This window comes from Passer domesticus, chromosome 34 (assembly GCF_036417665.1).
Source record: "Passer domesticus isolate bPasDom1 chromosome 34, bPasDom1.hap1, whole genome shotgun sequence".
Lineage (NCBI taxonomy): Eukaryota > Metazoa > Chordata > Aves > Passeriformes > Passeridae > Passer > Passer domesticus.
The window spans coordinates 1,246,657-1,369,016 of NC_087507.1; the positions used below are offsets into that span (position 1 = coordinate 1,246,657).

Below are 122,360 nucleotides of genomic sequence, written 5' to 3' on the forward strand. Positions count from 1 at the left end.
TTCCCGCCCCCCCTCCCCGCATCCTCCGGTGCCGCCGGAGCCCCGGGAGGGGCGGGACCGGCCCCGGGGGCGGAGCGGGGCTGAGGGCCGGGCCCGGAGCCGCCCCGCCCGCGGCCACAGCCCCGGGGTACCGGGAGGTACCGGGGGGAACCGGGGCAACCGGGAGAGCCGCCCAGAGCCGCCATGGACCGGGCCGCGGGCAGGAGGGACCGGAGCGGCGGTTACGGTACCGAGCATCCCCCGAGCCCCCGGGACCCCCGGGTTTGAGACCCCCGGTTTGGGAACCCGGGTTTGGGAACCGCCGGTTTTGGGAATCCCCGGCTTTGGGACCTCCGGCTTTGGATCCCCGGTTTTGGGAACCCTCGGGTTTGAGACCCCCGGTTTGGGATTCCCGGGTTTGGGACCCCCGAGTTTTAGACTCCCGGGTTTGGGATCCGCGGGTTTGGGAACCCCGGTTTGGGGACCCCCGGTTTGGGGACCCCCCAGACCGCACTCCCCAGCAGCCCCCCGTTTTGGGACCCCCGGTTTTGGGAATCCCCGGTTTGGGGACCCCAGCTTTAGGACCCCCGGTTTGGGAACCCCGGCTTTGGAACCTCCGGTTTTGGATCCCCGGCTTTGGGACCCCGCAGATTTTGGGACCCCCGCAGATTTTGGGACCCCGCAGATTTTGGGCACCCTCAGGGTTTCGGAGCCCCCCGGCTCGGGACCCCTCGGGCCGTGGGAAGCCGCAGCTTTGGGGGACCCGCAGGGGGCTCAGACCCTTCAGCCTCGGGGATCCCCCCCGGTTTTGGGGGCTTGAGACCCCCCCCCCAAATCTGAGGACCCCCTGGGACCCCCCAGGAGGCGGCAGGGGCGGGGGGTCCCGCCCGGTTCGGGGGTCCCGGGGGTGTCGCCGCTGCCCGGGATGGAGGGAGGGACGGGGGAGGCAGCACCGGGACCCCTCCCCGCGGGCTCGGGACCCCCCGGACCCCCCGGTTTTTCCCCGGGCTCGGGTCCCCCGGACCCCCCGGTTTTTCCCCGGGCTCGGGACCCCCGGACCCCCCGGTTTCCCCGGGCGGGGGCTCCCCCCGGGCCGCCCTTTGTTCCCGGAGCGCGGGGGGGCTCCCGCAGCCCTGACATCACCGGCGGCCTATGGGCGCCGGGATCCCGCCGCCGCCGCCGGTGATTTATTTACCCGAACGCAACCGGGGCGGGGATGGACCCGGCGTCACCGGAGCTGGCACCGCCCGCCAGCCCCTTCCCGGCACGGAGCGGGCAATCCCCGCCCGTTCCCGACCTCTGGACCGGGCTCCGGCCGCGCCCGGGGCGTGCCGGTACCGGTACCGGAGATACTCGGTGTTCGCCGGTGCTGGAATTGCCCCGGTGACCGCGGGACCGGAGCTGGCCCGGGTTCCCTGCGGTGTCACGGGAAGGTCCCCCCGGTTCCGGAGTCGGTTCTCCCCGGTGCCGGTGCTGCTTCCCCAGTGTCCCCCCGGTGCCGGTTTCCCCGGTGTCGCTTTCCCCGGTGTCCCCCCGGTTCGGAGTCGGTTCTCCCCGGTTCTCCCCCGGTGCCGGTGCCGCTTCCCCGGTTCTCCCCGGTTCCGGTTCCCCCGGTTCCTCCCCGGTGCCGGAGTCGGTTCTCCCCGGTTCTCCCGGGTGCCGGTTCCCCCGGTTCTCCCCGGTTCCCCCCGGTTCTCCCCGGTTCCCCCCGGTGCCGCTCCCCTGGTTCTCCCCGGTGCCGGTTCCGGTCCCCCCGTTTCTCCCCGGTGTCCCCCCGGTTCTCCCGGTTCCCCCCGGTTCTCCCCGGTGTCCCCCGGTGCCCCGCGCAGCCGGCGCTCCCCGGGGCGGGGTTTGCGCCACGTTCGTGCCCCGGAGGGCGGATTTTGGGGGGGCCGTGACGGAGGCGGGGTCGCCTGAGCCCGGCCCAGCCCAGCCCGGCCCAGCCCGGCCCAGCCCAGCCCGGCACGGCACGGCACGGGAACGGGAACGGGGACGGGAACGGCGGCGGGTCCGGGGGCCTCGCCGGGATGGGGGGACACGGGGACAACTACTACGGCAAACACGGTACCGGGGGGCTCGGGGGGGGTCTTTGGGGGCTCGCCGGGGGGTCGGGGGGCTCCGTTCGGGGGTCCCGGCGGCTCGCGGGCAGCGCTGGCTGCGGGCTGGGGGCGGTTTTGGGGGTCCAGGGCGGTTCGGGGGGCGCCTTTGGGGGGTTTCCTGCGGGTCGGCGCGGAAGGAGTCAAAGGGAAAGGCGGAAAACAAACCCGAAAAGGGCGGAAAACGGGGCAGGAAAAGGCGAGGAAAAGCGAAAGCAAAAGCGGCCGCGCCCCGCACGAGGGGGACCGCGGTTTTTGGGGGGCTGCTGGGTTTTTTGGGGGGGCTGGGGGGGGTCTGCTGGGTTTTTTTGGGTGCTGGGGTTTTTGGGGTGCGGGTTTGGGGCCGCCCTCGCCGGTAGAACCGGCCCGACGGCGGCCGGGACAAACCGGCTCCGGCGGTTCTGGGGCGGCACCGGCGCCGCTGCCGGGCCCGGTTCTGGTTCGGATCCCTCCGGGAGGGGTTTGGAGGGGGGAGATGGCCCCCCCCCCAAAATATCCCAAAGCAAACGCGGCCCCGTGACCCCCACCCCAAAAAAATCCCATACGTTCCTGTGGCGGGGCTGCCGTGACCCCCCAAAAAACCCGACCCCCCCAAAAAAACCCACACATCCCTGTGCCCCCCACCCCAAAAAACCCACACGTCCCTGTGACCCCCCAAAAAACCCGACCCCCCCCCAAAAACCCACACATCCCTGAGGCGGGGCTGCTGTGCCCCCCACCCCAAAAAACCAACACATCCCTGTGCCCTCCACCCCAAAAAACCCACATGTTCCTGTGGCAGGGCTGCTGTGCTCCCCCCCCAAAAAAAAACCCACACGTCCCTGAGGTGGGGCTACCGTGACCCCCACCCCAAAAAAACCCCACACGTCCCTGTGACCCTCCCCCAAAAAACCCACACGTCCCTGTGCCCCCCACCCCAAAAAACCCACATCTTTGTGGTGGGGCTGCCGTGACCCCCCCAAAATCCCCCCCAAAAAACCCACACATCCCTGAGGCGGGGCTGCTGAGACCCCCCCAAAAAAAACCCCCACACTTCCCTGTGACCCCCCACCCCAAAAAACCCACACGTCCCTGTAACCCCCCCAAAAAACCCACAGGTCCCAGAGGCGGGGCTGCTGTGACCCCCCCAAAAACCCGACCCCCCAAAAAAACCCACACGTCCCTGTGCCCCCCACCCCAAAAAACCCACACGTCCCTGAGGTGGGGCTGCCGTGACCCCCCCAAAACCCCCCCAAATCCCGGCCCCCCTGCCCCGGCCGCTCCCACGCTGGCTCCGTTCCCACCCTAAAAATAAATCGGAGCAGCGGCGCCGGGGGGGGCTGCAGGGGGGGCTCGGTGGGACCCCCGGTGACGCCCCCAGCCCCGCCGTGCCCCGAAGGGAATTTTTGGGGTTTTTTGTGGGATTTTGGGTCCCCCTCGCCGCCCCTTGGGCAGAGCCACCTGTGGGAATGGGTTTTCCAAGGGAGCCGTTGTTTCCCGACATCTGGAGATGTTTTTCCTCCTGGTTCTGTTTATCCCGAGGGGTTTTTTGGGTTTTTTTGGGAAGCGTTTGGTGTGCTGGGGGGTGAGGAGGGTGAGGAGGGCCTTCCTCCCGCCCCAGCCTTTCCTCATTGCCCTTCCTCTTCCTCCCCACAGGAACGCCACAGAAGTACGACCCCACTTTTAAAGGTCCCATCTATGACAGGTAAGCAGAGCCCCACAGGGTCCCCAAATCCGGGGTCCCCAAGTCCAGGGTCCCCAAAATCCAGGGTCCCAAAATCCAGGGTCCCCAGACCCAGAGTCCCCAAATCCGGAGTCCCCAAATCCAGGATCCCCAGACCCAGGAGTCCCCAAATCCAGGGTTCCAAACTGAGTGTCCCCAACCTTGCTGTCCCCACTGGCAGGGTCCCCAAGTCCAGGGTCCTCAAATCCAGGGTTCCCAAATCCAGGGTCCCCAAAATCCAGGGTCTCCAAATCTGGGGTTCCCAAAATCCAGGGTCTCCAAATCTGGGGTCCCCAAAATCCAGGGTCCCCAAATCCAGGGTCCCCAAGTCCAGTGTCCCCAAGTCCAGTGTCCCCAAATCCAGGGTCCCCAAATCTGGGGCCCCCATATCCAGGATCCCCAAACTCAGGGTCCCCAAAATCCAGGATCCCCAAACCCAGGGTCCCCAAACTCGGGGTCCCAAACCCAGGGTCCCCAACCTTGCTGTCCTCACTGGCAGGGTCCCCAAGTCCAGTGTCCCCAAATCCAGGATCCCCAAAATCCAGGGTCCCCAACCTTGCTGTCCCCCCCACTGGCGGGGTCCCCAAACCCAGTGTCCCCAGACCCAGTGTCCCAAACCCAGTGTCCCCAGACCCAGTGTCCCAAACCCAGTGTCCCCAGACCCAGTGTCCCCAAACCCAGTGTCCCCAGACCCAGTGTCCCAAACCCAGTGTCCCCAGACCCAGTGTCCCAAACCCAGTGTCCCAAACCCAGTGTCCCCAGACCCAGGGTCCCCAAACCCAGTGTCCCCAACTCCAGGGTCCCCAAACCCAGTGTCCCCAAACCCAGCGTCGCCAAACCCAGCGTCCCCAAACCCAGTGTCCCCAAGTCCAGGGTCCCCAAACCCAGTGTCCCAAACCCAGAGTCCCCAAGTCCAGGATCCCCAAACCCGGTGTCCCAAACCCGGTGTCCCAAACCCAGCGTCCCCAGCCTCGCTGTCCCGCCGCAGGGGCTGCACCGACATCGTCTGCTGCGTGCTGCTGGTGGTGGCCATCCTGGGCTACGTGGTGGTCGGCGTCGTGGGTGCGTCCTGGGGGCTCAGGGCGGGGGGCTGGGGGCTGCAGTGGGGGGTGACCACGGCCTCACCGTCCTGTGCCCCCCAGCCTGGACCCACGGGGACCCCCGGAAGGTGATCCACCCCACGGACAGCCGCGGGCAGTTCTGCGGGCAGCAGGGGACCCCCAACGAGTGAGTGCCGGGCCGGAGAGACCCCAAATTCCTCGCGGGAGCGTGGCGGGGGTTTTCCCCAAACCGGGCGGTTTTTGGTTTGTTTTGCAGGAAAAAACCTTTCCTTTTTTACTTTGACATCGTCAAGTGCGCGAGCCCGCTGGTGCTGCTGGAATTCCAGTGCCCGACCACGCAGGTACGTCCCGGCCCCTCGGCGCTCCCCGAATCCCCCCTGCGGAACCCCGAGCCTGCAGCCCCCTCCCCGTGTCCCGTTCCCGTGCAGATCTGTGTCAGCAAATGTCCTGACCGGTACATGACGTACCTGACGGCCTACGGGAACGCCGCCTCGCTGGAGTATTACCGGAATTTCTGCGCCCCCGAGTTCAGGAGCTCGCAGAAGGTGGGCTGTGGGCTCGGTGTTCCCGCCCCGGGGGGTGACTCCTGCCCCCGGTGCTGATGTCTGGCTCGTTGTCCCCACCCAGGCTCCCCTCGAGGTGCTGAGGGACAAGGAGTGTCCGGCCATGCTCATTCCCAGCACTCCGCGTACGTCTGGAATTAGCGAGGAGCTCGTTAGCGATTCGCTGGCTTCCACTGGGGTTTTTTTTGGGAGGCTGTTTGGGGGTTCTGGGGGTGCGGTGGGGGTTTGGGATTCCTGATTTCCCAGCTGAGCCACCCGCTCTGTCTCACCAGTGGCACGGAGGTGCTTCCCAGCCATCCAGGCCAAGAAGGGCGTCATCATGGTGGGCAACGAGACCACCTACGACGATGGCCACGGGCGCCGCAGGAACGTCACCGAGCTGCTGGAGGGGGCCAAGTGAGTCCCAGGCCAGTGCCCCTCGTTAAGAGCTGCTTCGTTAGCACTGCTCCGCCCATTTCAGGTGTCGGGCGCTTGCCAGGAATCCTGCACCAAAACCCCACCTTGGAAAATGGAGGGCGGCAGAGGAGGCGCGGCGCGGGCAGCTCCGCGGAATCTGCTGTGCAGAATTGTTGAGTTTTCGTGGTTTTGGGGTCCCCCTCGGGCTCCCGCTCCATCGGCGTTCCCCGTTTCCTTGCAGAAAAGCCAACGTGGTGCTGGAGACCCGGCAGCTGGCCATGAAGATCTTCGAGGATTACACGGTGTCCTGGTACTGGATCATCATGTGAGCACGGGGCAAAACTCAGGGATTTTGAGTATTTTACGATTCCCCCAGCTGTCCCACAATTCCCATCAAGCAGTGCCATCCCTCCCGTCCGTCCCCGCCGTGGTTCTCACGTCTGGGGGATGCTGGGGCACGGTGGAAGGGAGGGTGGTGACACGTGGCCTTCCTCCCGCAGAGGCCTCGTCATTGCCATGGTGGCCAGCCTCATCTTCATCGTCCTGCTGCGCTTCCTGGCCGGGATCATGGTGTGGGTGATGATCGTGATGGTGATCCTGGTGCTGGGATACGGTGAGCAGGGGGCTGGGAGCCTCCCGCTGGCTTTTCCCCGTTCTCCTCCCCATATTTCCAGTGGGATTTGTGCCGCAGGAGTTCCCACGCCGCATCCTTCCGTGTGTCTCCTCCCCGGCCTCTGCCGTGCAAAAAGGACAATTTTCCGCTTTTTCCTGCAGGAATCTTCCACTGCTACATGGAATATGCCAAGTTAAAAGGGGAAGCGGGGTCGGATGTGTCCCTGACTGACCTGGGCTTCCAGACCGACCTCCGTGTCTACCTCCACCTGCGGCAGACGTGGCTGGCGTTCAGTAAGCGTCGGGAATTGGGGTGGGACCCAGGGCAGGGCACGGCGACTTTTTGGGCTGTTCCCATGAGAAGGAGGGACTTTCCTGAGTGCCCAGCCGCGGGGCAGTGCCGGATGTTCCTGGGAGGAGATTTTTGTGCCGCGGGGGGAAGGTGAAGGTGGCCCTCACACTCCCGTCCCCTCCCAGTGATCATCCTGTGCGTGCTGGAGCTGGTGATCGTCCTGCTGCTCATCTTCCTGCGCAAGAGGATCCTCATCGCCATCGCGCTCATCAAGGAGGCCAGCAGGTCTGGCTGTCCCCGTCCCCACGGCCACCAGGGTTTAACTGGGGCTTAACCAGGGTTTAACTGGGGCTTAACCAGGGTTTAACCAGGGTTTAACCGGGGTTTAACAATCTTCTCGCAGGGCTGTCGGTCACGTCATGTCGTCGCTGCTGTTCCCCTTGTGCACCTTCTTCTTGCTGTGCCTCTGCATCGCCTACTGGGCCAGCACTGCTGTGTATCCTTTGCTCATCCTCATCCTCTTCCTGTTCCCTGCATCCCTGTTCCCCAGAAGTCCGGTGTTTCCCCAGGCATGGAGCAGGATCTGACGGTGCATCCACCTTAAATCTCTGAGGTTTAACCCAAAACAAACCCTGGGATGGAAGAGCTGCAGTGGGAGCTTGGGGAGAGTCTGATGGTGCATCCACCTTAAATCTCTGAGGTTTAACCCAAAACAAACCCTAGGGTGGAAGAGCTGCAGTGGGAGCTTGGGGAGAGTCTGATGGTGCATCCACCTTAAATCTCTGAGGTTTAACCCAAAACAAACCCTAGGGTGGAAGAGCTGCAGTGGGAACTTGGGGAGAGTGGAGCCTGGTCTGGATTTAGGGTTGGGTTTGGAAAACCCAAGGCCTTTCCTTAACGGTGACCTGCAGCTTCCTGTCCACCTCCAACGAGGCTGTTTACAAGGTGTTCAACGAGTCCGCGTGCCCGTTCTCTGGGCACACCTGCAAGCCCGAGGTGAGGACCTCAGGAACCCCAGAACCTGTCAGAGATGAGACCATGGGGGTCACTCTGGGTTGACCAGCGGTGTCCTGTGTCCTCTCCAGACCTTCAACACCAGCAACGTCACCAAGCTGTGCCCTGATGCCCAGTGCCTCTTCGCGTTCTACGGCGGCGAGACCGCCTATCACAAGTACCTCATCGTGCTCCAGTTCTTCAACGTCTTCATGTTCTTCTGGCTCGCCAACTTCGTCATCGCGCTGGGCCAGGTGACGCTGGCAGGTGCCTTTGCCTCCTACTACTGGGCCTTCAAGAAGCCCGACGACATGCCGGCCTTCCCGCTCTTCTCCGCCTTCGGCCGCGCGCTCCGGTGCGTCTGTCCCCGCGAGGGTGGCCGGGAGCCCTGGGAGGTTGTGCCTTTATAACCGGGGTGGTCCATCCCTAGGTACCACACCGGCTCGCTGGCCTTCGGCTCGCTGGTCCTGGCCATCGTCCAGGTCATCAGGGTCATCCTGGAGTACCTGGACCACCGGCTGAAAGGTTGGGATGGGAATGGGGAGATGAGCGGGGTTGGCCTGTGGTGGGGGGTGGGATGGGATGAGCTGCAAGGCCCCTTTTAACCCAAACCATTCCATGATGCTGTGAAGTGTTTCCCGGGGCAGGAGCCAAGGGGTTCAGCCAGTACGCCCCCATGCCAGGGAATTCTGTGCCATGCAACCATTCATTGGGAAATGTCAACAGCGAGTGGGGGCGTGGCAAGAGCAGTCTGGGCCCCAAGGGGGCTGAGAACACGGCTTGGGCGGGGGAACTGTGGCAACAAGGTCTCACCAGGGACCTTAGAGTGGCTGCTGGAAGATCCAACCCCTCCGGCTTTGGTGCTGACCCCTCTCCCTGCGCCCTCCAGCTGCCGAGAACAAGTTTGCCAAGTTCCTCCTGAGCTGCCTCAAGTGCTGCTTCTGGTGCCTGGAGAAATTCATCAAGTTCCTCAACAGGAACGCCTACATCATGGTGAGGGTCGCCCAAAACAAACGCCCTCCAAGGGCTGGGGCTGCCATGGGGGCAGCTCGGAGATATCCCTGGGAATTGTGTCTCCCGATGCTGTGGGAACACGGAGCTTTGCGGTGTTTTTCGGCTTTTTGGCTGAAAAACCTTGACCTCACCCAAATCCTGTTAGCTTTGAGAAGGACCTTCTGCGGGTGGGGGTGTTCAGCTCCGGGTCTCTGCCATGCCTGACCCGGCAGTGGATAAGAAAGCCCTTCCAGGGTGGGATTTGCACCCTTCCCTGGGTGGTGGACTCAATGCAGCCCCATTTCTCTCCTCTGCACGGTTTTCCCGCCCCAGATCGCCATCTACGGCACCAACTTCTGCACCTCGGCCCGGAACGCTTTCTTCCTGCTGATGAGGAACATCATCAGGTGAGATGTGGGGGAATCACCCCACTCTGTTTGCCAGACGTGCCTCGGTTGCTTCTGTGGGAATTCGGGGCGGGGAGCAGATGCAGAGGCTCATCCCTCTCTTGTCTCCAGGGTGGCTGTGTTAGATAAAGTCACGGATTTCCTCTTCTTCCTCGGGAAGCTCCTCATCGTGGGAAGCGTGGGTAAGTGCTGGGTTCTAAAGTTTCTCCTCAGTGCCTCCAGCTGCTGTCACCAGTTGTGCTGTCCCAAAAGCTCCGCTCAAGTCACCCCTCCCATGAACTTGCTCCTCCATCCCGTTTTCCATCTCGCCCACCCTTGTCCATCCCTTGCTTTCCCAGGAATCCTCGCCTTCTTCTTCTTCACCCAGCGGATAAAGCTGGTCCAGGACACGGCGCCACCGCTGAATTACTACTGGGTCCCGATTCTGGTGAGCTGACCTTTCTCTTTGGGGTGACCTCAGAAAGAGAGGACAGTGATGCCCCACAGCAGCCCCTCCCCACACCCGCTGCCTCAAGGAGTTCCTTTGTTGGAGGTGTTTTCCTGGTCGCTGGTGCAATGAGCCCTTTGTTGGTTGCTGTTGGCGCCGCGCCCGCCTGCGCTGCCCACTTTGGCCTCCATCCAGTGGTGGCTGAGGCCTTTTGTCCCCACTCGGGCCGCTCCAAACAGTCCTGCCCTGTTCACTTCTCCTCCTTCCCCTGGGGAATGTGGGATTCAGCACTTTCCTCCTCCCCCTGCTGCTCCTGGCCGCGGCTCCGGGCTCTCTGCTGGCCGCGGCGTCAGCGTGCGGCGTCTCTTCCAGACGGTGATCGTGGGCTCCTACCTCATTGCCCACGGGTTCTTCAGCGTGTATGGCATGTGCGTGGACACCCTCTTCCTCTGCTTCTGTGAGTATCAGCAAAAACCCCCTCTCCCGTCAGGCTCACCCCCAGAGTGTCCAGTTTGGGGGTTTGCTCCCAATCCCGGGGTCCCTCTGTGTGGTTTTCTCCTGCTTTTTCCTCTCCTGACTTGTCACCTGCATTCTCACCTGCTCTCCCCTGCCTGCTCCAGCAGAGACCCCCAGCCTGTCCGTGGGTTCCTGCATTTCTCCCTCTGTTTTGGTGCTTTGGGCTCGGTGGAATTAACTACAACTAACCTCAATTTCCCTTTTTTTCCTCCCTACTTTCATTATTTTCCACCCCTCCCGCGTCTCTGGTCGCACGTTCTCCATCCTCCACCTCTGCCCTGTCTCTTCCTGGCTCCTCCACTGCTTTTCGCTCTTCCCCTTCATGGCTGCTTCTTCCTGGGGCTGGAAAAGGTGAAGATCTGGAGAGAAACGATGGATCTCCGGAGAGGCCTTACTACATGTCCCCCGAGCTCAGCGAGATCCTGCTGAAGGGGCACCTAGAACCTTCCAAAAGCACCGATAGCCAAGGCTAGGGCCTGGCGCCGGGCGGAGGCCACGGGACCCTCCCGTCCCCCTGACCCCAGCAGCGACTCCCACGGTGTCCCCTGGAAGTCCTTCGAGGGTGGCGGGTGCCGACCCTCAGTGCCCGATGGTGTCCAATCTATCTTCCTGCCCAAAAATTCGTGTTCCTGCGTCGAGAGAGCCCACCCGGAGTCGGCTGGGGGTCCTGGAAGCGCCCAGTGAGGAGCGCGGTGCCTGGAGATCATCGTGGTTTTGGGACAGAGATCTTTGTTCCTGAGGGAGGGCTGGCGTGACTGGCACGAGGGATCCAGCGTGGAGGGACTGGTGGGATGGGCCGAGTGGGTTCCACCACCCCAAACTGGTCTCTGGGCGTTTCTTCTGTGTCTGCTTCAGCCAAGAGCAGTGAAACTTTCTTTTCCCTTTCCTCACCCTTTTCTTTGTGATATTTTCACCCTTTTCCTCCCCTCGTTTCTATGCAAACCACAAAATTTTGAAGGATTTCGGGCGAGGTTGCAGAGCTTTGGCTTCACACCTGCTGCTTTAGCCCAGCTTGTCCCTGTCTCCTGTCCCAGCCATGACCGGAGCTGTCACCGGTGGCCATTGGGACTTGGTGGCCGCTGGGACTTGGAGGGTTTCACTCCAGGCATGGGGGGAGTCAGGATTTCTCCTCCAGAAAGCCCAGAAATGATCAAGATTTAAAAAAACAGCTTTTGTGGCTCAGCCACAGCTCCCAGGACAAAGTCCTGGTGTTGACGCTCCCATTTCCATCCCAGAAGGATCCAAATCCCTCTCAAAACACCCCCTGGGCATTGTGAGCCCGGAGCTTTGTGGCTTTGTTTGGTTTTGGGGTGTTGTTTTTCCACGGCTGGGATTTTCCAACCTCACTGGCGTGTCAGGAACGAGGGGAATGGCTTTGCATTGGCTCCAGAGCTGTTGGGAAGAGCTAAGGGGTCCCTCCTGCCCTTGGCTCTGTTCAACTTTCCTCCCTGAGAAACAAACCACCCAAATTTCCTCTTTCTTCCCAATCCCTGCGGGCCATTCCCAGGTTTGCTGTGTCAGAGAGAGAAAAACCCCGTCCCACGATGAGCCCAGAGACTTTGTTTAACCTGGGCATCGTTGTCAGAGGATCCCAGGAGCCTCCATCACACCAACCCCATACCTGCCCCCGCCGCGGGGCCGGGGATTTCTCTTTGCAGTGGAAGACCTGGAGCGCAACGACGGCTCGGCGGAGAAGCCTTACTTCATGTCCCAGGACCTGAGGAAGCTGCTCAAGAAGACCAACAAAGGCCAGCCCGACGCGTAGCGCCGCGCCGGAGATCGCCCAGCGCCGCCTGTCCCACGTGGAATACGCCTCTATGGACCTTGGACCACCCCTGCCAGTGTGGGTGGGTGGGTAAAATGCAGATTTTTGATGACTCGGCCTTAAATCCTTGCACTGGTAACGACGACGAGCTTGTCACCACTAACGAGACGCGGGGCCCTGTGCCAGTGCCACTCCTGGGCAAAATCCCAATTTCCTGGGGGGTCAGCGACTCCAGAGTGAGGTTAATTGTGTGTTTGATCCCGTTCTGGTCCTGGTGAAACCTTCTGGGGGGATCCACGCGGATCTGGGCGCGGAGGTGACGTGGGAACGAACCGGGAGGTTCAGGCACCCCATCTCACGGGGTGTTTTCGTTGTGGCCCCCTAAATATTGAATTATGGTTGTGCATTCCTGCCCGGAGAGCTGGGACGGGCTGGAATCACTTCCCATCCCTCGCTGCCCTTTGTTGACACCCCAGGGCCCTGTTTTGGGCTCTAATTTATTAATTATCTTAGGAATAAGCTAAGTAGCGCTTTTGTAGCCACTGCAAGGGGTGAAGGTGGAGGGGAACGAGGGGGCCACGAGCAGAATTTGGGGCTTGAGGCTCTGTCCAGCGCTTGCACCTCTTGAGGACCTGCAGCTTCCACAGATTCCTCCCCAAAACTTGCATCTGGTTCCCCAAAATTGTCAGTTTACGTCAAACCCTTCCCCAGCTTCCCAAAGGCTTCACCTGCACGAGGGGTTTTGGGCCACCCCCCCTGGGGCATGGGTAGGGGGCATTGGTGGACCTGGGGGGGATTTTGGTTTCATTCCAGGTGATTTTAGCAAAGCCAGTGGCAGCCAACACCTGCCTCCTGCCAGGAGGGGGAAAAAGGGATTTTTTTTGTGTGTGGAAAGGGTCAATTAACTCTAAAATGTAACAGAATTAACCCTCAGACCCGGTGCAGCCACACAAGCAGAGCCACCACCAGCAATTGGGCTTTTTTTGGGGGCTCATTTGTTAAAAAAAAAACAAATGCTCTGAGGCTTTGGGGGACAATTCCCAGCCCCCAGAGGCTGGGGGGTCCCACTTCCCCCCCTCCAGTGCTCACCTGGCTCCAGGAATTGGTGCTGAGGGATCCCTTTGGCTTCTTTTTATCCCAATTCCCCTGCCACCTTCAGGTTTTGTATTGCCCAGGGGACGTTTCTATGGAATTATCCAATCCTTTCGAGGGCTTTTGTATATTTTGCTTTTCCAGGATGTTTTCAGTTATTTGGAGCTTTTCCAGTGAATTTTTGGGGGCACGTTTTAGTTTCTCTGACGCCGCCGGGCAGAGCTTCCCTAGCTGGAATCAAACACTCTAATTTCTCTAATTTTTCTTTTTAAAATTCCCGAAATTTTCCCTTTTCCCCTCGGTTTTTAGTGCAGCTGATCAGTGGACGGAGGAGTGGAAGGGAAAATTGAAGCCAAAAAAATGAAGGAAAATGTAAAACTAGAAAGGTGAAGGGAAAGACAGAAAAATGAAGGGACAGGTAAAAACAAAGCTAAAAAAGTAACAGTGCAGCTCAATAGAAAAGATCAAATGAAGCTAAAAAGAGGCAAATCCTCCCTGTTTGGGATAAATGAGAATAATTCAGGGAATAATCACCAGACCTTGTTCCACTTCCAGCCATTCCAGCACCTCCAGTACGTGTCCTGCAGCTCCTGATGCTCGTTCTGGATTAATTCAGTTTTTTCCCTCCCTGTGCAGGTTTCAGGGTGGATTTGGTTTTATTTCTGCTCAGAATGTTCGTGTTGGGGGCAAATTCTCTCTCTCACTCCTCGATTTTCAGCAGTTTTCCTCCTAAATCCTGACCTTTTGGGTGTGGGAACCCTGTGGGAAGCGGCTGGGGAGTGGCAGGAACTGGGTTTATTTGCTTAAAAAGGCAGAGACCAGCAGGAATTTGGAAGACTGGAAGGAAAAGTGGTGAAGGAGAGAAGAAATTTGGGAAAACGTGTTCCTGGGGAAGCCGGGCTGGCTCGGCTGCCTCCCAGCTGCACAGAATTTGAGGAGAACTAAGGATTTTTATTCCCAATAAACCCAAGTGGCTTTTTAGGGGTGATGGGGAGTAGTGAGGGAAATATTCCTGTAAATTAGGGGTTTTTTGGAAAGCTCAGAGCGAGGGCAGCTGTCCGGGGGAATTTGGTGTCCGGAAAAGCTTCACTCCAAGACTGGGTTCCTGCTTCCAGGCAAAGCTCCATGTTCAAGGCATTAAATGATGGAATTTAAGAGTAATGGCGCTTTTTTCCCCCATCTAGAAATGTGGCTTCTGTCCCTACAAACCTGATTGTTCTGCGGGCAAAGAAAACCCCAAATCCTAAAAAAATGCTAAACCCGCAGGGGTGACGTTTTACAGGAAAATGCTCGTTTTTCATGTGTTTTTGAGGCATTAAGGGTGCTGTGACACTCCGGAGTCTCTGCGCGGTTCCGTCAGCGTCACGACCGACAATAAAAAAGTGCCTGTTTGGACCTCGTTCTGCTGTGTGACATCTCAGGGTTCCGATGCCACCGATTCTGCCACGTTTCACCCCAAAATGGTCATTTCAGCATTTGTTCAGCTGATTTTAGAGTCGGGGGGTCACTGATTTTGGGAAGTTTTGGCTGAATCTGAGTAATTTTCCAACAATCCCTGAGCTGCAGGGTCTGTGAGAGGGGATTTTAAAGAGCAGAGTGTTCCTTCAGACACCTATTTAATGTTGTTTCCCTGGTCATCAAAAGCAGAAGGAGTTTGTGTGGTCAAATGCCCCCAAAAAGGCATCTTTGAGGTTGTTCCCCTCAAAAATTCAATGGTTTGGAGATCAAGTCACTGAAAAATCTGCATTTTTGAGGTCAAACCCCTTGAGGAAAGGTGGTTTTGAGGCCAAACCCCCTCCAAATAAGGTGGTTTTGAGGTCAGCCCCCTCCAAATAAGGTGATTTTGAGGTTGTTGCCCCCGTAAAAAGGCGATTTTGACATCAAACCCCTCTAAAAAAAGTCACTTTGAGGTCAAACCTTTTCATTCCTTGCCAGAGAAGGATCTTCCCGGTGGAACCCAGGCTGGGCTCGGGTGCTTCGGGGGGTGGCGCGGAAATGTCCCCTCAGGGAGATCCTCTCGGGCCATCGCTCCCCTCACGGCGTCCCCTCAGCCGGCGCCCCCCCGGGCCCGTTCCCGCCACCGCTCTCGGCCCCGCCCCTCCCGCACCACCCTCCCTCCTCCCTCTCCCATTGGTTTTTCCCTTTGTCCATCACCTGGTACCAGGACATCCCATTGGCTCGCGCCCGCCCCCGCGCCGTTTATCCCCGCCCCTCAGTCCCGCCCCTCACTCCTCCCCGCCCCCTGTCCCTCACCCTCCCTCCGCCCTCTCCCATTCGCTCTGCCCCCTGCCCGTCACTCTCCCTCCGCGCCCTCCAATTGGCCCGCGCCGGCCGCGCTCCGCCGCGGCCCCGCCCCGCCGGCGCGCGCGCGCCCCCCGCCGGCGGCGGCCCCGCCCCCGCCGCAGTCCCGGCGCCGCCGCTCCGGCCCCGCTCCGGCCCCGCTCCGGCCCCGCCGCGGCCGCTCCGGCCCCGCTCCGGCCCCTCCCGGGCCCCGCCGGCCGGGCCGGGCCGGGCCGCCCCCGCCAGGCACCGCCGGCAGCGTCCCGGTAGGAGCCGTGCCCACGCCCCGCGGTGGGGGGGGGGGGAACCGCGCCGAGCCGGGCCGAGCCGAGCCGGGCCGGGCCGGGGCGGTGCTGGGGCGGGAGGAGCCCGGTGTGAGGTGTGTGTGGGGGGGGCGGCGGGACGTGGTGACCCGGCCCCCCCCGTGTCCCCTCCCTCCCGCCCTGCCCATTGTGTGCAGACAAAATGGCGGCGGTGAGTGAGGGGAGGGTTGGGGGGGGGCGCGGCCGGGTCCCCTCACGGAGCCCCCTCAGCAGCGCCCCGAGGCACGGGGGGCGATCGAGCTGCCGCCCGGGGACCGCGGGTGTCGCACGGGGCTCCCCGGGACTCGGCTCGTCTCTGGCCGGCGCCGCTTTGTTCGCGCCGCGTTTGCAAATGGCGGCAGCGCCCGGCGGCCCCCGCGCCCCCTCCTCACCCTCCGCGCCCCCTCCTCACCCCCGGGCCCCGCGCCCCCTCCTCGGTTCCGCCCCGCCGCCCTGCGCTGGAGAGCGGACGGGGATGGGGATGAGGGGGTCTGAGGGGGGCCGGTGTTCTCCCGACCCCCTCAGCCGCCCCTGGGTGGGATGTTCGGGGGGGCATCGTGGAGGAGGTGGGATCACCCCCTTGGAGGGGCTTAAAGCCCCTCTTCGCTCCCCATCCTAGCTGGGAATTGCAGTGGGATCATCCCCTTTGGGGGGGATTAAAGCCCCTCTTCGCTCCCCATCCCGCCTCATCGCAGCTGGGAATTGCAGTGGGATCATCCCCTTTGCGGGGGATTTCAGCCCTTCTCCCCGCTCAGAACCGGGATTCTCTTCTCCTCAGTTTTCCCCTGTCCCTGCTCCCTGACGGTTCCCGCTGCTCCAGCCCCGTTATCCGTGGCCGCTCCGTTTCTGGAGGGTTTAGAGGAGCAGAAATCCAGCACCCCCTTCCCAGCTCGGCTGCTCCGCGGGGACCGAGGGCTTTGTGCCCCCCTCGCTCCGGGATTCCCGCTGGGATCCGCGCTCCCGGGGTTCCTGGACTGCTCCCCGTGAGGGCCGTGGTGTTCTGGCTCCTCACCCATCCCGGGCAGATGTCAAAACTCAGATAAAAGCGACCAATTCTTTCTTAAAACGCGGCCTTGAGCCCGAGCGCGGCTTCGCCTGCGACATGCTTTCCCACGTTTAGGGCAGAAATTCCAGCCTTTTATGTCCTTTGGTTGTTTTTCCCTCCGTCCTCCCAAAAACGCCTTCGGGAGAGTCACTCCTTCCCTTGGGAGGCTCGATGGGAGCGCGGGAAGTTTGCTGAATTCCTTCTGGGGGTGGGAGTGGAGGTGGGGACGAGGCCGAAACCAGGTGATATTCCAGGGTTTGTCCCGTTCCCAGGGGCAGGGATTGTTTTTGTCAGGATTGGGCTCCTGGTTTAACTGAATCTGTGGTTCTTCTCCTCGAGAGACACGGCTCCGGTGGTGCTGCAGCATCAGCTCCCAGATTTCTCCCTCCAAAAATCCCAGAAGAGGGATAATGGGGACGAAGCTCTCTGGTTGTTGTCATTTTGACTGTAGGAACAACTGGGTGGGATTTCAACCCTTTCCTTCTCCAGCCTGAAGGAAACTGAGGGAATTTTAAGGGAAATAGCGGGGCCTGCAGAGCCCAGCCCAGAGCAGAAGGCACCAGGAGATGCCATGTGGCTCCTTGGGAATGATTCTCCCTGCTCAGCCGGCGCCGGTCGGGGCTTAATTACAATTAAATCCAGATTTATGGCACTGTTAAGTCATCCTGTGAATGGACTGGCAGGATTGGAATCGGAGGGGTTTCCTTGGATGGAATTGTGTGTCCGTACAGTGGCTCAAGGGAATGAGTTTTCCTGGTTTTTATCCTAAAATTGTGAGCCCCAGCTCTGGGTGAATTTGGAAGAAATTGGAATAAAAAGGAATTGGAACAAAAGGCTCCGCTGCCCCAGCTGGGGCGGTTCCTACAAAAAGGGAGGAATTTGGTGTCACTTGGGCTGAATCTGTTGAATTCCAGGGCTTTTGAGCACTGGGTTCCCACCTGGATTTCCCAGGGAAGCTGCTCCCGTGTGGAGAGGGGAGTTTTGTCAGCTTTGGAGACGGGAGCAGGAGCTTTGGAAAAATCCCATGTCATGGGAAAACCTCTCGGGAATAAACAGGAATAAGGATTAGATGCTCTGTGGTCCCCCGTTGTCAGTCTGCAGGACTTGGGGGTGTAAATCCTCGGCAGCAGAAAGCTGAGCTTTGGCTAACGAGTTGGGATCTGTCTGATTGCTGTTCCTGCTGCTCCAGCGCGTGCCCCAGGCTCCGGCTGCCCCGGCTCACCCGCTCTCTGTCGCTTTCAGATCCCGGAACGCCGCGGTGCTGCGACGCTCTGCTCGCCAGAAAAATCCAAATAAACACCTCTGAAACCTTCCGGCAGGCAGCAGAAAACAAAAATGGTGAGGGACGGGTGGATTGGCGGGCGCGGGGTGAACATCCGTGTCCCGCTGCTCCCTAAATGTTGTTCCCAAACATTCCTGCCCTGGCAGCGCCCGATGCGGATCTTTGTGAACGACGACCGGCACGTGATGGCCAAGCACTCGGCCGTGTACCCCACGCAGGAGGAGCTGGAGGCCGTGCAGAACATGGTGTCCCACACGGAGCGGGCGCTCAAAGCCGTCTCCGACTGGATTGACGAGCAGGAGAAAGTCAGCGGGGAGCAGCCGGAGACGGAGTCCATGGAGACGGCGGCCGAGGAGGAGAGCAAGGAAGGAGGGTGAGCAGGGACTGTCCTGTTTAGATCCCTAAAATTCGCTTAGCTCCCGGAAAACCCGCTCGTGCTGGTGGAAGAGTTGTCTTCCCTGGCTGGGGACTTGAGGGGAGTTAACCAAGGCAGGGTTGAGGTGACTGCTCCGGGTGGATCCTCACGGATCTGGTTGGGTGGGGCGTCACCGGGCGGTGAATTCCACCACCGTGACCCTCTCTGGTGTTTTTCCAGGGATCAGAAAGCCACGGAGCAGCTGACGAGGACCCTGCGGGGCGTGATGCGCGTGGGGCTCGTGGCCAAAGGCCTCCTGCTGAAGGGGGACCTGGACCTGGAGCTGGTCCTGCTGTGCAAAGACAAACCCACGGCCAAGCTCCTGGAGAAGGTCGCCGAGAATCTGGGAGTGCAGCTCGCGGTGAGCTGAGGGAAATTCCCTTTGGGATGGGTCTGCTCCCTGTGTTCTGGGCTTGGAAAAGCCATTTCCAGAGGCGTGTGGTGGCGTTCTTTGGGATTGCTGAACGAACTTGTCCTTGTTAATTGTGGAATGGTTTGGGTTGGTTCTTTGGGATTGCTGAATGAACTTGTCCTTGTTCATTGTGGAATGGTTTGGGTTGGTTCTTTGGGATTGCTGAATGAACTTGGCCTTGTTAATTGTGGAATGGTTTGGGTTGGTTCTTTGGGATTGCTGAATGAACTTGGCCTTGTTAATTGTGGAATGGTTTGGGTTGGTTCTTTGGGATTGCTGAATGAACTTGGCCTTGTTAATTGTGGAATGGTTTGGGTTGGTTCTTTGGGATTGCTGAATGAACTTGGCCTTGTTAATTGTGGAATGGTTTGGGTTGGTTCTTTGGGATTGCTGAATGAACTTGTCCTTGTTCATTGTGGAATGGTTTGGGTTGGTTCTTTGGGATTGCTGAATGAACTTGGCCTTGTTAATTGTGGAATGGTTTGGGTTGGAAGGGATCTTTGAGCTCATCCTCTTCATGGGCAGGGACACCTTCCAAAGGCCCCAAACCCTGTCCAGCCTGGCCTTGGGCACTTCCAGGGATCCAGGGGCGGTCACAACTTCTCTGGGAATTCTATCCCAGCCCCTTCCTGCCCTCACAGGAGGAATTCCTTCCCAAAATCCATCTAAATCCCCCCTTTTCCAGGGTGAAGCCATTCTCTCTTGTCCTGTCCCTCCATCCCTTGTGCCAAATCTCTCCCCAGCTCTCCTGGAGCCCCTTTAGGCACTGGAAGGGGCTCCAAGGTCTCCCCAGAGCCTTCCCTGCTCCAGGAGAACATTCCCAGAGCAGAGGAGCTGTGGGATTCCAGAATATGGAACGGTTTGGGTTGGAAGGGACTTTGGAACCCATCTCACCCCAACCCATCTCCACCCCAACGTTGCAGGCGATCACCGAGGACAAGTACGAGATCATCCAGTCTGTGGGGGACGCCGCCATCATCATCAAGAACACCAAGGAGCCCCCGCTGACCCTGACCATCCACCTGACGTCGCCCGTGGTCAGGGAGGAGCTGGAGAAGCAGCTGGCCGGAGGTACGGCCGGCCGGCGCCCGGCAGCCCGCGGCTAACGACCGGGAAAGTGCTCTTCAGCTTCAGCCGGAGCCGTGGCAGCTCTTCCTGGCCAAATCCTAGCCAAATTCCTTCACTGCCAACCTCGCCGAGATCCCGGTTGTGGTTTACCCGGACCGAGCTTGCGAAGCTGAGGAGCACCTTCCACACGGGATTTTGCTCTATTTTGGTTTTTTTTTGGTTTTGTTTTTTTTTTAAGTATTATTATTTTATCCTTTCTTTTGGTTCCACTTGGGCCTTTAGTTCACTAATTCATCATCTCGTTGTATTACTCGTGGTTTGTCCCCCGGCCATGTCAGTGCAGTGACATGAAAATAGAAACCAGATTTGTTTAAGAAACCCAAAAAAAAAAACCAACAAACCCTCTTGAAGGCTTCTTGTCCGAGGAGTTGCATGTCCATGAACCGGGATGTTCCGGGATGTTCCCCCGGTGTGTGTTGCAGCAGAACACCGGGTGCTCGGGGCTCCTCCCGTGGCCCTTGCAGCACCTCAGGTTCAGAATTCCGGAAAGCGATGCAGAGTTTTGGATAAAGTTAGCTTCTCCAAATTCCCTTTGGAATCAGAATTCCAGCAGCTGCTGGGTGTCCGCTCCAATTCCCATGGGCTCCGTAGGGCCGGCGGTTCCCCCGCTCCGCACTAGCCTTATCTAAAACCCTGATCTCGAGCAATTTTGGGCGACTTCGGGCCCTTCCTCAGTTTTGCTGCAGCACAAACCGGGACCTCTTTGTGCTCTTGATTGTTGATCTCTGGTGTTGATCTCTGACCTCGTCTCCGAGCCTTCTAGTTTGTCGATTTTAGGGACGCTGGACCTTTGACCAACAGGACGTTCTCTGTCGCGGGCCGGGGCCGGGGCAGCCATCCTTCCGGGCGGAGGGTTCCCTGGATCCTCTCCAAGCCTCGCCCTTCCCTCCTCCCCACCCCTGCGCTCCCGCTGCGGAGCCGGGGTTTCACCCCCTCAAATTTCCCCATCGCCGGCCTCGCCGCCGCCTCTCCACCCATCCATCCAGGATTTATTTCCGTGCCCTCTGCCGAGCCTCACGCCCGGTCTCCTCCTCCTCTTCCTCCTCCTCCTTCTCCCAGTGCATATTCCAGTCCATCCCTCCCTGGGAGTCGAGCTTGCCCAGTGTCCAGGCGAGGCCGCGCGGCGGCAGCGCCGCAGCCCCTTCCCTCCCGCTCCCAGCACCCCAGCAGGATTTTTTGGGAGCCTCAGCTGCCCGTTAGGATGCTGCCTCATCCCCCTCGGCCCGACAGAAGCCCCTTGGTCAAACCGTGCCTTGTCTTCTTATTCCATCCACGACTAGAAACGCTCTCAGTCACCGACTCCCCGGACGTTCTGGACAGGCAGAAATGCCTTGCTGCCTTGGCGTCTCTGCGCCACGCCAAGTGGTTCCAGGTTTGCATTTTGTTCTTATATTTATCTTTAAGTAGAAGCGTTGGTAAACTCTTTTAAGGGGCTGAGTGTTTTTTTTGGAGTTGGAGTTTCACGTGGCCGCTGGCCGCTCGGAGGTGCCGGACTGTGGGCGCTGGAGTGACTTAGGAGCCTTTGTACCGAGCAGCCGCGGAGCTGCCGCTTGGTGTGAGGAGTAACGTCCCCTTGGCCAAGACCTTGGTTAAGACCTTGGCCAAGACCTTGGTTAAGACCTTGGCCAACACCTTGGCTAAGACCTTGGCCAACTCCTTGGCTAAGCCCTTAGCTAAGACCTTGGCCAACTCCTTGGCTAAGACCTTGGCCAACCCCTTGGCTAAGACCTTGGCCAACCCCTTGGCTAAGACCTTGGCCAACCCCTTGGCCAACTCCTTGGCTAAGACCTTGGCCAACCCCTTGGCCAACTCCTTGGCTAAGACCTTGGCCAACCCCTTGGCCAACTCCTTGGCTAAGACCTTGGCCAACCCCTTGGCCAACTCCTTGGCTAAGACCTTGGCCAACCCCTTGGCCAACTCCTTGGCTAAGACCTTGGCCAACTCCTTGGCCAACCCGTTGGCTAAGCCCTTAGCTAAGACCTTGGCCAACTCCTTGGCTAAGGCCTTGGCCAACCCCTTGGCTAGGACCTTGGCTAAGACTTTTGGCCAAGCCTCGGCTGGCGCGGCGCGGCTCCGGGCGCGGGCCCAGGCTCCGGCTTTCCCCTCGGCAAAGCAGCACCTGGAGGGAGCGTCGGCGGCGCGGGCGGGCGCTCGGTGAACCCCTGTCTGCTTTGGTTCCGCTTCCAGGCCAGGGCCAACGGGCTGAAGTCGTGCGTCATCGTCATCCGGGTGCTGCGGGACCTGTGCACGCGCGTGCCCACCTGGGCCCCGCTCCGAGGATGGGTAAATTCCCCTTTTCCCTGCCGGGTTTCTCCCAGTGCAGCTCTGCTCTTTCCCAAGGTTCCAGGCACGTCCCCTTTCCCAGGTTGGGGATTTGTGTGGATGAGCGGCTTCTCTGCACTTAGAGACACAAATCAAATGGCTGTGTGCACGTGGGTTTATTAATTGTCAGCTAATTATGGGCTCACGTTGTTATCAGATTGGTAATGAATTATCAGCTCGTCTTGGTACTGAGTTGCTTTATCAATTATCAGCTCAGGTTGTTACTGAGTTGCTTTATCAATTATCAGCTCAGGTTGTTACTGAACTGCTTTGTCAGTTATCAACTCACCTTGCTATCGAGTTGTTTTATCAGTTATTAAATCACATCATTATCAAAACATTTTCTCAGCTACCAAATCACGTTATTGTCAGTGTTATCAGCTGTCAATATCTTGTTACTATCAAGTTGTTTTATCAGTTACCAAACCACGTCATTATCATTACCAAATTGTTTTGTAAATTTATCAAGTCATGTTATCATCAAATATTAAGTACCAAATGTGTTATTTTAAAATATTTTTATTAATTTTCAAGTTTTGTTATCCAATAGTTTTGTCAATCATCAAATCACTTTATCAGTTACCAAACCGTGCTGTCCTCAAATACCATCATCAGTTTCCTTTATCAATTAACAAACGGTTTTATCACTTACCAAACAACTTTATCAAATCACATCATCAGCTTGTTTTATTCGTTACCAGATCACGTTGTTATCAAACTGATTTATCCATTCACCACTTCCACAGCCTGGCTCCTCTGCTCCTTTGGGCACCAGAAGCTGCTCCCAGATGGGTCCCTTCCCTGGAGTCCTCCCTTGGATCCCTGTCCAGGGATCCCATTTCCCAGCGTGTTTCCTGGGGTCCCTCTCCCAGGATCCCTTTTGGAGTCCCGTTCCAGGATCTCTTTTTTGGGGCCCTTCTCCCAGATCCCTTTCCCAGGGTCCCTCTCTGGGATCCCTTTCCCAGAGTTCCTCTCTGGGATCCCTTTTTCAGGTCCCTTTCTGGGATCCCTCTCCCAGAGGTCCATTTCTAGGATCCCTTTTTCAGGTTCCTCTCTGGGATCCCTTTCCCAGGGGTCCATTTCCTGGGATCCCTTTCCCAGGGTTCCTCTCTGGGATCCTTTCCCAGGTCCCTCTCTAGCTAGGATCCCTTTCCCAGGGGTCCATTTCCTGGGATCCCTTTTTCAGGTCCCTCTCTGTGATCCCTTTCCCAGGGGTCCATTTCTAGGATCCCTTTCCCAGGGATCCATTACCTGGGATCCCTTTTCCAGGTGTCCCTCTCTGGGATCACTTTTCCAGTGATCCATTTCCTCAGATCCCTTTTCCAGGTGTCCCTCTGTGATCCCTTTTCCAGGGATCCATTTCCTCAGATCCCTTTTCTAGGTTTCTCTTGGAGATCCCTTTTCCAGGGTTCCTCTCTGGGGTCCCTTTTCCAGGGGTCCCTCTCTGTGGTCCCTTTCCCAGGGGTCCATTACCTGTGATCCCTTTCCCAGGGGTCCCTCTCTGGGATCCCTTTTCCAGGTGTCCCTCTCTGGGATCCCTTTCCCAGGGTCCCTCTCTGTGATCCCTTTTCCAGGGGTCCCTCTCTGTGATCCCTTTCCCAGGGGTCCATTACCTGTGATCCCTTTTCCAGGGTCCCTCTCTGTGATCCCTTTCCCAGGGCTCCCTCTCCCCTCTCCCTGCCCTCACTTCCCTCCTTCCCTTGCAGCCTCTGGAGCTGCTGTGTGAGAAGTCCATCGGCACGGCCAACCGGCCCATGGGCGCGGGCGAGGCGCTGCGCCGGGTGCTGGAGTGCCTGGCCTCGGGCATCGTCATGCCAGGTGAGCTGTGGCCAGGTGAGCTGTGGCCAGGCGAGCTCCGGCCAGGCGAGCTCCGGCCAGGCGAGCTCCGGCCGCGGCAGCGGAGCCGGGAGGAGCGCGGGGGGTGCCGGCGGGCGGGAGCCCCTCCATCCCCACGGGCACGCGGAGATTCCCGGCCCTGCCGTGCTCTGGAGCCACCTCAGCCCCCTAGAGAAGAGTTTGGCTCCCGGGGAGTGCCATTCCCTTGGCCAATCCCACAGAAATCCCGGCGAGCCGCGCCTTCGGAGCTGCCCCAGGGAATTTAGGGTAGAGACCCGGGATAATTCTCTGCATATCTTCCTTGTTTCCTGCCTTCAGATGGTTCTGGTATTTATGACCCTTGTGAAAAAGAAGCCACTGATGCTATTGGGCATCTAGACAGACAACAAAGGGAAGATATCACACAGAGTGCTCAGGTATAGTGTGACCTCCATCCGGCCCTTCCCAATCCCCGGCTCGCTCCGCTCCCAGCTCCCTCGGCCACCATAGCTTAGCCCTGTGGTCACTCAGCACCGTGGTCACTCAGCACCGTGGTCACTCAGCACCATGGCCACACGGTGCTGTGGTCACTCGGTGCCACGGTCACCCCACCAGGCCGCCCACGTGGGCCCCATAGTTTGGCCAGCCATAGCAAAGAATCAGGTGTGTTGGGTAGTGAATTGTCCCGACGTCCCTTTTTGGGTGAAAGTCCCCAAAAGACACAGTGGGAGAGCCCCGCTGAGGATGGATTGGTGCAGGGGGGCTGTGTGGGGCTGCGAGCAGGGGGTCTCCAGCAGCTCCTGGTGACCCCCGGTCCTGTCCCCAGCACGCGCTGCGGCTCGCCGCCTTCGGCCAGCTCCACAAGGTCCTGGGCATGGATCCCCTGCCCTCCAAAATGCCCAAGAAACCAAAGAACGAGAACCCAGTCGATTATACTGGTACGTACTGGGAGGGGACGGCCCCGCATCCCATCCCGAGGATTTGGGTGGAAAACGGGATTTAGGGAGTGCTTGTGCTCCTTGCTGCAGTTCAGATCCCGCCCAGCACCACGTACGCCGTGACCCCCATGAAGCGGCCGATGGAGGAGGATGGGGAGGAGAAATCCCCCAGCAAAAAGAAAAAGAAGATTCAGAAAAAAGGTATTGAGTTAACGAGAGGTAGGTACGGCCTGGGGGGGAAATGGGGTGGGAATTGGGGGTACAGATGGTGCTCAGTGCGGGACTGGGGGCTTGGGGGTCTGCAGATAGGGGGTACAGGGGTGTGGGGATGGATAAAATAACTTAAAAGTGGGAGATTTGTGCTGGGCAGAATTGAAACCAAGAAGGAAAAGGTTAGGACTTGTCTGGGAGGTGGAAAAGACTGATGGGAACTTGTCTGAAATAATAATAAGAACTGGTGTGGAAATGGAAAAGATCAATGGGGACTGGTCTGGAATTGGGAAAGGTCAATGGGAAGTGGTCTGGGATGAGAAAAGACCAGTGGGAGCTGGTCTAAAAAGAGAAAAGACCAGTTGGAACTGGTCTGAGATCAGAAAATGCTGGTCAGAACTGGTGTAAAATGGGAAAAGCCTGGTCAGGACTGGTCTAAAATGGGAAAAGCCTGGTCAGGACTGGTCTAAAATGGGAAAAGACTGGTCAGGACTGATTTGCACTTGGAAAATACTGGTGGGAACTGGTCTGGAATGGAAACAGACCCATGGGAACTGGTCTGGAATTAGCAAACCCCTATCAGGACTGGCCTGAAATTAAAAAACACCAATTTGAACTGGCCCCAAACTGGAAAATACTGGCCTGGAATCAGTTTTGCTTCTTCGAAGGAGCCACCAAACACCCACAAACTCTGGGTGTTGTTTTCCCCCGTGCAGAGGAGAAGCTGGAGCCTCCACAGGCCATGAACGCGCTGATGAAGCTGAACCAGCTCAAACCAGGGCTCCAGTACAAACTGGTGTCCCAGACCGGCCCCGTGCACGCTCCCATCTTCACCATGTCCGTGGAGATCGACGGCAGCACCTTCGAGGCCTCGGGGCCGTCCAAGAAAACGGCGAAGCTGCACGTGGCTGTGAAGGTGGGAGTGGGAATGGGAGTGGGAATGGGAGTGAGAATGAGTGGGAATGGGAGTGGGAATGGGAATGGGAGTGGGAGTGGGAATGGGAGTGGGAATGGGAATGGGAATGGGAGTGAGAATGGGAATGGGAATGAGTGGGAATGGGAGTGAGAATGGGAGTGGGAATGGGAGTGGGAATGAGTGGGAATGGGAGTGGGAATGGGAATGGGAATGGGAGTGGGAGTGGGAATGGGAGTGGGAGTGGGAATGGGAGTGGGAATGGGAATGGGAATGGGAATGGGAATGGGAGTGGGAATGGGAGTGGGAATGGGAGTGGGAATGGGAATGGGAATGAGTGGGAATGGGAGTGGGAATGGGAGTGGGAATGGGAATGGGAATGAGAGTGGGAATGGGAGTGGGAATGGGAGTGGGAATGGGAATGGGAATGGGAATGGGAATGGGAATGGGAATGGGAGTGGGAATGGGAATGGGATTGAGAGTGGGAATGGGATTGAAAGTGGGAATGGGAATGGGAATGGGAATGGGAATGGGAATGGGAGTGGGAATGGGAATGGGATTGAGAGTGGGAATGGGATTGAAAGTGGGAATGGGAATGAGAGTGGGAATGGGAATGAGAGTGAGAATAAGAATGGGAATGGGAATGAGAGTGGGAGCGTGAATGGGAATGAGAGTGGGAATGGGAGTGAGAATGGGAATAGGAATGAGAGTGAGAATGGGAATGAGAGTGAGAGTGGGAATGGAGATGAGAGTGATAATGGGAATGGGAACGGGAAAACTGCCAGAACCTCCAGAATGGGGTGGGAGCAGCACCAGGAGCTCCCAGCCTCAAGTGTCCCCTTGAGCGCCCACAGGATTCGGGAATGCTGAGCACCAGAGCAGTCAATAAAAGGCCTGGAGCAGCTTCCTGGAGTGTTTTCCCAAGTGGGTGGTGCTGGAGCACGGCTCCTGACCTCCCTGCTGCCCCCCAGGTGCTGCAGGACATGGGTTTGCCCACCGGAGTGGAAGGCAAGGACTCCAGCAAGGGCGACGAGTCGGCCGAGGAGACGGAGACGAAGCCGGTGGTTGTGGCTCCTCCGCCCGTGGTGGAAACGGTGTCAACGCCCACAGCAGCCTCACCCCCCTCGGATCAGACCCCTGAGGTGGGTGGGGGGACGTGGCATGGGACACGTGGCACCGTGGCAGCCGTGCCGCTCTTGGTTTTGGGCCACTCGAGGCGGAAGTGGCTCCTTGGGAGTCCTTCCCAAAAAAGTTGGGGATCAGCTCCGTGTGAAGTGGGGACGTTCTGGGGCTCACCCAGCCTTTCTCTGCCTGCAGAACGTGAAGCAGCAGGGACCAATCCTGACAAAGCACGGGAAGAACCCGGTGATGGAGCTGAACGAGAAGCGGCGCGGGCTCAAGTACGAGCTGATCTCGGAGACGGGCGGGAGCCACGACAAGCGCTTTGTCATGGAGGTGAGGGGACACAGCACCTCCTGCCCTTCCCAGCAGCTCCAATCCAGAGCTCCTCGGGTGGGAAAAGAGCCTGGAAAGCCACCTCATCTCCCTCCCAAGAGTTTAAATCATCAAATCCAAGAGGTTTGGCTTGGGAGAAACCTTTTAAAGCTCATTAAACAGGGGCAGGAACAGCCTGTGACACTTCCACCTCTGGGATTCCCTGTAGGTCTCCCATCTTTTCCTGCCCTTTCCCACTAAAATGTGTGGTTCTATCCCTTTCCAAGGTGGAGGTGGACGGGCAGAAGTTCCAAGGTGCTGGCTCAAACAAGAAGGTGGCCAAAGCCTACGCGGCGCTGGCCGCGCTGGAGAAGCTGTTCCCAGATGCTCCCGTTGCCATCGAGCAGAACAAGAAGAAAAGAGCCCCCGTTCCAGCCAGAGGTGGCCCCAAATTCCCAGTCAAAGTGAGTGAAATCCCCAATCCCACAGCTCTGGAATGGGAAAAGAGTGGTGGGAACTGGTGTGGAATGGGAAAAGACCAATGGGAACCAGGCCAAGATCAGAAAATATGGATCAGGACTGGGAGAAGAAAGGAAAAGACCAATGGGAACTGGTCTGGAATGGGAAAAGACTGATGGGAACCAGGCCAAGATGAGAAAATACAGATCAGGACGGGTCCAAAGCAGGAAAAGACTGATGGAAACTGGAGTGGGAAAAGACCTGGGATCTAACTCTGGGGTGTAACTCACCAGCCATTAGCTCTGGGGTTTGATCCTTTCTGGGAGCAGAGCAAACAGCTTGGAAGCACAAAACCCATCAGGTTTTGCAGCAGAAAACCTCTGGGTTTGGAGGTGCCTGAATTTGGGGTCCACCTGAATTTGGGGTCCACATGAATTTGGGGTCCACCTGAATTTAGGGTCCACCTTGGTGGTTCTTGCTCTGGGCTGAATCCTGGCGCTCTGCTTTTGGGAAATCCCTCCCCCCAGCTCCAAGTGACACCCGTGTCCCCTCTCCTTGTCCCCACAGCAGCACAACCCGGGGTTCGGCATGGGGGGGGGCCCCATGCACAACGAGGCCCCCCCGCCCCCCAACATGCGGGGCCGCGGCCGGGGCGGCAACATGCGGGGCCGGGGGAGAGGCCGGGGCGGCTTCGGCGGCAACCACGGCGGCTACATGAACACAGGTGAGGGCCAGCAGCACGCCTGGGGGGCTCAGACCCCCCTAGCACCCCTGGGCATCAACCTGCCCCCCTGGTGTGGCACCTGGAGGTTCCAGAACTCTCCGCAGGGGAATGACCCTTCCTCTTCCTCTGGTGTTGTGGTTGTGGGTCCTGGATGTTCCAGAGCCCCCCAAATCCCTGTGGGGGAACAAATCCCCCTCTGATGTTGTGGTTGTAGATCCTGGATGTTCCAGAGCCCCCCAAATCCCTCTGGGGGAGCAGATCCCCCTCTGGTGTTGTGGTTGTAGGTCCTGGATGTTCCAGAGCCCCCCAAATCCCTGTGAGGGAGCAGATCCCCCACTGGCATCGTGTCCATGTCAGTTGGATTTCCTGGAGCCCTCCATGGGGAAGTGGCCCCCAAATTCAGGATATTTCACCTTTGGAATCTCTGTGTATTCCAACATTTCCTTCCTCTCCAGGGGCTGGGTACGGCAGCTATGGCTACGGAGGGAATTCTGCCACTGCTGGCTACAGTAAGTCCCTTTTTCCAAAATTTCCTTTCCAAAATCCCAACGGGTGTTGTCGTGCCAGGGACTAAAAATTCCCAGGAAAATGGCTTAAAGGGGAAGCTTTTTTTTTTAGAAATCAGTCCTTAGTTTTTAAGGAAACCAAAGCATTTTAATCAATTCCGTCTTAGCTTACAGCAAGGCTTTTTTGTAAAAAAATCCAAACCTTTTAATAAATCCCAGAGATTGGGTCAGACCCCTCTGGGTGTTGGGAAGATTTTTCCACGGGGATCTGATCCAGCCCAGCCTTTTAAAGATGTGAAATTCCCTGATTTGCTGGAATGCTTGGATTTGCCTGTGTGTTCAGGCAAATCCTTTTTGAACCACACTGGGAATTGTTCCTGTGCTCCCCATCCTGATCCAATAAATATCCAGGCATTGGGGAATGTCTTGGATGCTTTGGGAAATCCATGGTTGCCATGGAAATGGGCTCTTGGAGCAAAATGCTTCCTCAGAGTGCTGGAATCACCTGGAGAATGAAATAGCCCCAAAATCAGGAATTGAGGGGAATTTTGGAATTGGTTTGAGTCTCAGAACCCATCAAATTCTGAGTGTTTTGGTCTTTTATTCCTCGTGGTTTGGGTTTGAAAGTTGTCTTTGCTGGATTTGGTGGCATCATGGTTCCCATCTTCGAGGCCCTTGAGTTAATTCCATAATTTAACCAAAAAAAGAAGAAGGAAAAGGAAGCTCCAGGTTTAAACTGAGTGAGTCCAAGGGGTTCAGTGGATCCTTAAAATATTTGTAATAATAATTATCCCCTTTTTTTAAAAAATAACAACCATTGTTGGAGGTCCTGACTCTTTATCCAGGGGACAGATCCCATCCTGGATGATCCAGAAATGATCTTTAGGATCCCTCCCAGGTGGAAAAACTGCCCTTCCCAAGCCACCACGTGGTGCTGGATATTTCTGTCCCTGATTTGGGGGAAATCACAGCTAATTGGAATTACACTCGGAATGTTGGGATAAAGTGGAAAATCTGGGGTGGGAGAGCTCCACTTCCAGCTCTGCAGCCTGAACCCCCACGCTCCTGGATCCAAACCCCAGGATTTTCCCACTGGGATCACCCAAGGGGACTCTGGTCCAGCAGAGACAAGTTTTGCTCCGACCCTGGAGATAAATTTATTCCAGAGCCTCGTTTCTGCCGAGTGAATCCGGGATTTTCCGTGGAAGAGGAAGAAAAACTTCACATGGAAAAGGAAACGTGGAAGAGAATCCGCTAAATGATCCCAGAATTAACGGATCCCAGAATTTAAAGCTTCCAGAAGCTCTTGGGATTTGGGGATGGAGCTGGGATTCACCTGGGATCAGTCTGGGTGTTCCAGATGAAACTGCAGAAGTGAAGCACATGGAATTGCACTCCTTGGATCCTTTTTAACCAAATTCTGCCCCATTTTGCTGCTGGCAGATCCCTCCTGATCCCACAGGGTTTTAGATTCCGGTGGCTTTTTTTTCCTCAAAAATAAGTTTTGTTTTGGATGCTCCCAGTTCTCCATGGAATGGCAGGAATTGGGCAGGAAAAGAAGCACTCAGAGTTTGGCTGTGGGACCCTGAAGAGATGAAATCCAACCCAGATGAAGTCCCAGATGGAATTACCCAAATCCCAGGAAGATACACGGTGCAGTCACGTGGATTCCTCATTCCTGGAGCAGGATTCTCCCTCACTCCAGAGCATCTCTCACTCCGGGATGGTGTTTGGACTTCGTAGGGTTGAAGGGGGCCCAGGATGGATCCAGATGGGAAATCCTGCTGGAATCACAGGATGGATCAGTCCAGATGGGAGAATCCTGCTGGAATCACAGGATGGATCCAGATGAATCCTGCTGGAATCACAGGGATGGATCAATCCGGATAGGAGATCCTGCTGGAATCACAGGGATGGATCCTGCTGGGAGATCTGCTGGAATCACAGGATGGATCCTTCTGGAATCACGGGGATGGATCCAGATGAATCCTGCTGGAATCACAGGATGGATCCTGCTGGAATCACGGGGATGGATCCAGATGAATCCTGCTGGAATCACAGGGGTGGATCCTGCTGGAATCACAGGGATGGATCCTGCTGGAATCACAGGGATGGATCCAGATGAATCCTGCTGGAATCACAGGGGTGGATCCTGCTGGAATCACAGGGGTGGATCCTGCTGGAATCACAGGATGGATCCTGCTGGAATCACAGGGATGGGCCCGGATGGGGGGTCTGGATGGGAATGGAATCACAGGGACAGATCCCCATGGGGGGTTCTGCACTTGTGGGGGGGGTCCCACTGTGTTCCCAGCCAGCTGAGGGGTCTCCATCAGCTCCGGACCACGCTCAGCCTCACAAACCCTCCTCCCCTCCAGAGGAGCTGACCCCCCCGGGATCACTGACCCTCCTCTCTCTGTCCAGGCCAGTTCTACAGCAACGGAGGCCACTCCAACTCGGGGGGCGGCGGCGGCTCCTCGGGCTACGGCTCCTACTACCAGGGCGGCGACGGCTACACGGCCCCCGCGCCGCCCAAGCACGGCGGCAAGAAGCAGCAGCACGGCGGCGGCCAGAAGGCCTCGTACGGCTCCGGCTACGGCACCCACCAGGGCCAGCAGCCCTACGGGCAGGGCCAGTACGGCGGCTACGGCCCCGGGCAGGGCAAGCAGAAAGGCTACGGCCACGGCCAGGGTGGCTACTCCTACTCCAACTCCTACAACTCGCCCGGCGGCGGCTCCGACTACAACTACGAGAGCAAATACAGTGAGTGGAGAGGGGGAGAGGTCTGGAGTTATGGGGTGAGGTTGGGTTTGATCCCAAAGTTGGGTCAAAGCTGTTTCAGGGTTGTCTCTGCAGCAGCTGGAGGGGACCCTGGTGACCCTTCGGGGCTGGGGCAGGCAGGAGGGAGCTCCAGGGGATTCTTCTGGCCCCTGGAGGAGCTGGAGCTGCAAATAAGGGAAGGTTTGGGTTAAAGGGGAGGTTTGGGTTAAATAAGGGGAGGTTTGGGTTGAAAGAGAGATTTGGGGCTGGAGCTGTGAATAAGGGGAGGTTTGGGTTGAAAGAGGGATTTGGGGCTGGAGCTGTGAATAAGGGAAGGTTTGGGTTAAAGGGGAGGTTTGGGTTAAATAAGGGAAGGTTTGGGTTGAAAGAGAGATTTGGGGCTGGAGCTGTGAATAAGGGAAGGTTTGGGTTAAAGGGGAGGTTTGGGTTAAATAAGGGGAGGTTTGGGTTGAAAGAGGGATCTGGGGCTGGAGCTGGGATGAGTCTGACAGGGAGAAGGGACGGAGGGGGTGGGTGCCCAGCCCTGGGCACATTCCTAGGGGATAATCCAAGAATGCCCCTGGCAGGGTTGGATAAGATCCCTTTGCACCCAGATCCTCCTGGAATTCCAGGGTCTTGAGGGGAGCTTGGCTTAGTTGAACTGAGGGTGCTGGGGGTCCCTGCCCACGTCCTCATCCCCACTTTTTCCCCGTTCCCAGGTTACAGCGGCAACAGCGGCCGCGGCGGCGGCGGCAACAACTACTCCGGGGGCGGCTCCTACAACTCGGGCTCCCACGGGGGCTACGGGGGCTCCGGGGGCGGGGGCTCCTCGTACCAAGGTAAGGCAGGTCAGTATTGACACCCCCACGGCGCCGGGTTTGGGGCCCTGCTCCAGCTCCACGGCCACCCTAATTCCTCCTTCTCCTTCCTCCTCCTCCTCCCGGTGCTCTCCGCAGGTGGATACTCCTCCCAGTCCAACTACAACTCCCCGGGTTCCCAGAACTACAGCGGCCCCCCCAGCTCCTACCAGGCGTCCCAGGGTGGATACGGCAGGAACGAGCACAGCATGAGTTACCAGTACAGATAAACGCCCGTGTCCCGCCGCGCTGCCCCCGGGATCCTCCGGGTTTTAGCCCTTTTTCCCCCCACCCCGTTGCTCTGTGTGACCCGTCACTGGCGGCCGCCCCGCGCCCGCCGCCCCTGGGCCTCTATTTAATGGGTCGTAGTTGCCACGACGACTTGGTCTAAATAGGATTATTATTATTATTTTTGGGGGTTTTTGTTGTTATTTTTTTTTTTGTTTCGTTTTTTGGTTGTTTTTTTTTTTTTGGGGAAGTCAATCCAATTCTGGAGCCTTTTCCCAGGCCCCGGCTGGGGGACGGGCCCTCGTTGTTCTGCTTTTGTGAAGTGCGTTAAAAAGGAGCTTTTTTCGGTATTTTCTGGCTTTGGTGGTTTCAGTTTTTTTGGGGAAGGGGTCGGAGGTTGGGAGGGAGGGGGATGGAGGAGGTAAATAAACCCAAAATTTGGGATGGTTCGGGCTCCCAATACGTTGTTCTGCACCTCCAAACCCCAACACTGGGAGGATTCTCATGAAAAAACCAAAACTAAATTCCAAGTATTTGTCCCTTAAACCCCTTAAGTTCAGAGTACTGGGGTTGAACTGGGGCCAAACTGGGGCTGTACTGGGGGCACGCTGGGGTTGAACTGGGGGCATTCTGGGGTTGAACTGGGGCCTTGTGGCTCCTTTGGATGAGTCTTGTGCCGGTGGTTCCGGACCCTGGAAAACGCCGGGAATGATGCCTGGAGTGGGGCACTCAAACACCAGGAACGGCACCTGGAATGTGGCACATCCTGGGAACGGCACCTGGAGTGGGGCACGGCCTCTCAATCACTGGGAACAGCCCCTCAAACACCGGGAACAATGCCTGGAATGTGGCACATCCCGGGAAAACAGCACCTGGAGTGGGGCACAGCCCCGAGAACAGCAGTGGAGCAGGGCACGGCCCCGAGAATGGCACCTGGAGCAGGGCACGGCCCCTCAAATACCCGGAATGGCCCCTCAAACACTGGGAACAATGCCTGGAACGTGGCACATCCTGGGAAGCACCGGGAACGGCACCTGGAGCGGGGCAGGGCCTGGCAAACACTGGGAATGGAACCTGGAGCAGGGCATGGCCCCTCAAATACCCGGAATGGCCCCTCAAACACTGGGAACAATGCCTGGAACGTGGCACATCCTGGGAAGCACCGAAAACGGCACCTGGAGCGGGGCAGGGCCTGGCAAACACGGAATGCTGCCCAGAGCGAGGCACATTCCAGCACCAGGGCCCCTTTCCGACGCGGATCCATCGGGATGGCGGCAGCGGCACAGACGCGGCTCCAGGCCTTTTATTAAAAACTTTGGATATAAGTTAATGCGGCGCGGCGGATCCCAGATCCGGGCGGATCCCGGCCCTGATCGATCCTCGATAACCAAACAGCAGCTTGGGGAAGGGATGGAGCAGCTGCTCCAGGCTCAGGGGACAGGAACGCCCCGGGGGGACCCCGAGGTTCAGTGGATGCTCCGCAGCCAGGATCAGGCACGGGCTGACACCGGGAGATCCCAGTGACACCAGTGGATCCCGGTTACAGGAGAGATCCCAGTAACACCAGTGGGTCCCAGTGGCACTGGGAGATCCCAGTTACAGTCAGTAGATCCCAGTTACAGACAGTGGATCCCAGTGACATCGAGAGATCCTGGTTACAGCCACTTGACCCCAGTGACACTGAGAGATCCTAGTTACAGTCAGTGGATCCCAGTAACACCAGAGATCCCAGTTACAGCCAGCGAATCCCAGTGACACCAGTGGATCCCAGTGACACTGGGAGATCTCAGTTACAGTCAGTGGATCCCAGTAACACCAGGAGATCGCAGTCACAGCCAGCGGCTCCCAGTGACACCAGTGGATCCCAGTGGCACTGGGAGATCTCAGTTACAGTCAGTAGATCCCAGTTACAGACAATGGATCCCAGTAACACCAGTGAATCCCAGTGGCACTGGGAGATCCCAGTCACAGCCAGTGGCTCCCAGTGAAACCAGTGGATCCCAGTGACACTGAGAGATCCCAGTCACAGCCAGCAGCTCCCAGTGGATCCCAGTGACACTGAGAGATCCCAGTTACAGCCAGTTGATCCCAGTTACAGCCAGTCGATCCCAGTAACACCAGTGGATCCCAGTGACACCGAGAGATCCCAGTGACGACCAGCGGACAGCGACACCGTCAGAGCCCAGCGCGTCCCCTCCCTAGGGACACGGGACGGACGCGTTGCGGAAGTGCGGCCACACCCGGAGCAGCTCCTGCGGCCCGTAGTGGTGCACCATGACCAGCCGCGAGAAGCGGCAGCGCTCGTAGTCCAGCCGGTACATGGCGAAGGCGCCGGGCGGCGGGTCGGTGACGCCCACGCCCAGCGCGTGCAGGCAGATGCCCACGAAGGCGTCCTCCATGTTGATGACGGGCAGCGTCTGCGCCACGCTGAAGACGCGCAGCGCCAGGTCCCCCGAGAGCACGTAGCCGGGCCCGCCGCAGTAGGGCGGGTAGGTGTCGTTGGGGTACACCTCCCGCGGCACGAACCACTTGTAGGCGCGGTTCCGCAGCGGCCCGGTCCAGCGGTACACGTAGCCCGTCAGGAAATCCGTCCTGGGCGGCCGCAGCAGCCCCGCCAGGTACTCCAGGTTGAGGAAGACGTCGTGGTCGGCCTTCATCACGTAGCTGGCGTTGGGGCAGAAGCGGCTCACCCACTCCAGCCCCATCAGCGTCTTGAGCGTCAGGTTGTTGTAGGTGTCCAGGAAATCCTGCTGCAGCAGGTCGCCGTGCAGCGCGTCCTCCTCCTCGAGCACGGGGCGCAGCTCGGCGCCGAACACGGGGTGCAGGCCCAGCAGGAAGAGCCGCAGCACCGAGAGCCCCGGCACGGCGCCCTCGTCGCCCCAGGTGCGGCGCACGGCGTCGCGCGCGGCCAGGTCGGCCGGGGACGTCACCACCAGCAGCACCAGGAACGGCGCCCGCTCCCGGCACTTGTCGGGGTGGTTCAGCAGGAAGCGGTAGGGGTAGGGGTACGGCGGCTGCAGCGGGTGCCGCGGCGGCCGCGGGGGCTCCGTGGCGTTGCCGGGGGGGACGGTGGCGCTGGGAGGGGGCGGAGGGCGGCGGGCGTGCAGCGCCAGCAGGGTCAGCGCCGCGGCCGCCGGCAGCAGGAGCAGGCGGCAGCTCGGGGGGAGCTTCATGGTGCACCTGGGGGGTGGCACAGGGCGTTGGGGTGGGCTCGGCACCGGGGTCGGGCTGGCAGCACCGGGATCCTGGTGGGCACAGCAGTGCTGCTGTGGCCAAACGCTGGCACTCGGATCCCACCGGCACCGCGATCCCAGACACATCCTGTTCCCTGAGCATCCCAATCCCAGCCAGATCCCAAATGTTGGTACTCAAATCCCACTGGCACCAGGATCCCACCCAGATCCCGCTGCCTGAACACCCCAATCCCAGCCAGATCCTGTTCCCTGAGCACCCCAATCCCAGCCAGATCCCAATCCCAGCCAGATCCCAAATGCTGGCACTTGAATCCCACTGGCACCAGGATCCCACCCAGATCCCGCTCTCTGAGCATCCCAGTCCCAGCCAGATCCCAATCCCCCCCAGATCCCAATCCCCCCCAGATCCCGTTCCCTAAACACCCCAATCCCCCCCAGATCCCAATCCCCCCCAGATCCCGTTCCCTAAACACCCCAATCCCCCCCAGATCCCAATCCAATCCAGATCCCAATCCCCCCCAGATCCCAATCCTCCCCAGATCCCAATCCCCCCCACATCCCCCCCAGATCCCGTTCCCTAAACACCCCAATCCCCCCCAGATCCCAATCCCCCCCAGATCCCAATCCCCCCCAGATCCCAGTCCCAGCCAGATCCCCCCCAGCCCCCGTTCCCTGAGCACCCCAATCCCCCCCAGAGCCCCTGCCCAGGTGCCCACCTGGGGCTTCCTGGGTGCCCAACCCCCCCTGCAGGGTTCCCCAACCCCCTCGGCCTCCCCCGGGCCCCACCCTGGGCACGCAGACCCCCCCACTCTGTCCCAGCCCCCTCCTCAAAGTCCCTGGGTGCCCCTCCCCATTCCAGGGTCCCCAGTACCTCCCCTTCAGGGGTCCTCCCCCTCCCCATTCCTGGTTTCCCCATTCCCGGTTTCCCCATTCCCAGTTCCCCCATTCCCGGTTTCCCCATTCCCAGTTCCCCCTCCCCATTCCCAGTTCCCCCTCCCCATTCCCGGTTTCCCCATTCCCAGTTCCCCCTCCCCATTCCCAGTTCCCCCTCCCCATTCCCAGTTCCCCCTCCCCATTCCCAGTTTCCCCATTCCCAGTTCCCCTCCCCATTCCCAGTTTCCCCATTCCCAGTTTCCCCCCCCATTCCCAGTTCCCCCATTCCCAGTTCCCCTCCCCATTCCCAGTTTCCCCATTCCCAGTTCCCCTCCCCATTCCCAGTTTCCCCATTCCCAGTTTCCCCCCCCATTCCCAGTTCCCCCATTCCCAGTTCCCCTCCCCATTCCCAGTTTCCCCATTCCCAGTTCCCCCATTCCCAGTTTCCCCATTCCCAGTTCCCCATTCCCAGTTCCCCCATTCCCAGTTCCCCCATTCCCAGTTTCCCCATTCCCAGTTTCCCCATTCCCAGTTTCCCCATTCCCAGTTCCCCCTCCCCATTCCCAGTTTCCCCATTCCCAGTTCCCCCATTCCCAGTTTCTCCATTCCCAGTTCCCCCCCCCATTCCCAGTTTCCCCATTCCCAGTTCCCCCATTCCCAGTTCCCCCCCCCCCCCATTCCAGCTCCTGATAAGGCTCCGGATGTGATAAGGGCGGGAGGCGCCGCCGGGGGCCCTCCAGTTCCACCAGTCAGACCAGTTTGGGGTCTCGGGGGAGCCCTGGGGCAGAGTCCAGCTCTGCCCAGTTCATCCCAGTTCACCCCTGGGCTTTCCCAGTTCCCCCCAGTTTGCCCCGGTGCCACATCCAGCCCTTCCCGGTTCCCTCAGCACTTCCCAGTGCCTCCCAGTGCCTCCCAGTGGCTCCCAGTTAACCCCAGTGCTGCTCCCAGCCCTTCCCAGTCACTCCCAGTGACTCCCAGTTAACCCCAGTGCTGCTCCCAGTTAACCCCAGTGCTGCTCCCAGTTAACCCCAGTGCTGCTCTCAGCCCTTCCCAGTCTGCCCAGTGCCTCCCAGTGGCTCCCAGTTAAGCCCAGTGCTGCTCCCAGTTAACCCCAGTGCTGCTCCCAGTGCCTCCCAGTGTGTCCCAGTGCCTCCCAGTGTGTCCCAGTGCCTCCCAGTTCCCCCAGCACTGGGGTGAGTCCCTCGCTATCAGCTGCACCCCGGGCAGGGTGGGACAGAGGGACAGAGGGACAGAGGGACAAAGGGCAGCCCACGCTGCCGGGAACGGGGAGCAGCAGCGCCGGGAAACCTGCACTGGGCTGCTCCCAGTGCTCCCAGTGCTCCCAGTTAGCCCCAGGGCTGCTCCCAGTGCCGCCCAGTGCTTCCCAGTGCTGCTCCCAGTGCTCCCAGTGCCGCCCAGTTAGCCCTAGGGGTGCTCCCAGTGCTGCCCAGTTAGCCCCAGGGGTGCTCCCAGTGCTCCCAGTGCTGCTCCCAGTGCTCCCAGTGCCGCCCAGTTAGCCCCAGGGCTGCTCCCAGTGCTGCCCAGTTAGCCCCAGGGGTGCTCCCAGTGCTCCCAGTGCTGCTCCCAGTGCTCCCAGTGCCTCCCAGTTAGCCCCAGGGCTGCTCCCAGTGCCTCCCAGTGAACCCCAGGGGTGCTCCCAGTGCTCCCAGTGACTCCCAGTTAGCCCTAGGGGTGCTCCCAGTGCCTCCCAGTGCATCCCAGTTACCCCCAGGGCTGCTCCTAGTGCTCCCAGTGCCTCCCAGTGCTCCCAGTTAGCCCCCGGGCTGCTCCCAGTGCCGCCCAGTGCCTCCCAGTGCTGCCCAGTCAGCCCCAGGGGTGCTTCCAGTGCTCCCAGTTAACCCCAGGGGCTGCTCCCAGCCCTTCCCAGTGTATCCCAGTGACTCCCAGTGACTCCCAGTTAACTCCAAGTGCCAATCCCAGCCCTTCCCAGTGCTCCCAGTGCCTCCCAGTCACTCACAGCGGCTCCCAGTGCTCCCAGTAACCTGCAGTGGCAGCTGCAGCCCGTCCCAGTGCTCCCAGTGTGTCCCAGTGGCTCCCAGTTAACCCCAGGTGCTGCTCCTAGCCCTCCCCAGTGCTCCCAGTGCCTCCCAGTGTGTCCCAGTCACTCACAGTGGCTCCCAGTGCTCCCAGTGCCTCCCAGTTAACTCCAAGTGCCAATTCCAGCCCGTCCCAGTGCTCCCAGTGTGTCCCAGTGGCTCCCAGTTAACCCCAGGTGCTGCTCCTAGCCCTCCCCAGTGCTCCCAGTGCCTCCCAGTGTGTCCCAGTCACTCACAGCGGCTCCCAGTGGCTCCCAGTGCTCCCAGTGCTCCCAGTGTCCCGCCCGCCGCGGCTCTGTGCCCGCGGTGCCCGGCGGCGGCAGAAATGTGCGGGCACGGGTGACGCAGGTGCCACGCCCGGCCCGGGCCACGCCCCCGGGCCACGCCCCCGGGCCACGCCCCCCGGCCACACCCACCCCCTCAAACTTCCTGCTGCGGTCACGCGGGGCCACCGAGGGCATGGCAGTGCCACCACAGAGGTGTCACCAAGGGCATGGCAGTGCCACCACTGAGGGCATGGCAGTGCCACCACAGGGGTGTCACCAGGGGCACGGCAGTGCCACCACAGAGGGCATGGCAGTGCCACCAGGGGTGCCACCGAGGGCATGGCAGTGCCACCACTGAGGGCATGGCAGTGCCACCACAGGGGTGTCACCAGGGGCACGGCAGTGCCACCACAGAGGGCATGGCAGTGCCACCAGGGGTGCCACCGAGGGCATGGCAGTGCCACCACAGAGGGCATGGCAGTGTCACCAGGGGTGCCACCGAGGGCATGGCAGTGCCACCACAGAGGTGTCACCGAGGGCATGGCAGTGCCACCGAGGGCATGGCAGTGCCACCGAGGGCATGGCAGTGCCACCAGGGGCATGGCAGTGTCACCGAGGGCATGGCAGTGCCACCACAGAGGGCATGGCAGTGCCACCAGGGGCATGGCAGTGCCACCGAGGGCATGGCAGTGCCACCAGGGGCATGGCAGTGTCACCGAGGGCATGGCAGTGCCACCACAGAGGGCATGGCAGTGCCACCAGGGGCATGGCAGTGCCACCGAGGGCATGGCAGTGCCACCACACGGGTGTCACCGAGGGCATGGCAGTGCCACCACAGAGGGCATGGCAGTGCCACCACACGGGTGTCACCAGGGGCATGGCAGTGCCACCACAGAGGGCATGGCAGTGCCACCACAGAGGTGCCACCGAGGGCATGGCAGTGCCACCACAGAGGGCATGGCAGTGCCACCACAGAGGTGTCACCGAGGGCATGGCAGTGCCACCACACGGGTGTCACCAGGGGCATGGCAGTGCCACCAGGGGTGTCACCGAGGGCATGGCAGTGCCACCACAGAGGGCATGGCAGTGCCACCACAGAGGTGCCACAGAGGGCATGGCAGTGCCACCACAGAGGTGTCACCAGGGGCATGGCAGTGCCACCGAGGGCATGGCAGTGCCACCACAGAGGTGCCACCGAGGGCATGGCAGTGCCACCACAGAGGTGTCACCAAGGGCACGGCAGTGCCACCACCGAGGGCACGGCAGTGCCACCACAGAGGTGCCACCGAGGGCACGGCAGTGCCACCACAGAGGTGTCACCGAGGGCATGGCAGTGCCACCGAGGGCATGGCAGTGCCACCACAGAGGTGTCACCAGGGGCATGGCAGTGCCACCACAGGGGTGTCACCAGGGGTGTCACCAGGGGCATGGCAGTGCCACCAGGGGCATGGCAGTGCCACCACAGGGGTGTCACCATGGGCATGGCAGTGCCACCACAGAGGGCATGGCAGTGCCACCGAGGGCATGGCAGTGCCACCACAGAGGTGTCACCAGGGGCATGGCAGTGCCACCACACGGGGCCACCGAGGGCATGGCAGTGCCACCACAGAGGTGTCACCAGGGGCAGAGAGGTGTCACTGTCCAGGTGTCACCATGGCTGTCACTGTCCAGGTGTGACCATGGGCACTCAGGTGTCACCACACAGGTGTCACCATGGCCATGCAGGTGTCACCATGGCTGTCACTGTCCAGGTGTGACCAGGGGCACCCAGGTGTCACCACACAGGTGTCACCATGGCCATGCAGGTGTCACCATGGCTGTCACTGTCCATGTGTGACCAGGGGCACTCAGGTGTCACCACACAGGTGTCACCATGGCCATGCAGGTGTCACCATGGCTGTCACTGTCCATGTGTGACCAGGGGCACTCAGGTGTCACAGTCCAGGTGCCACCATGGCCACCAGGACCCCCCCAGCCCCACCTGGAACCACGGGAGCCATTTCCCTTCCAAACTCTTTTATTTCCCACCCCTTAAAAACCCCAAAACCATAAAAAAAACCCCGCCAAAACCGTAAAAAAGAGAAAAAACAAACCGCAAAAAAATGTATAAAAATACACTGGGGTGGGGGGGAAAGGGGGGGCTGGGAATTGAGGGGGCTCCCCAGGGACTGGGGGGTCCCCAGGATCCAGGAGGGGTTCCCCAGGGATCAGGGGGGGTCCCAGGGATTTTTGGGGGGGGTTCCCCCAAGATCCAAGGGGCTTCCCAGGGATTGGGGGGGTCCCCAGAATCAGGGGGGGTCCCCTGAGATCCAGAGGGGTTCCCCCAGGATCCAGGAGGGGGGTCCCAGGGATTTTTGGGGGGGGTTCCCCCAAGATCCAAGGGGCTCCCCAGGGATTGGGGGGTTCCCCAGGATTGGGGGGGTCCCCAGAATCAGGGGGGGTCCCCTGAGATCCAGAGGGGTTCCCCCAGGAATCCAGAGGGGGCTCCCCAGGGATTTTTGGGGGGGCTCCCCGGGATCCAAGGGGCTCCCCAGGGATTTTTGGGGGGGCTCCCCGGGATCCAGGGGGGGGTTCCCCCACATCAGGGGGGGGGTTCCCCCGATCAGGGGGGGTTCTGGGATCCAGGGGGGGGTTCTGGGATCCAGGGGGGGTTCCCCCACATCGGGGGGGTTCCCCAGGGATCAGGGGGGGTTCCCCAGGGATCAGGGGGGGTTCTGGGATCCAGGGGGGGTTCCCCCGGATCAGGGGGGGTTCCCCAGGGATCCAGGGGGGGTTCCCCCGGATCAGGGGGGTCCCCTCAGCGCAGGGAGATCCCCACAGACCCCAGAGCCTCCCGGGCCCAGGCTGGGGGTCCCCCCCCGCCCCCCGTACATGGTGTCCATGAACTCCTGCACGAACTCGGGGAAGCGCTGCTGCACGATGCTCTCCCTGATGGAGCCCATCAGCTTCATCTGGGGAGGGGGCAGGGGGGGTTAGAGGGGTGGGGAGACCCCCGAGACCCCCCCCAGGGCCCCCCAGAGCCCCCTGCCCACCTGGTAGGCGATGTTGTGCAGGGTGAGCAGGTGCAGCGCCGCCGTGTTGGAGCGCAGCAGCGCGTGCAGGTACGCCCGGGAATACCTGGTGAGGGGGGGAAATGGGGGATGTGGGGGGTCAGCCCCACCTCGGGGACCCCCCCAGACCCTCCCCAGAGCCCCCCACCCACCTCTGGCACGCGGGGCAGCCGCAGTCGGCGTCGATGGGCCGGAAATCTTTGGCGAATTTCTGATTTTTCAGCTGCAGGGACCCCCAGGGCACCAGGGCGGAACCGAAACGCTGCGGGGGGACCAGGGCGGGTTATGGGGGTCCCCAAAACAGCGGGGAGGGGTCCCCAAACCCCCCCCCCGAGCCCCCCTTACCGCCGTGCGGGTGGGGAACACGCAGTCGAACATGTCGCAGCCCAGCGCGACGCAGACCACCAGGTCGGTGGCGTAGCTGGGGGCGAATTGGGGGTGACTCCGGGGGTCTCCCCCGGCCCGGCCGGCTCTGGGGGGGCTGCCGAGGGGACCCCCGCACTCACCCCACGCCCATCAGGTAGCGGGGCTTGTCCCGGGGCAGGTGCTCGGTGCTGAGCTTCACCGCGCGCCAGAACTGCGCCTTGGCCTCGCCGCCGCTCAGGCCCCCGATGGCAAAGCCGGGCACGTCCCGCTGCGTCATGGCTGGGAGACCCCCACATCACCCCCAAATTACCCCTGAGCCTGACCCCGGGACCCCCAAATTACCCCTGAGCCTGACCCCGGGACCCCCAAATTACCCCTGAGCCTGCCCCTGGGACCCCCAAATCACCCCGGGACCTCCAGATCACCCCTGAGCCACTCTGAGCCCCTTGGATCTCCTCAGGCCCCCGATGGCAAAGCCGGGCACGTCCCGCTGGGTCATGGCTGGGAGACCCCCAGATCACCCCCCAATCACCCCAAATCACCCCAAATTACCCTCCTGAGCCTGCCCCGGGGACCCCCAAATCACCCCGGGACCCCCAGATCATTCCAAGTCATCCCTGAGCCTCCTGGATCTCCTTGAGTCCCAGTGTGGAACCGGGCACGTCCCGCTGGGTCATGGCTGGGAGACCCCCAGATCACCCCCAAATTACCCCAAATCACCCCAAATTACCCCTGAACTGCCCCCCGGGACCCCCAAATTACTCCTGAGCTTCCCCCTGGGACCCCCAGATCACTCCTGAGCCCCCTGGATCTCCTCGAGCCCCAGTGTGGAACCGGGCACGTCCCGCTGGGTCATGGCTGGGAGACCCCTAAATCACCCCAAATCACCCCAAATCACCCCAAATTACCCTCCTGAGCCTGCCCCCGGGACCCCCAAATTACTCCTGAACCTCCCCCCAGGACCACTGGAGCTGCCCCAGGACCCCCAGAGCCCCTCCCAAGCAGGGATGAGGTGGAGGAGGACGAGGAGGAAGGCCTGGGGACGAGGGTGAGGATGATGAGGAGGGGAGGAAGGCTGGGAGGTGAGGGTGAGGAGGACGAGGAGGGGAGGCAGGCCCGGGGATGAAGGTGAAGATGGTGAGGATGATGAGGATGGTGAGGAGGGGAGGAAGGCCCGCGGGTGAGGGTGAAGATGGTGAGGATGACGAGGAGGGGAGGCAGGCCCGGGGATGAAGGTGAGGATGACAAGGAATGGAGGAAGGCTGGGGATGAAGGTGAGGATGGTGAGGAGGGAGGCAGGCCCGGGGATGAAGACGAGGATGATGAGGATGCTGAGGATGCTGAGAAGGGAGGAAGGCCCAGGAATGAGGATGAGGATGCTAAGGATGACGAGGGTGATGAGGAGGGAGGCAGGCCCGGGGGTGAAGGTGAGGATGCTGAGGATGCTGAGGATGCTGAGCAGGGAGGCAGGCTGGCAGGTGAAGGTGAGGATGATGAGGATGGTGAGGAGGGAGGCAGGCTGGCAGGTGAAGGTGAGGATGATGATGAGGGGAGGCAGGCCCGGGGATGAGGGTGAGGATGCTGAGGGGGGAGGCAGGCTGGCAGGTGAAGATGAGGATGATGAGGAGGGGAGGAAGGCCCAGGCATGCAGGTGAAGATGCTGAGGATGCTGAGGATGCTGAGCAGGGAGGCAGGCTGGCAGGTGAAGGTGAGGAAGGTGAGGATGATGAGGATGATGAGGATGCTGAGCAGGGAGGCAGGCTGGCAGGTGAAGGTGAGGATGATGAGGATGCTGAGCAGGGAGGCAGGCTGGCAGGTGAAGGTGAGGATGGTGAGGATGATGAGGATGATGAGGATGCTGAGCAGGGAGGCAGGCTGGCAGGTGAAGGTGAGGATGATGATGAGGGGAGGCAGGCCCGGGGATGAGGGTGAGGATGACAAAGAACGGAGGAAAGCTGCGGATGAAGGTGAGGATGGTGAGGATGACAAGGAGGGGAGGCAGGCCCGGGGGTGAAGGTGAGGATGGTGAGGAGGGAGGCAGACTGGCAGGTGAAGGTGAGGATGATGAGGATGATGAGGAGGGGAGGCAGGCTGGCAGGTGAAGGTGAGGATGATGATGAGGAGGGGAGGCAGGCCCGGGGGTGAAGGTGAGGATGCTGAGGATGCTGAGCAGGGAGGCAGGCTGGCAGGTGAGGGTGAGGATGATGAGGAGGGGAGGCAGGCCCAGGCATGCAGGTGAAGATGCTGAGGATGCTGAGGATGAGGATGATGAGGAGGGGAGGCAGGCCCACCTCGCAGGCAGCGCAGGCGCAGCTCGGGGTCCAGCCCCCCCTGCACGATGGCGAAGAGCAGCTGCTGCCGGGGGCGGCCGTGGGCGGCCAGGCAGCGATCGAGCCAGCGCACCGACCTGCGGGCAGGGGCACGGGGGTCCGGGGGGGCTGGGGGGTCCCGGGGGGGTCCTGGGAGGGTCTTAGGGGGGTCCCAGGGAGGGCTGGGGGGGTCCTAGGGGTCCTGGGGGGTCCCGGGAGGGTCCTGGGAGGGTCTTAGGGGGGTCCCGGGCTGGGCTGGGGGGTCCCGGGGAGGTCACGGGTGTCTCAGGGGGGTTTCAGGGGGTCTCAGAAGGGTCCCAGGGGGTCCCAGGGGGTCTTAGAAGGGTCCCAGGGGGTCCCAGGAAGGTCAGGGGGATCCCAGGGGGGTCTCAGAGCAGTCATGGGGGTCTCAGGGGGTCCCAGGGGGGTTTCAAGGAGTCTCAGAGGGGTCCCAGGGGGTCTGAGGAAGGTCAAGGGGGGCCCTGGGGGGTTTCAGGGGGGTTCCAGGGGGTCTCAGAGGGGTCCCAGGGGGTCTCAGGGTGTTTCCGAGGGTCCCAGGGTGTTCTGGGGGGCTCTCAGGGTGTTTGGGGGAGTCTCAAGGGAGTCTCAGGGTGTTTCTGGGGGTCCCAGGTGATCCCAGGGTGTTTTGGGGGGGTCCCAGAGGAGTCTCAGAGTGTTTCAGGGGGATCTCACGGGGGTCTCAGGGTGTTTTAGGGGGTCCCAGGGGGGCTCTCAGGGTGTTTTGGGGGGGTCTCAGGGGTCTCAGAGTGTTTTGGGGAGGGTCTCAAGGTGTTTTGGGGGGTCCCAGGGGGTCTCAGGGTGTTTTGGGGGCTCTCAGGGTGTTTTGGGGGGGGTCTCAGGGGTCTCAGAGTGTTTCGGGGGTCTCAGGGTGTTTTAGGGGGTCCCAGGGGGGCTCTCAGGGTGTTTTGGGGGGGTCTCAGAGTGTTTTGGGGAGGGTTTCAAGGTGTTTTGGGGGGTCCTGGGGGTCTCAGGGTGTTTCGGGGGGCTCTCAGGGTGTTTTGAGGGGTCTCAGGGTGTTTTAGGGGGTCCCGGGGGGCTCTCAGGGTGTTTTGGGGGGTCTCAGAGTGTTTTGGGGGGTCTCAGAGTGTTTTGGGGGTGGTCTCAGTGTGTTTTGGGGGGGTCTCGGGGGTCTCAGAGTGTTTTGGGGAGGGTCTCAGAGTGTTTTGGGGGTGGTCTCGGTGTGTTTTGGGGGGTCCCGGGGGTCCCCACCTGAGCATGGCCTCCTCGACGCGCGGCCCCGTCGTGGTGCTGCTCACGACGTCGTCCAGCTGCATCACGATGTCAGCGCCTGCCCGGTACCGGGGATGGGGTCACCCCGGGCTTGGGGGTCCCACCCGGGGTTTGGGGGTCCCACCCGGGGGTTGGGGGTCCCACCAGGGTCCTTCCCACCCCCGGGGTTGGGGGTCTCTTCCCTGGGATTTCAGGCTCTCTCTCCCCGGGATTTGGGGGTCCCATGCCCTGGGATTTGAGGGTCTCTCCCCCTGAGATTTGGGGGTCCCTCCCCCCAGATTTGGGGGTCTCTCCCCCAGGATTTTGGGGTCCCACCCCCCAGATTTGGGGGTCTCTCCCCCCGGGTTTGGGGGGGTCTCTCCCCCATTACTCCCAGCCCTTGGATTTGGGGGTCCCACCCCCCAGATTTGAGGGTCCCATGCCCTGGGATTTGGGGGTCCCATGCCCTGGGATTTGGGGGTCCTTCTTCCCCAGGATTTGGGGGTCTCTCCCTCTGAGATTTCGGGGCTCCACCCCTGGGATTTCGGGGTCCCTCCCCCCAGATTTGGGGGTTCAATTCCCTTGGATTTTGGGGGTCCCATCCCTGGGACTTGGGGGTTCCATTCCCCGAGATTTAGGGTCACATCCCCCAGGATTTGAGGGTCTCTCCCCCTGGGATTTGGGGGCTCCACCCCTGGGATTTTGGGGTCCCTCACCCCAGATTTGGGGGTTCCATCCCCCAGGATTTTGGGGGTCCCACTCCCAGGTTTGGGAGTCCCACCCCCCCGGGATTTGGGGTCCCGGCCCCCCCGGGATTTTGGGGCTCCACCCCTGAGATTTTGGGGGTCCCACCCCTGGGATTCTGGGGTCCCACCCCCCGGGATTTTGGGGTCCCAGCCCCCCGGGATTTGGGGTCCCGGCCCCCCCGGGATTTTGGGGTCCCACCCCCGGGATTTGGGGTCCCATCCCCCAGGATTTTGGGGTCCCATCCCCGGGTTTGGGGTCCCATCCCCCAGGATTTTGGGGTCTCAGCCCCTGAGATTTGGGGTCCCAGCCCCCCAGGATTTTGGGGCTCCACCCCCGGGATTTTGGGGTCCCAGCCCCCAGGATTTTGGGGTCCCATCCCCGGATTTTGGGGTCCCAGCCCCCCGGGATTTGGGGTCCCACCCCCACAGGATTTTGGGGTCCCAGCCCCCCGGATTGGGGTCCCGGCCCACCCAGGGCGTTCTGGATCTCCATGGATCTCTCGGGGCTCAGCAGGATCTCCTCCCCGCCGTGGGGGGGCTGGAACAGAACCCCCTCCTCCGAGACCCGCGCCAGCCGCAGCAGCGACACCATCTGGAACCCCCCGCTGTCCTGGGACCCCAAAAACACTGCTCAGGGGGGTGGGGAACCCCAAAACCCCCCCAGGAACAGCCCAGGGACCCCCCGCTGTCCTGGGACCCCAAAAACACTGCTCAGGGGGGTGGGGAGCCCCAAGAACCCCCCAGGAACCCCCAGGAACCCCCCGCTGTCCTGGGATCCCAAAAACACTGCTCAGGGGGGTGGGGAACCCCAAAACCCCCCCAGGAACCCCCCCAGGAACAACCTGGGACCACCCCAGGACACCCCGAGAACCCTCTGGGAACCCCGGGACCACCCTGGGAACACTCAGGGAACCCCAGAACCCCCCGGGACCACCCAAGACCACCCCAGGAACCCCCCAGGACACCTCGGGACCACCCAGGACCACCCTGGGAACCCCCCAGGACCCCTTGGGACCACCCTGGGAACCCCGAGACCACCCCAGGACACCCAGAACACCCCAAAACGACCCCAAGAACCCCTCAGAACCCCCCCGGGCACACCCCGGGGGTCCCCGTGCCCCCAATTCGGGGGTCCCGGCGGTGCCCCCCCCCCTCACCGTCAGCAGGTTGTGCGGCCAGTCCATGAAGCCGTGCAGGCCCCCGGCGCGCCGGACCAGCTCCGAGCCCTGCGGGGAACCGGGAGCGAGCTGGGACCGGAACCGGGACCGGAACCGGAACCGAACTGGAACCGGGACCGGAACCGGGAACCGAACTGGAACCGAACCGGAACCGGGAACCCGCGGCGGCAGCTCCGACCTCACCCGGAATTCGGGAACCCCCCGAGCCCCCCGAGCCCCCCGGTGCCGCTCACCGGCCGCGTGCCCAGGTGGAAGGTGTTGCCCAGGCAGATGCGGCAGCCCAGCGCCGCCAGCTGCGCGGCCGTCAGGCCCTTGGCGGTGCCGCGGGTGCCCACGGGCATGAACACGGGGCAGGGCACGGCGCCGTGCGGCAGCCGCAGCTCCCCGGCCCGGGCGCGGCTCCGCCCGCACTCGGCCGCGATCCGCAGCACCGGCGGCGGCCCCGCCGTGGGCGCCGCCATCTTGGCCGGAAGAGGAAGCAGAGGCGCCGCCGGAAGTGACCGTTACCGCGGCAACGCGGCGGCCATGTTGGGCCTTGTGGGGATGGGGAGCGGCGGAGAACGGAGGTGCCCAAAGACCCCCGGAGGTCGCCCGAGTTCAGCGGAGACCCCTCCCCAAGCCCGGCGGGGAGGGAGCGGAGCCAGCTCCTGCTGCTCCTGCTTCCTGCGGGGTTCTCGGGGCGTTCCAGCCCCGGGGATTCGCTTCGGGGTTGGCGTTCCCCGTGAGGGAGCACACGGCGCTGCGCGGTCACGGGAGGGCCGCGAGGCACCGGAACGGCAACCGGCGAGGGGGACTCGCTGAACGGCGGCCGGCTGACCCACTGCGGGAGGGATTTCCGTTCCCTAAGATCCCTCTCTCGGTTGAATTGGCCAGCCCGCTCGGAGCGGCGGGCGCGCTGCCGAACGGAAGGGAGGGCGGGGAGGCAGAGCAGGGCGGGCTCCCGGGGCCGCTGCGGGCCGCGCTCCCGGGGGAAGCTCTGTCCGCCAATTCAATGGCGGAACCGGTGAGGGGCGGGACCGCATCCCCGCCGCCTCAGCTGACACAGCAGCGCCGCCTCCCATTGGCTGTCAGCGATGAGTGACGGCCGAGAGACCAATAGAAAGCGGGCTTGTCTTCCCGGTGCCGCCCTTTGGGATGATTGACAGCTCCTTGCTCCTATCCGCTTTGCGCGTTCTGTTGACGGGCAGCCCAGCCGGCCAATGGCGCGGCGCGCCGCGGGAGCGGGGCGGGCGCGGCGGTGCCGGATGAGGAGACTCTGAGGGGAAGTTTGGCCGCCGCCGCGGGCCCCGTGAGGAGGAGCCGCCGCCGGGAGCGCGGGCCCGGCACCGCCGCGCCGCCATGGGCAACCGGGGCATGGAGGAGCTCATCCCGCTGGTCAACAAGCTGCAGGACGCCTTCAGCTCCATCGGCCAGAGCTGCCACCTCGACCTGCCGCAGATCGCCGTGGTGGGCGGGCAGAGCGCCGGCAAGAGCTCGGTGCTCGAGAACTTCGTGGGCCGGTGAGCGGCGGCGGCGGCGGCGGCGGAGGGAGGGCGGGAGGGGGAGCGGCGGCGGCGGGAGCAGCGGGCGGCGCCGCTGGCGTAGGAGCGTTCGGGAATAGCGGCGGCGTAAGGGCGCGGCCGGCGGAGCGCCGCCCGCGCTGCGCAAACGGCGTAGCGGCCGCGCAAACGGCGCAAGGGCCGCGCCGGTACCGGGAGCGGGGCGGGACCGGGAGCGGGAACGGGGCGGGACCGGGAACGGGAGGGGGCGGCACCGAGCGGGGCGGGGCCGGGTCACGGCGGTCAGTCGCGATAGCAGCGGGGGTGAGCGGGTGCGGAACGGATTCGGGGGTTCCGTGGGCGCTGCGGGCTGCCCGGTTCTCGCTCCGGGATCCCACCCGGGATTCCTTGGGAATGCTGAGCTGCGTGCGCCTTCCTCCCCACCACCATCATCATCATCGTCATGATGCTCCGGGCTGCGCCCCGCAGATAGGAGCGGGCTGGGCCGGGCCCGGCAGCCCGGCGTGGCCGCGCCGATAACGGGAGCAGCGCTCGCCGCCCTCCCGGCGAGGCGGAGCGGCCACCGAGGAACGCCCAGAACCCGCGGCGGGCACGGCTCTGCCCGCTTTGTCCGGCTCCCAGCCGGTTCGTGCCGGCTGCTCCGGCCGGGCTGTCACTTCCTGGGGCACTCCCGCCCCGATGTCAGTCTGTCCTGCTGTCCCCTCAACCTCCGCGTCCCCAAAATTCCCAGCCACGTGCTTTTCCCGCTGGTTTGGGCACCTTTTCCCCCGTGGAAATGCCCCGGTGGGAGCTGCGGAGTTTTCCTTTCCCCACTGGATCCCTCCCCTCCTGTGGGGTTTTTCCAGGCTGGGATCCATCACTTTTCCCCTCCAAACTCATTCCCAGCCTGGATTTGGGCTCTCCCAGCACTCAGGGGTGGAACGGTGGAGTTGTTCCCCATCCCAAAATCCCTGGGCATTTTAGCAGCCTTTAATTACAGCCCTGCTGGGAAACCATCCCTGCTAATTAAACCCCTCCATCCGGGGCTCCTTCCCCACCTCATCCTGCAGCTCGTGCTAATTAGGGTTAATTACCCCCCCGGGTGATGGCACACTGAGGAATGCTGGCCTGACCGTGGCCATTCCCAGCTTTTAGGGGCACTTCTGGCTGAGCAGGGGCTGGGCTTTTCTGCCTGGATCACAAATTCCAGCTGGGCTGAGCCAGGGCCTCGGGGCTGTTCCCGCTCTCCCTGCACGGATCCATCCAGCCACGCTCGGAAACTGCCCCTGGGCCGTTGATTTTGTGGGTTTTTGCAGCTTGTTGGAGCTTAATTTTATTTTTTCCGAGCCACCAGGAAGCCCTGGATCCCTGTTGGGAGTCCAGGGTCCCTGTTGGGAAGCCCTGGCGCTGTTTTGTTGGTTTTTTTACACTTAAAATACACGAGAAGATAATCCTGAGGGACCTGGAAGTGGGCTGGGAACCCTCTAAATCCACATTTCAGCCTAACTGAGCTGGAATTTCCCCCTGGGACATCCCTGGGGGGGTTTTGGGGGGCCTGGGGCGCCTCAACCCCTGAATCTCATGGGAGAAGCACCCAGGGGTGGTCACCAGGATTCCTTGTGGCCCCACCATCCCTCTTTGGAGCCAAATCCTGACGTGCCAGCCCTGCCCCGAGCTGTCACTGCCCCGGGGGACAATGGAGCCCTTGTCCCCCCGGGGGTGGGGACAATCCCCGACCTCAATGGGGCTTTATGAGCCCTCGGGCTGGGGATCCTTATCCTGCCCGGGGATCCCGAAACGGGGCTGAGCCCCCGGGATTGGGATCGGGGGGATTTGGGGCCACGGGGAGAGGTGAACCCCACGGGAACGGGATGGGGGCAGCGAGGGATTGGGCCAGGTCAGGGGGGCTGGAGGTGTCCGGGGTGAATCCGTGGGGTTTGCCAGGGTTTGGTGGGAGCCAGATTGAGGGAAATCCAGGGAATTCCATCAGGAATGGGAAGGGAATCGTTTGGAGCGAGTGGAAACGCACTCAGGTGTTTCCCCAGGGATTTTTCTGGCACAGGGAAGTTCCTGCTGTGCTCCTTCACCTTGAGAGTGGAGATGGAGAGGTGAATCTGTGGGGTTTGCCCTGGTTTGGAGGGAAATCCAGGGAATTCCATCAGGAATGGGAAGGGAATCGTTTGGAGCGAGTGGAACCAGCGTTGGGTGTTTTGGAAACAGGGAAACGCGCTCAGGTGTTTCCCCAGGGATTTTTCTGGCACAGGGAAGTTCCCATTGCACTTCTCCACCTTGAGAGTGGGGCTGGAGGTGTCCAGGGGTGAATCCGTGGGGTTTGCCCTGGTTTGGTGGGAGCCACAGCCAGAGGAATCCAGAGAATTCCATCGGGAATGGGAAGGGAATCGTTTGGAGCGAGTGGAACCAGCGTTGGGTGTTTTGGAAACAGGGAAACGCGCTCAGGTGCTTCCCCAGGGATTTTTCTGCACAGGGAAGTTCCTGCTGTGCTCCTCCACCTTGAGAGTGGGGCTGGAGGTGTCCAGGGGTGAATCCGTGGGGTTTGCCTTGGTTTGGTGGGAGCCACGGCCAGAGGAATCCAGGGAATTCCATCAGGAATGGGAAGGGAACCGTTTGGAGCGAGGGGAACCAGCGTTGGGTGTTTTGGAAACAGGGAAACGCGCTCAGGTGCTTCCCCAGGGATTTTTCTGCACAGGGAAGTTCCTGCTGTGCTCCTCCACCTTGAGAGTGGGGCTGGAGGTGTCCAGGGGTGAATCCGTGGGGTTTGCCTTGGTTTGGTGGGAGCCACGTTGATGGAAATCCAGGGAATTCCATCAGGAATGGGAAGGGAATCATTTGGAGCGAGTGGAAACGTGCTCAGGTGTTTCCCCAGGGATTTTCTGGCACGGGGAAGTTCCCACTGCACTTCTCCACCTTGAGAGTGGGGCTGGAGGTGTCCAGGGGTGAATCCGTGGGGTTTGCCGAGGTTTGGTGGGAGCCACGTTGATGGAAATCCAGGGAATTCCATCAGGAATGGGAAGGGAACCGTTTGGAGCGAGTGGAACCAGCGTTGGGTGTTTTGGAAACAGGGAAACGCGCTCAGGTGTTTCCCCAGGGATTTTCTGGCACGGGGAAGTTCCCACACCTTGTCCCTTTGTCCCTTTGTCCCTGTGGTGGCCCGGGGCACGCCCGGCCCAGGTGGGAGGCGGCAGATCCGGGCAGGTGACTCAGGCAGGTGACGTCCCGGGGCTGCCTCGCGCGTCACCGCGCGCCCGGGCCCTGCCCAGGGCACACGGAGCTGGGTGGCACCTGCCAGCCGTCCCCGTCCTCCCCGAGGCCTCGGCCCTGAGCTGTGACCTGCAGCTGGGGGAGACGGGGATTCCGGGGGGGCTGGGGCACGGGGATCACCTCAGGTCCCCCAGGATCGGGGCTGGGGATCACCTGGATTGGCCTGGGATGGGGCACGGGGATCACCTGGATTGTCTTGGGATGGGACACAGGGATCACCTGGATTGTCCTGGGATGGGGCACAGGGATCACCTGGATTGGCCTGGGATGGGACACGGGGATCACCTGGATTGGCCTGGAATGGGGCACAGGGATCACCTGGATTGGCCTGGGATGGGGCACAGGGATCACCTGGATTGTCCTGGGATGGGGCACAGGGATCACCTGGACTGTCCTGGGATGGGACACGGGGATCACCTGGATTGTTCTGGGATGGGGCACGGGGATCACCTGGACTGTCCTGGGATGGGACACGGGGATCACCTGGATTGTTCTGGGATGGGGCACGGGGATCACCTGGATTGTCCTGGGATGGGACACGGGGATCACCTGGATTGTTCTGGGATGGGGCACGGGGATCACCTGGATTGGCCTGGGATGGGGCACAGGGATCACCTGGATTGTCCTGGGATGGGGCACGGGGATCACCTGGATTGTCCTGGGATGGGACACAGGGATCACCTGGATTGTCTTGGGATGGGACACGGGGATCACCTGGATTGTCCTGGGATGGGACACGGGGATCACCTGGATTGTCCTGGGATCAGAGCTGAGGATCACCTGGATTGTCCTGGAATCAGAGTTGGGAGCTGAGGATCACCTGGATTGTCCTGGAATCAGAGTTGGGAGCTGGGGGTCACCTGGATTGTCCTGGGATCAGAGCTGAGGATCACCTGGATTGTCCTGGAATCAGAGTTGGGAGCTGGGGATCACCTGGATTCCCCCGGGATGGGGACTGGGACAAGGAGATCACCTCACTCCCCAGGGATCAGGGCTGGGACAGGAGCGAGCAGCAGAGCCAGAGGTGTTGCCCCCACTTTGAGGGCATCCCCCAGACCCCAACATTCCCTCTGGGATCATCTGGGACCTCCCGGGATCCTTTCCCTCCTTTTCCCACCCGACCCGTCCTCCCGGTTGGGCAGGAAGTGAATTTCCATTTCCGGGCTCCGGGCCCGGGCCGGGGCTGTGCCGGGAAGGCCTGGGGTGGCACCCTGGGGTGGCACCCCGGGGTGGCACCGGCGGGGTGACGCTCTCGGGGCGTTGTTGTGACGTCCAGGCCGGGCAGTTCCCGGCAGAGGTGATCCCAGGTGGTTTTCACTCCCATTCCCAGCAGGCACTTCCCTGTGCCCTGCTCGGGAAAGGGGCGGTGGCAGCCCCAGCCCAGAGCTGCCCTTGCAGCTCCACCTTTTCCAGGCAGGGTTCTCCCAAAAAAAAACATCTCCTGGCGCTGGGGGCTGAAGGAATTCTGTGGGAATTTGCTGCTTTCCCTCCCAGCAGTGCCCTGTTCTCTCCCCCGTGACAGCAGGGATTGATCTGCTGTGTTCCCAGCCCCCTCCCTGAGCTCTCCAGCACTGGAGAAATCAATAGGATTCATTAATTAATTAATTGATCCACCCTTTCATGCCTTGCAGGGATTTCCTCCCCCGTGGCTCCGGGATCGTCACTCGCCGGCCTCTCATCCTGCAGCTCATCTTCTCCAAGACGGGTACGGGGCTGGCAGGAGGGCAGCGAGCTCCCTGGGCTGTGCCCCCAGCTCCCAGCTCCCTGCTGAGCACTGGGGAATGCAGGGGAGAGCCCTGGCCATGCCAGGGAGGCCGCAGCAGTGCCCGGGGAAGGCGAGCCGGGCACGGGGGCGGCTCCTTTGCCCAGCCACATCGCCTTGGTGACCGTCAGCCGTGCTGCTAGGAGGGACAGTTCCTTCCTCCCCTTCACCTTGGGCAGGCAGGCTCTTGTCCTGCCCCAAATCCCTGGGTTTGGGTGAATCCCAGAGCAGCCAGGCTCTTGTCCTGCCCCAAATCCCTGGGTTTGGTGAATCCCAGAGCAGCCAGGCTCTTGTCCTGCCCCAAATCCCTGGGTTTGGTGAATCCCAGAGCAGCCAGGCTCTTGTCCTGCCCCAAAATCCCTGGATTTGGGTGAATCCCTGGATCTGGGTGAATCCCAGAACAGCCAGGCTCTTGTCCTGCCCCAAAATCCCTGGATTTGGGTGAATCCCTGGATTTGGGTGAATCCCAGAGCAGGCAGGCTCTTGTCCTGCCCCAAAATCCCTGGATTTGGGTGAATCCCTGGATTTGGGTGAATCCCAGAGCAGCCAGGCTCTTGTCCTGCCCCAAATCCCTGGGTTTGGGTGAATCCCAGAGCAGGCAGGCTCTTGTCCTGCCCCAAAATCCCTGGATTTGGGTGAATCCCTGGATCTGGGTGAATCCCAGAGCAGCCAGGCTCTTGTCCTGCCCCAAAATCCCTGGATTTGGGTGAATCCCTGGATCTGGGTGAATCCCAGAACAGCCAGGCTCTTGTCCTGCCCCAAAATCCCTGGATTTGGGTGAATCCCAGAGCCCCTGGTGCCCTCCTGGGGCCATCAGTGGCTCCTGGGAGCTGAGGGAGGTTGGGAAGAGGTGAGGGAGAATTCCTTCCTCCCCTTCACCTTGAGCAGCCAGGCTCTTGTCCTGCCCCAAATCCCTGGGTTTGGGTGAATCCCTGGATTTGGGTGAATCCCAGAGCAGCCAGGCTCTTGTCCTGCCCCAAAATCCCTGGATTTGGGTGAATCCCAGAGCAGCCAGGCTCTTGTCCTGCCCCAAAATCCCTGGATCTGGGTGAATCCCAGAGCAGCCAGGCTCTTGTCCTGCCCCAAAATCCCTGGGTTTGGGTGAATCCCAGAGCAGCCAGGCTCTTGTCCTGCCCCAAAATCCCTGGATTTGGGTGAATCCCTGGATCTGGGTGAATCCCAGAGCAGCCAGGCTCTTGTCCTGCCCCAAAATCCCTGGATTTGGGTGAATCCCTGGATTTGGGTGAATCCCTGGATCTGGGTGAATCCCAGAGCAGCCAGGCTCTTGTCCTGCCCCAAAATCCCTGGATTTGGGTGAATCCCTGGATTTGGGTGAATCCCTGGATCTGGGTGAATCCCAGAGCAGCCAGGCTCTTGTCCTGCCCCAAAATCCCTGGATTTGGGTGAATCCCTGGATCTGGGTGAATCCCAGAGCAGCCAGGCTCTTGTCCTGCCCTAAAATCCCTGGATTTGGGTGAATCCCAGAGCCCCTGGTGCCCTCCTGGGGCCGTCGGTGCCTCCTGGGAGCTGAGGGAAGTTGGGAACAGGCGAGGGAGAATTCCTTCCTCCCCTTCACCTTGAGCAGCCAGGCTCTTGTCCTGACCCAAAATCCCTGGGTTTGGGTGAATCCCTGGATCTGGGTGAATCCCTGAGCCCCTGGTGCCCTCCTGGAGCTGAGGAAGTTGGGAACAGGCAGTCCTGGAGCTGAGGGAAGGTTGGTGAGGGCTGAGGGCTCAGGGCTGAGGTGTCTGGGGTGGCTCCAGCCGAGGTTTCCGCTCTGCCCACACGCAGGGAAGGAGGAAGGAAATTGCACCATCCCAGAGCTGCTGCAAGCCCTTGTTGTGGGCAGAGCGGGATCCAGCCCCTTCCCTGTGTGCTGCAGCCCCTTCCCCACATCCTGCAGCCCCTTCCCCACATCCTGCAGCCCCTTCCCCACATCCTGCACCCCTCCTGGGTGTCCTGCAGCCCCTCCTCATGTCCTGCAGCCCCTTCCCCACATCCTGCACCCCTCCTGGGTGTCCTGCAGCCCCTTCCCCACGTCCTGCAGCCCCTTCCCCACATTCCCCACTCCCCCCTCCATATCCCCCTGCTTGCTCCATCCCCATCCCCCCAAACATTCCCCGTTTTTGACTCCCCAATCCCTTCCAGAATATGCCGAGTTCCTGCACTGCAAATCCAAGAAGTTCACGGACTTCGATGAGGTCCGGCAGGAGATCGAGGCCGAGACCGACCGGGTGACGGGCACCAACAAGGGCATCTCCCCCGTGCCCATCAACCTGCGCGTGTACTCCCCCCACGGTGAGGGAGAACGGGCCAAAATCGGGCCAAAATCGGGGGAAAATCTGGGAAAATCGGGGAAAAATTGGGGAAAATCGGGGAAAAATCTGGGAAAAGTCGGGGAAAAATCTCGGAAAAATCTGGGAGAATCGGGGAAAAATCTGAGAAAAATCTGGGAAAAATCGGGGAAAAATCTGTGAAAAATTGGGGAAAAGTCTGTGAAAAATCTGTGAAAAATCTGGGAAAAATCTGTGAAAAATCTGGGAAAAATCGGGGAAAAATCTGGGAAAAGTCGGGGAAAAATCTGGGAAAACCCGGGGAAAAATCTGGGAAAAATTGGGGAAAAATCTGGGAAAAATCTGTGAAAAATCGGGGAAAAATCTGGGAAAAATTGGGGAAAATCGGGGGGAAATCTGGGAAAAATCGGGGAAAAATCGGGGAAAAATCTGGGAAAATCGGAGGAAAATCTGGGAAAAATCCGGGAAAAATCGGGGGAAAATCTGTGAAAAATCTGGGAAAAATTGGGGAAAAATCTGTGAAAAATCTGTGAAAAATCTGGGAAAAACCGGGGAAAAATCTGGGAAAAGTTGGGGAAAAATCGGGGAAAAATCTGGGAAAAATCTGGGAAAAACCGGGGAAAAATCTGGGAAAAGTTGGGGAAAAATCGGGGAAAAGTTGGGGAAAAATCGGGGAAAAGTCGGGGAAAAATCGGGGGAAATCGGGGAAAAATCGGGGAAAAATCGGGGAAAAATCTGTGAAAAGTTGGGGAAAAATCTGTGAAAAATCTGGGAAAAATCGGGGAAAAGTCGGGGGGTTCTGGGGCCGTGCAGGAGCGGCTCCCCCCCCAGAGGGGATCCTCACCCGCCCCTGTCCCCCCAGTGCTGAACCTGACCCTGATCGACCTGCCGGGGATCACCAAGGTGCCCGTGGGGGATCAGCCGCAGGACATCGAGTTCCAGATCCGGGACATGATCCTGCAGTTCATCAGCAGGGAGAGCAGCCTCATCCTGGCCGTCACACCGGCCAACATGGACCTGGCCAACTCGGACGCGCTCAAGATGGCCAAGGAGGTGGATCCGCAGGGTAAAGGGATGGGGCTGGCCCCGGGAGGGGCTTCTCTGCCTTCCTCGTCCTCTTCCTCCTGCCCTGGCGGGGCTGGGGGGTCCTTTCTGCGCCGCGGGGCCCCGCTGTGCTTGGCTGGGGGTCAGGGCATCGACGCTGGGCTCCGCAGGGCTGAGGACCATCGGGGTCATCACCAAGCTGGACCTGATGGACGAGGGCACCGACGCCCGGGACGTGCTGGAGAACAAACTGCTGCCCCTGCGGAGAGGTGCGGCTGGCCCGGGCGCCCCGTGTGCCCCTCGGGTCACTCTGTGTGTCCTTTCTGTCCCCCTCGGGTCACTCTGTGTGTGCCCCGTGTGCCCCTCGGGTCACTGTGTGTGTCCTTTCTGTCCCCCTCGGGTCACTCTGTGTGTCCTTTCTGTCCCCCTCGGGTCACTCTGTGTGTCCCTTCTGTCCCCCTCAGGTCACTGTGTGTGTGCCCCGTGTGCCCCTCAGGTCACTGTGTGTGTCCCCAGTGTCCCCTGCCCTGTATCCCCTCGGCTCACTCTGTGTGTCCCCCTCGGGTCACTCTGTGTGTCCCCCGTGTGCCCCGTGTGCCCCTCAGGTCACTGTGTGTGTTCTCTGTGTCCTCCTTGGGTCACTCTGTGTGTCTCCCTCAGGTCACTCTGTGTGTCCCCTGCTCTGTGTTCCCTCAGGTCACTCTGTGTGTCCCTTGTGTCCCCCTTGGGTCAGTCTGTGCTGTGGTGTCCCCACGGTGTCCCCGCGGTGTCCCCACGGTGTCACCGTGTCCCCATGGTGCTGTGGTGTCCCTGCCATGCCATGGTGTCCCCATGGCGTCCCCACGGTGTCCCCACGGTGTCCCCACCGTGCCATGGTGTCCCCACGTTGTCCTCTCTGTGCTGTGGTGTCCCCACGTTGTCCCTATGGTGTCCCCACTGTGTCACGTTGTCCCCACGGTGTCCCCACTGTGTCACGTTGTCCCCACGGTGTCCTCATGGTGTCCCCACTGTGTCACGGTGTCCCCACGGTGCTGTGGTGTCTGTGCCATGCCACGGTGTCCCCACGGTGCCCCCCGGTGTCCCCTGGTGCCAGGCTACATCGGCGTGGTGAACCGCAGCCAGAAGGACATCGATGGCAAGAAGGACATCCGCGCCGCGCTGGCGGCCGAGCGCAAGTTCTTCCTGTCGCACCCGGCCTACCGGCACATGGCCGAGCGCATGGGCACGCCGCACCTGCAGAGGGTCCTCAACCAGGTGGGACGGCTGCACAAGTGGGATTTTCCTGCTGGGACAGGTCATTCCCACCTGGAAAAGTGGATTTTCCTGCTGGGACAGGTCATTCCTGCCTGGAAAAATGGGATTTTCCCCATGGGAAAGCCCCTTCCCGCCTGGGAAAGTGGGATTTTCCCCCTGGGACAGGTCATTTGTGCCTGGGAAAATGGGATTTTCCTGGTGGGACAGGTCATTTGTCCCAGAAAAAATGGATTTGCTGGGTGGCACAGCCCATTTTTACCTGGGAAAGTGGATTTTCCTGGTGGGACAGGTCATTTGTACCTGGAAAAGTGGATTTTCCTGGTGGGACAGGTCATTTGTGCCTGGAAAAGTGGATTTTCCTGGTGGGACAGGTCATTTGTGCCTGGAAAAGTGGGATTTTCCCCATGGGAAAGCCCCTTCCCGCCTGGGAAAAGTGGGATTTTCCCCATGGAACAGCCCCTTCCCACCGGGGAAAGTGGGATTTTCCCCCTGGGACAGGTCATTTGTGCCTGGGAAAATGGGATTTTCTGGGTGGGACAGGTCATTTGTCCCAGAAAAAAATGGATTTTCTGGGTGGCACAGCCCATTTGTACCTGGAAAATTGGGATTTTCCCCATGGGACAGCCCACTTTTACCTGAAAAATCAGGATTTTCCCCGTGGCACAGCCCATTTGTCCCAGAAAAAATTGATTTTCTGGGTTGGACAGCCCATTTTTACCTGGAAAATCGGGATTTTCCCCGTGGCACACCCCGTTTGTACCCAGGAAAAGCGGATTTTTCCAGGTGGCACAGCCCATTTTTACCTGGAAAATCGGGATTTTCCCCCTGGCATACCCCATTTATCCCAGGAAAAGCGGATTAGCTGGGTTGGACACCCCATTTGTACCAGAAAATCGGGATTTTCCCCCTGGCACACCCCGTTTGTACCCAGAAAAAGCGGATTTTCTGGGTTGGACACCCCATTTTTACCTGAAAAATCGGGATTTTCCCCCCGGCACACCCCATTTGTACCCAGGAAAAGCGGATTTTTCCTGGCTCCCAGCTCAGTGTCCCCATCCCTCGCAGCAACTCACGAACCACATCCGCGAGACGCTGCCGGCGCTGCGCAGCAAGCTGCAGAGCCAGCTGCTGTCGCTGGAGAAGGAGGTGGAGGAGTACAAGAACTTCCGTCCCGACGACCCCGCGCGCAAAACCAAAGCGCTGCTGCAGTGGGTGCCTCGCGGGGCAAATCCGGGGATTTGGGGATTTTGGGTTTTCCCGGCGGGATTTTGGGATTTTGGGCTCTCCCGGAGGGATTTGGGGCTTTCCCGGCCGGATTTTGGGTTTTCCCGGCCGGATTTTGGGTTTTCCCGGGGGGATTTGGGGTTTTTGGGTTTTCCCGGAAGGATTTTGATCTCTCCCGGAGGGATTTTGCATTTTCCCGGCGGGATTTTGGGTTTTCCCGGAGGGATTTGGGGTTTTCCCGGCAGGATTTTGGGTTTTCCCAGTGGGATTTTGGGGTTTTCCCGGCAGGATTTTGGGTTTTCCCAGTGGGATTTTGGGCTTTCCCGGGTGGATTTTGGGCTTTCCCGGCGGGATTTTGGAATAATCCCGGCAGGATTTTGGGCTTTCCCGGGGGGATTTTAGGTGGGATTTTGGAATAATCCCGGCAGGATTTTGGGCTTTCCCGGGGGGATTTTGGGTTTTCCCGGCGGGATTTTGGGCTTTCCCAGCGGGATTTTGGGTTTTCCTGCCGGGATTTGGGGCTTTCCCGGTGGGATTTTAGGTGGGATTTTGGGTTTTCCCGGGGGGATTTTGGGTTTTCCCGGCGGGATTTTGGGTTTTCCCGGGGGGATTTTGGGTTTTCCTGGCGTGATTTTGGGTTTTCCCCGTGGGATTTTGGCTTTTCCCGGCGGGATTTTGGGTTTTCCCAGGTGGATTTTGGGTTTTCCCGGGTGGATTTTGGGTTTTCCCAGCAGGATTTTGGGCTTTTCCCGGGGGGATTTTGGGTTTTCCCAGTGGGATTTTGGGCTTTCCCGGGGGGATTTTGGGTTTTCCCGGGTGGATTTTGGGTTTTCCTGGCGGGATTTTGGGTTTTCCCGGCCGGATTTTGGGTTTTCCCGGCGGGATTTTAGGTGGGATTTTGGGTTTTCTCAGCGGGATTTTCGGCTTTCCCAGCCCGGAGTGTTCCCGCTGGGCTCGGGGGAGGGATGGGAAAACCTCTCCTGGAAAACCCCTGCATTCCCTGCATGGCTCCTGTCCCTCCCACACCGCAGGAAAATGGGATTTTCACTTCCAGCTGCCGGGATTTGGGGGATTTTCGCTCCCTCATTCCCGATTTCCCTGCCCCAGGATGGTGCAGCAGTTCGGGGTGGACTTTGAGAAGAGGATTGAGGGCTCAGGAGACCAGGTGGACACCCTGGAGCTCTCCGGGGGCGCCAGGATCAACCGGATTTTCCACGAGAGGTTCCCCTTCGAGCTGGTGAAGGTGAGGATGGGGGTTCCTCTCCCTGGGGGATTTTCCAACCCAAACCGTGCCACGGTCCCATAAAAATCCCGAGGTTTGAGGCAGATCCTCGCATGGGTCATTCTGGTGTGGTTCTCTGGCTGCTGGACAGTGGGACAGTCCTGATTCCTGATTGATTTCTGATTAATTCCTGATTCCTGATTCCTGATTGATTTCTGATTTATTTCTGATTCCTGATTCCTGATTGATTCCTGATTTCTGATTAATTTCTGATTCCTGATTCCCGATTCCTGATTGATTTCTGATTTATTTCTGATTCCTGATTGATTCCTGATTTCTGATTTATTTCTGATTCCTGATTCCTGATTGATTCCTGATTTCTGATTAATTCCTGATTCCTGATTGATTCCTGATTTCTGATTAATTTCTGATTCTTGATTCCTGATTTCTGATTGTTTCCTGGTTTCTGATTAATTTCTGATTCCTGATTCCTGATTGATTCCTGATTTATTTCTGATTCCTGATTCCTGATTCCTGATTGATTCCTGATTCCTGATTGATTCCTGATTTCTGATTAATTTCTGATTCCTGATTCCTGATTGATTCCTGATTTCTGATTAATTTCTGATTCCTGGTTCCCGATTCCTGATTTCTGATTTCCTGATTGATTTCTGGTTCCTGATTTCTGGTTGATTCCTGATTCCGGATTCCCAATTTCTGATTCTTGGTTCCCAATTCCTGATTTCTGATTCCTGATTTCTGATTGATTCCTGATTGATTCCTGATTCCTGATTGATTCCTGATTCCTGATTTATTCCTGATTCCCGATTGATTCCTGATTCCCGATTGATTCCTGATTCCCGATTGATTCCTGATTTCTGATTGATTCCTGATTCCTGATTTATTCCTGATTCCCGATTGATTCCTGATTCCTGGTTCCTGATTGATTCCTGATTCCTGATTGATTCCTGATTGATTCCTGGTTCCTGATTGATTCGTGATTGATTCCTGATTTCTGATTGATTCCTGATTCCCGATTGATTCCTGATTCCCGATTGATTCCTGATTTCTGATTGATTCCTGATTCCCGATTGATTCCTGGTTTCTGATTGATTCTTGGTTTCTGATTGATTCCTGGTTTCTGATTGATTCCCGATTGATTCCTGATTCCTGATTGATTCCTGGTTCCTGACTGATTCCTATTGATTCCTGATTCCTGATTGATTCCTGATTCCTGATTGATTCCTGATTCCTGATTGATTCCTGATTGATTCCTGATTCCTGATTGATTCCTGGTTCCTGATTGATTCCTGATTGATTCCTGATTCCCGATTGATCCCGGATTCCCGATTGATCCCGGATTCCTGATTGATTCCTGATTCCTGATCGCTGCTTGCCGCTCCCTGTCCCGCAGATGGAATTCGACGAGAAGGATTTGAGGCGGGAGATCAGCTACGCCATCAAGAACATCCACGGGGTGAGGCAAGTACCCCCGGGACCCTCCCTGGACACAGCTCCCAAACCCACATTCCCCGGGGAACGCGGCGGGGGCTCTCCTGGAGCCGGGATCCCCCTCTGGGGATGGAGTTGTTCTCAGGGAGCAGAATTCCCCCGGGAGCGGGAGCGGCCTCTCCCAAAGCCGGGAATTGTCTTTGGGGTCGGGGATCCCTGTCTGGGATGGGGCCCTGTGCAAATCCCATCCCAGTCCCAATCCAATCCCAATCCCGTCCCGATCCCGTCCCAATCCCAATCCCGTCCCAATCCCATCCCAATCCCATCCAAATCCCGTCCCAATCCCATCCCAATCCCATCCCAATCCCATCCCAATCCCAATCCCGTCCCAATCCCATCCAAATCCTGTCCCAATCCCGTCCCAATCCCATCCCAATCCCAATCCCATCCCAATCCCAATTCCAATCCCAATCCCCATCCCAATCCCATCCCAATCCCAATCCCATCCCAACCCCAATCCCATCCCAATCCCGTCCCAATCCCGTCCCAATCCCAATCCCATCCCAATCCCATCCCAATCCCATCCCAATCCCATCCCAACCCCAATCCCATCCCAATCCCAATACCGTCCCAATCCCATCCCAATCCCATCCCAATCCCAATCCCGTCCCAATCCCATCCCAATCCCATCCCAATCCCATCCCAATCCCATCCCAATCCCATCCCATCCCATCCCATCCCATCCCAATCCCATCCCAACCCCATCCCAACCCCATCCCAATCCCATCCCAATCCCAATCCCATCCCAATCCCATCCCAATCCCATCCCAATCCCATCCCAATCCCAATCCCATCCCAATCCCATCCCAATCCCATCCCAATCCCATCCCAATCCCATCCCAATCCCAATCCCGTCCCAATCCCATCCCAATCCCATCCCAATCCCATCCCAATCCCGTCCCAATCCCAATCCCAATCCCATCCCAATCCCAATCCCGTCCCAATCCTGTCCCAATCCCAATCCCATCCCAATCCCATCCCAATCCCATCCCAACCCCAATCCCATCCCAATCCCATCCCAATCCCATCCCAACCCCAATCCCATCCCAATCCCATCCCAACCCCAATCCCATCCCAATCCCATCCCAATCCCAATCCCATCCCAACCCCAATCCCAATCCCATCCCAATCCCAATCCCATCCCAATCCCAATCCCATCCCAACCCCAATCCCAATCCCATCCCAACCCCAATCCCAATCCCAATCCCATCCCAATCCCAATCCCATCCCAATCCCATCCCAACCCCAATCCCAACCCCAATCCCAATCCCATCCCAATCCCATCCCAATCCCATCCCAATCCCATCCCAATCCCATCCCAATCCCGTCCCAATCCCATCCCATCCCCATCCCAATCCCAATCCCGTTTCCCCCCTGCAGGACGGGGCTGTTCACACCAGACCTGGCCTTCGAGGCCATCGTCAAGAAGCAGGTGGTGAAGCTGAAGGAGCCGTGCCTGAAATGCGTGGATTTGGTGATCCAGGAGCTCATCAACACCGTGCGCCAGTGCACCAGTAAGGTACTGGTGTGCCCAGTAACACCAGTATGGGACTGGTCAGCCCAGTAACAGTGACATACTGGTCAGCCCAGTGCACCAGTAAGGTACTGGTCAGGCCATGGACAGTGACATACTGGTCAGCCCAGTGCACCAGTAAGGGACTGGTCAGGCCATGGACAGTGACATACTGGTCAGCCCAGTGACACCAGTAAGGGACTGGTCAGCCCAATGGCACCGGTATGGGACTGGTCAGCCCAGTAAAACCAGTACGAGACTGGTCAGGCAATGGACAGTGACATACTGGTCAGCCCAGTAACACCAGTCAGGTACTGGTCAGCCCAGTGACAGTGACATACTGGTCAGCCCAGTAACACCAGTCAGGGACTGGTCAGCCCAGTGCCACCAGTCAGGGACTGGTCAGCCCAGTGACACCAGTATGGGACTGGTCAGCCCAGTAACAGTGACATACTGGTCAGCCCAGTGCCACCAGTCAGGGCTCTCTGTCTGGAGCCCTTCCAGCCCCCCCCCCCGCCCCTCCCTCCTCCCAAACCCCCCCGGTAAAGTCTGGGCTCAAGCTGAGCCCTCCTGGGTCTCTGCTGGAGTTCCTGGACGGACCCCGATGGATCTGCCGGGATTTTGGGGCCGGGACTGGCCGGGATTTGGGGTTTTTGGTGCCGGCCCCCACCCTGCAGCTCCTTTGCCCTTTCCCCTTTCCCAGCTGGGCTCCTACCCCCGGCTGCGCGAGGAGACCGAGCGCATCGTCACCACGCACATCCGCGAGCGCGAGGGCAAGACCAAGGAGCAGGTGAGCCCCCTGCCCAGCCCCCTCCCCAGACCCTGCTCAGCCCCCTGCCCAGCCCCTCCCCAGCCCCCTGCCCAGCCCCTCCCCAGCCCCCTGCCCAGCCCCCTGCCCAGCCCCTCCCCAGCCCCCTGCCCAGCCCCCTCCCCAGCTCCCCTCCCCAGCCCCCTGCCCAGCCCCTCCCCAGCCCCCTCCCCAGCCCCTCCCCAGCCCCCTCCCCAGCCCCTCCCCAGCCCCTCCCCAGCCCCCTCCCCAGCCCCCTCCCCAGCCCCCTCCCCAGCCCCTCCCCAGCCCCTCCCCAGCCCCCTCCCCAGCCCCTCCCCAGCCCCCTCCCCAGCCCCCTCCCCAGCCCCCTCCCCAGCCCCTGCCCAGCCCCCTCCCAGCCCCCTCCCCAGCCCCCTCCCCAGCCCCCTCCCCAGCCCCCTCACCAGCCCCTCCCCAGCCCCCTCCCAGCCCCCTCCCCAGCCCCTCCCCAGCCCCCTGCCCAGCCCCCTCCCCAGCCCCTTCCCCAGCTCCCCTCCCAGCCCCCTCCCCGGCCCCCTCCCCAGCCCCCCTCCTCAGCCCCCTCCCCAGCCGCACCCCGGGAGGGGATCCCCCCTTCTGAGGATGGAGTTGTTCTCAGGGAGCAGAATTCCCCCCGGGAGCAGGAGCTGCCTCTCCCAAAGCTGGGAATTGCCCTTTGGGGTCGGGGATCCCTGTCTGGGATGGGGCCCCGTCCCAATCCCATCCCAATCCCGTCCCAATCCCGTCCCAATCCCAATCCCGTCCCAATCCCATCCCAATCCCAATCCCATCCCAATCCCAATCCCATCCCAATCCCGTCCCAATCCCGTCCCAATCCCGTCCCAATCCCATCCCAATCCCAATCCCATCCCAATCCCATCCCATCCCAATCCCAATCCTGTCCCAATCCCATCCCAATCCCAATCCCATCCCAATCCCGTCCCAATCCCATCCCAATCCCAATCCCATCCCAATCCCGTCCCAATCCCAATCCCGTCCCAATCCCATCCCAATCCCAATCCCATCCCAATCCCAATCCCATCCCAATCCCATCCCATCCCAATCCCAATCCTGTCCCAATCCCGTCCCAATCCCAATCCCATCCCAATCCCAATCCCATCCCAATCCCAATCCCGTCCCAATCCCGTCCCAATCCCAATCCCGTCCCAGGGAGGGATCCCCCCTTCCCTGACCCCTGCTTCCCTCAGATCCTGCTGCTCATCGACATCGAGCTCTCCTACATCAACACCAACCACGAGGATTTCATCGGCTTCGCCAAGTGAGTTTTTCTTGTCCTGGGGGGAATTCCCGCCTTCCCACAGCCTTGTGGGGCTGTGTTTCCATTCTGGGGGAGGCTGGAGTCGCCCAGCAGCACCTCTGGCACCCGATTCCTGCAGGGAAGGGGCCGGGAAAAGCCCCAGCCTCGGGAATTGGGGTGAATCCTGGTGGTTCAGGCTGCTGGAGCTGCCCCAGGGCAGGAATTGCTCCTTGTCCTCTCGTCCCTCCTCATCCTCTCCCCGCCCCCTTCCCTTGAGTTTTCCTGGTGTTTTCCAGCCCCAAACCTCTGGGAAGCTCCCACACTGCACTCAGGGTGCCTGGAGCCCACCCCCCTCCTTCCCCTTCATTCCCACACTCCTCCTCCTGGTTTTTTTTCTCTTTTCCCCCTTTTTTCTCTCTTTTCCTCTCCGGTGACCCTCCCTGCTCTCTGCTGTCTCCCCCTGGATCCATCACCTCTCTCTGTCTCTGGACTGTCCTGCTGCTCTCCTGGCCCAGCTGTTTCACTGAGCAGCACGTGGCCACCGGGTGGGTACCGGGAGCATCCACCTCCCCAGGGCATCCCGGCCCCTTCCCGGGGGCTGGGGGGGCTGGGGAGGCTCCCCGAGGGGCTGGGAGCTGGGAGCTTCTCCTTGGAACTGGGGTCCTGGAGCTTCTCCTTGGAATTGGGGTCCTGGAGCTTCTCCTTGGAACTGGGATCCTGGAGCTTCTCCTTGGAACTGGGATCCTGGAGCTTCTCCTTGGCTTTGGGGTCCTGGAGCTTCTCCTTGGCTTTGGGGTCCTGGAGCTTCTCCTCCCAGTTCAGCCTTGGGTTTGGGCTCCTGTAGCTTTTCCTCCCAATTCAGCCTTGGAATTGGGATCCTGGAGTTTGTCCTCCCAGTAGAGTTTGGGTTTGGGATCCTGGAGCTTCTCCTCCCAGTCCAGCTCTGGAATTGGGATCCTGGAGCTGCTCCTCCCAATTCAGCCTTGGAATTGGGATCCTGAAATTTTTCCTCCCAGTTGAGCTCTGGATCTGGGATCCTGGAGCTTCTCCTCCCAGTTCAGCCTTGGAATTGGGATCCTGGAGTTTGTCCTCCCAGTTGAGCTCTGGAATTGGGATCCTGGAGCTTCTCCTCCCAGTTCAGCCTTGGAATTGGGATCCTGGAGTTTGTCCTCCCAGTTGAGTTTGGGATCCCGGAGCTTCTCCTCCCAGTCCAGCCTTGGAACTGGAATCCTGAAGCTTCTCCTCCCAGTTGAGTTTGGGTTTGGGATCCTGGAGCTTCTCCTCCCATTTCTCCTCTGGAATTGGGCTCCTGGAGCTTCTCCTCCCAGTCCAGCTCTGGATTTGGGATCCTGGAGCTTTTCCTCCCATTTCTCCTCTGGAATTGGGATCCTGGAGCTTCTCCTCCCAGTTCAGCTCTGGAATTGGGCTCCTGGAGCTTCTCCTCCCATTTCTGGTCTGGATTTGGGCTCCTGGAGCTTCTCCTCCCATTTCTGGTCTGGATTTGGGCTCCTGGAGCTTCTCCTCCCATTTCTGGTCTGGGTTTGGGATCCTGGAGCTTTTCCTCCCATTTCTGGTCTGGATTTGGGATCCTGGAGCTTTTCCTCCCATTTCTGCTCTGGAATTGGGATCCTGGAGCTTCTCCTCCCAGTCCAGCTCTGGAATTGGGCTCCTGGAGCTTCTCCTCCCAGTCCAGCTCTGGAATTGGGCTCCTGGAGCTTCTCCTCCCATTTCTGGTCTGGATTTGGGCTCCTGGAGCTTCTCCTCCCATTTCTCCTCTGGAATTGGGATCCTGGAGCTTCTCCTCCCATTTCTCCTCTGGATTTGGGATCCTGGAGCTTCTCCTCCCATTTCTGGTCTGGATTTGGGCTCCTGGAGCTTTTCCTCCCATTTCTGGTCTGGATTTGGGATCCTGGAGCTTCTCCTCCCATTTCTGGTCTGGAATTGGGCTCCTGGAGCTTCTCCTCCCATTTCTCCTCTGGATTTGGGCTCCTGGAGCTTTTCCTCCCAGTTGAGTTTGGGTTTGGGGTCCTGAAGTTTTTCCTCCCAGTTGAGCTCTGGATTTGGGCTCCTGGAGCTTCTCCTCCCAGTCCAGCTCTGGATTTGGGATCCTGGAGCTTCTCCTCCCATTTCTCCTCTGGATTTGGGATCCTGGAGCTTCTCCTCCCAGCCGAGCTGGCTCCACCCCGATCACCCCTGCCCAGGGATCCGGGAGGAGCTGTCGGGATCGGGGCAGGCGGGGAGGACTCCCCAGCTGCCCCAAACCCCCTCTCCAGGGGTGGCAGTGCCCCCCCGTGCCGCTCGGGGGGGATTCTAACGGATTTCCCGGATTTTGTTCCCGCTCCCGACTAACGGTTCCGCCCCCTCGGTGCTCAGGAGAGCCAGGTAGCTTTTCCCCCTGGTGCAGGTAATGCTCCATCCCCAGCCGGGGGGAGTTGGGTCTTTCTGGAAGCTCCTGGTGGTCGGGATTCCCCCGGGGAATCTGCAGGAATCTGCTGGAATCTGCTGCTGCTGCTCGGGTGTTTCACAACCTCCTCCCCCTGGAGTCGGTCCTGGGAATTCCAGGAGTTCCCGGTGTCACTTCCCCCCCTCTATCCTGGGCAAAAACCTCGGGAAAAACCTCGGGAAAAACCTTGGGAAAAACCTCGGGAAGGGGCTCTGGAGCTGCCCCCCTGGGATGGGCTCCTCCCTCGCTCAGCTCCCTCTCCCCCAGCTCAAAATCCCATTTTTCCCCCTTTTTTCCCAGCGCGCAGCAGCGGAACACGCAGACCAACAAGAAGAGAGCCATCCCCAACCAGGTAGAGCCCGGAATTCCTCCTCCTCCTCTTCCTCCTGCTCCAAGCTCCAAGCCCAATCCGTGAGCTCTGATGCCAAGGCCGGGTTTGGGCACGGAGGAGCAGCGGAATTCCCGCCTGGAAGCGGAATTTGGGACAGAGCGGGCGGGGGGTGCAGCCCTGGGAGTTGGGGGGGTGAGGGAGGACCCCGGGGTGTCCCCAGGGCCGTGTCCCCCCCAGTGCTGCTGCCAGGGGTGAGCAGGAGTGGCCGTGCCCCTTCCCCAGGCCCCCCTCCGGAAGGCAATTAACGCTGGGAATGATCATTAATAGCATGTAACGGGTTTTCTTCTGCTGTTTTCCTGCTTTTTCCTCCTTTTTTTTTTTTTTGTGCTTCTCGCTCTTTCCTTCTCCTGTCACTTCCGTCCCTTTCCCTGTCTCCTCTTCCTGCTTTTTTTTTTATTTTATTTTGTGTTTTTCCCCCTTAATTTTGCGTGCCCAAAGGGGGAGATCCTGGTAAGTACCACGGAGCGGGACGGTGCCGGGACAGCGCCGGCCCTGCCAGGAGCAGCATCCCCAAAAAGCCCAAAAAAACCCCAAAACCGCCGCCCCCCTGCTCCCCAGGATGGAGAGAGGAGGGGGAAAGGATTCCCAGGGGGAGCAGCCAGGTGGAAATTGGGTTTGTGCCCCCTGGGGGGGCTTTGGGGTGATCCAGGTTGCTCCTGGTTTTCCCAAATTTTGGGAAGCAGGAGGCCAAAATCTTTCTGATTTCAAAATCTTTCTGATTCAGCCCAGAATGGCTGGGGGGGGGTGTGAGATTCTCTTGATTCTTTTGGGAACACGTGGAGGGAGGGGCTGGGAGTTCATTTCTCCACCCAAATCCGGGTTTTTTTTGGAGGGATTTGGAGGGATTTGGGAATTCCACAGCAGAATTCCCAGCCTGGCTGCTCCAAGCTCTGTCAATCCACCCCAGAGCTCCTCCCTCCTGGGCAGGGAGGGGGGTCCAGGGGGTCCCAGTCCCACTGCTCCCCTCGGAGCCTTGTCACCTCTCCAGGAACGTGGAAGTGTCTGAGAGGGAATCCTTTCCAAACCCAAACCCAAACCCAAATTTTTTCCAAATCCTTTGGGATTTGCAGCCTCGGGGGTGGCCTCAGCCCCCCCCGGGCAGGGAAAACCAGGATAATCTCATGGATCCTGCCTTGGACAGAGCTGGAATTCAGAGCCAGGGCGTGCCAGGCTTGGCACTGAAAGGTTTTATTCTCCCAAAACACGGATTCCGAGGGGTGCAGCTCCCCCAGGAGGGTTTGTGCCCCCCATTCCATGAATCCCCGCCTCAGATCCGGCCCTTTCCCGGCTCCTCGGGCACTTCCACCTCCCTCCCCCCACCCGGCTGTTCCTGGGGACCCCCGGGACCCCCCGAGCTCCGGGCAGGGCCGGCCGCGGGACGGGGTCGCGGGGGGAAGGGGGAGAGCTGGGAATGGGGGGTGGGAGCCCTGCCGAGCCCCCAGACCATCCCTGTTCTCGCCAAAATCCGTCGGTTTTAAAGGAACTTCCTCCCTCCTGCTCCTGGGCTTTTCCCAGCGGCTCCAGCTCCCGCTGGGCTGCACAGACCCTCTCCCTTTTCCCCTCAAAGTTCCCCCCTCTCCCCTTCCCCTTTTTCCTTTCAGCCCCTTTTCCCCCCGATCCCTTTCCCCAGATCCCCCCGACCCCTCGGGGTTTGCCCCAATCCCTTTCCCACTGCACATTCCCGATCCCGATCCTGCCTCTCCCCCTTCCCACCCCCCGGTTCCTTTAAAACCCCCTCGGATCCGACCCCAGGGTGGTTCCCGGGCGGGACCGGGGCTCCCGGAGGTGAATCCCCCCCTCCCCTGCCCCCTGCAATCCCCGGCCTCTCCGTCCTCCCCGCGGCTCCAGCTTGGCTCCTGCCTCACCCCGGGGCTCTGCCGTGGCTCCCGTGCTGGGAAACCCACCCGGGGAGGGGCCCGGGACCCCCGGGGGTCTCGGTGGAGCCGCGGCAGGCCCACGGGTGTAACCCGGCTCTGCCCCTTCCCGGGGCTGCTCCCGCTCCGGCCGCGCTTCCCGCCGAGCCCTGGCACTAACCCGGGGTGGGAGAGACCCGGGGGTGGGACAGACCCGGGATAGACCCGGGATGGGGTGGGATAGACCCGGGACAGACCCGGGATGGGCTGGGGACAGACCCGGGATAGACCCGGGATGGGGTGGGATAGACCCGGGATGGGCTGGGACAGACCCGGGACAGACCCGGGATGGGCTGGGACAGATCCGGGACAGACCCGGGATGGGCTGGGACAGACCCGGGACAGACCTGGGATGGGGATGGGCCAGGACAGACCCGGGATGGGGTGGGACAGACCCGGGATGGGGTGGGATAGACCCAAGATGGGCTGGGATAGACCCGGGATAGACCCGGGATGGGCCGGGATCACTGGGGGATCCTGCTGTGGGATCACTTTGGGATGACTTTGGGACCCTGCTGTGGGATCCTGCTTTGGGCTCACCGTGGGATCACTTTGGTATCACTTTGGGATGACTGTGGATCACTGTGGGATCACTTTGGGATCACTGGGATCCCCGCGGGACCCTGCTGTGGGATCACTTTGGGATCACTTTGGGATCACTTTTGGACCCTGCTGTGGGATCCTGCTTTGGGCTCACCGTGGGATCACTTTGAGATCACTGCGGGATCACTTTGGGATCGCTGCGGGATCACTTTGGGATCACTTTGGGATCACTGTGGGATCACTTTGGGATCTCTGGGATCTCTGTGGGATCACTTTGGGATCTCTGTGGGATCACTTTGGGATCTGTGGGATCACTTTGGGATCTCTGGGATCACTGTGGGATCACTGTGGGATCGCTGTGACCCGCGGTGACCCCCGCTGTGCCGTGCCGTGCCGGCGTGCCGCAGGTGATCCGCCGGGGCTGGCTCACCATCAACAACATCAGCATCATGAAGGGCGGCTCCAAGGAGTACTGGTTCGTGCTGACGGCGGAGTCGCTGTCCTGGTACAAGGACGAGGAGGTACGGGGGGAAACGGGGGAAAAATGGGGTGCCAGGGGGGAAAAATGGGGTGCCAGGGGGGAAAACGGGGGAAAAATGGGGTGCCAGGGGGAAAATGGGGGTGCCAGGGGGGAAAAAATGGGGTGCCAGGGGGGAAAATGGGGGTGCCAGGGGGGGAAAACGGGGGAAAAATGGGGTGCCAATGGGGAAAATGGGGTGCCAGGGGGGAAAAATGGGGAAATCGGGGGTGGCAGAGGGAAAACTGGGGTTCCAAAGGGAAAAACAGGGAAAATCCGGGGTGCAGGGGGGAAATGCGGGGTGCCAGGGGGGGAAATGGGGAAATCTGGGATTTCAGAGGAAAAATGGGGAAATCTGGGGTGCCAGGGGGGAAAATGAGGGGTGAGAGGGGGGAAAAATGGGATAAAACTGGGGTGCCAGGGGAAAAATGGGGAAATGTGGGGTGCCAGGGGGGGAAATGGGAAAATCTGGGATTTCAGAGGGAAAAATGGGGAAATGCGAGGTGCCAGAGGGAAATGTGGAGTGATAGAGGGAAAAACTGGGAAATGTGAGGTGCTAGAGGGAAAAATGGGGGTGCCAGGGGGAAAAATGGGGAAATCTGGGATTTCAGAGGGAAAAATGGGGAAATGCGGGGTGCCAGAGGGGACATCTGGGGTGCCAGGGGGAAAACGGAGAAAATCTGGGGTGCCAGGGGGAAAATCCAGGGTTACAGAGGGAAAAATGGGGAAATCTGGGGTGCCAGAGGGAAAAATGGGGAAAAACTGGGAAAATTTGGGGTTCCAGAGAGAAAAATGGGGGAAATCCAGGGTTACAGAGGGAAAAAATGGGGAAATTTGGGGTTCCAGAGAGAAAAATGGGGGAAGATTGGGAAAACCTGTGATTCCAGAGGGAAAAAATGGGGAGGGAATCTGGGATTCCTTGGGGGTCCAGGGGGCTGCAGACCCCCCCTCACTCCCCAGGGGATTCCTCAGTGCAGACCCCCCCTCAGTGCAGACCCCCCTCAGTGCAGACCCCCCCTCAGTGCAGACCCCCCCCAGCAGGGGCAGCCCCAAATCCCTGAAGATTTTGAGTTTTCCAGCATTTCCTCCCCCTCAATCCCACTGATCCCACTCCTCCCCTGGCGGGGGGGACCCAAAAAGGTCGATTCCAAAAGGGGCGATTCCCAAAAAGGGGCGATTCCCAAAAAGGGGTGATTCCCAAAAAGGGATGATTCCCAAAAAGGGATGATTCCCAAAAAGGGATGATTCCCAAAAAGGGATGATTCCCAAGAAAGGGGCAATTCCTGGGAAGGGAAAGGAGCGATTCTTGGGAAGGGGTAATTCCTGGGGAAGATTCCCAGGAAGGGGGAAGATTCCCGGGAAGGGGCAATTCCCAAAAAGGAGTGATTCCTGGGAAGGAAAAGGGGCAATTCCCGAGAAGGAAAAGGAGCAATTCCCAAAAAAGAGCAATTCCAGGGAAAGGGGCAATTCCCAAAAGGGCCAATTCCCAGGAAAGGGCAATTCCCAAAAAGGAGCAATTCCCGGGAAGGAAAAGGGACAATTCCCAGGAAAGGGGCAATTCCCAGGAAGGGCCGATTCCCGGGAAGGAAAAGGAGCAATTCCCAAAACCCAGTTCCCAAAAGCCAATTCCCAAAAAGCCAATTCCCAAAAAAGCCAATTCCCAAAAGCCAATTCCCAAAAAATCCAATTCCCAAAATCCAATTCCCAAAAGCCAATTCCCAAAAAGCCAATTCCCAAAAAATCCAATTCCCAAAAGCCAATTCCCAAAAGCCAATTCCCAAAAAGCCAATTCCCAAAATCCAATTCCCAAAAGCCAATTCCCAAAAAATCCAATTCCCAAAAGCCAATTCCCAAAAGCCAATTCCCAAAAGCCAATTCCCAAAAGCCAGTTCCCAAAATCCAATTCCCAAAAGCCAATTCCCAAAAAATCCGATTCCCAAAAGCCACTTCCCGGGGTCCCCGCTTACCCGCGGCCGCTGCGGCCCCGGCGCCGCCCGCGCCGGCGTAACCAATGTGCAGACTACTGTACATCCCTTCCCACCTGAACAGGTAGTCTGAACACTGGGAACGCCGGCCCGGCTCTGGGGGGGTCCTGGGCTGCTTTTTTGGGGCGGGGGTCGCCGTCCCGGGGCCGTGCCTTTGTCCGCTCCTGACGTGGCAGAGCCCGAATCCCGCCTGGAAAAGCTCTGAGGGTTTGTCAGGAAATCGTGTGGGGAGAGGGGGGGGGCCGGCCCCGGGTTCGTGGCCTCTCTCCCACAAAGGCCAACGTCACTTTTTTTGGGACCATCTGGAGACAAAGCGGGGCTGGAGCTGCTCTAAGCAATTCCAGATGTTGGCGTTCCGGCGGCCCCGGCCTGGAGGAGGCTCCAGGCTCCTCGCAGCCGCATTCCTGGGGAGCTGTGCTGCAGCAGGGTGGGCTTGGGGGGTCTGCTCCCCTCCCAGAGCAGCCCCCCGGGGTTCCCTGGTTCCTCCCAGAGCAATTCCCCCATCCCAGGGGGTCTGCTCCCCTCCCAGAGCAGCCCCCCGGGGGTCTCTGATTCTTCCCAAAGCAATTCCCCCATCCCAGGGGGTCTGCTCCCCTCCCAGAGCAGCCCCCCGGGGGTCCCTGATTCCTCCCAGAGCAATTCCCCCATCCCAGGGGGTCTGCTCCCCTCCCAGAGCAGCCCCCCGGGGTTCCCTGGTTCCTCCCAAAGCAATTCCCCCATCCCAGGGGGTCTGCTCCCCTCCCAGAGCAGCCCCCCGGGGTTCCCTGGTTCCTCCCAAAGCAATTCCCCATCCCAGGGGGTCTGCTCCCCTCCCAGAGCAGCCCCCTGGGGTTCCCTGATTGCTCCCAGAGCAATTCCCCCATCCCAGGGGGTCTGCTCCCCTCCCAGAGCAGCCCCCTGGGGATCCCTGATTGCTCCCAGAGCAATTCCCCCATCCCAGGGGGTCTGCTCCCCTCCCAGAGCAGCCCCCTGGGGATCCCTGATTGCTCCCAGAGCAATTCCCCCATCCCAGGGGGTCTGCTCCCCTCCCAGAGCAGCCCCCCGGGGGTCCCTGATTCTTCCCAGAGTAATTCCCCATCCCAGGCTCCACGGGATGAGCTGGGGATCTCCCCTTGAGTTTTCCCAGCAGGAGTTTGGGGTCTGCAGCTCCCAACGCCGGGGTTTGTTCCCATTCCTTGGCCTTCATCCCTGCTTCCCTCTCGTCCTCTTTCCCAGGAGAAGGAGAAGAAGTACATGCTGCCTTTGGATAACCTGAAAATCAGGGACGTGGAGAAGGGCTTCATGTCCACCAAACACATCTTCGCCATCTTCAACACGGAGCAGAGGTGGGGGACCCTCCTGGGCACCTCAGGCATTCCCCTTCCCTTGCTCCCGGCTCCTCCCGGAGGCTGGGATCCCTCGGGGTGCTTTATCCAGCATTCCCAGCGGGATCCCAGGGGGATTTGGGGCTCCCCTGACCCGCAGGCCTCCTCCCCTGCAGGAATGTGTACAAGGACCTGCGGCAGATCGAGCTGGCCTGCGACTCCCAGGAGGACGTGGACAGCTGGAAAGCCTCCTTCCTCAGGGCGGGGGTCTACCCCGAGAAGGACCAGGTGAATCGGGAGCCCACGGGGCTGGGGCAGCCCTGGGAGCAGCCACGAGCACCCCGGGGCTCCCTGGGGATGGAGGAGGGGATCCCCGGGGTGCTGCTGGATGGATCCCGGCTGTGGAATTACCCCGGGATGGGAATGGGGCTGGGAACAGGCTCTGGAATAACCCAGGGTGGGAATGGGGCTGGGGGAGTAAACCCAGGGTGGGAATGGGGCTGGGAATGGGGCTGGGAACAGGCTCTGGAATAACCCCAGAGTGGGAATGGGGCTGGGGGAATAACCCCAGGATGGGAATGGGGCTGGGAACAGGCTCTGGAATAACCCCAGGACAGGACTGGGGCTGGGGGAGTAAACCCAGGATGGGAATGGGGCTGGGGGAGTAAACCCAGGATGGGAATGGGGCTGGGAATGGGGCTGGGAACAGGTTCTGGAATAACCCAGGATGGGAATGGGGCTGGGGGAGTAAACCCAGGATGGGAACAGGCTCTGGAATAACCCCAGGATGGGAATGGGTCTGGGGGAATAACCCCAGAGTGGGAATGGGGCTGGGGGAGTAAACCCAGGATGGGAATGGGGCTGGGGGAGTAAACCCAGGATGGGAATGGGTCTGGGGGAGTAAACCCAGGATGGGAACAGGCTCTGGAATAACCCCAGGATGGGAATGGGGCTGGGGGAGTAACCCCAGGATGGGAATGGGGCTGGGGGAGTAACCCCAGAGTGGGAATGGGGCTGGGGGAGTAAACCCAGGATGGGAATGGGGCTCTGGAATAACCCCAGGATGGGAATGGGGCTAGGAACAGGCTCTGGAATAACCCAGGATGGGAATGGGGCTGGGGGAATAACCCCAGGATGGGAATGGGGCTGGGAACAGGCTCTGGAATAACCCCAGAGTGGGAATGGGGCTCTGGAATAACCCAGGATGGGAATGGGGCTCGGAACAGGTTCTGGAATAACCCCAGCGTGGGAACGGGGCTGTGGAATAACCCAGGACAGGAATGGGGCTGGGAACAGGCTCTGGAATAACCCCAGAGTGGGAATGGGGCTCTGGAATAACCCCAGGATGGGAATGGGGCTGGGGGAATAACCCCAGGATGGGAATGGGGCTGGGAACAGGCTCTGGAATAACCCCAGAGTGGGAATGGGGCTCTGGAATAACCCCAGGATGGGAATGGGGCTCGGAACAGGTTCTGGAATAACCCCAGCGTGGGAACGGGGCTGTGGAATAACCCAGGACAGGAATGGGGCTGGGAACAGGCTCTGGAATAACCCCAGAGTGGGAATGGGGCTCTGGAATAACCCCAGGATGGGAACGGGGCTGTGGAATAACCCAGGACAGGAATGGGGCTGGGAACAGGCTCTGGAATAACCCCAGAGTGGGAATGGGGCTCTGGAATAACCCAGGATGGGAATGGGGCTCGGAACAGGTTCTGGAATAACCCCAGCGTGGGAACGGGGCTGTGGAATAACCCAGGACAGGAATGGGGCTGGGAACAGGCTCTGGAATAACCCCAGAGTGGGAATGGGGCTCTGGAATAACCCCAGGATGGGAATGGGGCTGGGGGAATAACCCAGGACAGGAATGGGGCTGTGGAATAACCCAGGACAGGACTGGGGCCGCGCTGGGGGCAGGGGGTTCCCCCCGATCCCCCCTGCTCCCCCCGATCCCGGGGTGACCCTCCCCTGCCCGTGCAGACGGAGAGCGAGGACGGCGCCCAGGAGAACACCTTCTCCATGGACCCCCAGCTGGAGAGGCAGGTGGAGACCATCCGCAACCTCGTGGATTCCTACGTGGGGATCATCAACAAATCCATCCGGGACCTGATGCCAAAGACCATCATGCACCTCATGATCAACAATGTGAGGGGGAAAGGGGCTGGGGGGGGGGGGAAAGGGGATGGGGAGGGGGGAAAGGGGATGGGGAGGGGGGAAAGGGGATTGAGAGGGGGAAAAGAGGATGGAGAATGGGGAAAGGGGGATTGAGAGGGAGGAAAGGGGATGGGGAGGGGGGAAAAGGGGATGGGGAGGGGGGAAAGGGGTATGGGGAGGGGGGAAAGGGGCTGGGGAGGGGGAAAAGGGGATTGAGAGGGGGGAAAAGGGGATGGGGAGGGGGGGAAAGGGGATGGGGAGGGGGGAAAGGGGATGGGGAATGGGGAAAAGGAGACAGAAAACAGAAAAAAGGGGCTGGGGAATGGGGAAAAGGGGGTGGTGAGGGGGAAAGGGGGATGGAAAACTGTGGGAGGAGCTGGAGGGGCTCAGCCTGGACAAGGAGGCTCCAGGGCACCTCCTGGCTCGTGACAATTCCTTTAAGGAGGTTGGAGCCAGCTGGGGGCTGATCCTCTCCCCCTGTCCCCCTAATCCTGTCCCCTCCTCCCAAAGGGGACAGGCCAAGAGGAAAGGGCCTCAAGCTGTGCCAGAGCAGGTTCAGGGTGGATTTGGGGAGAATTCTGGAGGAGTTTTCCATCCCTGGCACAGGGGGGTGTCCCCTCCTTGGGGAAATGCCTCAGAACCGTGCAGGTGGCACTCAGGGACAGGAACCAGGACAGGACCCACCCCAATCTTCCCCCAAACCAGAGCGCTCCCAACCCCTCAGCTGTTCATCCCAGCCCTTCCCTCGTGCCCCCAGACCAAGGATTTCATCCACTCGGAGCTGCTGGCCTTCCTGTACTCGTCGTCGGACCAGAGCAGCCTGATGGAGGAGTCGGCGGAGCAGGCGCAGCGGCGGGACGAGATGCTGCGCATGTACCACGCGCTCAAGGAGGCGCTGGCCATCATCGGCGACATCAGCACCAGCACCGTCACCACGCCCGTGCCCCCGCCCGTGGACGACACCTGGCTGCAGCCCGGCGCCGGCCACAGGTGGGGCTGGGGGCGGGGGGGTCCTGGTGGGGGGTGGGTTATACCTGGCAGTGTCCATCCCCAATGACCGATCCTGTTCAGTGTCCAGTCCCGTTCAGTGTCCATCCCCGGTGACCAATCCCATCCTGTGTCCATCCCCGGTGTCCAGCCCTGTTCAGTGTCCATCCCCAATGACCAATCCCTGGCCATGTCCATCCCTGCTGACCGGCCCTCTTCAGTGTCCATCCCCACTGACCAATCCCATCCCGTTCCTATCCTGCTGACCGTTCCCATTCCGTTCCCATCCCCTGTCCATCCCAAATGACCGATTCCACCCCGCTGACCATTCCCGTTCCGTTCCCATCCCCACTGACCATTCCCATCCCATTCCCATCCCATTCCCACCCCGCTGACCGTTCCCGTTGCGTTTCCAGCCCCACTGACCGTTCCCATCCCGTTCCCATCCCATTCCCACCCCGCTGACCATTCCCATCCCATTCCTGTTCCGTTCCCATCCCCACTGACCGTTCCCATCCCATTCCCATCCCATTCCCACCCCGTTCCCATCCCGCTGACCGTTCCCGTTGTGTTTCCACCCCACTGACTGTTCCCATTCCATTCCCATCCTGTGTCCATCCCAAATGACCGTTCCCATCCCCACTGACCGTTCCCATCCCATTCCCATCCCATTCCCACCCCACTGACCGTTCCCATCCCATTCCCATCCCATTCCCATCCCGTTCCCACCCTGCTGACCGTTCCCATCCCCACTGACCGTTCCCATCCCGTTCCCATCCCGTTCCCATCCCATTCCCATCCCGTTCCCGTTCCGTTCCCACCCCGCTGACCGTTCCCGTTGCGTTTCCAGCCCGCCCCCGCAGCGCCGCCCGCCCTCGGCCCTGCTGCCCCCGGGCCGCCCCCCGTCCCTGCGCGCCCCGGCGCCGGGGCCGCCGCTGCTGCCGCTGCCCGGGGGGGCCCCGGCCGGGCCGGCCCCGCCCGCCTTCGCCGCGCCCCCCCATCCCGTCCCGCCTCGGCCCCTTCGCCGCCGCCAGCGACCCCTTCACGGCCCCGCCCCAGATCCCCGCCCGGCCCGCGCGGATCCCGCCCGGGATCCCGCCCGGGGTGCCCAGGTGAGGCACCGGGGGGCTGGGAGCTACTGGGGAGGGCTGGGATTGCACTGGGAGCCACTGGGGGGGCTGGGAGCCACTGGTGGGGGGCTGGGATTGCACTGGGAGCCACTGGAGGGGCTGGGATTGCACTGGGAGCCACTGGGGGGGCTGGGAGCCCCTGGGGGAGGCTGGGATTGCACTGGGAGCCACTGGGATCCACTGGGGTTACACTGGGGAGGGGTGGGAGCCACTGGGGGGGGGTGGGATTGCACTGGGAGCCACTGAGGTATCACTGGGAGCCACTGGGGTCTCACCGGGATCCCCCAGCATCCCCCGTGCCCTCAGCCCCACCCCGTTCCCCCACAGGAGGCCCCCGGCGGCCCCGAGCCGCCCGACCATCATCCGCCCGGCCGAGCCCTCCCTGCTGGATTAACCCCGGGATCCGCAGGATCCACCGGGACCCACCACCCCCCGTGGGATCCACCGCCCCCCGCGCCGCCACCACCGCCCTCGGAACGGGAGAGACGGGGGGAAATGGGAAAAAACGGGAAAAAATCAACTTGGAGCCAGCCCGGGGCTCCTGGGGCTGATCCCAGATCCTGGGGCTGATCCTGGGGTGATTCTGGGGCTGATCCCGGATCGTGGGGCTGATCCCAGAGTGATCCCAAATCTTGGAGCTGCTCCTGGGCTGATCCCAGACCCCAGGGTGATCCTGGTCTGATCCCGGATCCCGGGCTGATCCCGGGGTGATCCCGGGCTGATTCCTGATCCCGGATCCCATCCCAGGCCGATCCCGGATCCCGTCGCGGCGGGGGCAGCTCCCGGGCAGGTCCCAGCAGCTGATCCTGGCAGCTCCGGGGCCCCCCCGGTGCCCCCCGGGCCGGGGCGGTGACGGATTGTGGGGGTGGGGGTGGGAACTTTGCACTTTGTCAGAATTCCCGAGGGGGGAGGGCCCGGCCCCGCCTCTGCCTTCCTCCCCCCTCCTCCTCCTCCTCCTCCTCCCCCGTTCCCGAATTCCGGGGATTCTGCCCCAAATTCACCCACGGCTCCTCCCCCCGCCCCACCCAGGGGTCAGGATTGGGGTTTGGGGTTGGTTTTTTTTGTTTTGTTTTTGGGGTTTTTTTAAAGAATTGGGGTTTGTGAGCAGGGGAAAACACTGGAATTCCCAGAGGGATTCAGCAGCGATCCCAAATCCCTGAGAACCTCAGGAATTTCATCCCAATTCCCTGAGAGCCTCAGGAATTTCATCCCGGGAATTACCCGGGAGATGAGGAGGAGGAGGAGGGGGAGGGAGGAAGATGTGCCCTCCCCCGTTCCCGATCCCGCTCCGCCGGGAGCCGAGGTTGTAAATATTTTTACAGACTTGTATTAATTGTATAAAAAAAAAAAGCCCACAAAAAAAAACAAGAGGGGAAAAATGAAAAAAAAAAAAAAAAAAACACAAAAAGAAACAAACCAGGAAAAAAAAAAAAGAAAAAAAAACAGAAAAAGGAAAAAAAAAAACCAAATCGCGGCCCAGCAATAATGTGGATTTTTCCAACCCCCCCCCGGCCCCGGTGCCTTAACGACCCCCCGGCTCGGGGGGGCCAATTAATCCATTAACGAGCCGGGGGCGGTTTTGGGGGGGCGGCTCCGGCCCCCCCCGGGGGTCCCCCCGAAGTGCCTCCGCTCCGCGTCCCATTAATGAACTAAAAACCGGCAAAAAAATCCGAATAAAGGGAAAAAAAAAAATCCAAAACCGAGTGAGGCGTGGAATTCCGGGGTGGGGGGGTTCCACGGCGCGGCTCCCACCGGGTCCAGCCCCGTTCCCGGGGGAATTCCGTGCACAACGGATGAAAAACAGTTAAAAAATCCCGAATTTAATTAATTGGAGTGCGTCGGGACGGGGGAGCCCGAACACCGGGACGTGGATCCGGGGGGGGATCCGCGTGGGAACCCCGGGAATTGGGGAATTTCGGGACGGAAATCCCGCCAAGATCCAACATGGCCGCCGCCGTGGGCGCCGCCATTGCCGCGCGACGCCGCTCAGGGAGGCCCCTCCCGGGACTGCCCGCGGCGGTGCCTGAGGCGGGAGGTGACCGAGGGGCGGCGCCTGAGGCGATCCCGGCGGCGGATCCGGTAAGGGATCCCGGTGAGCGATCCGGTGAGGGATCCCGGTGAGGGATCCCTGTGGCGGATCCCGGTGGTTCCTCCAGTCCCGGAGTTTTTCAGGCGCCGTCGGGGCCGCCCGAGGCGCGCGGGGTCCTCTCCCGTCCCTCCGCTCTCATTGGCTGCTCCCTCCCCGCCTTCCTGAGCTCTGATTGGCCAGCGCGAACCTGATCCCGCCCCCTCCTCAGCGCCTCGGGTGTTGGCGAGCGCCCCCTGGCGGAGCTGGAGTCCCAATGCACCTCGCGGGGCCCGGGGGAATTTGGGGCAAATTTGGGGGAATTTGGGGCAGATTTTCAGGTCCAGGGGGGGAAAATGGGGACAGTTTTGGAGATCTGGGGGCAGACCTGATCTGATTTGGGGAGTGGGGGCTGATTTGAGGTGTTTTGGGGCAGATTTTGGGGTCTGGGCAGATTTTGGGGTCCAGGGGCAGATCTGGGGGGTCTTGGGGGCAGATTTTGGGGTCGCAGCCTCCCTTCCTCCCCCCGAAATTCCCAATCTCCCAGGAATCCCTTCCCGGCCGCGTTTTCCCCGCCCCGTGCTCGCAGCTTTGGGTGCAAAAACCCCAAATTTGCGCAATGGCTGCGACGCTGCATTTCCTGCGGGCCGCGAGCGCTTCCTTCCTGCGCCGCGCCCGGGCCCGGGGGTCCCGGCAGATCCCGGCTGATCCGGGGGATCCCGGGGATCCCGGGGGTCCTGGGAGCGCCAGGAGCGGGAGGAAGATGAGGATGAGGTTGGAGTTTCTGCTCCTCGTGGCTGCGGCCTCGTGCTTGAGGCAGACCAGGCACGCCAGGATTCCCATCGGGATTTCCCCCAGGATTCCCATCGGGATTTCCTCCAGGATTCCCGCCAAGATTTTCAGGATTCTCGCCAGGATTTTCGGGTTTCCCCCCAGGATTCCCCCGGGATTTTCAGGATTTCCCCTGGATTCTCACCAAGATTTTCAGGATCCCCCCGGGATTTTCAGGATCCCCCCCAGGATTTTTGGGATTTGCCCCCGGATTCCCCACCAGGATTTTCAGGATTCCCCCCCGGGGATTCCCCCCAGGATTTTCAGGATTCCGACCGGGTTTCTCAGGATTCCCAAGATTTTTGGGATTCCCACCAGGGTTTTTGGGATTCCCCCCAGGATCCCCCCCAGGATTTTCAGGATTCCCCCCGGGATTTTCGGGATTCTCGCCGGGATTTTCGGGATTCCCTCCAGGATTCCCCTCGGGATCCCCCCCGGGATTCCTTCCAGGATTCCCCCCCGGGATTTCCCCAGGGATTCCCGCCGGGATTCCCGCAGGGTTTCTCGGGATTCCCGCCGGGATTCCCGCCGCGGCTCCCGCCGGGCTCCCCGGTGCCGCCGCCCCGCGGCTCCTCCCGGCTCCGCTGCTGCTCCGCTTGCCCGGGGAGCCGGGGCCCGCCCGGATCCGGTGCCTGGCCCCGCGCCGCTTCACCGGCAGCACCTTCGAGCTGCTCGCGGGGGTCCCGGGGGTCCCGGTGCGGAGCCTCGCCGCCGCCGCCGACCGGCACTGGGCCGAGTTCGCGCTGCCCGGAGCCGCCGGCTGCTTCCGCTGCCGGTACCGGAGCCACAACGGCAGCGCCTGGCTGGAGTCGGAGCCGAGCGCCGGCACCGGCGGCTCCGGTGCGTGCGGGGGGACCGGGGGCATCCCCGGGGCTGGCCCGGAGCTGAATCCGGGGTTTTTCTCCCCCAGATTTGGGTGATGCTGAGTGTGAGCCGAGCACCGGCACGGCCGGGACCCCCGCGGCGGGACAGCGCCGGGACCGTGAGGAACGGCACCGGGACCGTCAGGAACGGCACCGGGACTCTGCAGAACGGTACCGAGACCCCGCGGGACAGCACCGGCACCGCCCGGGGCTGATCCCTGGCACGGTCCCGGTGCCAGATCCCGGTTCTGGGTCCCGGTACCGGATCCCGGTGATCCCCGCCCTCTCTCTCTCCCAGATCCGCCCTGGCTCCTCCCGGTCTCGGTCGGTGTCGCCGTCCCGGGGCTGCTGCTGCTGCTGGGGGGCGGCGGGCCGCGGCCGGGAGAGGTGGGAGGGGGCTCGGACCGGGAATTCGGGGGGCTCGGAACCGGGAATTCGGGGAATCAGAACCGGGAATTCGGGGGCTCAGAACCGGGAATTCGGGGGGCTCGGACCGGGAATTGGGGGTCTCAGCGCCCAGGGACCCCCACCCCGCTCTCCTGGCCCCCCGGTGTCACCGGTTCTACCCTCAGGGCTCCGGCGGCGGCGTGGACGGAGCCACACGGTGCCGGTGGCGGCCCCGGTAAGGCCGGACCCCCCCCCGTGACCCCAAACCCGCCCCGGACCCCCGAGTCACCCCCGGGACCCCCCCCGATCCACCCGCGCCCCTCCTGTCCCGGCAGAGCCTCCCCCTGGCCCCCCGTGAGGGGTCCCGGGGGTCCCGGTGAGGACCGGAGCCGGCAGCGCCTCCCGGTGTCCCCACGGATCGGGGCTGGCCCCCGGCTCCGGTCACCGGAGCCCGCCGGGAGGAGCCCCCCCCCACCCACCCCCCGGTGCTGCCGGGGCTCCAGCGGGCGCTCCGGTGCAATAAAGGAAAGGTGTGACTGCAGCGTCGCCGCGCTCCCGGTGTCCGTTCCCCGGTGCCCATTTCCGTTCCCAGTGTCCCGTTCCCATTCCCGGTGTCCCGTTCCCATTCCTGGTATTCTGTTCCTGGTATCCATTCCCGGTGCCCCGGTTCCGTTCTCCTTCCCGGTATCCTATTCCTGTTCTTGCTATCCCGTTCCCATTCCCAGTTCCCATTCCTGTTCCCATCCCGGTTCCCATTCCCGTTCCCATTTCCGGTGCCCATTCCCTCTGTCCCATTCCCGTTCCCGGTGTCCCGTGTCCCATTCCCACTGTCCCGTTCCCATTCCGGTTCCCATTCCCCGGTATCCCATTCCCATTCCCGTTCCCATTCCCGTTCCCATTCCCGTTCCCGTTCCCAGCTGTCCCATTCCCGGTATCCCGTTCCCGTTCCCGCTGTCCCATTCCCGGTATCCCGTTCCCGTTCCTGCTGTCCCGTTCCCATTCCGGTTCCCATTCCCGGTTCCCGTTCCCGGTATCCCATTCCCATTCCCGTTCCCATTCCCATTCCCGCTGTCCCATTCCCATTCTCCCGTTCCCATTCCCGTTCCCATTCCCATTCCCGTTCCCATTCCCGTTCCCATTCCCGTTCCCGTTCCCATTCCCGTTCCCGGTATCCCGTTCCCATTCCCGTTCCCGTTCCCGGTATCCCATTCCCATTCCCATTCCCGTTCCCATTCCCATTCCCGCTGTCCCGTTCCCGGTATCCCGTTCCCATTCCCGTTCCCGTTCCCGGTATCCCATTCCCATTCCCATTCCCGTTCCCATTCCCAATTCCCGCTGTCCCGTTCCCATTCCCATTCCCATTCCGGTTCCCATTCCCATTCCCGCTGTCCCGTTCCCATTCCCGTTCCCATTCCCGTTCCCGTTCCCGTCCCCGCTCCCGTTGCCCTCCCATCCGCCAGGGGGCGCACCCCCCATCCCACCACCCTCTCCTCGTGGGCGTGGCCTCTCCCGGAGTGGGCGTGGCCGCGGCGGGCGGGGTGGGCGTGGCCGCGGCGCGGCGCGGGGGGCGGGGGCCCCGCGTGGGCGGGGCGCGGCGCGGTCCAAGATGGCCGCGGTGTCGGTGTTCCCCGGCGTGCGGCTCCTCACGGTCGGGGACGCGAACGGGGAGATCCAGCGGCACCAGGAGCAGCAGCCGCTGCGCCTCGAGGTCCGCACCGGCCCCGACAGCGCCGCCATCGCCCTCTACGGCCGTGAGTGAGGGGAGGGGGCGCGGCGCGGCGGGGGAGGGGGCGCTGAGGGGCTGAGGGGGGGGGGAGAGGGCGCTGAGGGGTCAGGGGGGAGGGGGAGCCCCTGAGGGGTCTCTGGGGGTGGGGGGGAGGGGCTCTGAGGGGGTGGGGGCGGCCCTGAGGGGTCGCTGGGGTTTGGGGAGGGGTCCTGAGGTGGGAGGGGGGAGGGGGCGCTGAGGGGTCAGGGGGGAGGGGGAGGCCCTGAGGGGGGAGGGGGCTCTGAGGGGGTTTTTGGGGCTGGGGGCGTCCTGGGGTGGGGGTGGGGGGGGGGGTTTAAGCTCCTTCACCTTGGGGGGGTCTCGGGTTTTTTGGGGGGGGGGTCGCACCCCCCGGAGAAAAGGTGATTCCCATCCCCCCACCCCCCACCCGTGCCCACTTTGACCCCCGGGACCCCTCCCCAATTGACCCCGGGACCCCTCCCCAATCCCGGGGCCCCGCCGGCTCCTCTTTGTCTCGGCTCCCGGGCCGGTTTTGGGGTTTTTTTTCCCATATTTGGGGTTTTTTTCCCATTATTTTGAGGTTTTTTTTCCTCTTATTTTGGGGTTTTTTTTTTTCCTCTTATTTTGCATTTTTTCCCTACTTTGGGGGCTTTTCCCCCATTCTTCTGGGGGACTTTTCCCCCATTCTTTTGGGGGTTTTCCCCTTTCTTTGGGGTTTCTTCCCCATTTTTTGGATTTTCCCCATCCTTTGGGGTCTTTCCCCAGTTCTTTGGGGGTTTTTTTTCCCCATTCTTTTGGGGTTTTTTCCCGTTTTTGGGTTTCCCCCCATCTTTCGGGATTTTCCCAATTCTTTGGATGTTTCCCCTTCTTTTGGGGGTTTTTTCCCTTTCCTCTGGGGTTTTTCCCCTTCTTTGGGTTTTTCCCCATTCTTTGGGGTTTTTTTTCCCGTTTTTGGGGGTTTGCTTTGGGTTTTTTTCCCCGTTTTTTGGGTTTTCCCCCCATCCTTTCGGGATTTCCCTCCTCTCTTTGTGCTCGGGATTCCCGCGGCCCCCTCCCCCCGTCCTCATTAACCCCCGGCATTAATTAACCCCCTCCATACCGGCGGTGGGGGGGGAAACTGAGGCACGGCGGCTCCTCCGGTACCGGCCCGGGGTCCCGGGGGTCCCGGCGGGGTCCCGGGGGCGGGGAGGGGAACCGGGAGTGGTTGGGGGTCGGTTCGGGGTCACCGTGCCCGGTTCCCGGTCCCATCCTCTTCCCTGACCCCAAATCCCCGTTTCTGACGGGAATTCCGCCCGCTCGCCCCCCCCCCCCCGCGCTGTAATTAGCGGTTAATTAGGTTAATTGTGCCGTCCTCTCTCCGCCCCCTCCCCACTCCCGGTGTTCTCCCCCCCCCCGAATTCCCGCTTTCCCCTCCCCCCATTCCCGTTATTTCTTCTCCCATCCCCATTTTCCACTCCCCAATTCCCGTATTTTCCCCCCCAAAAATCCCATTTTTTCCTCCCTATCCCCATATTTTTCCCCCAAATCCTCATTTTTTCTCCCCCAATTCCTATATTTGCCCCCAAATCCCACATTTCCCCCCCCCAAATTCCCATATTTCCCCCCCAAAATCCCCATATCCTCCCCCCAATCCCATATTTCCCCCCCAAATTCCCACATTTCCCCCCCAAATCCCATTTCCCCCCCCCATTCCCATTTTTTCTCCCCCAACTCCCATATTTTTCCCCCAAATCCCCATTTTCTCCCCCACAAATCCCATTTTCCCCCCTAAACTCCTATATTTCCCCCCAAAATCACCATTTTTCCCCCCAAAATCCCCACATTCCCCCCAAAACTCCCACATTCCCCCCAAAATCCCCATTTTTCCCCCCCAAAATCCCCACATTTCCCCCCCAAAATCCCCACATTTCCCCCAATTCCCCTATTTTTCCCCCAAAATCCCATTTCCCCCCCAAATCCCCATTTTCTCCCCCACAAATCCCATTTTCCCCCCCCAAATTCCCTTTTTTTCTCCCCCAACTCCCATATTTTTCCCCCCAAATCCCCACATTTCCCTCCAAAATCCTCACATTTCCCCCAAAACTCCCACATTCCCCCCCAAATCCCCATTTTTTCCCCCCCAAACTCCCATTTTTTCTCCCCCAACTCCCACATTTCCCCCCCCAAATCCCCATTTTCCCCCCAAACCCCCCACATTTCCCCCCCCAAATCCCCATTTTCCCCCCAAACCCCCACATTTCCCCCCCCAAATCCCCATTTTCCCCCCCAAATCCCCATTTCCCCCCCAAACCCCCATTTTCTCCCCCCCAAATCCCCATTTTCCCCCCAATTCCCCTATTTTCCCCCCAAATCCCCATTTCCCCCCCCCCCAAACCCCACATTTCCCCCCAAAATCCCCATTTCTCCCCCCCAAATCCCCATTTTCTCCCCCCCAAATCCCCATTTCCCCCCCCCCCAAACCCCCCATTTCCCCCCCAAACCCCCCATTTCCCCCCCAAAATCCCATTTCCCCCCCAGATGAGGACGTGTGCGTGTTCAAGTGCTCCGTGTCGCGCGACACCGAGTGCAGCCGCGTGGGCAAGCAATCCTTCATCATCACGCTGGGCTGCAACAGCGTGCTGCTGCAGTTCGGGACCCCCACCGGTGAGGACCCCCCCCCAGACCCCCGGGGACCCCCCGGCACCCCCCGGTGACCCCCAGCCCCCTTTCTGCCCCCCCAGATTTCTGCTCCTTCTACAACATCCTGAAGAACTGCCGCGGCCACAACACGGAGCGCTCGGTGTTCAGCGAGCGCACCGAGGAGTCCTCGGCCGTGCAGTACTTCCAGGTGGGGGCTTCTGCTCCCCCCCCCCCTTTTTGGGGGGCTTCGGGGGGGTGTCCCCGGGCCGGGGGGGCTGACGGCGTGTCCGTGTGTCCGGCAGTTCTACGGGTACCTGTCCCAGCAGCAGAACATGATGCAGGACTACGTGCGCACGGGCACGTACCAGCGGGCCATCCTGCAGAACCACAGCGACTTCAAGGACAAGGTCGGGGGGGTTCTGCTCATTTTGGGGGGATTCAGCTCATTTTGGGGGGATACGGCTTATTTTGGGGGGATTCAGCTCCTTTTGGGGGGTTTCAGCTCGTTTTGGGGGGCAATCCAGCTCCTTTTGGGAGAAACTGGCTCCTTTTGAGGGGATTCAGCTCCTTTTGGGGAGAATCTAGCTCATTTTGGGGGGATTCAGCTCCTTTTGGGGGGATTCAGCTCCTTTTGGGGGGTTTCAGCTCCTTTTGGGGGGTTTCAGCTTGTTTAGGGTGGAATCCAGCTCCTTTTGGGGGAAACTGGCTCCTTTTGGGGAGATTCAGCTCTTTTTGGGGGAGTTCATCTCCTTTTGGGGAGAATCCAGCTTGTTTTGGGGGATTCAGCTCATTTTGGGGGTTTCAGCTCGTTTTGGGGGCTTTCAGCTCGTTTTAGGGGGGAAACTGGCTCCATTTGGGGGGGGGATTTAGCTCATTTTGGAGGGATTCAACTCGGTTTCGGGGGTTTCACTCGTTTTGGGGGAACCTGGCTCATTTTGGAGGGGTTTCAGCTTGTTTTGAGGAGAATCCAGCTCATTTGGCGGGGGCTTTGGGTGGAATTTGGTTGGGTTTTGGGGATGAAATCTGGCTGGGTTTTGGGGTGAAATTTGGCTGGGTTTTGGGTGGAATTTGGCTGGATTTTGGGGAGGAAATCTGGCTGGGTTTTGGGGTGGAATCTGGCTGGCTTTTGGCTGGAATTTTTCTGCGTTTTGGGCAGGAATCTGCCTGCCTTTTGGGTGAAATCTCTGGATTTTGGGCAGGGTGCCGCTGGGTTCAGGCGCCAATCCCAGCTGACCCTTTGCAAACCCCATTTTTTGGCAAGCCTGTCTCACTCTGGCGACACCCCAGCCTGATTTTTGGTTCCAAACCAGCCTGAACTGGGGGTCTGCCCCAGCCCCAGCAGCACAGCTCCACCCCAGAGCTGGAATTTGGGTTTTTTCCCCGTCCTGGGCGAGCGGCCGCGCTCGGTGCCGGATCCCAGCCGGGATCCCAGCCGGGATCCGCGGGGCTTTGGGCACCCCAATCCCCTGGGTCCCTGCTGGGGGCTCGGGGGGGTCCCAGCTGCCCCCCATCCCCTCCCCAGATCGTGCTGGACGTGGGCTGTGGCTCGGGCATCCTCTCCTTCTTCGCGGCGCAGGCGGGCGCGCGCAAAATCTACGCGGTGGAAGCCAGCACCATGGCCCAGCACGCCGAGGTGAGCCCGGGGGGGCTCCCAGCGCCTTCGGGGGGCTCCCCACGCCCCCATCCCCATCACCCGGGCCTCCAGAGCCACCCAGACGGCCCCCGGGGGGCTCGGGGGTTACCAAAAGTGTCTGGTGGCTTTGATGCTTGTAAAGAAATGACAGCTGGGGGTGAGGAGGTGAGAGAATTTCAGTTTTGGATGGTGAGGGGATGAAATGGTGGGTGAAATGTAGATTTTAACTGTACAGGGGGGATTTGAGTGTTGTAAAGGGATTTTGGGATCCTGCACGCGGGGTCAGGAGTGCCAGGATGGATTTTGGAATCCTGCACACGGGGTCAGGAGTGCCAGGATGGATTTTGGGATCCTGCACAGGGGGTCAGGAGTGCCAGGATGGATTTTGGGATCCTGCACACGGGGTCAGGAGTGCCAGGATGGATTTTGGGATCCTGCACACGGGGTCAGGAGTGCCAGGATGGATTTTGGGATCCTGGATGGATTTTGGAATCCTGCACAGGGGGGTCAGGAGTGCCAGGATGGATTTTGGGATCCTGAACATGGGATCAGGAGTGCCAGGATGGATTTTGGGATCCTGCACAGGGGGTCAGGAGAGCCAGGATGGATTTTGGGATCCTGCACACGGGGTCAGGAGTGCCAGGATGGATTTTGGGATCCTGCACAGGGGGGTCAGGAGCCCTAGGATGGATTTTGGGATCCTGCACAGGGGGGTCAGGAGTGCCAGGATGGGATTTTGGGATCCTGAACATGGGATCAGGAGTGCCAGGATGGATTTTGGGATCCTGCACACGGGGTCAGGAGTGCCAGGATGGATTTTGGAATCCTGCACAGGGGGTCAGGAGTGCCAGGATGGATTTTGGGATCCTGAACATGGGGTCAGGAGTGCCAGGATGGATTTTGGAATCCTGCACAGGGGGGTCAGGAGTGCCAGGATGGATTTTGGGATCCTGCACAGGGGGTCAGGAGTGCCAGGATGGATTTTGGGATCCTGCACACGGGGTCAGGAGTGCCAGGATGGATTTTAGAATTCTTCATGTGGGGTCAGGAGCCCTAGGATGGTTTTTGGGATCCTGCACATGGGGTCAGGAGTGCCAGGATGGATTTTGGAATCCTCTACATGGGGTCAGGAGTCCAAGGTTTAGGGATTTGGGCGTGCCCTGTCCTCCTCCTTTCTTCTCCCTGGCCTCCGTGTCCAGGACGATGTTGGCACGTGTGGGTTGGTTCATGGTGAAGGTGCAGTCGTTAACAAGGGTGAAAAGTATTGGAAATAGAAGGTAAATTTCTGTAGTTTTCACTATAAAAGAGACTAAAAGAGACAACTGCCCTGTGGGTGGGGGAGAGTGCTTTGGGCTGGGCTGGACAGACAGAAAAACTCTGCAGATAAAGCACAACAAACCCAACCGAACCGCGAAATCTCCAGAATGCAGACTCCTCCTTCAAACCCCGGCCACGCTGGGGCAGGGCCGAGTGCCAGCCCCCCCAGCCCCCCCTGAGCCCCATCCTGTGCCCCTTTCCAGGTGCTGGTGAAGAGCAACAACCTGACGGAGCGGATCGTGGTGATCCCGGGCAAGGTGGAGGAGGTGTCGCTGCCCGAGCAGGTGGACATCATCATCTCCGAGCCCATGGGCTACATGCTCTTCAACGAGCGCATGCTCGAGAGCTACCTGCACGCCAAGAAGTACCTGAAGCCCAGTGGTGAGGGCTCGGGGGGTGCCCCGGGGGTCCCGGGGGCGGTGGGACCCCCCCAGCTCCAAGGGTGTGCTTTCCCCCAGGGAACATGTTCCCCACGATCGGGGACGTGCACCTGGCGCCCTTCACGGACGAGCAGCTCTACATGGAGCAGTTCACCAAGGCCAACTTCTGGTGAGCTGGCCTGGCCCTGCTGCCCTTCCCAGCCCCTGCTCCCAGTTTGTGTTTCCAGTCCCAGCCCCATTCCCAGCCCCTGTTCCCATTCCCAGCCCCTGCTCCCAGCCCCTGGTCCCATTCCTGTTCCCATTCCCGGTCCCATTCCCAGCTCCTGTTCCCAGTTCAGTTCCCAGTCGCTGTTCCTGTTCCCAGCCCCTGTTCCCATTCCCAGTCCCGTTCCCAGTCCTTGTTCCCAGTTCCCACTCCCTGTTCCCAGTTCCCACTCCCTGTTCCCGTCCCCATCCCCCATTCCCAGTCCCATTCCCACTCCCAGTTCCCCATCCCAGTTCCCCACTCCCATTCCCAGTTCCCCATTCCCATTCCCATCCCCATCCCAGTCCTGTTCCCATCCTGGTTCCCAGTCCCATTCCCAGTTCCCAGTTCCCATTCCCAGTTTCCCAGTCCTGTTCCCATCCCGGTTCCCAGTTCCCAGTCCCCATCCCAGTCCCATTCCCAGTTCCCCATTCCCCCAGTCCCGTTCCCATCCCGGTTCCCGGTTCCCAGTTCCCATTCCCATTCCCCCAGTCCCGTTCCCAGTCCCATTCCCAGTTCCCAGTCCCATTCCCAGTTCCCAGTCCCATTCCCAGTTTCCCAGTCCCGTTCCCATCCCCATTCCCAGTTCCCCATTCCCCCAGTCCCTATTCCCAGTTCCCAGTCCCATTCCCAGTTCCCAGTTCCCCACTCCCCCAGTCCCGTTCCCACCCCGGTTCCCGTTCCCATTTTCCATTCCCAGTCCCCATTCCCAGTTCCCATCCCCATTCCCAGTCCCATCCCCATCCCAGTTCCCCACTCCCCCAGTCCCGTTCCCAGTTCCCTTCCCAGTTCCCAGTTCCCCATTCCCCCAGTCCCATTCCCAGTCCCCATTCCCAGTTCCCATCCCCACTCCCCCAGTCCCGTTCCCACCCCGGTTCCCAGTTCCCATCCCCATTCCCAGTCCCATTCCCCATTCCCAGTTCCCATCCCCACTCCCAGTTCCCCATTCCCCCAGTCCCGTTCCCAGTCCCATTCCCAGTTCCCATCCCCACTCCCAGTTCCCCACTCCCCCAGTCCCGTTCCCACCCCGCTGTGCCCCGCAGGTACCAGCCCTCCTTCCACGGCGTCGATCTCTCAGCGCTGCGCGGGGCGGCCGTGGACGAGTACTTCAGGCGGCCCGTGGTGGTGAGGGGGCTCGGGGGGGGCTCGGGGGGGCTCTGGGGGGCTCGGGGGGGCTCTGGGGGGCTCTGGCCCATCCCGGGGGTCCCAACCCCGCGCCCACCCCCCCTTTTCCCAGGACACCTTCGACATCCGGATCCTCATGGCCAAATCCGTCAAATACACCGTCAACTTCTTGGAAGCCAAGGAGGGCGACTTGCACAGGTGAGGGGCGCCCGCAGAGACCCGGGTGGGGGTCTCGGGGGTCTCCCCCCGCCCCCCAATAATCCCCTTTGCCCCCCCCCAGGATAGAAATCCCCTTCAAGTTCCACATGCTGCACTCGGGGCTGGTGCACGGCCTGGCCTTCTGGTTCGACGTGGCCTTCATCGGCTCCATGTAGGTGCTGGGGAGGGGGCTGCGGGGGTCCCGGGGGGCGGGCGGGGCCGGGCCTGACCCCCCCGGCCCCTGTGCCCCCCCAGAATGACGGTGTGGCTCTCGACGGCCCCCACGGAGCCGCTGACCCACTGGTACCAGGTGCGCTGCCTGTTCCAGTCGCCGCTCTTCGCCAAGGCCGGCGACACGCTCTCAGGGACCTGCCTGCTCGTGGCCAACAAGAGGTGCCCGGGGGGCTCCGGGGGGGTGCTGGGGGGAGTTGGGGGCAGTTCTGGGGGGTTTGAGGGGAGTTCGGGGGGGTTTGGGGGGAGTTCGGGGGGGTTTGGGGGGAGTTTGGGGGGGTTTGAGGGGAGTTTGGGGGGGTTTGAGGGGAGTTGGGGGCAGTTCTGGGGGGTTTGAGGGGAGTTGGGGGGGTTTGAGGGGAGTTGGGGGCAGTTCTGGGGGGTTTGAGGGGGAGTTTGGGGGGGTTTGAGGGGAACTGGGGCCGTCTTGGGGGAGTTCCGGGGGGGGTTTGAGGGGAGTTGGGGGAATTCTGGGGGGGTTTGAGGGGAGTTGGGGCCGTTTTGGGGCAGTTCTGGGGGGTTTGGGGGGGATTGAGGAGGATCTGGGGGGGCTCCCGCGGGGATTGGGGGGCCCAGGGTGGATTTGGGGAGTGCAGAAGGGGGCTTGGGGAGGTCTGGGGGGGGTCCCCAAGCCCCCCCAGCCCCCCCCAGGCCCCATATCCTGATTTGGGCCGTGCTGGATCCTCAGGGGGGGCCTGGCCCAGTTTGGGTTTGTATTTTTAATTGAGGGGGGGGGTCTTGGCCCAGTTTCAGGGCTGTATTTTTAATTTGGGGGGGGGGTCCTGGCCCAGTATTTTTAATTGGGGGGGGGTCCTGGCCCAATTCAGGTTTGTAATTTTAATTGGGGAGGGGGGAACCCCTCCCCAGCTGCTCCTCTGGGACCCCTCAGGGGCACTTTGGGCTCTCAGACCCCCCCCGGCTGCACTTCGGGGTCTCTGTGCCCCCCCAGCCCCCATTTGGAGACCCCCAGCCCCCCCCTCCGCCTGTATCTGGGGGGGGGTCTCACGCGTTGCCCCCCTCCCCAGACAGAGCTACGACATCAGCATCGTGGCCCAGGTGGACCAGACGGGCTCCAAGTCCTCCAACCTCCTGGACCTGAAAAATCCCTTCTTCAGGTGGAGCCGGGGGGGGCCGCGGGGCCGGGGGGGCCCTCGGGACCCCCCCCAGGGCCTGACAGCCCCCTCCCCGCGCCCCCCTCCCCAGGTACACGGGCACGACCCCCCTCGCCCCCCCCCCGGCTCGCACTACACGTCGCCCTCGGAGAACATGTGGAACACGGGAAGCACATACAACATGAGCACGGGCATGGCCGTGGCCGGTGCGTCCTGGGGGGGGGCCCCGGGGGGGGGTCGCGGAGGGTTTGGGGGGGTCGCCCCCCCGGTTTTGGGGGGGGTCTGACCCCCTCCCCACGCAGGGATGCCGGCGGCCTACGACCTGAGCAGCGTCATCGCCGGCGGCTCCAACGTGGGCCACAACAACCTGATCCCCCTGGGTGAGTCTGGGGGCTTCCAGCGCCCGGCTGGGGGTCTCGGGATGTGGGTGGGGGTCTCGGGATGTGGGTGGGGGTCTCGGGATGAGGCTGGGGGGTCTCACAACCCTCACCGTGCCCCCCCCACCCCGCAGCCAACACCGGCATCGTCAACCACACCCACTCCCGGATGGGCTCCATCATGAGCACCGGCATCGTGCAAGGTACCCGAGCCCCCTCCCCACTTTACAAACCCCCCCGAGCCCCCTCCCCAGGCGCGGCTGACCCCCCCTGTGCCCCCCAGGCTCGTCCCAGCGGCCAGAGCGCGGCGGGCTCCAGCGCCCACTACCCCCCTGAACAGCCAGTTCACCATGGGGGGCCCCCCCCATCTCCATGGCGTCCCCCATGTCCATCACCACCAACACCATGCACTACGGCAGCTGAGACCCCTCCCCAAAAACAGCGACGAGCAACCAAACGCGGGGACCCCCGCCCCGCCCGCCCCCGCCCCGGGGGTCTCTCCCTGCCCGCGCCGGACCCGCAGGGGATTTTTTTTTTTTTTCTTTTTTGGGATTTTTTTTTCGGGGTTTTTTTTTTGGGGTCGTTTTGTACCGCTGGGAGCGCCCGGGTGGGGCGGGGGGGGGGGGGGGATCCACTCGGGACCCCCACCCAGGGTGGGACCCCCCCGGGATGGGGTCGGGGGGAGCCAGAGCCGCGGGGTTGGCCCCCCCCGGGACCCCCCCGGGATTGCTCCGGAGGGAGCTCAGTCAATAAACGGGAGGGTTTCCACAGCCCGCGGGTCTGGGGGCTTCGGGGGGGGGCTGAAATGCTTGGGGGGGGGTCTCGAGTCACTGGGGGGTCCCGGAATCCCGGGGGGGGGGTCCTAAAATCCCTGGGGGGGGGTCCTGAATCCCTGGGGTCTCCCGGAATCCTTGGGGGGGGCCTAAAATTCCTGGGTGGGGGGGGGGGGGTCTTGAAATCCATAGGGGGTCCAAAATTCTTGGGGGGGGGTCTTGACATTCCCTGGGGGGTCCTGAAATCCTGGGGGGGTCTTGAAAATCTTGGGGGGGGGGGGGTGGTCTCAAAATCCCTGGGGGGGTGGTCCTGAAATCCTTGGGGGGTCCCGGAATCCCTGGGGGGGGTCTTGAAATCCTTGGGAACCCCAAAAAACACCCCAGTACCCCCAGATTCCCCCCCCCCAAATCCCCAAAACCCCCCCGGGGACCCCCCCCCTCCCCCACGCTCGGGGCTCCCCGCGGTTCCCGGCCCCCCCCCGTGCCCCTCCCCCCACGGTGCCGGTACCGGGATAAAACCGGGAACGGGAGGGGGGGCGAGCCGGGAGAGAACCGGGATGGGACCGGGATCGAACCGGGAGAGAAACGGTGACAGCACCGGGAGCGGCCCCGCCCCCGCCGGTGCCTCCCGGGGTCCTGGCCCGGTACCGGCAGCACCGGGGGCCGCGGTGCCTCCAGCGCCCGCGGGGCTCAGCCGGGCCCGGTGCCGGTGCCCGGTGCCGGTGCCGCACCTGCCGCGGGGCCACGTCGAGGAACGCCCGGTAAAACGGGGCCGGGGTCAGCCCGGGGCACCGGAACCGGGAATGGAACCGGGAGCGGCACCGGGGCAATCGCGGGGCTCGGCCCGGAGGAGCCTCCGGCCGCCGGTACCGGACGCGCCGCCCTGTGAGGGAGCCCCGGTACCGGCCGGAGACCGCCGCGGTACCGGAACCCCCAGAACCCCCTCACCGGTACCGGAACCCCCAAAACCCGGTACCGGCCCACTCCAGGACCCCCCCGAGCCCCTTCCCGGTACCGGCCGGGTCCAGAACCCCCCCGGTCCCGTCCCGGTCCCGCCCGGTCCGCGCCCCTCGCGGCCCCCCCGGCCCCGCGCGCCCCTCGCGGCCGTTCCGCCCCGCGATGGTTCCGGCCCCGAGACCCCCGGGGGGGGAGGGGAGACCCCAGACCCCCCCAAACCCCCCCCAGGACCCCCAAACCCCCCCAGGACCCCTCCCCAATACCCAGAGCCCACCCGCGCTCCCCCAAAGCCGCACAGCGAGGACCCCCACACACAAAAAAACCCCAAAAAACAAACAAAAAAAAAAACAAAAAAAAAAACCAAAAAAAAATCAGAGACCCCTCCCCAAAATCCCCCCAAACCCCCCCAGGACCCCCCCCCAAGAAAAGACCCCCGGCTCGGTCCCTTCTCTTTATTGGAGCCGCTGGGGGAGGGGGGAGGGGAGACCCCCGGGGTGGGGGAGGGGCGAGGGGATTTTTTTTTGGTTTTTTTTGTTTTTTGGGGAGGGGGCGGTTTGGGTCCCCCCCTCCCCCCACGATTTTCAGCGCCGCCGCCGGTACAAAAATAAAAGCTCTGCGCGACCCCTCCCCCACCCCCCGCGCGACCCCTCCCCCAAATTCGGGTGGGGGGGAGGGGTCAGAAATGGAGACCCCTCCCCAAATTGGGAATTGGGGGCGGGACCCCTCCCCCCCCCATTTTGGTGATTTTTTTGGGGGGGGGGGGCTCTGTGCAAAGCGAGGAAGATTTTGGGGGGAAATCCCCGAATTTGGGGTCCCTGCCCCTCCCCCCCCCCCGGATGGCTTTTGGGGACCCCTCCCCCCCTTTTTGGAGACCCCTCCCCCATTTTTGGGGTCCCTTTTGGGGGTCCCTGCTCCCCTCGGGGGGGGGAGGGGCGAAATTTTCTTTCTTTTTTTGGCTTTTTGAGTTTTTTAAAAAATAGAATTAAAAATTCCCCTCCCCCCCCCAAATGAAAGAATTCAAATAAAATAATTAAAATTAAAAAAAATTTAAAAATTCAAATCAAATTATTCACATAAAGTCATTGAAAAGAATTAAAATAATTCAAATAAATACTGCAAATAAAATAATTGAGATAAAATAATGCAAATAAAAGAATTCAAATAAAAGATCCAAATAAAAGAATTCAGATAAAAGAATTCAAATTAAAGAAACTCGATAAAATAATTCAAATAAAATATTTCAGATAAAATAATCCAAATAAAAGAATTCCAATTTTAAAAATCAGATAAAATAAATAAAACAATTCAAATCAAATAACCCAGATCAAATAATCCCAAGAAAAATAAAATACCAAGAAAAATAAAATACCAAGAAAATAAAATACCAAGACGATTTTGGATAAAAAATTAACCAAATAAAAGATCCAAATAAAAATAAACTCTCAATCAAATAATGATTGTGATAAAAACAATTCTGAGAAAAGAATCCCAATAAGAATTATTCCAATAATTCGGATAAAAATAATTCTGATAAAATAATCTCGATAAAAATAATCAATAAAATCATTCTTCAGATAAAAATAATTCTGAGAAAGGAATCCTCATAAAATCCCTCCAGTAAAAAATAACTCTGCTAAAAAAATAATTCCGATCAAATCATTCCGATAAAATAAATCAGAGAAAATCATTCCAGTAGAAATGATCCTGATTCATCCCATTAAAATAATTCTGATTAAAAAGAATCAAAAGAATTCCAATGAAAAAAATCCCACTGAAATTATCCAGGTTGAAAAAAAACAGTCCAGGAAAAAAATCCCAAGGAAAAAAATCCCAAGGAAAAAAATCCCAAAGAAAGAATTTTTTTAAAAATTCTGATTAAAAAAATCTGTTGAAAATAATTCCGATGAAAATAAATCTCAGAAAAAGAAATTATCCCAATTAAAAAAAAAATCAAATTAAAAAAACCCAAACGGAGAAAATCCCAAAAGAATGGAACTGCAATGGAAAAATTCCAATAAAAAAATCAAATTCAAAATTCATCCCAATCAAAACAGCCCAGAAGGGAAAAATCCTAATTAAAAAAATTAAATAAAAAGAATCCAGATAAAAATAACCCAGGTGGAGAAAGGTCCAGAAAAATAAAACTGGAAATGGAAAAAATCTCATAAAAATAATTCAAATTCTAAAAAAATCCCAACAAAACAACTGGAATGGAAAAACTTCCAATAAAAAATAATCCAAATTTTAAAAATTCCAATAAAAATAATCCCAGTGGAAAAAAAAAATCCAATAAAAATAATCCAAAATTAAAAAATCCAATAAAAATAATCCAAAATTAAAAAATCCAATAAAAATAATCCCAATAAAAAAACCTGTTATAAATAATCCAAATAAAAAGAATCAATAATAATAATAGATAAAAATAATCCTAATAAAAATAAGACATTTAAAAATGATCCCAATTAAAAGAATGGATAATAATAAAAATAAAAATAATCCAAATTAAAATAATAAATTAAAAATATTCCCAATAAAAATAATGACATAAAATAGTCCCAATTAAAATAATAAATTAAAAATATTCCCAATAAAAAATAATAAAAATAAAAATAATCAAAATGAAACCGACCCCAATTAAAATAAGAAATAAAAACAATAAATGAAATTAAATCATTAAAAATCCCAATTAAAACAATTAATAATCAATAAATTAATGGCCCCCCCGGGGAAGAACCAGACCCCGCCCCTCCCCCTCCTCGGGGGGGCTCCCCGGGGGGGTCCCGGGCCGGGGGGGGGCTCGGGGGCTCGGGGGGCTCGGGGGGCTCGAAGCTGAACCAGCTGCTGCTGCCGGGGCCGGGGCCGGTTCCCGGGGGGGTTCCGAGGGGTCTGTCCCTGTCCCGGTGTCCGTCCCTGTCCTGCTGTCCATCCCTGTCCCGCTGTCTGTCCCTGTCCCCGCTGTCTGTCCCTGTCCCTGTCCCGCTGTCCGTCCCTGTCCCGGTGTCTGTCCCTGTCCCGGTGTCCGTCCCTGTCCCGGTGTCCGTCCCTGTCCCGCTGTCCGTCCCGGTTGTTCCCGGTGGCGGCTCCGGGAGCGGCTCGGGGGGCTCGAAGCTGAACCGGGGGGCGGTGCCGGTCCCTGTCCCGGTGCCGGTCCCGATTCCTGGTGGTGGCTCAGGGAGCTCAAAGCAGAACTGGGGGGGTTCCCGGTGCCTGTCCCGCTGTCTGTCCCGGTCCCGGTGTCTGTCCCGGTCCCGGTGTCTGTCCCGGTGTCTGTCCGGTGTCTGTCCCGGTGCCGGTGTCTGTCCCGGTGTCTGTCCCGGTGTCTGTCCTGGTGTCTGTCCCGGTGCCGGTGTCTGTCCCGGTCCCGGTGTCTGTCCCGGTGTCTGTCCCGCTGTCTGTCCCGGTCCCGGTGTCTGTCCCGGTGTCTGTCCCGGTGTCTGTCCCGGTCCCGGTGTCTGTCCCGGTGTCTGTCCCGGTGTCTGTCCCGGTGCCGGTGCCGGCGCGGCTGCGGAACCACTCGCGGTTGCGGCGCAGCGCCCGCAGCATCTCCCGCGCGTCCGGGTGCACGAGCGCGTCCGGGTGCACGAGCTCGGCCCAGGCCTCCCACAGCGGCTGCACCACGAAATCGATGAAGCCAACCTGGAACGGGGGACAGCGGGGACAGTGAGGGACAGGGACAGGGGGGACAGGGACAGGGGGGGGACAGTGAGGGGACAGGGAGGGGGACAGCGACAGTGAGGGACAGGGACAGGGACAGGGAGGGACAGGGACAGGGAGGGGACAGGGACAGGGGGGGGACAGGGAGGGGACAGCGGGGACAGGAGGAACAGGGACAGGGAGGGGACAGGGACAGTGAGGGACAGGGACAGGGAGACAGGGAGGGACAGGGACGGAGGGGGACAGGGACGGGACAGGGACAGGACGAGGGGACAGCAGGGGACAGGGAGGGGACACTGGGGACAGGGCAAGGGACAGGGGACAGCAACACTGAGGGACAGCAGGGGAGGACAGTGAGGGCGCGGGGACAGCGGGGACACTGAGGGGACACCAGGGAAAGCAAGGGGACAGTGGGGGGACACTGAGGGGACAGGGACAAGGGACAGGGACAGCACTGGGGACAGTGAGGGGACACTGAGGGGACAGCAGGTACAGTGGGGACACCAGGGACAGCGAGGGGACACGGGAGAGTGAGGGGACAGGGACAGCACTGGGGACATTGAGGGGACAGGGATAGGGGGTATCAGGGACAGGGGGACAGCGAGGGGGGACACTGGGGACAGGGGACAACAGGCACAGCATTGGGACAGAAGGGACAGTGAGGGAGCATCAGTGGGGACACCGAAGGGACAGCTGGGGACAGGAGGGACAACAGAGCCGGGGGGGACAGGGAGGGGACACTGGGGACATGGCAGGGATCTGCACCTGTGGGTTCCTGCTGGTGGCACTGGCACACCTGGGGCTGATCTGTGTCCCCATGTCCCCATGCCCCTGGTGTCCCCATGTCCCCAGGTATCCGTGGCTGTCCCCAGGTGTCCCCAGGTGTCCCTGGCTGTCCCTGGCTGTCCCCAGGTGTCCCCAGGTGTCCCCATGTCCCCTCACCTGGGAGCTGTCCACGGAGGCGCTGTGCCAGTCGCACATGGGGCTGATCTCCATGCCCTGTGTCCCCGTGTCCCCATGCCCCCGGTGTCCCCGTGTCCCTGGCTGTCCCCAGGTGTCCCCAGGTGTCCCCGCTGTCCCCATGTCCCCTCACCTGGGAGCTGTCCACGGAGGCGCTGTGCCGGTCGCACATGGGGCTGATCTCCATGCCCCGCTCGCGCTCCCGGTCCCCCTGCCTGAAGAACTCCTCCATGATCCGCGCCGTCCACTGCCGGTACAGCCCCAGCGGCTTCGTGGGGTTGCTCAGGTCGGCGCAGTGCACCATGGTCCGCAGCACCTGGGGACGGGGGACAGCTGGGGACACCTGGGACACCTGGGGATGGCAGGGGACACCTGGGACACCTGGGGACAGCTGGGACACCTGGGACAGCTGGGGATGGCAGGGACAGCCAGGGACACCTGGGGACAGCTGGGACACCTGGGACAGCTGGGGATGGCAGGGACAGCCAGGGACACCTGGGACACCTGGGGACACCTGGGACAGCTGGGGATGGCAGGGACAGCCAGGGACACCTTGGGACACCTGGGGATGGCAGGGGACAGCTGGGGACAGCCGGGACACCTGGGGACGGCTGGGACACCTGGGGACAGGGGACACCTGGGACACCTGGGGACACCTGGGGATGGCTGGGGACAGCTGGGGACAGCTGGGGACACCTGGGGATGGCAGGGGACAGGGGGACACCTGGGACACCTGGGGACAGCTGAGGACAGCTGGGGGTGGCAGGGACACCTCGGGGCAGACAGCAACACCTGGGGACAGCCGGGGACACCTGGGGACAGTGGGACACCTGGGACACCTGGGGCTGGCAAGGACATCTGGGGACAGGGGTGTCACCTGGGGCTGACCCCCCCAAAGATCCCCCAGCACCCACAAGACCTCCCCAAAGACCCCTGAACCCCCCCCAGGCCCCCCTGAGGACCCCTGAAACCCCCCCAGGACCTCTTAGGGACCCTGAAACCCCCCAGAACCCCCTGAGGACCCCCAGGACCACCCAAGACCCCTTGGGGACCCCTGAACTTCTCCCCAGGCCCCCTTGGAGACCCCCAGGACCCTTTGGGGACCCCTGAAACCCACCCAGGACCCCTGAAACTCCCCCAAAACCCCTTGGGGACCCCTGAACTTCTCCCCAGGCCCCCCTGGGGCCCCCCCAGGCCATTTCTGATCCCCCCCAGGCCATTTTTGGGCCCCCCTGGACCGTTTTTGGGCCCCCCCAGGCCGTTTCTGGCCCCCCCAAGGTCATTTTGGCCCCCCCAAGGTCATTTTGGCCCCCCAAGGTCATTTTGGGGTGCCCACCTGCATGCGGTCGGTGTAGTTGTCCAGCAGCAGCACCCCCGAGCTCGTCACCTTCTTGGTCTCCACCATGGTCTTGAGGTCAGCCAGGAGGCTCATGTGCTTGGACATGTCCGTGGCCAGCACCTGGGGACACACAGGTGGCACCTGGGGCACACAGGTGGCACCTGGGGACACACAGGTGGCACCTGGGGCACAGAGGTGGCACCTGGGGACAGCCCTGCCTGCCAGGCTCTGGGATTGATCACTCAAATCTGGGACTGATCTGGGATTGATCCGGGATTGATCTGGGATTGATCACTCAGCTCTGGGATTGATCTGGGATTGATCTGAGATCGATCTGGGATTGATCTGGGATTGATCACCCAGCTCTGGGATTGATCTGGGATTGATCTGGGATTGATCTGGGAGTGATCTGGGAGTGATCTGGAATTGATCACCCAGCTCTGGGATTGATCTGGGATTGTTCACCCAGCTCTGGGATTGATCTGGGATTGATCTGGGATTGATCTGGGATTGATCTGGGATTGATCTGGGATTGATCACCCAGCTCTGGGATTGATCTGGGATTGATCTGGGATTGATCTGGGATTGATCTGGGATTGATCTGGGATTGTTCACCCAGCTCTGGGATTGATCTGGGATTGATCTGGGAGTGATCTGGGAGTGATCTGGAATTGATCTGGAATTGATCACCCAGCTCTGGGATTGATCTGGGATTGATCTGGGAGTGATCTGGGATTGATTGATCACCCAGCTCTGGGATTGATCTGGGATTGTTCACCCAGCTCTGGGATTGATCTGGGATTGATCTGACATTGATCTGGGATTGATCAGTCAGCTCTGGGATTGATCTGGGATTGATCTGGGATTGATTGATCACCCAGCTCTGGGATTGATCTGGGATTGATCTGGGAGTGATCTGGGAGTGATCTGAGATTGTTCACCCAGTTCCTGGAGGTGGTTTGGTTGATGACCAAGGACAGCCTTGGCTGTTTCAGCAGGATTTTGGGCTCACCACGTCGATGACCATCTGGCCCAGCGCCTGGGCTGTTTTTTGTCAGGATTTTGGGGTACTTTAGCAGGATTTTGGGGTGTTTCAGCCCTCACCATGTCGATGACCATCTGGCGCAGCGCCTGGGGGTGCTCAGGGAGTTTTGGGGTGGTTTTAGGGCAGGATTTTGGGGTGTTTCAGCCCTCACCATGTCGATGACCATCTTGCGCAGCGCCCGGGCTGTTTTTTGTCAGGATTTTGGGATATTTTAACAGGATTTTGAGGTGTTTTAACAGGATTTGGCACTCACCATGTCGATGACCATCTGGCGCAGCGCCTGGGGGTGCTCAGGGAGTTTTGGGGTGGTTTTAGGGCAGGATTTGGGGTGTTTTGGGGGCTCACCATGTCGATGACCATCTGGCGCAGCGCCTGCCGCTCCCGCCGGGACAGGCTCTGGAAGATGTCGCAGTTCTCCTCCTGCAGCAGCCTGAAGCCCACGGCCAGGTGATGATTCTCCAGCACCGACTCGTCGTTGTAGAGCAGCGCCAGCTCCGAGTCTGGGGGCGGGCACGGACCCCCGGGTCACAGGGAGGGACCCCTGGGACCCCCGGGGCACAGGGAGGGACCCCCGGGACCCCCGCTCAGAGGGAGGGACCCCCGGGGCACAGGCAGGGACCCCCAGGAGATGAGGAGGGACCCTCAGGAACCCCCAGGTTAGGGGGAAGGACGCCCAGGACCCCTCAGGACATGGAGAGGAACCCCAGGACCCCCTGAGATATGGGGTGAGGGACCCCCAGGGACCCTAAGGACATGGAGAAGGACCCCCAGGACACGGGAAGGGACCCCAGGGACCCCCAGGATATGGGGAGAGACCCCCAGGACCCCCTGAGATATGGGGTGAGGGACCCCTGGGACATGGAAAGTGACCCCAGGGACCCCCAGGACACAGACAGGGACCCCCAGAACCCTCTGAGATCTGGGGTGAGGGACCCCCAGGATATGGGGAGGGACCCCCAGGGACCCACTGGTGTTGATGAGGAACTGGTTGGACACCCCGGGGTGGTCGACGTCGTGGATGGCGGCGGCGAAGAGAGCGGCCAGGACCTCCAGGTCGGTGAAGACGTCCTGGGGTGGGGAGGGGGCACCCTCAGAGCCCCCCCAAAGCCCAGAGGGACCCCCTTCAGAGCCCCCAAAACCCAGAGGGACCCCCTGACCCCCCCCAAAACCCAAAGGGACCCCCTGACCCCCCTCAGAGCCCCCCAAAACCCAGAGGGACCCCTCACCCATTTACGGACCCCCCCCATTTATGGATCCCACCCCCTGTTTACGGATTTCATGTCCCATTTATGGACCCCTCACCTATTTACAGACCCCACCCATTTAGGGGACCCTCCCCCCATTTATGGACCCTCCACTTATTTACAGATCCCACCCCTCATTTATGGACCCCACCCCTTTATAGACCTCACCCCCCATTTATGAGACCCCTCACCTATTTACAGACCCCACCCATTTATGGGGCCCTCCCCCTATTTATGGACCCCTCACCCATTTCTGGATCCCACCCATTTATGGATCCCACCCATTTATGGGACCCCTCCCCATTTATGGGACCCCTCCCCATTTATGGACCCCTCACCCATTTACAGACCACAACCCTGGTTTATGGATCCCACCCATTTATGGGACCCCTCCCCATTTATGGACCCCCTCCCATTTATGGGGTTCCCTCTCCATTTAGGGACCTCACCCCCCATTTACGGACCCCACCCCCTGTTTATGGGACCCCTCCCCATTTATGGATCTCATGTCCATTTATAGGACCCCTCACCTATTTACAGACCCCACCCATTTATGGGACCCCCTCCCCATTTATGGACCCCCTCTCATTCATGGGACCCCTCCCCATTTATGGGACCCCTCCCCATTTATGGATCCCCTCCCATTTATGGGACCCCTCCCCATTTATAGATCCCACCCCCCCATTTATGGACCCCTCCCCATTTATGGACACCCCTGCAATTTATGGACCCCCTCACCCATTTATGGATCTCGTGTCCCATTTCTAGGACCCTCCACCCATTTATGGATCCCACCCCCCATTTATGGGACCCCCCCCCCCCATTTCCAGCCCCCCCCATTTCGGGACCCCAGCCGGGGCGGGCGGGGGTCTCACCTCGAGGGCGGGGGTGGCCAGCAGCACGTGCGTGGACTGCAGCACGTCGGCGGCGTGCAGGCTGTTGTGGTACGCCACGTCGGGGTGGTAGTGCAGCTCCAGCGCCCGCGCGTAGCCCAGCAGCGCCCGCGCGGGGATGGCGAAGGTGCGCGCCAGCTCCCGCTCCTGGCACGGGAATGGACCCAAAATGGACCCAAAATGTACCCGAAATGTACCCAAAATGTACCCAGGTACAGCCAGAATGTACCCAGAATGTACCCAGGTACAGCCAAACACAGCCAAACCCAGCCCAGCAGCGCCCGCGCGGGGATGGCGAAGGTGCGCGCCAGCTCCCGCTCCTGGCACGGGAATGGACCCAAAATGGACCCAAATGTACCCGAAATGTACCCAAAATGTACCCAGGTACAGCCAGAATGTACCCAGAATGTACCCAGGTACAGCCAAACACAGCCAAACCCAGCCCAGCAGCGCCCGCGCGGGGATGGCGAAGGTGCGCGCCAGCTCCCGCTCCTGGCACGGGAATGGACCCGAAATGGACCCGAAATGGACCCGAAATGGACCCGAAATGGACCCGAAATGGACCCAAAATGTACCCAAAATGTACCCAGGTACAGCCAGAATGTACCCAGAATGTACCCAGGTACACCCAAACACAGCCAAACCCAGCCCAGCAGCGCCCGCGCGGGGATGGCGAAGGTGCGCGCCAGCTCCCGCTCCTGGCACCCAAATGTACCCAAAATGGACCCAAAATGCACCCAGGTACAGCCAGAATGGGCCCAGGTACAGCCAAACCCAGCCCAGCAGCGCCCGCGCGGGGATGGCGAAGGGTGCGCGCCAGCTCCCCGCTCCTGGCACGGGAATGGACCCAAAATGGACCCAAATGTACCCGAAATGTACCCAAAATGTACCCAGGTACAGCCAGAATGTACCCAGAATGTACCCAGGTACAGCCAAACACAGCCAAACCCAGCCCAGCAGCGCCCGCGCGGGGATGGCGAAGGTGCGCGCCAGCTCCCGCTCCTGGCACGGGAATGGACCCGAAATGGACCCGAAATGGACCTGAAATGGACCCAAAATGTACCCAAAATGTACCCAGGTACAGCCAAAATGGGCCCAGGTACAGCCAAACACAGCCAGAATGAACCCAAACCCAGCCCAGCAGCGCCCGCGCGGGGATGGCGAACATGCACGCCAGCTCCCGCTCCTGGCACCAAAACCGGGCAAAATGGACCCAAATACACCCAAACTGTACCCAAAATGGACCCAAAATGGACCCAGATACACCCAAAATGTACCCAGGTACAGCCAGAATGTACCCAAATACAGCCAGAATACACCCAGGTACAGCCAAACCCAGCCCAGCAGCAGATGGAGAACGTGCGCGCCAGCTCCCACTCCTGGCACCGAAACCGGGCAAAATGTACCCAAAATGGACCCAAAATGTACCCGAAATGGACCCAAATACACCCAAAATGTACCCAGATACAGCCAGAATGAACCCAAACCCAGCCCAGCAGCGCCCGCGCGGGGATGGCGAAGGCGTGCGCCAGCTCCCGAGGCAGTTTTTGGGGTCAGTTGTTGGGGTCGGGGCAGTTTTTGGGGTCAGTTTTGGGGGTTTCGGGGTGTTTTTGGGGTCAGTTTTGGAAGTCAGGGCGGTTTTGGGGTCAGGGCGGTTTCGGGGTCACCTGGAAGATGGTGAACACGACGCAGTTTCGGGGTCAGGGGCAGTTTTGGGGTCGGGGCAGTTTTAGGGTCGGGGCAGTTTTAGGGTCGGGGCAGTTTTGGGGTCGGGGCAGTTTTGGGGTCACTTTGGGGTTTGGGGTCACCTGGAAGATGGTGAACATGACGCAGTTTCGGGGTCAGGGGCAGTTTTGGGGTCGGGGCAGTTTTGGGGTCAGTTTGGGGTCAGTTTGGGGTCACTTTTGGGGTCCCTTTGGGGTTTGGGGTCACCTGGAAGATGGTGAACATGACGCAGTTTCGGGGTCAGGGGCAGTTTTGGGTCAGTTTTGGGGTCAGTTTTGGGGTCACTTTTGGGGTCCCTTTGGGCTTTGGGGTCACCTGGAAGATGGTGAACATGACGCAGTTTTCGGGGTCAGGGGCAGTTTTGGGGTCGGGGCAGTTTTGGGTCAGTTTTGGGTCAGTTCGGGGTCACTTTTGGGGTCCCTTTGGGCTTTGGGGTCACCTGGAAGATGGTGAACATGACGCAGTTTTGGGGTCGGGGCAGTTTTGGGGTCAGTTTGGGGTCAGTTTGGGGTCAGTTTGGGGTCAGTTTTGGGTCCCTTTGGGCTTTGGGGTCACCTGGAAGATGGTGAACATGACGCAGCTCAGCGAGCGGCCGTTGGAGAACTCGGACACCCGGAAAATGTTCAGCCCCCACTGGCTGAGGCTCTGCAGCTCCTGGGGGGCACGGGGGTGTGGGCACCCCTCCTCGGCTCCCTGAGACCCCCAAAACCCCGAGACCCCCCCAAACCACCCTGAGACCCCCCCAAAAACTGCCATGAGACCCTCAAACCTCCCTGAGACCCCCCAAAGTGCCCCAAGACCCCCCAAAAACTGCCCCCGAGACCCCCAAACTGCCCTGAGACCCCCCCCAAACCACCCAGAGCAGCCTCGAAAACCCCCAAGAACCCCCTGAGACCCCCCCAGCCCCTCCCAGACCCCCCTGAAAAGCCCCAGACCCTCCAAGACCCCTCCCAGACCCCCCCAAGACCACTCCAGACACCCTCCAGCCCCCCCAGGAGCCCCTAGACCCTCCTGAGACCCCCCCCCCCCAAATCCCCTTAGACCCCCCCAGACCCCCCTGGACCCCCTTAGACCCCCCAGACCCCCCCTGGGACCCCCTTAGACCCCCCCAGACCCCCCTGGGACCCCCTTAGACCCCCCCCAGACCCCCCTGGGACCCCCTTAGACCCCCCCAGACCCCCCTGGGACCCCCTTAGACCCCCCCAGACAACCCCAGACCCCTCTCAGCCCTCCCAGACCCCCCCAAGACCACTGCAGACACCCCCAGACCCCCCTGGGACCCCCTTGGACACCCCTCCAGACACCCCCAGGACCCCTCCCAGAGCCCCCTGAGACCCCCTTAGACACCCCCAAGAGCCCCCAAGCCCCCCCCCAGCCCCCCGTGGGACCCCCTTTGACACCTCCAGACCCCCCCTTGGACCCTCCAGACACCCCCAGACCCTCCTGGAACCCCCTTGGACACCCCCAGACCCCCCTGGGACCCCCTTGGACACCCCCAGACCCCCCTGGGACCCCCTTGGACACCCTCCAGACACCCCCAAGACTCCCCAAGCCCCCCCCAGACCCCACCAAGACCCCCCAGGGTCCCCTGGGACCCCCACCCCCTTAGACACCCCCCAGACCCCTTTAGACACCCCCAAGACCCCTCTGGGACCCCCTTAGACACCCCCCAGACCCCTTTAGACACCCCCAAGACCCCTCTGGGACCCCCTTAGACACCCCCCAGACCCCTTTAGACACCCCCAAGACCCCCAAGACCCCTCTGGGACCCCCTTAGACACCCCCTAGACCCCCTTTGACACCCCCAAGACCCCTCTGGGACTCCCCCAGCCCCCCCGGGACCCCCTTTGAGCCCCCCCAGCCCCCCGGGACCCCACCTTGCCCAGCTGCTCCTCCCTGTCGGTCTCCACGCCGTAGCGGTGGGGGGGGCCGGGGGTCGCAGCCGGGGGGGGGCCGCCCCCGCCCCGCCCCCCCCGCCCGCCCGGGGGGGGGGCCGGCACCGCCTCCCCCGCCCGGGGGGGCCGGGGCTGGGGATCTCCACCTCGGGCTGCTTGTCTGGGGGGGCACAGCACGGCCGGGGGTCCTGGGGGGCTCACAGGGTCCTGGGGGGGTCCTGGGGGGGCTCACAGGGGTCCTGGGGGGGGTCCTGGGGGGGCTCCAGAGGGGTCCTGGGGGGCTCGGGAGGGTCCTGGGGGGGCTCTGGGGGGGTCCTGGGGGGCTCCGGGGGGGCTCCAGGAGGGGTCCTGGGGGGCTCACGGGGGTCCCTATGGGGCTCCAGGGGTTCTGAGGGGCTCGGGGGGGGGGGTCCTGGGAGCCTCCCAGGGGGCTTTTAAGGGGCTCACGGGGAGCTTTGGGGGCTTGGGAGAATCCTGGGGGGCTCACGGGGTACTGGGGGGGTCCTGGGGGGCTCACAGGGGTCCCTATGGGGCTCTGGGGGGCTTTTGGGGGCTTTGGAGGTGCTCATGGGGGCTCACAGGGGTCCTGGGGGGCTCTGAGGGTGTTTATGGGGAGTCCTGGGGGGCTCCCAGAGGTTTTGGGGGGCTCACAGGGGTCCTGGAGGGCTCCAAGGGGGCTCACGGGGGTCCCTATGGGGTTTTGGGGGGGGCTTTGGGGGCACTCATGGGGGGCTCTGGGGGGCTCACAGAGGTTTTGGGGGGCTCTGGGGGGCTCACAGAGGTTTTGGGAGGCTCATGGGGTCCTGGAGGGCTCGGTGGGGGGGCTCTGGGGGGCTCATGGGGGTCCCTATGGGGCCTTCGGGGGGGCTCTGGGGGATCCTGGGGGGCTTGGGGGGAGCTTTGAGGAGATCTGGGGGGGCTCTGGGGGCCTTTGGGGGACTCACGGGGGTCCCTATGGGGATCTGGGGGTTTTGGGGGGCTTTGGGGGCACTCATGGGGGCTCACAGGGGTCCCGGTGATTCTGGAGGTGCCCGGGGGGGGTCTCTGGGTGCCCGGGGGGGTCCTGGGGGGTTCCCAGGGGTGTCCCGGGGGTCCCAGAGGGGTCCCAAGGGTGTTCCAGGTGCCCAGGGTGCGTCCCGGGGGGTCCCAGGGGGTCCCAGGGGGTCCCGGGGGTCTCGAGGAGGTCTCTGGGTCCCCAGGTGGGGTCCTGGAGGGGTCCCAGGGGTTGTGGGGGGTCTCTGGGTGCCATGGGGGGGGTCCCGGGGGTCTCACCCAGGAAGGTGCTGGCGATGAACTCGGACACCTGGTTCCCCGAGCGGCTCATCCCGGACAGCTGGGACAGCTCCCGGCTCAGCAGCCGCTTGAACTGGGGGGGGCAACGGGTTAGAGACCCCCAGGGACCCCCAGGGACCCCCAGGGACACCCCCGGGAACCCCCAGAACACCCCAGAACCCACAGAGACCCCCAGAGACCACCCAGAGCCCCCCAGAGCCCCCCAGGACAGCTGGGACAGCTCCCGGCTCAGCAGCCGCTTGAACTGGGGGGGCAACGGGTTAGAGACCCCCAGGGACCCCCAGGGACCCCCCCCGGGACCCCCCCAGAACCCACAGAGACCCCCAGAGCCCCCCAGAGCCACCCGGGACCACCCAGAGCCCCCCAGGACAGCTGGGACAGCTCCCGGCTCAGCAGCCGCTTGAACTGGGGGGGGGGACAGTCAGAGACCCCCAGGGACCCCCCAGGGACCCCCCCGGGAACCCCCGAGACCCCCAGGGACCCCCCCGGGAACCCCCAGAACACCCCAGAACCCACAGAGACCACCCAGAGCCCCCCAGAGCCCCCCAGAGCCCCCCAGGACAGCTGGGACAGCTCCCGGCTCAGCAGCCGCTTGAACTGGGGGGGGGGACAGTCAGAGACCCCCAGGGACCCCCCGACCCAAATTAAGGGGGAGAAACCCCCCAGGGCCCCCCCAAATCACACTGCGACCCCCAAATTGGGGAGGGGGGTCACCCCAAACCACACCAGGACCCCAAATTGGGGGGGAAGACCCCTCAGAGCCCCCCTGAACCACACCACGACCCCCAAATCGGGGAGGGGGTCACCCCAAACCACACCACGACCCCAAACTGGGGGAAAACGACCCCCCAGGACCCCCCCCAAACCACTCCACGACCCCCAAATTGGGGGGGAAAGACTGCTCAGGACCCCCCCCAAATCACACCGCGACCCCAAATTGGGGGCGAAGACCCCCCCAAATCACACCAGGACCCCCCAAATTGGGGAGGGCGCCCCCCTCAAACCAAAACACGACCCCCCAAACCCACACCGCGACCCCCAAATTGGGGGGAACGACCCCCCAGGACCCCCCCAAATCACACCAGGACCCCCAAACTGGGGGGAACGACCCCCCAGGACCCCCCCAAACCACACCGCGACCCCCAAACTGGGGGGAACGACCCCCAGGACCCCCCCAAATCACACCAGGACCCCCAAACTGGGGGGAACGACCCCCCAGGACCCCCCCAAACCACACCGCGACCCCCAAACTGGGGGGAACGACCCCTCAGGACCCCCCTCAAATCACACCAGGACCCCCAAACTGGGGGGGACGCCCCCCCCCCAACCCCACACCGCGACCCCCAAACCTTGGCGGGGGCCGCATTTAGGGGGGGTGGGGCGGCAGGGAGGGGGGTCCCCACGCTGCCGGCAGGGCGGGGGGGGGGGGTCGCACGCCCCCCGCCCCCCCCCTTACCTGGTCCCACCACCCCACGAGCCGGGGCCGGGCGCAGCTCTCGCAGAAAAAATCCACCAGCGGCATCTCGGGCCGCCGGTTTGGGGAGGGGGCGGGGGGTCCGCGACCCCCCCCCCGCCTCCCCCCGATGGGGGACGCCCCCTACTCAGCGGGGGGGGGCGGGGGGCTGCGGCCCCCAGAGCCCCGCGGGGGCGGGGCATGGCCAGGGGGGGATTTGGGGGAATTTGGGGAGGGGGAGGGGGGGAGCGGGGCCCCCCCCCCCGCCTGGAGACCCCCGGGGGGGGGCTCACATCGCCCCCCAGACCCTGGAGAGGAAGGCTCCTCCCCCTCCTCCTCCTCCTCTTCCTCTTCCTCCTCCTCCCGGGGGTCCTGAGCCCCCAGGGATTTTGGGGGGGTCCTCGGGGGGTTTTTGGGGGGTTCCTGGGGGGGTCTGGGGGGGTCCTGGGGGGTCTTGGGAGGAGGATTTGGGGGGGGGAGGGGCAAAAGGACGCGGGGATGGGGAGGGACGAGGGGGGAGGGGAGAGCCGGGGGGGCTCAGAAGGGTTTGGGGGGGGGTCTGGGGGGTCTTGGGGGGGGTCCCGAAGGGTTTGGGGGGGGTCTGGGGGGTTTGGGGGTGCCCTGGGGGGGTGGGGAGGGGACGCGCGGGGGGGAGGGGCGGGGCTGAGGAGGATGAGGAGGATGCGGGGGGGGTCCCGGGGGGGTCCCGGGGGGGTTTTTGGGGGTTCCCGGGGGTTTTTTTGGGGGGGGGTCCGCTCGGGGCTGCGGAGGCCGCGGAGAGCCGGGCGGGGGGGGCGGGGGGGGGGGCGCGCAGGGCGCCTGCGCGAGGCTTGGCCACGCCCCCCAGCCCCGCCCCCTCCCCACGGTCACGGGGGGGACAACGGGGGGGCGGCACCCCAAAAAGGGGCGGGGACCCCCAAAATGGGGCAGGGACCCCCCCAGAAAGGGGAGGGCACCCCTAAGGGACACGCCCAGAAATGTGGGGGCACCCCCAGACCCCCGGGGACACCCCAAAAGTGTGGGGACCCCCCCAAAAGGGCTCAGGGACCCCTTAGGGACACCCCAAAAGAGTGGGGGGATACCCCCGGACCCCCCCCAAAAACGGGCAGGGACCCTCAGGGGACACCCCAAAAGTGTGGGGATACCCCCAGACCCCCCAAAAGGGGCCGGGACCCCCCAAAAAAGGGGCCGGGGACCCCTAAGGGACACCTCAGAAATGTGGGGACACCCCCGGACCCCCCAAAAAGGGGTCGGGGACCTCCAGGGGACACCAAGGGACACCCCAGAAGGGCTCAGGGACCCTGCACCGCTGCCACCAGGGCCACCAGTGTCACCACTGCCACCGTGCCACCAGCAGAGTCACTGCCACCAGTGCCACCAGTGTGACCAGTGCCACCCCGACACGGCCACCATGCCACCGGTGTGACCAGTGCCACCAGTGCCACCAGTGCCACCAACAACCCAACCCGGCCGCTGGTGTCACCCCGCCAGAGCCACTGCCACCAGTGCCACCAGTGCCACCAGTGCCTGATGCCAGCACTGCCCCTGCTGTCCCCCCATGTCCCAGTGTCCCCACTGTCCCTCACGGTCCCAAATGTCCCCAATGACCCCAGTGACCCCATTGTCCCCAGGGTGTCCCCAGTGTCCTCATTGTCCCCCTGTCCCCAATGACCCCAGTGTCCCCAGTGTCCCCGGTGTCCCCAGGGTGTCCCCAGGGTGTCCCCAGGGTGTCCCCGGTGTCCCCTGTCCCCTGTCCCCACCTTGTTGGAGGCCATCTCGCTGACCGCCCGGTGCGTCTGCAGCGTCTGCAGCTGCTCCAGGCACCAGTCCAGCTCCTGCAGGGCCCCCCGGGCCAGGACAGGGACATCTGGGGACAGGGATGGGACAGGACACTGGGACAGGGACTGGGACAGGGACAGGGACAGGGACAGGGATGGGGACAGGGACACCGGGACAGGCACCATCCAGCTCCTGCAGGGCCCCCCCGGGCCAGCGCGGGGACAGGGACATCTGGGGACAGGGACAGACACTGGGACACTGGGACAGGGACAGTGCCACCGAGACAGGGACAGGGACAGACCGAGACAGGGACAGGGACACCGAGACAGGGGACCACCCAGCTCCTGCAGGGCCACCGGGCCAGGGCAGGGGACATCTGGGGACAGGGATGGGGACAGGGACATCTGTGGGACAGGCACAGTGACACCGGGACAGGGACAGGGACACAGGACCAGGGACAGGGACAGGGACAGGGACACAGGAGAAGGGACACCAGGGACAGGGGACCCTGGGGGTGGCACTGGGGGGCCCTGGGGACCCCGAGATTGGGGACAGGAACCCTCCTGGGGGACCCCAGGACCCCCCAATTCCCCCCCCCCAGACCCCCCAGCCCCCCCCGAGCCCCTGCAGGGGGGGGCTGCCTGGTTGCTGCCTCAGTTTCCCCAGACCCCCCAGACCCCCCCCAAGGACCCCCGAGCCCCCCCAGAGCCCCCCAGACCCCCCCCAGAGCCCCCCCCCGAGCCCCCCAGACCCCTCCAAGCCCCCCAGACCCCCCCAAAGCCCCCTCAGAGCCCTCCAAAGCCCCCCCAGATGCCCCAGAGCCCCCCCCGAGCCCCCCCCCCTCACCTGCACCCCCTGCAGGGGGGGGGCTGCGAGCCGGGGGGCGAGCACCCTGTGGGGGAGGGGGGGGTCAGGGCTGGCCGGGACCCCCCGGGTTTGGAAGGGGGGGGGGTCGAGGCCAGGGGTCAGAGGTCAGGGGTCAGGGGTCACGCACGCGCTGCCCGGGGGGGCGGGGCCGTTGCTCAGCGCCCAGAGGCTGCAGCGAACACTGCGGAGACTGGCCAGGACCTGGGGGGGAGATTGGGGGGGGGCAGAGACCCCCGGGACCCCCTGAGACCCCTGAGACCCCCCTGAGACCCCTGAGACCCCTGAGACCCTCTGGATCCCGCCGGGACCCCCTGAGACCCCTGAGACCCCCCGGGACCCCCCCCCGGACCCCCTGAGACCCCTGAGACCCCCCGGGATCCCCCCGGGACCCCCTGAGACCCCCCGGGACCCCCCCGGGACACCCTGAGACCTCTGAGACCCCCCGGGATCCCCCCGGGACCCCCTGAGACCCCCCGGGACCCCCCTGAGACCCCCCGGGACCCCCCTGAGACCCCCTGAGACCCCCCCAGAACCCCCCCGGACACCCTGAGACCCCCCGGGACCCCCCCTGGGACAGCCTGAGACCCCTGAGATCCTCCGAGGACCCCCCGGGACCCCCCAGGCCCCACCGAGACCCCCCCAGGACCCCCCCAGGACACTCCAGAACCCCCCAGGATCCCCCTGAAACCCCCCTGAGACCCCCCCCGGCACACCCTGAGACCACCTGAGACCCCCCCAGAACCACCCAGGCCTCACTGAGACCCCCCCCAGGACCCCCCGGGACCCCCTGAGACCCCCCAGAACCCCCCCAAACCCCCCAGGATCCCCCCGGACCCCCCTGAAACCCTCTGAGACCCCCCCAGGACCCCCTAGAACCCCCTCGGGACCCCCCCTGAGACCCCCCCAGGACCCCCCCGGACACCCTGAGACCCCCCAGGACCCCCCACCGGGACCCCCCCCCCTACCTGAGCGAAGGGGGTGACGATCAAATCCTCGTCGTGGCTGGAAGGGAAATTTGGGGAGGGGGGATCAGGCCCCGGGACCCCCCCCTCAATTCCTCAGTTCAGGGGGGGCTCACAGAGCCTGGGGGGGGGGGCTCTGAGGAGATCCCGGGGGTCTTTGGGGAGTTTTGGGTCATCCTGAGGGGGGTTTGGGGGGTCCCCAAGGGGCTGGGGGGGGGATATTGGGGGGGTCTGCAGGAACTGGGGGGGTCCTGGGGGGGTCTCGGGGGTCCTGGGAGAGGCTGGGAGGGTTCCAGGGGTGCTGGGGGGAGGGGGAAATCTTGGGGGGGGGGGTCCTGGGGGTCCCGGGGAGGTCCCAGGGGGTCCTGGGGGGGTCTCTGGTTCGGGCAGATCTGGGGGGGCTCGGGGGTCCCGGGGGGGATCCTGGGGGTCCCGGGGGTCCCGAGGGGTTCTGGGGGGTCCCGGGGGGTCCCGGGGGTCGCTCACCCCTCGCTGGCCCCGGAGGAGCTGCAGGAGGGGCTCTGGGGGGGGTCCCGGAGGTCCCAGGGTTTGGGCAGATCTGGGGGGTCTGGGGGGGCTCAGGGGGGTCCCGGGGGGGTCCCGGGGGGGTCCCGGGGGTCGCTCACCCCTCGCTGGCCTCGGAGGAGGCGCGGGACACGCTGCGGGGGGAGGGGTCGCGCTCGCTGTCCGAGCGGTACAGGAAGGACTCGCGGGGGGCCCGGGGGGGGTCCTGGGGGGCGAGCCCCCGGCCCGGGCTGGGGGGCGGCTCCGGGGGGCTCGGGGCCCCCCCCCAGGCGCCATTCTCGCCCTCCGAGCTGCGGGGAACAGGAGGGGGGGGGGGTCACAAACCGGGACCCCCGGAGGCGCCCCGAATTAACCTGGAGACCCCAGACCCCCCCAGTTAACCCTGGAGACCCCAGACCCCCCCCAGTTAACCTGGAGACCCCCTCAGACCCCCCTCACTTCAATCCAGAGCCCCCCAGTTCCACTCTGGAGCCCCCAGACCCACCAGCCCCCCCAGTTAACCCTGGAGCCGCCCCCGCCCCCCCCGCTGCCGGGAGACCCCCCCCAAACCCAGCCCCCCACCCTCAGGACCCCCCGGACCCCCCCCAAACCCAGCCCCCCACCCTCAGGACCCCCCCCCAAACCCAGCCCCGCGGGATCGACGCCCCCAGCCCGGGATGGGCCAGACAGGGAGGAGGAGGAGGATGAGGAGGGAGGGGATGAAGTAAGGATGGAGAGAGGGGCGGGACGCGGGTGCGGTGCAGGGGAGGAGGAGGAGGAACGGGACACCGGGAGGGGACCGGGACTGGGAGGGGACACCGGGACCGGGACAGGGAAGGGACACCGGGAGGGGACAGACACCGGATAGGACACCGGGACCGGGACAGGGACACCGGGAGGAGACCGGGACCGAGAGGGGACAGCGGGACTGGGACAGGACACCGGGAGGGGACAGACAACGGATGGGACACTGGGACCGACAGGGACCGGGAGGGGACACTGGGACCGACAGGGACCGGGAGGGGACACCGGGAGGGGGGCAGGCACCGGGACCTTTCCCGGCGGGACCCCCGGAGCCGCCCCCAGGCCGGGATTTCCGGCCCGGCCCCGCTCGGTCCCCGGAGCCGTGAATCACCGCCGGTGACTCATCCCGCCCGGAGCGGAGCCCGGAGCGCCCGGGGGGCCGCGGGGGCACCGGGAGGGAGCGAGGCAAGGGGCGGAACGGCCGGGGCCGCGGGAGAACGGCCGGGAGCCGGGAACGGCTTCCCGGGAATAGCCGGGAAAAGGCTCCGGGAACAGCCGGGGAAAGGCTCCGGGAACCGGGGAAAGCTTCCAGGAACCGGGAACGGCCTCCGGGAGCTGGGAAAAGCCTCCGGGAGCTGGGGAAAGATTCCAGGAGGTGGGAAAAATTTTCAGGAGCTGGGAACGGCCTCCAGGAGCCGGGAAAAGGCTCCGGGAACCGGGGAAAGCTTCCAGGAACCGGGAACGGCCTCCGGGAGCTGGGAAAAGGCTCTGGGAGCTGGGAGCAGCCTCCAGGAACTGGGAAAAGCTTCCAGGGGGTGGGAAAAGCCTCCGGGAGCTGGGGAAAGATTCCAGGGGGTGGGAAAAGCCTCCGGGAGCTGGGAAAGATTCCAGGGGCTGAGAAAAGCTTTCAGGAGCTGGGAACGGCCACCAGGAATTGGGAAAAGCTCTCAAGGAACCGGGAACAGCCTCCAGGAGGTGGGAAAAGCCTCCGGGAGCCAGGGAAAGATTCCAGAGGTGGGAGAAATTTTCAGGAGCTGGGAACGGCCACCAGGAGCCAGGAAAAGCCTCCAGGAATTGGGCAAAGCTCTCAGGAACCACGAACAGCCTCCAGGAGGTGGGAAAAGCCTCCGGGAGCCGGGGAAAGCCTCCAGGCACCGGGAACAGCCCCCGGGAGGTGGGGAAAGGCTCCGGGAGCTGGGAGCAGCCTCCAGGAATCGGGGAAAGCTTCCAGGAGCTGGAAAAAGCCTCTAGGGGCTGGAAAAAGCTTTCAGGAGCTGGGAACAGCCTCCAGGAATTGGGAAAAGCTTCCAGCAACTGGGAGCAGCCTCCAGGAGCCGGGAAAATCCTCCAGGGGCTGGGAAATGCCTCCGGGAACTGGGAAATGCCTCCGGGAACCGGGAAGAGCCTCCCGGAGCCGGCGGCAGCTGGATCCCGGCTGGATCCTCTCCGGATCCCGTCCTGATCCCATCCCATCCCGATCCTGTCCCGGTCCCCACCCGGATCCCGGAGGAACCGGACCCCCGGAGCCCCGCGGGGGCGGGGGTCTCAGGGCAGCGGGGGCGGGGGTCTCAGGGCAGCCGTGGTGGGGGTCTCAGGGCAGCGGGGTCGGGGGTCTCAGGGCAGCGGGGTGGGGGTCTCCGGGGCAGCCGTGGTGGGGGTCTCAGGGCAGCGGGGTCGGGGGTCTCAGGGCAGCGGGGCGGGGGTCTCAGGGCAGCGGGGGCGGGGGTCTCAGGGCAGCGGGGTCGGGGGTCTCAGGGCAGCGGGTCGGGGGTCTCAGGGCAGCGGGGCAGGGGTCGCAGCAGGGGCGGGGGTCCCACAGCCCAGCCCCCCAGCCCGGGGGTCTCAGGGGCTCCCACCGGGGCGACCCCGGCCCCGCTGCCCCCGCTCGCTGCTCGGCACCGCGGGGCCGGGAGGAAGAGGAGGAGGAGGAAGGAAATCACCCCCCCCCCCCCGCCATCTGCCGAGCCTCCTGTGCATTAATTAATGAACGCCGCTAATGAGGCCGGGGCCGGCGGAAGGACGCGCAGCTCCCGGCGCCTGCCCGAGCTGTTTTCCCCAAAAAAACTTCCCGGAACGGGAGCGGCGGGGGGGCTGCAGCCCCCTCCCCAAAACCGGGGCGACTCCGGGGGGCCCCGGTACCCCCCAGGGCCTCTCCGGGACCGGGAGGATGAGGAGGGGGTCCCGGTACCGGTACCGGAATGAGGATGAAGAGGGGCGCTCCCGGTACCGGTACCGGGATGAAGATGGGGGGTCCCGGTACCGGGATGAGGATGAAGATGGGGCGTCCCGGTACCGGTACCGGGATGGGGTTTGGGCACTCCCGGTACCGGTACCGGGATGACACCGGGTAAGCTCCCACCCCCGGTACCGGCTCAGCTCCCAGCCCCGGTACCGGTACCGGGATGATGCCGGGTGAGGTCGCAGCCCCGGTCCCGGCACCGGCTCAGCTCCCAGCCCCGGTACCGGCACCGGCTCAGCTCCCAACCCCGGTACCGGTACCGGGATGATGCCGGGTGAGCTCCCAGCCCCGGTACCGGTACCGGAATGGCTCTGGCTGAGCTCCCAGCCCCGTTACCGGCACCAGCTCAGCTCCCACCCCCGGTACCGGTACCGGGATGACGCCGGGTGAGCTCCCACCCCCGGTACCGGCACCGGCTCAGCTCCCAGCCCCGGTACCGCCTGAGCTCCCAGCCCCGGTCCCGGCACCGGCTCAGCTCCCAGCCCCGGTACCGGGGTGGCGCTGGGGGTCCCGGGGGTCCCGCCGCCGTCACCTACCGCCCGCCGGTGCCGCGGAGGGAGGAGGGCCAGGACAGGCGGGCGCTGCGCAGCCCGGGCCGGCCCCCGGTGCCCCCGGTGCCCCCCGGTGTCCCCGGTGTCCACGGCGTCCGCCCGCTCCATGGGCCGCGCCCGGTGCCGCTCGGTGTCGGAGAAGCCGCGGTGGCGGATGCGGATCGGGGTGCGGGGCTGGCGCCAGAGGTGCTGCGGGGGGCGCGGGCCCTCCCGGGGCACCGGCACCGGCTCCATCCCCGCCGGCACCGGGGGAGCCGGGCGCGCGGGGTGCCGCCGGTGCCGCGGCCGCCCGCTAACGGGGACGGTACCGGAGCGGGTCCGGAGCCCCCCCACCCCCGGTGCCGGTGCCGGGGTCGCTCCTCAGCGATCCGCGGTACCGGCAGCGGCTCCTCCCGGTGCCGGGCTCCGCATGGCCCCGCGGCTGGAAGGAGCCGGGGGAAGGAAAACCTCCCGGTGCCGCCGCCGGTGCCGCCCCCGCGCCCGGCTCGGCGCCTCCCCCTGGGCCGGGACCTCTCCCCCGGCACCGGAACGGCTCCGCCCCCGGGACCCCGGGGAGCCCCCGCGCAGAGGAACGGCGGCGCGGCGCCCCCGTTAACCGGGGATCCCTCCGCCGTTAACCGGGAATCCCCCCACATCCCTTAACCGGGGATCCCTCCCCACATTAACCGGGGATCCCCGCCCGTTAACCGGGGATTCCCCACCCCCGTTAACCGGGGATCCCCGCCCCGTTAACCGGGGATTCCTCTCCATTAACCGGGGATTCCTTCCCGTTAACCCGGGATCCCTTTCCACATTAACCGGGGATTCCCCCCCAATTAAGGGATCCCCCCCAATTTAGGGATTTCACCCCAATTAAGGAACCCCTCCTAATTTAGGAATTCCCTCCAATTTAGGGATTCCCCCCCCCAATTAAGGAATCCTCCTCATTAAGGAATCCCCCCCCCCCCCATTTAGGGATCCCCCCCCCAGCCCAGGGACCCCCGGTAACGCTCGGTAATCCCGGGACCCCCCGGTAATCCCGGTAACCCCCGGGACCCCCGGTAACCGCCGGTACAACCGGTAACCCCCGGGACCCCTGGTACCCCTCGGTGATCCCGGTAACCCCCCGGTAATGCCGGTACCCCCCCGGTGCCCCAGGCTCGGGGCCGAGCCCCCCGCACGCTCGGGGCTCCCCGGGCCCCCCCCGGCTCCTCCCGGTGCCGGTTGCCAAGGGAACCGCGGCGGCACCGGCACCCCCAGACCCCAATTCCGCCTTCCGCTCTCACGGTACCGGGGCGGCACCGGCACCGGGGGCTCTGGCCGCGGGGAGGGGGTCCGCCCGTGCCCGGTGCGTTCCCGTTCCCGGTGCCATTCCTATTCCGTTCCCGGTGCCGCTCCCGGTGCCGCTCCCGGTGCCGTTCCCCGCTCCCGGTGCCGTGCCGGTACCCGGCCGCCTCCCGGTGCCGCGGCGCTCCCCGCCATGCTCCCGCTGTGTCCCCCGGTCCCGGTGGCAGCGGCGGAAACGCGGCGGGGGCGGCTCCTCCCCCCCCCGGTACCGGCACCGGCACCGCGGGACCCCCGGGACCCACCGGGACCCCACCGGGACCCCCGGGACCGCGCCTGCCCCGGGATGCGCGCGTTCCCCCGCGTCCGTCTGTCCCCGTGTCCGTCTGTCTTTGTGTCCGTGTCCGTCTGTCCCTCTGTGTCTGTGTCCCTCTCTCCCCCTGTCTGTCCTCCTGTCCCCTGTCCGTCTGTCTGTCCCTCTGTCCCCTGTGTCTGTGTCCCTCTGTCCACTGTCCGTCTGTCCCTCTCTGACTGTGTCCCCCCTGTCCGTCTGTCCGTCTGTCTGTCCTTCTCTCCCCTGTCCCCGTGTCCGTCTGTCCCCTCTGTCCCCTATCCCTGTCTGTCCCTGTCCCTCTCTCCCCGTGTCCGTCTGTCCGTCTGTCTGTCCCCTGTCCCCGTGTCCGTCTGTCCCCCTGTCTGTCCTTCTCTCCCCTGTCCCCGTGTCCGTCTGTCCCTCTGTCCGTCTGTCCTCTGTCTGTCCCTCTGTCTGTCCCTGTGTCCCGCGTCCGTCTGTCCCCGTGTCCGTCTGTCCCTCCGAACCCCCAGGATCCCCCCCGCTCTGACCGAACCCCCCCTAAAGACCCAAACCCGACGGATTTCGCCCCAATCCGAGCCCGGGGCTGCGGGAAATGGAATTTCTGCTCAATTT

At 61.7% G+C, this 122,360-nt stretch overlaps 9 protein-coding genes across 21 annotated transcripts in view; 5 read left to right on the plus strand and 4 right to left on the minus strand.

Moving 5' to 3' along the window:
• Nucleotides 1-1,422, minus strand: part of AP1M2 (adaptor related protein complex 1 subunit mu 2) — a 10,189-nt gene extending 8,767 nt beyond the window's left edge. Inside the window, exon 1 of the mRNA XM_064401978.1 lies at nucleotides 1,175-1,422. The gene's annotated coding sequence lies outside the window, so the exon portion shown is untranslated. The remainder of the gene's footprint in view (nucleotides 1-1,174) is intronic.
• SLC44A2 (solute carrier family 44 member 2 (CTL2 blood group)) overlaps nucleotides 1-14,289 on the plus strand; it is a 14,292-nt gene extending 3 nt beyond the window's left edge. Inside the window, exons 1-22 of one of the 4 annotated variants that reach the window (XM_064401973.1) lie at nucleotides 1-226; nucleotides 3,711-3,759; nucleotides 4,766-4,839; nucleotides 4,920-5,004; nucleotides 5,095-5,179; nucleotides 5,267-5,383; nucleotides 5,466-5,526; nucleotides 5,674-5,797; nucleotides 6,039-6,122; nucleotides 6,298-6,410; nucleotides 6,572-6,703; nucleotides 6,887-6,986; nucleotides 7,105-7,197; nucleotides 7,613-7,697; nucleotides 7,787-8,049; nucleotides 8,125-8,219; nucleotides 8,584-8,687; nucleotides 9,021-9,094; nucleotides 9,206-9,276; nucleotides 9,433-9,521; nucleotides 9,894-9,978; nucleotides 10,389-14,289. The exon at nucleotides 1-226 is cut by the window's left edge and continues 3 nt beyond it. In XM_064401973.1, the coding sequence (XP_064258043.1) occupies nucleotides 184-226; nucleotides 3,711-3,759; nucleotides 4,766-4,839; nucleotides 4,920-5,004; nucleotides 5,095-5,179; nucleotides 5,267-5,383; nucleotides 5,466-5,526; nucleotides 5,674-5,797; nucleotides 6,039-6,122; nucleotides 6,298-6,410; nucleotides 6,572-6,703; nucleotides 6,887-6,986; nucleotides 7,105-7,197; nucleotides 7,613-7,697; nucleotides 7,787-8,049; nucleotides 8,125-8,219; nucleotides 8,584-8,687; nucleotides 9,021-9,094; nucleotides 9,206-9,276; nucleotides 9,433-9,521; nucleotides 9,894-9,978; nucleotides 10,389-10,510 (2,148 nt within the window). In that variant the 5' untranslated portion in view covers nucleotides 1-183 and the 3' untranslated portion in view covers nucleotides 10,511-14,289. Of the gene's footprint in view, nucleotides 227-1,916; nucleotides 2,044-3,710; nucleotides 3,760-4,765; nucleotides 4,840-4,919; nucleotides 5,005-5,094; nucleotides 5,180-5,266; nucleotides 5,384-5,465; nucleotides 5,527-5,673; nucleotides 5,798-6,038; nucleotides 6,123-6,297; nucleotides 6,411-6,571; nucleotides 6,704-6,886; nucleotides 6,987-7,104; nucleotides 7,198-7,612; nucleotides 7,698-7,786; nucleotides 8,050-8,124; nucleotides 8,220-8,583; nucleotides 8,688-9,020; nucleotides 9,095-9,205; nucleotides 9,277-9,432; nucleotides 9,522-9,893; nucleotides 9,979-10,388 lie in introns of those variants that run through there. The other 3 variants (XM_064401975.1, XM_064401974.1, XM_064401976.1) reach the window with 3 other exon arrangements.
• Nucleotides 14,290-15,289: 1,000 nt separating this feature from the next.
• Nucleotides 15,290-33,274, plus strand: ILF3 (interleukin enhancer binding factor 3). 7 transcript variants are annotated; one of them, XM_064402021.1, is made up of 20 exons: nucleotides 15,290-15,440; nucleotides 17,764-17,859; nucleotides 17,950-18,176; nucleotides 18,399-18,579; nucleotides 19,554-19,701; nucleotides 21,039-21,130; nucleotides 21,946-22,041; nucleotides 23,787-23,898; nucleotides 24,235-24,332; nucleotides 24,722-24,833; nucleotides 24,924-25,052; nucleotides 25,760-25,959; nucleotides 26,928-27,098; nucleotides 27,274-27,411; nucleotides 27,678-27,854; nucleotides 28,417-28,573; nucleotides 29,029-29,082; nucleotides 31,504-31,842; nucleotides 32,559-32,687; nucleotides 32,796-33,274. In XM_064402021.1, exons 2-20 carry the CDS (start codon nucleotides 17,857-17,859, stop codon nucleotides 32,924-32,926), a joined length of 2,694 nt encoding a protein of 897 aa, XP_064258091.1. In that variant the 5' UTR covers nucleotides 15,290-15,440; nucleotides 17,764-17,856; the 3' UTR covers nucleotides 32,927-33,274. The 7 variants fall into 7 exon arrangements, with proteins under 7 accessions (XP_064258091.1, XP_064258094.1, XP_064258093.1 ...); XM_064402024.1 differs by having other exon boundaries at nucleotides 32,559-32,678; XM_064402023.1 differs by having other exon boundaries at nucleotides 28,420-28,573.
• Nucleotides 33,275-34,621: 1,347 nt separating this feature from the next.
• Nucleotides 34,622-36,395, minus strand: LOC135288688 (beta-1,3-galactosyltransferase 2-like). Its single transcript, XM_064402067.1, has one exon. The coding sequence runs from the start codon at nucleotides 36,242-36,244 to the stop codon at nucleotides 35,123-35,125; it is 1,122 nt and encodes a 373-aa protein (XP_064258137.1). The 5' UTR covers nucleotides 36,245-36,395; the 3' UTR covers nucleotides 34,622-35,122.
• Nucleotides 36,396-41,319: 4,924 nt separating this feature from the next.
• Nucleotides 41,320-49,197, minus strand: QTRT1 (queuine tRNA-ribosyltransferase catalytic subunit 1). The gene is given in 11 exon segments (XM_064402020.1): nucleotides 41,320-42,156; nucleotides 42,158-42,265; nucleotides 42,347-42,431; nucleotides 42,517-42,626; nucleotides 42,710-42,785; nucleotides 42,871-43,009; nucleotides 45,022-45,137; nucleotides 46,270-46,348; nucleotides 47,487-47,625; nucleotides 48,173-48,241; nucleotides 48,427-49,197. Coding segments are annotated over 11 exon segments (1,194 nt in total). The 5' UTR covers nucleotides 48,655-49,197; the 3' UTR covers nucleotides 41,320-42,111.
• Nucleotides 49,198-49,428: 231 nt separating this feature from the next.
• DNM2 (dynamin 2) lies at nucleotides 49,429-81,883 on the plus strand. Of its 4 annotated transcripts, XM_064402016.1 has the most exons (22): nucleotides 49,429-49,692; nucleotides 54,582-54,655; nucleotides 56,861-57,010; nucleotides 57,869-58,072; nucleotides 58,221-58,319; nucleotides 59,144-59,304; nucleotides 60,370-60,512; nucleotides 61,636-61,771; nucleotides 63,165-63,232; nucleotides 64,643-64,781; nucleotides 65,479-65,565; nucleotides 66,771-66,841; nucleotides 67,336-67,365; nucleotides 69,564-69,615; nucleotides 70,093-70,104; nucleotides 72,518-72,631; nucleotides 75,828-75,937; nucleotides 76,093-76,204; nucleotides 77,894-78,058; nucleotides 78,825-79,057; nucleotides 79,905-80,166; nucleotides 80,512-81,883. In XM_064402016.1, the coding sequence occupies exons 1-22, from the start codon at nucleotides 49,532-49,534 to the stop codon at nucleotides 80,752-80,754; spliced, it is 2,826 nt and encodes a 941-aa protein (XP_064258086.1). In that variant the 5' UTR covers nucleotides 49,429-49,531; the 3' UTR covers nucleotides 80,755-81,883. The 4 variants fall into 4 exon arrangements, with proteins under 4 accessions (XP_064258086.1, XP_064258087.1, XP_064258088.1 ...); XM_064402017.1 differs by lacking the exon at nucleotides 70,093-70,104; XM_064402018.1 differs by lacking the exon at nucleotides 67,336-67,365 and having other exon boundaries at nucleotides 49,432-49,692.
• A 985-nt stretch (nucleotides 81,884-82,868) lies between these two features.
• Nucleotides 82,869-84,801, plus strand: LOC135288631 (collagen alpha-2(IV) chain-like). Its single transcript, XM_064402000.1, has 5 exons — nucleotides 82,869-83,023; nucleotides 83,070-83,920; nucleotides 83,991-84,114; nucleotides 84,516-84,565; nucleotides 84,666-84,801. Exons 1-5 carry the CDS (start codon nucleotides 82,869-82,871, stop codon nucleotides 84,686-84,688), a joined length of 1,203 nt encoding a protein of 400 aa, XP_064258070.1. The 3' UTR covers nucleotides 84,689-84,801.
• A 1,091-nt stretch (nucleotides 84,802-85,892) lies between these two features.
• CARM1 (coactivator associated arginine methyltransferase 1) lies at nucleotides 85,893-95,861 on the plus strand. Its single transcript, XM_064402065.1, is given in 18 exon segments — nucleotides 85,893-86,081; nucleotides 88,574-88,699; nucleotides 88,777-88,883; nucleotides 88,978-89,082; nucleotides 90,198-90,308; nucleotides 91,829-92,006; nucleotides 92,084-92,174; nucleotides 93,293-93,374; nucleotides 93,487-93,572; nucleotides 93,655-93,744; nucleotides 93,828-93,965; nucleotides 94,829-94,918; nucleotides 95,007-95,022; nucleotides 95,025-95,121; nucleotides 95,218-95,295; nucleotides 95,427-95,620; nucleotides 95,622-95,651; nucleotides 95,653-95,861. Coding segments are annotated over 18 exon segments (1,827 nt in total). The 5' UTR covers nucleotides 85,893-85,936; the 3' UTR covers nucleotides 95,716-95,861.
• Nucleotides 95,862-100,199: 4,338 nt separating this feature from the next.
• PDE4A (phosphodiesterase 4A) lies at nucleotides 100,200-120,804 on the minus strand. Its single transcript, XM_064402001.1, is given in 16 exon segments — nucleotides 100,200-100,658; nucleotides 101,770-101,952; nucleotides 102,973-103,095; nucleotides 104,366-104,520; nucleotides 104,989-105,088; nucleotides 106,140-106,304; nucleotides 108,438-108,536; nucleotides 109,760-109,891; nucleotides 109,894-109,937; nucleotides 111,050-111,143; nucleotides 114,284-114,390; nucleotides 115,149-115,194; nucleotides 115,293-115,370; nucleotides 116,135-116,171; nucleotides 116,758-116,946; nucleotides 120,155-120,804. Coding segments are annotated over 16 exon segments (2,661 nt in total).
• Between the last annotated feature and the right edge of the window lie 1,556 nt (nucleotides 120,805-122,360).

Bases quoted from the DNA above. Each gene is read 5' to 3' on its own strand.
- ILF3 (XM_064402021.1), top strand. The intron at 23,899-24,234 runs GTGAGCTGTGGC...TCCTGCCTTCAG, and splicing joins CTCGGGCATCGTCATGCCAG to ATGGTTCTGGTATTTATGAC. The intron at 25,960-26,927 runs GTGGGAGTGGGA...GCTGCCCCCCAG, and splicing joins AGCTGCACGTGGCTGTGAAG to GTGCTGCAGGACATGGGTTT.
- LOC135288688 (XM_064402067.1), bottom strand. From the start codon at position 36,244: ATGTGTCTGGGATCGCGGTGCCGGTGGGATCCGAGTGCCAGCGTTTGG.
- DNM2 (XM_064402016.1), top strand. From the start codon at position 49,532: ATGGGCAACCGGGGCATGGAGGAGCTCATCCCGCTGGTCAACAAGCTG. The intron at 49,693-54,581 runs GTGAGCGGCGGC...CATGCCTTGCAG, and splicing joins CTCGAGAACTTCGTGGGCCG to GGATTTCCTCCCCCGTGGCT. The intron at 78,059-78,824 runs GTGAGGGGGAAA...TCGTGCCCCCAG, and splicing joins TGCACCTCATGATCAACAAT to ACCAAGGATTTCATCCACTC.
- LOC135288631 (XM_064402000.1), top strand. From the start codon at position 82,869: ATGGCTGCGACGCTGCATTTCCTGCGGGCCGCGAGCGCTTCCTTCCTG. The intron at 83,921-83,990 runs GTGCGTGCGGGG...TTTCTCCCCCAG, and splicing joins CGCCGGCACCGGCGGCTCCG to ATTTGGGTGATGCTGAGTGT. The intron at 84,115-84,515 runs GTACCGAGACCC...TTCTACCCTCAG, and splicing joins CACCGGGACTCTGCAGAACG to GGCTCCGGCGGCGGCGTGGA.